The following is a 144,179-nucleotide window of genomic DNA, read 5'->3' as shown; positions in this document are numbered from 1 at the left end:
GACGCCACCACCTGGGCTAAGCCTAAGGTCAGCCTTGCGACCCATCATGCCCCACAGTAATGAGGAGACAGCTACCCTTGCCACCTCCTCTGCTTCTGAACAGTCTTCCATCTAGGGTGACCCTGAGGTACCCCTGATTCCAGAATTAAACAAACCAGTGCAGGCTCAGGGCCTGGCACCAACACCCACTTATAAAGAGACCTACCCTAACCCGATCTTAGAGAAGCAGCAGCAATACATAAAGGATGCCCAGAACTTGGTGTGTGATTGCCAAGATAAGTTTGAGCATTGACTAAAGTCCAGTAGGATGTCAGATACTATCCATCCAGCCCACCTGATGGGGCATTGAGGAGTGAAATCGCTCAAGGTCCCAAAAAGAGTGGAGGAAGAGGAACACCTTAGCTTGGAGCAGTCGGAGGCTCCGGATTTGATGCAGACCCATTGATGCAGACCCAGTGCTGCATAACCTCCAAGACGAAGGAGACCTCTACGGCTTCGATGACATGTTGTCCATGGAGGAAGAAGCTTCACTAGAACCCTACAATAGTGCTGGGCTGGCTACCTTCCTATCTCTGCTAAGAGGAAATCCCATCCTATGGCGTGATCTGTCCAATTAGATGAACAGGCCGTTCCTACCTCCAGCCCCTGCCAGCCCTAAGCCCAACCAATCAACACTAGAAAAGGGGCAGAACCTACCCAAGATTCCCATCAACAAGCTAGGCTAGTATTTTGAGGGTGATGAATTAAACGCCTCAATCCCCATAGTTTACCAAAACTAGAAGGTGGAAGCCATCTTGGATGGGGGAGCAGGAGTGAGTGTCTACACCAAGGAATGCTGGGAAAAATGGGGAAAATCTGCACTCGAGCAGACCCATCAGGTAGTAAAGCTAGCCGATGGAGGAACCGCTGAACCTCTGGGAGTGTTGACTGGCATAAACGTTAAGGTGTTTGGATTCACGTACCCTGTCAGGTTCGTGGTCATGGACTTCACTCAACAGCCTAGATATGAAGCTATCCTAGGTAGACCCTTCTTGCGAATGTCCAGACTCGTGCATGACTGGCGTAATGATAATATCTACTTGTAGCACGAGGAGCAAACCATGAGAGTGGACCTGCATAGCTACAAGGCCCACCCATTATTAGGACACCTCTTTGCCCCACAGAGTCTGACACCACCACCCGAACCACCTCTGTAGAGCTATTCCAACCCTGTGACAAGGAAGAGGATGAGGAGTCTGATGACTTCTGGTATGTACCTCTTCTTGAGCTAGAATTCTCGCAGAATTGGATGCACATTTTAGCCAACATAGATGTCCCAGAAAGAGTAGGGTTTCACATCACCACCCTAGAGCTCGAGGGTTTGACCCCGGCGGCTCCCCTAAGGATGTTCAATATGCTCAAACCCCAAGAGGTAAGCAAGGGAACAGTAAGGGTAAAATCAGATTTTCATTGGCTGACCTACGTAGGCACCACAACCGCCCACCACAACTTCTCCTCTAATTGGGGAAATAGGGTAAGGAAGGTAACCACCCCCATCAGCTCTATAAGTACAAAGGAAGAGCCCCCTTTAGGTCCCAAATCCCTTGTATCCAAAGGCAAGGCTAAGGCCAAAAAGTCCACTGGTTCGGTAGAAAAAGAGAAGGAGATTGAGGATAAAGAAGACCTACGGCAGGTGCCAGCCCACTACAAGGCCTATACTATTCAGGATCATAAGATCTTATACCAATAGGCCAAAAGATCTCAAGAGGACGGTTATTCTTAAGGATATGATGGACCCGGTCAAGGAAGTAAACTTAGCCCCAGAAGGGCAGGACCCACAACTCATATTTACCGTCGATGACCTCGCTCCTAGTGAGGAGAATGCCTTAATAGCTCTCCTATGGGAATATAAGGACTACATGGCCTAGAAATACACAAACATGAAAGGGGTACCTGCTGCAGTAGTGCAACATACAATCCCCATGATGGATGATGCCAGGTCAGTACGGCAACGCCCCTATCCTATGAATCCTAAATATGCACTCATAGTGAGTGACGAAATCCAGAAACTCAGAGATGTAGGATTCATCTATGAGATCAAGCATACAGACTGGGTATCATCCATTGTGATAGTCCTGAAGAAAAATGGAAAAATCAAAGTATGCATGGATTTGAAGAAGGTTAATTCCACCACGAGACGTGACCACTACCCCTTGCCATTCACAAAACATGTTCTAGAAAGGGTAGCCAAAAAGGAAGCTTATAGCTTCCTAGATGGATTTTTAGGTTACAACCAAGTCTCAATTGCCCCCCAAGATCAACACAAGACCGCCTTCACAACCGAATGGGGTGGATATATAGCCAGGGTTATGATATTTGGATTAACCAATGCCCTGGCTACCTTCTAATATATGATGATCACGGTATTCAAGGAATACCTGAGGGACTTTATGGAAGTCTTCTTGGATGATATTTGCGTGAGCTCGAAATACATGGTGTTTTGGAGTCTCTTGAGTGGCAAATGGTTAGAGTGGTGCCCTACTTGGGCAAGAAGTAGACCATTTGATCCAATTCCATTTTTGGCATAGTAGGAGAGGGTGAGGTGGCACCTTTAGATATGGGAGAGCTAGCCTCTCAAAGGAGGGGGTGAGGTGGAACCTTTAGATATGGGAGGGCTCGACTCTCAAAGAAGCCCAATAGGATCCAGGGGAGTGGTTCTAGCTAGCATGAGTAGGGCACTTAGACACGATTGACGAGGTCCTTCTCTTACACCACTCGCATTGGCCATCATCTTCAGTTGGAGGTAGTTGAGTAAACCTATTTACGTGAGAGACACTAGGTTGAGCAGTAGGTTTTCCATGAGGTCATCTCAAGTTTTTGGTCTCAATTGTGGTCTAGTCTTAGGCCATGAAAGATATCCTAATATTTTTGGATGGTAGCGCATGGAGGCTCACCCATACAGACTTGCTTGGAGCAAATGTGTGTGGACAGCAGATGCCATTGATGTGTAGAAAAAGATCTAGAGATGATCCCACACTATCTCTAGGGCTACCTAGCAGCATAGAGGGTTTGGATGGGTGCTCCTCAAATTGTTGCCAGTACATAGAGGATACACAGGGATTTCACATGGGGGATGGTTGCATGGCTAATGGAGGGGGGACCATGCCTTCTCTCTTGATCTTTCTTCCCTAGATTACATGATTCATGGGTAGCAAGCTCTCAAGATAGAGGCATATGATGTGGTTCTCCCTCTTGATGGCATCTATTTTAGTTGCCGAAGGGGATGATAGCTAGCATTACCATATGGAATAACTAGGTCGCACATTGCATCTTAGTGATGGGAGGCCAATAGGTCTCTTCGTCAACCACTCTTATCACCATTTGGTAGGACAACACTACAGGCCATCTATGAGTGCAGGACTCCAAGGTTGGGAGTGACAACCCAAAGGAAGGAGCATTTCTGCAACGTTTTTATAGGATTTTTTTGCACTTTTAGCATGCGAGTCATGCATTGGACCTTCACGTTGGCTGCCAGCCCAAGTTCTGTTAGATAAACCATGCTTTTGAGGTCTTGGAACATCTTGCTTGTTTAGCGTTAGTTGTTGACAATTATTCAACACTCAACATGTTACTTATTTCTAGAGCTTGTGGTGACCAGCTAAGTAAGAGTCTCTTGTGGTCTCTACATATGCTTGGAGTGCCAATGTAAGGGATAGCCATATTACATGTAACAATGTTGGTGTGCTTTACTAAAATCCTTTTTTGTTGTTCTTTTCTCTCATTGTGAATTATTAAATTGTAGTCCTTCATCTCCATCCAAAAAAGTGGGATTAAAATAGAAATCTGAATGTGTGCACCTTATAGTGACTGAAATTGTTATACTCATGTATAAATATAGCTCCATGGTGACTATATATGGAAGACTAAGTTTTATGATAGTTGATCTTGAACAAAAATGTTGTTGGAGATCAATACCTATGTCCTAACTCTCGTGGTCATATAGTACTATTGACGGTGAAGAGTGATATGTTAATGCCACCTCAAACTACTGTGACATGAAGTTGGGGGTAATAAACTTCACACACCTCTTCACTTCATGTTGCTTTCAAACTGAATAACAAAGATATTTATCATTGAGAATGGGACATTAAAAAGAAGCTTTTATGCCAAGATACCACACCATACTTTCCTCCCTCATATGAGAAATTAAGCTAAGGTCCCTCGAATTAACCTATGTCAATGATCCTCCCTTCACTCCTTGCCTCTACCTCTCCGCCATCACTCCTCGCCTCTACCTCTCTTGCGCTCTTGCCTCTCCATCCGCTCTTTTCAACAATCCCCTCTCCCACCTCTCCTTCCACTCCTCTCCCTCTCCCTACACCCTCTTCCTCTGCTTAGCCCTCCCCTCTACTCACTTCCTTCCTCTCCCTCCCCTCCCTCCTCTCACGTCCTTCCTCTCCCTTCCCTCCCTCTACTCAGCCCTCCCCTCTCCCTTCATCTCCGTCTCTGTCTCCCTCACCCTCTCTACCTCTCCCCCCCCCTTCCCCCCTCATATACTCGGTGAGGGCGATGATCTGATCATTTCGGATTTTTGAGAACCTTCTTGATTTCATCGTACTTTAATTTGTCATATGTTAATCGGCACCCCTTCACAAAAACAAATGGATTATTACATGTTTTTATCGACTAGGGGTCCCTATTAGCATCCATGCCTACTCCATTAAGAATGATAATGCTCCATTTAGATGGACAACACAACACCAAGCATCATTTAGATTGGGTGCAGTGTTGATGCAACAAGAGGATTGTGGACAATGGCATCCTATAATCTATCCAAGCAAATCACTTTCCAATACTCAAACGCATTACTTGACAATAGAGCTAGTGTGCCTAGCTATAGTTTGGGTAGTGAAAAAATTCCATCCATCCATACATGGCTCTAAGCTTTATCTTTAGACGGATAATGTGGCTTTAATCAGTTTTCTCACATAGAAGCATGTACATGGTAGATTGGCATGATGGGTGCTACTTCTTCAACATTATGATTTTATATTCACATTATCACCTAGTAATTTCAACCAATTAGCTAATGCATTATCCCAAATTCATTTTCAATCAGTTCAAGTTGTAGCAAACGGTCATTCTCAATGATTGTTGCTAGCTTCATCATGTACGTCCCTTCCAGTTCCAGTCCAACACCACTCTTTAGATGATTTAGACATTTACAATCATATATCCCCAAATTCTTGTTAATTCAACTAGTCGACCCTCATATTTTAAACTTTATGATGCGCTTGTATATTTTCACAAGCCTCCCTTTCAACCACAAGTGTACATTCCCTTATCTGTCCAATATTTAGATCTTAGGTCCTTCTATGATGATGCATTGGGAGGTCAATTAGGTTTTGTCAAAGTGCTCAGCAATTCTCTTTGTTGTTAATGAATGTGACCTTTGCATATAGCATTAACATGAACAACTTTTTCATCTATATGTATATGTGTGTATGTGTGTGTGTGTGTGTGTGTGTGTGTGTGTGTGCACGCGCATGTGTATATATATGTATGTATGTGTGTGTGTATGTATGTGTGTGTGTGTGTGTGTGTGTGTGTGTGTGTACACACACACACACACACACACACACACACACACATGCATGCATGCATACATACATACATACATACATATGTGCCTCCCACATCAGTTATGCATCACATCTATTGCTCCATGAAAGGATGCAGACATGAAACGGTTTTATGCCAGAGATGTGCACAATCATCTTTGTTTATCGAGCAGGGGTGCATCTTATCAATGCATTTGTGGTCCTTCTGAGTTTTGTTGTGATATGATAGAGGTCAACCCACTTGGCCAGAAAATTTTCACCTAAACCAACCTTCCTTGTCAAATCAATTCGACTAGTCCACCCTCATATTTTAGACTTTATGATGTGCTTGTATATTTTCACAAGGCTCCCTTTCAACCACAAGTGTACATTCCTTGTCTGTCGAATATTTAGATCCTAGGTCCTTCCATGATGATGCATTGGGAGGTCACTTAGGTTTTGTCAAAGTGCTCAGCAATTCTCTTTGTTGTTGATGAATGTGACCTTTACATATAGCCTTAACATGAATGACTTTTTCATCTATATGTATATGTGTGTGTGTGTGTGCACGTGTGTATACATATATGTATGTATGTATGTATGTATGCATATATCTGTATGTATGTATGTATGTGTGTGTGTGTGTGTGTGTGTTGAGATATCTCAAGCCTTTCTCCTTGCGAACGAATCACCACTATATATATGTGTGTGTGTGTGTGTATATGTATCTATATCTCTCTCTCTCTCTCTCTCTCTCTCTCTATATATATATATATATATATATGTATATATATGTGTGTGTGTGTGTGTGTATGTATATATATGTATATGTACACACACACACACACACACACACATATATATACATATATATATATATATATAGAGAGAGAGAGAGAGAGAGAGAGAGATATAGATACATACACACTTTTTTTTTGTGAGAATATAGATACATACACACTTTTTTTTGTGAGAATACATACACACACACACACACACACACACACATATATATAGTGGTGATTCGTTCGCAAGGAGAAAGGCTTGAGATATCTCAATACAACATGGAAGAAAGGTGGATTGGAAGCCTCAGTACAACCGAGCTAGGAGCGAGCATGGCCATGCAAACCCAACGCTGGCTTGAAATGAGTATATGGGATGAGGCGTAATGAATATGAAAAGAGATGCAGGAGCGCCAATTGCTGGGATGCAAAGCATTGAACAAAGCCCATGAGCTACCAATTCGAGATGCAGGAGCGCCAACTGCAAGTGCTGAGGATGCTAAGCATTGGAGCAAAGGCCATGAGCTACCAATTCGAGATGCAGAAATTCCAACTGCAAGTGCTGAGGATGCAAAGCCACTAAACATTGAGCAAAGCCCACGAGCTACGAATTGGTTCAAAACCATGCCGTGCTAGATGTGACAATTCTTCGACCCCAACTCTGATGTTACGACATCCAAATGGTGTCGGACATTAGAAAACCCACATTCGGCTTTCCACTTTCTGTAGCTGGATTTGGTTGAATAAAGCAACTTTCGTTTTTCCTTAATGTCGTAAGAGGGCTGTCTTTCAGGGATTAACCAACCACGGGGTCGTCATCCATGGATCAACTAAACACGGAGCGCTTATTGCAAGATCCTAGCCAATGGTCGGGTAACATGAGTAACAGAGTAAGTGCAAAGCAGGCGGGCCAACCAAAATTACTGGATGTCTTTTGTTAGCATTTATTTAGTCAAGATTTGGATAATTGTCTTTCAGGGCATTGTCGATTCTCTAGTGCTTACGCATAAGACTACCAAAGGAGCTCTTTGGACAACCGACCGGAATTTTCCAGAACTGGTCAAGGAAGCATTAGAAAAGAACGCTCCCAGGACAATTGTTGGGGATAGCTTCCAAAGCGGCGGTCATTGCTTTTGTGCAGGTGAAGTTGGAAATGCAGTCGCCCAGAGGTCGGCTCAGCTTGAGGTTAAGGAAATTCCTGCCCCTACGTTGAAATTAATTAAGACAAACAATTTGATGCACATGTATGCGAAGCGTGGGAGGATGAACGATGCTCGCCGTGTGTTTGACAGCATGCCAAATCGTGATGTCGTGTCATGGAATATTATGATCCTTGGGTATGCCAAGCAGGTAGAGGGTGTGCTGGCTTTGGAGGTATATGCAAGGATGCACGAGGAGGGTGTCCAATCGAGTGCTCGAACTTTTGTTGGTGCATTGAAGGGTTGCAGTAGCCTAGCAGCATTGAAGGAGGGGAATCAAGTTGATGGGAAGCTTTCAGAAAAAGAGTGCCTTGAGAGGGGTAGAACTATCCACTCCCAAATAGTTACGACTGGCTTTGAGTCAGATCTCTTTGTGGGGACAACCTTGGTAGATATGTATGCAAAATGTGGGAGCATGGGGGATGCACAACGTGTCTTTGACCAGTTGCTGCATCGTAATGTTGTCTCCTGGAATGCCATGATCCTGGGGTACAGCAAGCAGGAAGAGGGTGCGCAAGCTTTGGATTTATATGCACAAATGCCACAGGAAGGTGTCCAACCAAGTGGTCCAACCTTTGTAGCTGCATTGAAGGCTTGCAGCAGACTGCTCGCAGCACTGACAGAGAAGAAGCAAGTGGATGAGAAATTGGTTAAAAATGGATGCCTGGAGAAAGGTAGAGCCATCCACTCCCAATTAGTGAAGAGTGGATTTGAAACAGGTGTATTCGTGGGAACCACCCTAGTGGATGCTTACACAAAATGTGGGAACATGAAGGATGCACGATATATATTTGACAAGGTTTCTTATCGTGACGTTGTGACGTGGAGTACCATGATCTTGGGGTATGCTGAGCAAGAAGAAGGCGAGGAGGCTTTCAAGCTTTATGCTAAAATGCAAGAGGAAGGTCTCTCGCCAGATAGCTTGGCCTTTGTTGCCATCCTGAAAGCATGTGTGAACACAGCAGCCTTAGAAACTGGAAAGGAACTTCATTCTCAAATTAGCAGGGTTGGATTTGAGACTATTACAATTGTTGCGAACAGTCTTATTGACATGTATGCAAAATGTGGGAGCATGGTTGATGCCCAGGAATTGTTTGATGCACTGCTTACAAGGGATGTTGTAACATGGAGCTCATTGATTGCAGGATATGCCCGCCAGGGAGAGAGTGATCGTGTTTTTCATTTGTTTGAGGTGATGTGGCAGGAAGGCATCCAGCCAAATGAATTCACATTCATTAGTGTTCTCAGTGTTTGCAGTCATGCAGGTTTACTAGACAATGGCCAAAAATACTTTAAGTCTATGAGCACACAGTATGGCATCACCCCCAATATTGAGCACTATACTTGCATGGTTGATCTTCTAGGCCGTGCAGGCCAATTGAATGAAGCAGTGGTGATGGTGGAAAGGATGCTTTTCCAACCTGATATTGCTATTTGGTTGACTGTGTTGGGCGCTTCTCAAAAGTGGAAGAATGTGGACATTGGAAGATGTGCCTTTGAATGTACGGTGAGATTAGATGGAAATCTTCCCACAGCATATGTTATGATGTCTAATATATATGCAGATGCTGAGATGTGGGAGGAACATGATAAGATTCAGTAATGAAAAAAAGTGTATTATGACGGAAGAATCGAAGATGCCAGGGCTAAGCTGGACAACTGACCTTAGAAGGATTGAGCTTATATTTGTTATAACATGCATCCATTGCCAATGAGGGTCCGTGTGTCATCACTAGCTCCTACTGCCCCTTAGGGCAAGTTGCTATGGCAGACAGCATGAAACATTACGGGCTTACTGTGCAAGTTCTAGAGCCCAAGCATAGGACCACTTGGAGGTGTTAGAAACAGCACGCCCACCGCTAGGCGAGCAGAGGCAAACCAGATGGAACCCTCAATTGGTGCTGCCAATTACCTGAATCAACACTCCGGGGGCACCTATACATGTTACAAAGGACCTGAGATCTGGTGCTGACTATCACCAGCACACTGCGTTTATATCGAAGATAGAAGGATGGAATCTTTTTTGCGAAATGTAAGTCGTGTTCATAATCACAAGGATGGTAACTGTTCTTGTAGGGACTGTGGTGAAAACATGGCAGTCATAGCTGTGCGGTCTGGCATTGAGTTTGCTGTGTTGAGGGCTAGGCCGCAACAGAGAACCCTGATGGTCCTTAGATGTCACAGAGTTTGTGTCATAATGCAGTCAAGTGGATTTAGAGAGTCAACTGAAAATTAGTAAACTGTCCATAACTTTTTGGCCGCTTCTCTCTTTCTTACGAAACATATATCAACATGAAGTCTCTTTAAACTTAGATCTTGAATCAGATATTGCTGCAAAATATTATGAGTCTCTGTGTCTTATAGTCTGTTTTCATGATAGTTTTTACTCTCTTCCAGTAAACTGTCCATATCTCTTCAACCATCTATCTGTTTTCAACGAAACTTATATCAGCGCGAAGCCTATCTCAAGGCGCATCTCTTTGTGTGTTTGAATCTTTGATATCATGTCTCTACTAAAAGTTATAGGCCTTTGTGTCTAATGATAGTTTGTAGAGAGTTTTGAGCTAAGTGTAAAGGTGTCTATGAAGGAGGTGCAATGTTTCCTTGGAATCTATCCATCCGACCCAATTAGCCCCTTCAAACTCCTCGATATATATCATTTCATGTCATGTTGAGCTGCAAGATCTTCTTTCAACAACGTATCACTCTGCTCTTTGGCACAAACCGGCTCACTGAGATTATGGTCTCTGCTGATCCTTTCCTTCTCCCTATGCTTGATTACAACATCACTTGGGATGTTACCATCTTCATTTCCACAAGAGAGACTGGTCGAACCTGTGAATAGCTTGTTGCAAAGAGACATGGAAAATCATCTAGCATATCCAAGTACTAGAGCTTCTCACCACCTGATAGAGAATCACCAAGAAGCTCTTCATTGCATTGGCATCATTTAGTGTGCTCCACATCTCCCACATGAAGTGTCTCTATAGGACCACCGTGTTCCCTCCTGACTCATCCCAATCAGCACCAAGACAAAGACCAAAGGCCACTCCTTCCACCTCACCCTCTGACTTGGACTCCTCGGAGCTACACCCTGTCTCTTCTTCTTCATCGGTCAAGTCAGAGCTTGAACTCTCTGATGTTGAAGACTCCTCCTTGACAACCTCCTTTTTGCAGCTACAAAATCAATTCTCCAGTATTCCACTTTTGAACAGCCTTCACCTTGCGTAGCCAAGGCCTTCCCAAAATCAATGGATGAGCACGTGCATCTAGCTTGGTAGGGATCACCTAAAAAGTAGTCGGCACAGAAATTCCACATACATCCACTTCTAGATTCTTCGCAACTCCCAAGGTCTTAACCCTAGTGTTGTCAGCTAATTTGATGCGATAAGGAGAGGTAGTACTAGAGTAGTTTAAATCAGCATCTATCATGGTCTTCTCACTGATGACATTAATCGATGCACCTCCATCAATGTACACATTAGAAATCACTTGACCATCAATGATCACATCAACCATAGGTACAATATCACCAACATCTATATCTATCTTTTGAACAATAGGAATGGCACTTTTCTTCTTTTTCTTCTTTGACACTCCTGTGCTTGTTAGCTTTCCCCATTCCTTCTGTAGTTTTAGAGACAAAGCAAGTAATTGACCAAAGGTGATATGAGCTTCCTTTTCTTTAAGGTCGGACAACAAGTCATAGCTTCCAATGCCTTGTCCTAAAGGAAAGTCTGACTGGCTATTTCTCCTTCTAGATGCCTTCTTTTTCTTACTATAGTGTTCCTCTTCCTGATGTTCCCCATCTACTTCTTCCTTGCTTTCTTCTTCTTCTTTTGCTTTACCACGCCCCCGTTTAGCCATCATTACCTCTCTTTCCTCATCCCCTGAAGAAGCTTCTAACAAGGATACTTCTTTTTCTTCTTTCTTTCTCAATCTAGGACACTCGGGGCGATAGTGATCTTTTTCATTACATTCATAGCAAGTGACCCCACTCTTATCTCGAGGCCTATCTTCACTCTTTGGTGCTCTAGGTTGTCGTGCATTAACCAAATACAATTTCAAATCAGCAAACTCTGCCATCAATTGGGAGATATTATGATCTAACTCATAGGACTTTGGTACCTGAGGAGTGCCCATTACCTCCACCTTAGAAGTTGAAGTTGTTGAAGACACAAAAGAGGATTCGATCTTTAGAGAAGCTTCTTTCTTGGTCACAATGCGAAGTGCCTCCATGTATGTTGTTGGATCTTTACTCATTACTTTTGAGCAAAGACAAGGCTCCAAAGCCATAACAAATTTGCTCATCTTTAAGTGCTCCATCCCTGAGAGACTTTGAGGGGCTAATGATGTAGATGCCACAGCTCGCAAAGCTGCCCTTTCATACTTTGTCCATAAAGTTTCATATCGGATTGCCAATGCAAAGTTGATAGAACCGGTCCAACTGTAACATCGAAGCATTTGGCGACTCCACTACCCCAAATCTCTGCTTCATTACTGCCACCACTTGGTCCTAGTCCTCCTTGGTAGAGTCTGGCAAGGCCTCATGCCAACTCAAGGCTACACCTTCAAGAAAATCAGGCAAAATCTCTGCCCGATCCCTAATGGACCATCAGAAAGCTGGTATCCTCGAACAAAATCCCGAAGATAAGACTCCGGGTCTTCCCCTTGGGTCGCTCGAAACACTGGAATCTTCACCATGATGAAACACAAAAAGGAAACACCAAGATCTAAATAATATCCCAAATAAGATCCCACAGAGCCTTAGTATACCAAGACCAACTTATTATGCATAACCACTTGTTGAAAACCCTCCACAATGTGATCCTCAACAAAATCTTCAAAAATAAGTAACCAACTAGCACCATGAAAACATTGTGTATACATGCATTCAAGAATCACCCTTCTCACAATAGGAAGTGCACATGAAAGCTTCAAGATATTGTACTCTTCATCATTTGCATAGCAAAAGAAGTTGAAAGCATTGAGAATCACCACTCCATTGTTATAGTCAAAAACTACCCAAAGACTCAACTCTTCTTCACACCAAGCTACCAGTGCATGGAACAATCCCCAATCTATCATTGTGCCTACTGCCGGCATTGTCGATTCACCAACATATTCAACAGTGCAAACATAAAAGATATGATCATGGTGACTGTGCGAATAGCTTGAGCATCACCTTCACAATCTTCAAGTTCTCCTAAAGGGGCTGCAATCTCTTTTAACGAAGTTCTTCTAGGCATCTTCTTTATCTCATCAGAAACACATGCCTATATTAGGTATAACATGCAATCAAGTACATCTGAGACTGTTTAGTAAGGTGGGATGAATCCAATACCAAATGTACTCGGTGTCTCCACCAAAAGATGTGACATGAATTTGGGGGTAATAAACTTCACGCACCTCTTCACTTCTTGTTGCTTTCGAACTGACTGACAAAGATATTTATCATTGAGAATGGGACATTAAAAAGAAGCTTTTATGCCAAGATACCACACCATACTTTCCTCCCTCAGATGAGAATGAAGATGGTAACATCCCAAGTGAAGTTGTAATCAAGCATAGGGAGAAGGAAAGGAGCAGCAGAGGCCATAATCTCAGCAAGCCGGTCTGTGCCAAAGAGAAGAGCGATACGTTGTTGAAAGAAGATCTTGCGGCTCAACATGACATGAACTGATATATATCGAGGAGTTTGAAGGGGCTGATTGGGTCAGATGGGTAGATTCCGAGGAAACATTGCACCTCCTTCATAGACACCTTTACACTTAGCTCAAAACACTCTACAAACTGTCATTAGACACAGAGGCCTATAAATTAGAGACATGATATCAGAGATTCAAACACAAAAGAGATGCACCTTTGATGGCTTTGCATTGATATAAGTTTCATTGAAAACAGATAGACGGTTAAAGAGATATGCATAGTTTACTGGAAGGGAGTAAAAACTGTCATGAAAATAGATTGTCAGACATAGAGACTCATAACATTTTACAACAATATCTGATTCAAGATCTAAGCACATAGAGACATGTACTTAAAGAGAGCTTCGCATTGATATATGTTTCGTAAGAAAGAGAGAAGTTGCCAAAAAGTTATGGATAGTTTACTAGACGGGGGGCAAAACTATCATGAAAACAGACTGTCTGACACATAGACTCATAACTTTTTGCAGTAGTATTTGATTTAAGGTCTAAGCACATAGAGACATGAGAGTGCTCTCAACGGAAGCAAGAACGAAAGAAGGAGAGAGAGAGAGAGAGGGAGACAGAGAGCCACACAAGTTTTGGTGGGTGCAGAACCACCCTAATCTTCTTTTTCATTCATTTATATATGTGTTTGAGTATTGTACATAACCGGGGTTAAGGCACAGTGACCTTTAACCCCCACAACCTCCCACTTAAAGGACAATGTGCCTTTAAGGAAGAATAACTAGTGAGCATACTATCCAATGCCCATCAATACACGACAATACTCAAACCGCTGACTAGGTAGACTCTTCGTCAGCATATCTGCAGGGTTATCATCTGTATGAACCTTGACAAGCTCTATGCGCTTGTCCTCAAGTACCTCCCTGATGAAATGGTACCTGACCTCAATGTGTTTGGTCTTTGCATGAAAGACCGGATTCCGTGCTAGCTGAATAGCACTCATGGAATCACTATGCAATGTCGGTACACTTGTATGAATCCCCAAATCTCCCACTAGCCGATCAAGCCATATAGCCTCCTTGCAACCCTCTGTGGCTGCAACATACTCAGCCTCTGTGGTAGACAAAGCAACACACTTCTGTGCGCGAGACATCCACGACATTGCACCACCTGCAAAGGTGAACACATAACCAGAAGTGGATCTCCTACTATCCACATGCCCTCTGCATAGTCTGAATCTGTGTACCCAAGTACATGCATGTCTCCTTTACCAAAGCAAATGCACATCTCCTTGGTACCCTTCATGTACCTCATGATGTACTTAACTGCCTCCCAATGCCTCTTTCCTGGATTAGCCATATACCGGCTAACAACTCCCACTGCAAATGCAATGTTTGGTCTAGTAGCTATCATAGCATACATAAGACTCCCAACTGCTGATGCATAAGGAACTTTGGCCATCATGGCCCTTTCCTCATCCGATTTGGGACTATCTGTATGACTCAGTTTCACATATGGAGGCAATGGAGTACTCACTGCCTTCCCCCCCTCCATATTGAAACGTTGCAATACTTTTGTAACATACTCTTTTTGTGAAAGCCAAAGGAGTTTCCTACTCCGATCACGCGTGATGCGCATACCAAGAATATGACCTGCAAGTCCCAAATCCTTCATATCAAAGGCCTCATGCAACTTGGCCTTTAATGCATCTAGCTCATAAGTATTCTTGCTAGCCAATAGCATATCATCCACATATAGTGCCAAGATTATCAGGCTATTATCCTTAGCCCTTTTAGTGTAGAGGCAGTGATCAATTTCACTCCTTCTAAAACCCTGGGACCGAATGAAAGCATCAAACTTCTGATACCATTCTCTAGGTGCTTGCTTAAGACCATAGAGACTCTTCTTCAGCTTGCAAACTAAATGCTCTTTGCCCTTTTCTTCAAAGCCTTCCGGCTGCACCATGTAAATTTCCTCATGCAAATCCCCATGCAAGAAAGCTATCTTGACATCCATTTGCATAAGCTCCATATCCTCTGATGCCACTAGTCCAAGCATGCATCTAAGTGTGGTCATCTTCACAACCAGAGAGAATATCTCATCAAAGTCCACACCCTTCTCTTGCTTGAACCCTTTAGCAACCAAACGGGCCTTGTACCTAGGCACATCATCACCTGTGACCTTCATTTTGTAGACCCATTTACATGGCAATGCTTTCTTTCCATGTGGCAAAGAAACCAAGTCCCAAGTCTTATTCTTCATAAGTGAACTCATCTCTGATTGCATAGCATACTCCCACTTGTGTTGATCCTCACGCATCATAGCCTCTTTGTAGCAAGAAGGCTCCCCGCAATCAGTAAGCATCTCATAGTCTACCCCTGGAACAAACCTATCAGGCGGTCTAGACACTCTAGATGATCTTCTCAAGGGCATTTCAGCTTGCTGTCCCATTTGCATATCAGCCACATTTGGCTCATCATTTCCACCAATAGATGATCCATCATCTACCCTTGATTGTATACCTGTGGGAGTACTTGGTTGTACCATTTCTTGCACATTTGGTGCATGGACAGCTTGCTGTCTATCAACATATGCAGGTGGATTCACATCCTGGAAAGTGATTCTCCTCATTTCCACATCCCTCATGGGTGCCTTATGCATCTTCTTCTCATTGAAGACCACATCATGGCTGTAAGTGATCTTCTTTGCTTCTGGATCCCAGAGACGATAGCCCATCTCTCCACTTTCACCATAACCTAGAAAGATGCATTTCCTAGACTTAGGATCTAGCTTCTTTAGAAGCTCTTTTGGCACATGTGCATATGCCTCACACCCAAATATACGCAAATGAGAGTAAGAGGGCTTCTTGCCACTCCATGCCTCTTCAGGAATACCTCCATCCAAACTCTTACTAGGTGATCTATTGATCACATGCACTGCAGTCTTCATTGCCTCAGCCCAAAAACCACCAGAAAGACTTGCATTGGAAAGCATGCATTGCAACCTTTCTTGAATGGTACGGTTCATCTTTTCTGCAACTGGATTTTGCTCTGGAGTACGAGGGGATGTGAGCTCCCTCTTAATCCCACGTGTATCACAGAAATGTTGAAAGTCATGAGAGAGATACTCTCCACCATTGTCAGTCCGTAGGAATTTAAGCATTCTACCTGACTGATTCTCAACCAAGGCCAGCCATTTCTGAAATACCTGGAACACATCACTCTTCCGAGCTATAGCATAAGCCCACACTTTCCTAGTTGCATCATCAATGAATGTCACATAGTATTCAGCCCTGCCTAATGACCGTGTAGGCATGGGACCACATACATCTGAATGCACCAAATCAAGCATTTCAAACTCTTTCTTTCCCCTTCTTTTATGGGCTGATTTAGTCTGCTTCCCATAGAGACAATGCTCACAAAATTCAAATTCAGAGAAACTCAAATGCGGTACATAACCCAAACGGCATAAGAGTTTCATTCTATTCTGGCTCATGTGCCCCAACCTGCAATGCCACAAAGAAGTGCTTGGCTGCTCGGTTATTGCAACAACATGATCAAATACCCTTGATACATGTAAGGGATACAAAGTCCCACACTTGGCACCCCTGGCCAAAAGCATAGAGCCATTCTGAATTTTCCAACTTTGAAAGCCAAAAGTGGTGTGAAAACCAGCATCATCTAGCTGACCCACTGAAATAAGACTCTTGGTCAGCTTAGGCACATGCCTCACATGTTTCAAAACAAATGCAGACCCATTTGCAAAAGAAAACTTTATGTCACCTGCTCCCACTATGTCACATGCATAGTCATTTCCAAGATGCACACAACCTGTCTTTCCACTATCATAAGTGGAGAACCATTCCCTATGGGGAGTAACATGGAATGAAGCACCAGAATCCAAAATCCAATCCTAGGAATATGCATCATCTGAAGTGGTAAGCAACTCTGCAAATAAACTAGACATGAAGAGAACATCATTGTCACTATCATGTGTGACTGCATTGATCTCCTCGATCTTCACTTTTCCTTTGTCCTCCCTTGGACTCTCTTCCTTTTGATTTGCACCCCAATTTGCATTCTTTTTCTTATCCTTTTGCTCTCTTTTCAGCTTGTATCAATCCTTTTTCATATGGCCCTTCTTGCCACAATGGTAACACTCAATGTTCCGTGCCCTGGATTTGCTACATGACTTCCCTCTTTCTTGTGACTTCCCCCTGAACTGTGATCTGCCCCTTTGCACATTTAAGGCTGCATCCTGCTTGTTGCCATCCATAGACTTCCGTCTAATCTCCTCGGCCAACAAGCTACCCACAACATCATCAAATTTCAGTACTCCACCAGGTGCAGAGTTACTGACAGCTGTACGGAAGGTATCCCATGAGGATGGCAATGAACATAAGAGAAATATTGCCTTAGTCTCCACATCAAAATTCATTTTCTGAGCCTGAAGCTGGCTGAAAATAATATTGAATTCATTCAAGTGAGAAGCAATGGAGACCCCTTCCTTCATCTGCAGCTCAAACAACCTCTTCATGAGGTAAACTTTATTAGAGGCAGTTTCCTTCTCATAAGTGGCACACAGTTTCTTCCACAAATCTTCCGTAGTCTGCTCATTTACTACTGTGAAATAAACTGACTCTGCAAGATGAAGTCTAATAGTAGACTTTGCTAATGCATCCAACTCATTCCAATCATCCTCAGACATATTTGCAGGCTTAGCTTCAATCCCTGCCAAGGGTTTAATCTGCTTCTTTTGAATAAGCACATCCCTTATCTGTTCTTTCCACAAAGAAAAGTTTGTCCCATCAAACTTTTTAATGCTGAAAAACTCCTTTTCAGGCATGGAAGAGGATGCCATGATGCAAATAAAGCAAAATCCCAAATGCTAGTGCCTGCAAGAGAGAATCACACCAAATACCAAGTGCACCCAAATGTGTATGCCACAATAGACTGAAGTATCACAAAAGACTCAAAGCTCAAAGCATCAAAAGATGCATCTGACTCATGTGCATATACTATGCATCCATATGAGTGCCAAATGACTCAAGCATAAACACCGTCCACTGGCATATGCATCAATTATATTTCATCCAAGAGCATAGCACTATCAGTGCATCACCAACAATGTGTCAAAGCTATCCCTCAGCATAAAATAGCATCCATGTGCAAAGCGTCCATAAACAATAGCATCCCACAAGGCAATTTGGGCCTATCAGCGCATCCAACAAGGACCGCAATGCATCTAAATGGCCTATAAATCATCCATTGCAACCCAATGCATACCACAAATGAGCGCACACTGCTCAAACTGCAACCACAGTGATCTGCATAAGGTATGCTCAAGAAATCATAATCCCACGGTAATGAGCGCTACTGAAAATAGAACCTGAGATGCTTCAAAACATGGGCGCCATTGCATAATGGGACTCAGTAAGAAAATCTGCAAATATCTCTCTTCTGCCAGAACTCCAAAATCCCAACCGATGAGTGAGAAATGGGAGTCAACACTTATCCACTGCCATGTGGCATAAATCTAAGGTTTCAAAACCTTAGTATGAAAAATGCATAACAGAGAGACGAAATCGAATACACAGAGATTTATAACTCTGAAACTCCTCCACCGAATCACGCAAGAACTGATAGGTAGGGGTTTTTGGGCGTCCGGAACGCAATGGGATAGACGGTTTTGGAAACCGTGGTCTCAATCACTAGGTCCAACACACGGACTGAAAAACGTTTTTTGAAACAGAGCTATCTGTAAACTCCACCAGAGTGCGAATGATGAGCAACATAGAAGTTTTAGGACCTCCTGAGTCCACCAGAACTGACAGATCTGCAAATCGTTGCTCCAAACTTGAGTTCCAACACCCGGGCAAAAAACGCAAGAACTGACACAGTGACTCAGAAATCCAATGAAATGATCCCAGATTCAGGAATGAAGGTGTTTCCAGGCTCCTGAAGTAATGTGGACACCAAAAGCAAGCAATAGTTGCCTCTACAAGTCAATACGGAGTCTTTGTCATCGAACGGAACAGGGAAAAGCTCAAAAAACGACTTTTTCTTTGAAAGCTCTTAATAGGCTCTCAAAACCACTTCGCAAAGCCAAAGTGACTTTTCCAAAGGTTTCTCCAAGGTCTCTGCCCACTCGAATGCAAGTAAAGTCACCCACAAAGCTTCCCACAGAGCTTCTCCTTCCTCCCACAGAGCTGTTGAGCTTCAAGCATTCACGCACGCTCAGCTAGATCACCCGGGCTCTGATACCAGTTGAGAGTGCTCTCAACGGAAGCAAGAATGGAAGAAGGAGAGAGAGAGAGAGAGGGAGACAGAGAGCCACACAAGTTTTGGTGGGTGCAGAACCACCCTAATCTTCTTTTTCATTCATTTATATATGTGTTTGAGTATTGTACATAACTGGGGTTAAGGCACAGTGACCTTTAACCCCCACAAGACATGCACCTTAAAGAGAGCTTCATGTTGATATATGTTTTGTAAGAAACAGAGAAGCGGCCAAAAAGTTATGGACAGTTTACTAGACGGGGGTAAAAACTGTCATGAAAATAGACTGTCAGACACAGAGACTCATAACTTTTTGTAGTAGTATTTAATTCAAGATCTGATCACATAGGAACATGCGTCTTAAAGAGAGCTTTGTGCTGATATAAGCTTCTCTGCGCCCAATGCTTTCGTGAATATGTCAGCTACCTGATCCTCTGTGCTGACATAAACTAGATCAATAAGACCTAGTAAAACCTTCTCCCGCACATAGTGATAATGCACCTCAATGTGCTTTGTTCTAGCATGAAAGACTGGGTTCTTTGCCAAATGTATACTGCTCATGTTGTCACAATAAATGACAACCGGCCCATCTGTAGACTGATGCATATCATAAAGTAGCTTATGCAACCAAGCTACCTCACATGCAGCCATTGCTGCACCCCTGTACTCAGCCTCTGTGCTCGACAAGGCAACTGTAGGCTGTTTCTTGCTGCTCCAAGTGACTGCAGCACTCCCAAAAGAGAACACATATCCACTGGTAGATCGTCTATCAGAAATGCTACCAGCCCAATCAGCATCAGTGTATCCATGCAACTGTATCTGAACCCCAGCCTCATAAAATAGTCCATACTGCAATGTGGACTTCACATACCTGAGTATGCGTCTAGCCGCATCCAAATGCGGTTTCCTTGGAGCCTGCATAAACTAACTTACCAACCCAACAGCATAGCTCAAATCTGGCCTGGTAATAGTCATGTAAATCAAACTTCCTACTATGCGTCTGTACATAGTAGGGTCCTCCAGAAGCTCACCTGCATCTGCGCTCAGCTTCACATTCTGCTCCAAAGGAATTGAAATAGGCTTACAACCTGTCATCCCATATTTGGACAGCATGTCCAGTCCATACTGCCTCTGCAAGAGCTGTATCCCACTTGGTGATCTAATCACCTCAATGCCCAAGAAATAACGCAGCTCTCCCAAATCCTTCATCTCAAACTTCTGCCTCAATAGCATTTTCACATGAAGGATATCTTCATCACTATCACCTGTGATGATCAAATCATCAACATAAATGACCAGCAGCATAATCCCTTTCTCTGTTTTTCTCACATAGAGTGAGAAATCTGTCTTGGAAATCTGAAAGCCAATAGTGACAAGATACTGTCCTATCTTGTCAGACCATGCTCTAGGTGCTTGCTTCAAGCCATACAAGGCTTTCTTCAACCTGCAAACAAACTCAAGATGAATAGCATGAACATAACCTGCTGGCTGCTCCATAAAGACCTCTTCTTGCAAATCACCATGCAAGAAGGCATTCTTTACATCCATCTGATGTAAAGACCATCCCTTTGATGCAGCCATAGCAATGGCTGCTCTTACGGTTGCCATCCTTGCAACCAGGCTGAAAGTTTCTTCATAATCAATGCCATATGTCTGTGCATACCCCTTGACAACTAATCTTGCCTTGTATCTATTCACAGAACCATCTGCATTGTGCTTGATCTTATAAACCCATTTACAGCCAATTGCATTCTTGCCTTTAGGCAAAGGCACCAATTCCCATGTAGCATTAGCATCCAAGGCATCCATTTCTTCATCCATGGCTTTCTCCCATTTTTCATTTCCCATGGCTTGCTCAAAAGAAGTGGGTTCTGGTTCCTGTATCACTTTGAACATATAGGCATAGTGAATGGCTGTAAATCCATCATATTTCAGCCTATCCACAGGATACCTAACCCTGGTAGACCTGCGCAAAATAGGCTCACTTCCAGGTGCTCTCAAAACATCCCTGGTCTTCCTTACTCCAGGTGTAACAACAGAAGGAATACCCAACTCATCATCAATGCTCTGTTCTGAGCCACTGGATTCACCATCCACACAAGAGTGACCTGCATTCACATCATACATGGGCTGATCTACCTTCTCTTTTCCTTTTCGTGATACCTGCGTACCACTCTCTGCATTGCTTTGAGGGGATTGTCCTGATCTCAATCTGCCTGTCCATGGCGAAGTATATGAACCACTGGTAGAGGACACTCCAGGTCCACTAATATTTTGTGATTGATGCTGTGCATTCTGTGCAGCATTACCATTTTGTGCATCTACATCAATCATCACATTTACTGGTTTATACCAGCTACTCATCTCATCAAAAACAACATCTCTGCTCACTGTGAACTTACGTGTAGAAGGGTTATAGCATCTATACCCTTTCTGCTGCAGAGAATAACCAATAAAGACGCACTTCTCAGCTTTTGGATCCAACTTGGACCTCAACTCATCTGGCACATGGACATAGGCAATGCAACCAAAAATCTTCAAATGAGAAATATCTGGTTTCCTACCAGTATACATCTCCTCTGGCGTCATGCCATGTATTGCTGCAGTGGGATTCCTGTTCATTATATAGACTGCTGTAGCAACTGCTTCAGCCCAATAATAATCTGGTAGATCTTTTTCATTTAGCATAGCCCGAGATACCTCTCCAATATGCCTGTTTTTTCTTTCTGCAATTCCATTTTGCTGTGAGGTATGGCTGCATGAATATTGCTGCTTTATACCATGCTCCTGCAAGGACCTTGCAAACTCATTTGAGAGGTACTCTCCCCCTCCATCTGACCTTAGGCATTTTATTTGCAGGCCTGTTTCTTTTTCAACCATAGCTTTGAAAGCTTTGAAGTGCCCAAACACTTCACTTTTCTTTTTCATAAAATACACCCACAGTTTTCTGCTGAAGTCATCAATAAATGTGACAAAATAGTGACAGCCTCCAATAGATGCAGCTTTTGTAGTCCACACATCAGAGTGGATTAATTCCAATGGCTTTTTACTCTCTTGAACATGCCTAGGAAAAGGTTTCCTTGCCTGTTTCCCAAATTGACAGGCTTCACAAACCTTGTGCATTTCTGCAACCTTGAATTTTGGCAATCCTGCAACAATATTTTGGGCTTGCATTGATTTAAGTCACTGTATATTAACATGACCAATGCGTTTGTGCCAAATATCAATATCTGCAACTACACCGGTCCCATGTGCAAACATTGCTACACTCAGTTCAGGCATGTCCGCATCCAACGTAAACATCCTGCCCTTCTTCTTTCCTTTTGCTATCAAGCGACCGTTATTTTTCATATCCTCAACAAAGCATCCATGAGGATTAAATCTAACCTGCAAGCCCTGCTCAACCATCTGACCAACGAAACCAGGTTCTTGGTGATGTTCGGGACATGAAATACATCAGACAAGTATTTCTTTTTCCCATCCTGCATAGACAAAGGAATTTTGCCAATCTGCACAATAGGATGTGTAGTATCATCACCAGTCTCCACAAATCCTGGCTTTTCCATTTTCCTTGCATCTTGCATCCATTCTGCATGACCTGTCATGTGGTTTGATGCACCTGAGTCAACATACCACACATCATTTTGTTCTTCTGCACTTGTCACAGAATTGGTCATATGCTGCACCATAAATAGATGCTCATTTCTGTCATCACCCTGCCTGCTAGAAGATGCATAATTGCCTTGCTGCAATTTTCCATTCATAATGTCATTCTGCTTTTTGTAGCAGTCCTTAGCCATATGACCCATTTTGCCACAATAGTAGCATTCAACATTGTTGTTTGCATTTTGGCTTCTCTGCCATCCACCACGGCCTCTTTGGCTCCCCCTGCCTCTAGAGTTACCACGTCCTCCTCCATAGGACTGGTTTTCTTGCGTTTGCTGCATATTTTGATTTCTACCACGGCTTGCAGATCGGCCTCCTCTACCTCTGCCTCTACCTCTACCAGCATTTGAGTAGAAGACAGTTTCTTTTGAAGTTCCTGCTGAAGAAGATGCACCGCCATTTCTCTGCTCTTCAGAAATTAGAAGAGCAATCAACTCCTCAAAATCTGGAAATTTTTCACGGACGGCAATGGATGTCCGGAACTGTGCATAATCCTTTCCTAGACCATTCAAGGTCACAGAAACCAAATCGTCATCATCCACTGGCGACCCAATGGAAGCAAGTGCATCTGCAATTTTCTTCACTTTCATGTGATAGTCATTTATGCTCAAATTTTCTCTCTGCACATTGTGCAACTCTTGTTTGAGTTGCATTTTCCTGGCTTGCGTATTTGTGCTATACATTTTTGCCAAAGTATCCCATGCCTCCTTTGGCATATTTGCATCCTGAATATGCACAATCATGGAGTCCAAAATACTGATAGACAGCCAGTACATAACTTTCCTGGCTCTCTCATGCCATCCTTTGAATGCCTGCATTTCCTGTTGACTGGGAACATTAGGAAGAACAGGTTCTTCTTCATTTCCTGTAATGAACTCCCAATAGCCTTTTCCCATCAAGAAATTCGTCATTCTAAACTTCCATGCCTAGAAGTTGTTCTTGTCAAGCTTTTCAGTGACAATCTGTGAAAGGGAATCAGACGCCATTGCAAAACATTGCAAAATATTCTGTCACTGCAAAAAACACAGCTTTTGCCTCACACGGGCAGAACTGCAAAACTGACGAAAGTGGTATTTCACCACACAATCACTTCCTAGTGACAATTTTGCATCAACAGGCAACAAGCATGAATCTGCAACTCCCAATATCTCTACACAAAGGCATACGATGCAATTTCTGCGGCAACTTTTCACCGACCCGCAGAACAGTGGTCGCACAGCAAAAACAGGGCCTTTTTCTGAGTGCCTGCGGAGAACTTCCGTCTCCAAAACGGGCCCCGAAATGGCCTCCACACCGCGAAGGGCGTCTCAATCTGAAATAGTACACTCCTGCACTTCTGGCTGTGCTACCTGCAGAGATTTGCTCCCAAACTCGAAATAGGAAAGCAACACTGGTCCTCTTACCAGGACACCACGAACTTGGCTTGCTTTCTTGAGCTCCTTACCACGAACAAGGCTCTGATACCATGTGAAGATTGTGGGAGAGAGGGAAGGAGTCTCACTTGCGGCTTTCTCACATGCACAATGGGGGAATACACACAAAGGTGGAGGCTGAAAACAGTTTTCCTCTTCTTAGTTGTGAAAGCCAAAAGAACTCTAGTACAAAGAAATAGAAGAACCCTATATGTGGGTCTCAAACCAAACTCAACTAACTAAGGTGGCATACTAACTGAGCCACGAACTAGTGTAGATAAGGATAGCTGTCATCCAGCTATTATTCGTGATTGGTGTACCAACTGCATCTCCAGCTAACAAGTCGGTGACATAAATGCACAACAGTCACCCTGGCATATTGCGAGTGGAGCTCGATATCTCAACAAGTACATGGTATCATAATAGTATTTAATCTAGCTTGAGCTGATAAGTAGGTAGACGTTCTTGTTCCTAAAAGAGTTTGCAAACTTGGAGTTTTCTAGAGGAAGTTATCCTTAGCAATTAGCTACAAGGGATAGGGGTCCTCCTTGACTTGTGAGGTGATTGGAACCTAATCCTTACATTGGTAGTAAGTAATTTTTAAGTTATCTTATGGAGACAACCATGATTTTGAGGCTTTGGAACATCTTACTTGTTTAATGTTGGTTGTTAACAATTATTCAACACTCAAAATGTTATTTATCTCTTAGAGTTTGTTGTGACACTATTTGCCAGCTAAGTAAGAGTCTCTTGTGGTTGCTTTGAATATGATTGGCAAAGCAAAGTGAGGAACATCATGACTACTCAACCCATGTGTTCATGATAAGAGTTTGGAGTAAAAGGTCTTGCTAAAAAGAGCTTAGGTCTGATGGAAATCACAAGCATTATGGTTTCTTCTTACTTGTGTTAACAACTACCCTAGTGTGTGAGGATAATCTATGCAGATGAGGCCTTCAACTTGTGTGATTGTTGAGCTTGCTGAGAGTTTATGCATGCACAAAGAATGAAAGTGTGCCTAGAGGGCAAAGACCCCTTGCAATAAGGTATGGTTGTGGTAGCCTGAATAGTCCATAGATGATTGAAAATATTTTGCACCACTTCTAATGAATCAACATGAATGTAGTCCACAGGTGGAAATCAAATGGCTAAAGCAATAGTTAACTTGGTGTTAAAAGTATCAAGGTAGCACGATGGATGATCATAACTAGTCAAGGAAGAGGTGTCTTTGAACTTATATGTGAATTGTTCAAGCTTTTTGCTTAGTATTAAAACACATTCAGTGTGTATCCTAGGCTAGTATGCCATGATGACACATTTTTCGGTGAAGATCGAGTAATATAGTGCAAACATTTGTGCAAGTGTTTATTGGTGGTAATGGGTATGCACTATCTTTGAGTGTTGCGAGGATGACCTTCATGCTCTTAAAAGTGTCTCATTGAGAAATACCCATGCCGATGGGCCATTGAAGGTGTTACCAACATATATTTTGCAAAAGTCTTGCCTTAAAATTCTCCTAGACCTACAACAAAAGATCTTGTGTAGGTGCCATGAGATATTTTGCCGTAGACATTAAGATCTAACCTCCTAGATATCTACTAGCACCTTGTTGTCATGGATATTGAGCCAATCAAATATCCATATGTGGTCGGATTAACTTCAAGTATTCTGCTTTCCATGTGTGAAGTGTACTTCATGATTCAGCCAATCAAAAGGCACTTTTGGTTATTTTTCTTGGAGATTCAAGATGACGAGCATCTACAAGACAAAAAATTATGGAATTATTATAGGTGATAAGAAGACATTGAAAAAGAGACTATAAATATATTGATTTGGAATTATTTGTTGTGAGTGATAATAAATTGAAGTTCAACCTAGTATTTATTATCAATTGAAGTTCAACCTAGTATTTATGTGTTTGTTAGGTCTGTATTTACTAAATTGTGGATAGCAAACAATGTTTCTATGTTTGTGTGCTTAGTAATTGTGTGGTATTCTTGAGTCATTCATTGTTCATAGTTATTTGTTGAATTATTTTGTGGATATATGATGTGAATTAATTGGTGAGAGTGGAAGTGCTACATTCTTTGTCTCTTTTGAAGCCATGTATTGGGAATTTGTTGTTAATCTTTTCTTTTTTTTAATTTAATACTATATTGTTTGTTTCTTTTAAAGTTATGTGTTAAGAAATTCTTGTATTTGTTTGCGTATATTTGAAGTTTTCATTATATGGTGTTCATCTTTGAGTGGGTTAAGTAAATATATGTTTTGTATTTTATTGCATGTTCATGAGAAACTTCTCCTCAATCTTGTGGTCCGAACAATTTTGATTGTAGGATCTGTGTATGGTGTTCAAGCATTTTGATAAATGGGCATCGTAAATTTAAGACGTTGTCGATCCACACATTCTTCAATACAATTTCTATGATCACACCATCCAAAGTTGTGATGAGGCCTTTAACTTGAGGAATGTTCTCTAAGTAGCAATTTTGTGACATGTGAGGCAATGAATTACGTTATTTTCTTTTGCTATCTCATTCTCCTTGCGGGAAAAATATATAGGGTCATATAGTGCCAAGTTAATCTCTGAGATAGTGAGTACAATGCTTATTTATGAGTAGAACAGTCTCAGGTATTTGAAAGTATACTCTATTTAAACACCGAATAAAGCATTGTGTAATGACTAAAATTACATGGTTCCCATACCCAATCTGTTGGACATGTTTGTGAAACACTTGGCAGAGTTTTGTTGATATTAGTATAGTTATGCTTGTTGGCACCAAAATAGTTAAACCTAGCATTTCAATGCAATGTGATGGCTGTTCCTTTTGCCCTAACTTTTGTGAACATGAACTAATAAAACCCAACTATTTTAAATCTTTGCACAATTTCCATGTATTTAGAGTGGCGATTGCTCCAGAATGTTAGCTACAATGCTAGCATGTTTATGTTTGTGTGCTTTGTTTGTTGTATGGTATATAATAATGCATGTATGTATGAATGTGAGCGTATGTTTTTGAATGTAACAGGTGGTTAATTGGGGAAGGTGAGAGTTATACCTATGCAATTGTGACAAGTTATTTGATTAACGGTGAATCTTTATTGAAATGTGTACTTATGCTATGCATGTACGTAGGTTATAGAGCGATCTGTCCAATATGCATATGATGTTCCACAATGCTTACCTATGTTTGGTATGTTACTCCAAACGTAATCTAGTTGTGTTCCATATACAATTGTGATGTGATTACATTGCAGTGTGTAATTGAAAGCATTCATAATTTCCTATAATGTTTGCGACTCTTTTGTTTGTTGCCAAATGTCAATGCTGAAGTCTCCTATCTGTATGACGTTTTGTGTTTCAAAAGTAGATTATAGTACATGATGTAATAATTGAAAGAATAATTTGTAGTGCTTCGTCGGTGGCCTATATATGTTAGGAATTGCATATGTTTTGTGTTTTGCCTTTACATGAGTTGTAATAGTTTCAATTTATGAGATATAATTTCCTCAGCTTTTTCAAGAGTAATGCTATTTAGAAGGAAGCACAATACATGCAGCACTGCACTTACCATTGATATCGAACATGTACACAACAATCTCTGTAGACAAGCTTCTGCCCAATGCAAGAATGTGGAGCTCCTGCTCATTGATGAAATCTCCATGGTGAGAATAAACATGCTCGAGGCAGCAAACATGCGCATGCATGAAACCTGGGGTACCAACTCAATATGTAATATGTTACTACCCTCATCCAAAATCCAAGGGATAGGGGGCCAAGGTCCATATATAATATGCATGGATTTTCTTTAAAATTTTTAAATATACAAAGGAAAAATATGAAAATTTGATGTCACCTCTCCCATAAAATATAAGGTATATAGCTTAAAAAATATGCAAGATTTTAGGATTCGTACATATTTTTCATAATATGTGAGGCCCAAGGAGGGAGGTCTTTTGAATAAGGGAGGATAAAACAAAAAATAGACTAAAAGATGAAAACCCATCTTCTTTCCAATTAATGTAGCTTTTTCATGTATTACCTACATTTTAAGATGTAAAGACATATTTGAAGCTTTTTTAGTGTAGAAAACAACTATGTTAATTTGAATAATTTCTACTCATGGAATATTGTTAAATTCATCTCATACTCAAGATTTTGATAGGTTTTCTTACTAGAGGGAGTTGGCACCCTAGGGCATGAAATTAAACACAACCACAACATACCATTCGGATGTGTCGATATTTTGCTATTGGGAGACCTTTGCAAAGCATGCATGATAAAGGACTCCCGGGTCTTCTCCCAACAACCGAGACAAACATTAATACTAGACCCTTGTTAGACAACACACATTCACTATGTTGAACTTAGGAATCCTATGAGATAACAACCAAGAGCTTTCTTGAAACTCCTAAACAAAATACAGATTGGGGAACAAACAGATGAGGACATTGCCGTTTTGAACTACTTATACAAAAGACCTATTCCAACAAAACAAAATATACCCCATCTGTTCTACACAAATAGAGCAAAGGACAAACACGACGACTACGTGTATGAAACAATGCATGGGAAACCACACGTTCTGCCAACTGTTGACCACAAACACAAAACATGCAACAAGAAAATCACAATCCCAACTGATGCAAAGAAAACTGATGGACTTCAAGCGGAGCTAAAGTTAAAGCCAAGAATGATTATTGCAGTATGTTCAGGGAACTTCGACATCGGTGCTAAATAGTTAATGGAGCTGATGGAATTTTCAAAGGACCTGACACAAGCAAAAAAAAGAGAGTGGTTTAGGTGGAACTCACCGACAGAAAAGCAAACACAATGTATACAAAAAAATGTACAACATGCACACTGATTAGTTGGATGCCACTATTTTAAATCACTAGAGAGTTTCAAATTGGCAACAACCAACAGTGCCACGAGGACACAGTTTTCTATTCAACTAGCTTCCGCCCGAACAATACACCGCTCCCACAAGCTGACCACGTTTTCTCTAGCATTCAACCCGTGAAACATTCAAACACACGGCCTAGTATACACCACGTTGTCAAGGGTGCGAGACCCAACACAACTATACCTTGTTGAAGAGGTGCAAAAAAGGAACATCAAGGTAAACAACATTGCTTTGCAAGAGATACAACTGCTAAGGGCAAAACGTGCATGGTGTTTTGAGGAGACAACATCATCAAACAGTGAGCACAAGAACCAAACTTTGGTGGAGCCTAAACACACGCTTCTTTGCAAGCCACAAAGAAGAAATTTTGAAAACATCGTTCCTTCTAGACACCACGATGCTATGTTTGCAAGAGACCCACGTAAAAACAACAACAAACTTGCAATTGCAAGGGCTAACCCGTACCACTACAACAATTGCACTTGGCCTAGTGCAAGTAGAATGGTTATTAATGCATTGGAAATTTGTTGGAAAATGTGGTTGATAATGTTCAATTATGGTTTCTTGCAAACAAATAATGTCTGAGTTCATAAGCATCTCCGTGGCTTGTATGTCTTCTTTATATTTTTGTAAGGATCTAGTATTCAAAGATTGTATTTTCATTTTGTTGGCTTGTACTTTTTCCACCTTGATTGAGAGTTGAGTCATTCCATCTTGTGCTCTGTGAATTGTTCTAGCTGCAGTTGCTTGGATTGGAAATTGTTGTCAAGTGAGGATGCTTGCTTTTACTGGGGCTGATTTGTACTTCTCTTGTAACTCAGAATATTACAGTTGGAAGATTTTGTAGTTGTTGCTTTTGTTTTAGAATGGGGGTTCTATTTTCTTGTTATTTGTGTTTATAAAGTAGAAGTTTCTTATTGTTCTATGTAATGGTAAAGAGAAGGTAATGAAAGATGCTAGTCTATCCTGTGTGCTACTATTGTCTTGTATACATGTTTTGATTATCTAATGGAGGTTGCTCGTTATTGTATTGTCCATTTTTGTAACATATAAAGTGCAATATGTTGCATCTAAGTATGGGTCCATGATGTATTTTATGTCCATATTTGATTGCCACAAGAAACTCATCTTTGGATTAAAAGCGATTGTGAAAATATCTCTTGATTCTCTTTTCAAGAATAGAGTTGGTTTTGTTATTTGTGATCGCAATGCTAGTATGTATGTCGATATGTCTATTACAATATTGTCGATCCAGTTGGTGAATGTCATACTTGTTTCAAGTTGTATGTAGTCTATATGTGTATCAATGGTTGTGTATGTTTGTCTATAAATGTGTAGTTAGTTCTCTTGCAGAGGGGTTAGTATCATGGTTGCATGCAGTGGAGGCTTCGGATAGTGGAACCTACAGACGCGGTCTTCTTCCTATTGCATGTGGATGTATATTTGTGTGTTTGGATGTCCCTAATATTTCTTGTTAACAAGTTCTTATTTCATGTTGTGTGCTTGTAAACAAAAGATATAATCTTATCAATTTCATGAACACCATATCTAGGTGCATTTTGGATCCACATGATACCATGTTCATATTGGCTTCCAAGTTCTCAAAGAAGTAGTTGAGCATTTCCAAGTAATTGTTCATCCTTCATTATTAGATTGAGGAATCGTTGAAGCTTGTGAGTGTAATATCTTGCATAGATTGTTGAATTATCTCTTATCAATTCTCTTATTATAGTGCTCAAGCTTTCTTATACTGTGTGTTTTCTATTATTGGTTGAATATTTTTCATGCAAATATTTCGTCAGAGGCTCCCACAATCTCTCCACACATGATAATGTCACAAAGAATGTTTGGGGCCCTAATTATCTCATCATTGCAAATGCATTTTTCTAAGTTTCTCTTTGTGAACTTGAGAAGTGAGTAGGTTCTTGAAGTCTCTTTACCCAATTCTAGATTTCAGAATGGCTTTAATGTTGGTGTCATTTACAACATATTTTGCATATCTTGTTTTGTTTTGCAGTGCCACCTTGCATAAGCACACCCAAATGAATTACATTAATTGATTAATTAGAATTTTAATTAATTTAAAGAAAAGGTTCGGTATATTTTGTGAGAACTTGAGGGAAGCATGTGATGTCTTGATATGTTACTTTAAGATTTCCAATTTGTCTTTCTAAGCCAAAGAAAAGTGTAGGGAAATTTAACTCTTCACTATGCTTGTCTTGAAATAGTCCCAATGGTCTGTTATTTTTGTAGGGAGCCGTGTACCTAATGTTTATATCATAGTCTATGACTTTGCTCAACTATAATGAGGTTATGTATTCGTGTAGTTTTCCTCAATCTCATCCGTATTAGGTTCTTGGTTGTCTTATTCTTCTATGTTTTATTCCAAATATAATGTGCATTGTAAATGCTTGGTCCATTGTTCATTAATTTCTACATTGTTAGATTTGTAAAGTGGTGTTTTAACAAGCATTTATAGTGCTCGCATTAGGATAGAGCAAGTGCATGCTCTTATATTGTATCTTCTTTTTAATTCCAAGTATTATGGATGATTCATCATTGATAAATTGTGGTAACATATGTTGTACTTTGCTCGTATTGGATGGAAGAAGCTTGTCCTCAGTAGCATCAGAGATCATAGTTTGAGTTTCCCTACGGAGTTGCATACCCCAACTCCCACCTGACCATGGTTTGGTCTGCTTACACAAGACGGTTTGAATAGAGGGGATTGTGCTTTTGAAGTGCCATTTCAACACTCCACCTACCATGATCAAAGAGTAAGAATTAAAAGAGGAAGAGGGTCTTGAGGAAGAGTTATGGGGATTGGGAGGAGAGGAACATGCATTCTCACATTGAGGAAAAGTTCAAAGAGGGAGCGGGCCTTGAGGAAGTGTTATGGGGAACTTGCATTCTTGCCTTGAGGTTGGTGAACTACATTCAGTCAACCGTCAACCATCAATAAATGTGAGCCAAGTTCTTTGGAAAGCGGGCAATTGATGGTTTCACTTGGGAATGGCCTCTCACATGCTACATTGTGATGGGCTAAGTTGACACTTGGCCAAAAGTGGGATTATCCCATAGACCCAAGCTTTGGAAGGGGGGTAAGGTATAGAAGTAGTGGCAAAGATCATGTATTAGTACCCATCAGAGGATCCTAGGTTACATAGCCAAACTCTAGCCTACCAGCGAGACTTCATCCGTAGTTGCAAGGTAGTACAGACATACTGGGGCATGATGTACGAAGGGGCTCACCCTTATCACACATGTGAGGGGCCAAGTTGACACTTTCCAAACTCATGCATCCTAGTTTTTGCTCTATCGTTTGTTACATACCCAACCCTTATGTCACCACCATCATTTGGTTGACTTACTCCATATGATCCACAAAAGGTGTTTTTCTTCCCAATTTGGCCTAGTCTTGTGTTGGTTGTCTTCCTTGTTATGAGGTTGTCTCCATAGTCTTGCTACTAATAGTAGCGAAGATGCATAGCTTCTTTGCAGGGTGCTTTCAGGAGAGGAGGTGGTGGTCTAATGGAGGGAAGGTGTCCCCACAAAGCCATACTCAATCTTCCAAAACCGGTTCATAGCAAATGTAATGGAGTTGTCCCCCCTGCCCCCTCATTGTAAGAAGCAAACCTTCTGCTCACCTTTTAAAATTGGCATGTGCTAGTTTGCACCTAATGTAGGAGGTGTGGAGGGTACCTCTAGCACCCCTGAAAATTTATTCAGAAGCTAGTGGTGGCTGATTGCAATGCGGCTTCAAGAATCTCCCATTTAATGCAAAATGCCCTTGTAAAGTTGGTGTAGGGGGGGTATGGGGATGGCCTCTAAGCGGGGGAAAAATTAGCATAGTTTTTTTTGGGGGGGTGAAAGTGTGTGTGTGTGTGTGTGTGGTGTGCATGTTGTACCCTGTAATGACGAATCACAGCCATATTATTAGGAGACTATTGCATGGAAAGGGATTGCACTCAACCATATCTCCTTATTCAATGGCACTATCACAATGCTTGTGTGTGTGTGTGTGTGTTTAGATTTTAAAATCCCATCAATAATTGATCGATACAATTGATTCCATCAATTGGATAGATTCCATCAATTGGATAAAAATAAAAAAAAGGGAAACATATAAGGAAAAAAGGTTTGAGATATCTAAGTTGAAAAATGCAACAACTAGAGGTTGCAAAAATTTCATTCAAAATAAATAATTTTTAATAATATTGAGTTTGACAAACAAAATATTGAAAAAAGATGTTGAATCCTTAGGCAGTCAGGTTTTGAGGTTGGGGTCCACTTACATGCCACCATCCAAATAAACTAGGTGCTGGAACATCATAGCTATGTCTGGGTAGACAGGTAATGCTTGTTTTCCCCGGATTATTATCACTTGACCTAGGAATATAGACAACCATATGGATTCTTAATAATTTTTATTAAAAAAAGCCACAAGTGAAGTTTAAGTCACAAGTGGAGTTTGGAGCAAATGAGTGATTTCAAGGGGGGTACATAAAAGAATAATTCATAGTTGGAAAAGTATACATGTGTGTGTGTGTGTGTGTGTGTGTGTGTAAAGAAATAAGTGTCTGTGTGTGTGAGATATATTTACTAATCAAAATTATTTTATTTTGGTGTGTGTGTGTGTGTGTGTGTGTGTGACCCATCTCCAACCCAAAGGGTAAGACCACATGGTGGGGAGTAAGCCCACCATGTGGAACTCACTCCCCACCTACTGATAACAAGTGAATAAAAGTGGATCTGTATGACATGTCAAAATGAAAAAATAATGCCACTAGTAAATGTCTAGGTTTCGAGGTCGAGGTCCACTTACCTGCCACCATCTAAACAAACTAGGTGTTAGATAGGTAATGCCTATTTTCCCCGACTTGTTATTGCTTTACCTAGAAATATAGACAACCATATGGATTCTTAATAATTAAAAAAATTTGATCCACAAGTGAAGTTTAAGTCACAAGTGGAGTAAGGAGCGAATGATGATTTCACGGGGGTACATAAAATAATAATTCATAGTCGGAAAAGTATACATGTGTGTGTGTGTGTGTGTGTGTGTGTGTGTGATGTATTTACTAATCAAAATTATTTTATTTGTGTGTGTTTTCACTAACTTTCACTTCAAAAAAAGTATGTGTGTTCATTAAAAAAAGTGTTTATATATATATATATAGGGAAGGAAATTTAGTGGAGAGATGAGCACACACACACACACACACACACACACTCTTTTTTTTTTGTGACACGCACACACACACATATATAAACTGCTATGCATGCATTTGTTGATTGTCATTGGAATGGTATGCTAGAAGGTATTTCTCTAGAGAGAGGATTCTTGCTGGGATTTAGATTAGCGAGAGAGGTAAGAGAGCCAATCTAACCAGGAATGTGTCTCATAAATATTGTTCTTCAAAAGGTTGAGTGATGTAATGTAAACCAATCCACTAGGGAGTGGTGAGAGAGGTAAGAGAGCCGATCTAAGTAGGAATGTGTCTTAGAAATATTGTTCTTGAAGAGGTTGAGTGATGTAATGTAAACCAATTCGCTGAGTAGGGGTGTTATGGAACTTATGCATTTGTTGATCATAGTTGCGAGAAAACCCATGTCGATACAAAGAGAGTGTGTATATTCTAAGGGTGCTAAGAATAGAGCCTACGAAGTAGTTACTCGATCTAGAGCAGTGAGAGAGGGCATTCTAGCTGAGATCCATTGCGATGAGAGTTGTAAGAGGACCAATCTAAGTAGGAATGTGTCGAGAGAGATTGTTGTTGGAAAGGTCGAGTGAGGTAATGTAGACGGACCCCACGAGGATGGGCCTAATAGAACCTTGCAAGTGCACATGTGCCAACTTGAGGCGTAGGACTCAATGCATCCATCTATCACAAGTTATGCCATCCAAATGACACAATGTGTATTTGTAATCTGCATCCTAGTGAGGGGTCGTGTGTGATGATATTCTTAAACTCAATAAGGGATTCAACCCAATGACACTATGTGGAATTGTGATCTACATCCAGTTGCTCAATACGAGTGAGGGGTCGTGTGTGATGAGATTCTTAAACTCAATAAGGGATTGCATTTGGCACTCAGCCGATCAATTTATGTGCTATGTTCTACAAATGGGAAGCAACGACAGGCATTGTCAATGTGAGATTATGAGCAAAGTCACAAATCACAGTCGATCAACTTATGTGCTTCATTTTGTAAAGAAGGTCGTGGACTATTGCGAGAAACGACTGAGACAGGGTTTGGGCTTTGGTAGAGCAAGAGCTAATGAGGAATCAAGAAGAGGAATTTTTGCATGTGTGCTTGTGGTTTTTGACCAATAGCCTCCTTGACAAATCCCCCCAAGACCATAAAAATGTCCTACAATTTTATGCCCAACTTTCAAAGCAAATCGCCTAGGTTGGGAGAGCCTGTGTCACCCTGGACTTGCTAGGTTTCTTTACAGTTTAGCCCTAGGGGGCAATCCCAATAAAAAGTAGAGATGTGGTGGTCCTTATGCTGGGTTGCTATGATGCTTTGTCAATATCCATCCTTCAAAATGTAGGTTTTAGTGTGAGTTTTATTTCTAGATATGCACTTTTTGCATCGCTTCCTGGCCAGTTGGACTTAGGTTTCTTAACATAATCTATGCCCTTTAGTTTCATTTTGAACACATTCCTCATGTCTACACTTCAGGACAAGTTAAAAGATTGTATAACAAATAGGTGACTACTCTCATACTCAAAGACTTGCCCAGCTTATTGTATGGAAGCATCCCAAAAACCCATCATTGTCAAATGGTCCACTTTGAGACCCAATGGAGTGGGTCTCTAGCCCATTGTACACACACACACACACACACACACACACACAAGCCTCACCAAGGCCTCTCCTAGTAGTGCACCTACGTAGTTAAGAACCTCCTTTTGCTGCTCAATTGACATAAATATGCTATGCGAGCACATGTTTAATCTACTAATCTATTGCTACACGAGTGATGGCTGATCTCCTAATCTATTGCTCAGGAGGACAAGCACAATCAAGGATGATACAGTCGGTCAACAAGCTCACAATATGATTGGTTCGGCAAATCGTAAGACCAACCTCTGCTTGATCCTTAAATTTTATACATACAACGTTCGAGTAACAATGACTTTTTGAATTGTAAAGTTTTCATAGAACAAATAAGTTCCTTTAGTATATCATATGCACATCATTTCCCCAGGTGGCATTTACCTATACATCATCTTGGGAATCTTGCAAGGATCTTAACCAAAGCAAATTTGCAACAATAGTTTTTCTATTTAAAGCCTACATGATAGGATCTTGAATCATTGCGAAGCTTGCCATATATTTTTATTTGCAACACGTAGTGAGGGGACAATTGTTGTTGTCTGAGAGACTTCAACAGACTCCCTATGCCCTTCCCTATGCCCTATATGTGTGTGTGCATGCGTACACATGTGTGTGCATGTGTGTGCACATGTGTGCATGCGTGCATTCATGTGTGTGTGTGTTACGTAATCAAGGGACAATTGTTGCTATTTGAGAGAGCTCAACACTTTGTGAGGTACCAACTGGTGATGATCAAGCACAACAAGCACTGGCTAGCGGTATTGTATGGCGTGCATCATGGGGATAAAACAAGCTATGCTTTGTGGCATTGAACAAGCATTCTTGCGCATTGAAGCCTTGCTTTGCAATGACATGAAGTTTAATAAACAACTCCAATGCTTTTAAGATTAAATTTGAGTTTGATTTATTTGTGGGAACTACTTTGGTGAACATGTACACAAAATGTCGAAGCATTAAGTGTCTTCAATGAATTGCAGCCTCATTGTAATGTGCTTACATGGAGTACAATGATCATGGGGTATGCTGAACAAGAAGAAAGAGAATAAGCTTCTCGGTTTTATGTGCAAATGGAAGAGCAAGGTCTCTTGCCAAGTAGCTTTACCTTTGTTCATATCTTAAAAGCATGTGGCAATGCATCAAGTTTGGATATAAAAAAGGAGCTCCATTCTCAAATTAGTAGGGTCAATTTTGAGATCCCACATTGAGACTCGACGGGAGTGGGTCTATAACCCATCGTAGACAGCAGGACATGCTACTCATTTACATGGTAGGGGTGAGATGTGTGTGTGTATGTTGATGATTTTCTTTTGTTGGTAGGTCTAGTGTAGGTATGTCTCAGAGAAAAATGATCAGTAGCTTGAAAAAATGCATTGTGGCGATGACTGCAACATCGGGGACCAAGGCAAAGGTATTATTAAACGTCTCCATTTGAGCTGGCAAGGCCAAATATGATCCAACTTCTAGAAACTTTTGGAAGCTATAAGCACTATTTTTTTCAGTTGCCTTCATTCGCTCAAAATTGAGCCAGCTCCATCTATGGTGTAGAGGCATATATGTGGGTCGATGGAGCATTCTAGATTTGCACAATAGTAGGTCTTCCAAAACGCTGCATGTTTCAAAAAGGGGACCCTCCATTGTGACTAGAGGCCTATACCTGTTTTTGTGTGGGAGACTTGGGTATAATCGAGCCTAGTCTAGCTGCTGCTTGTCTATCTTTTACTTTGTCATCGCCATTTTTGGAAGCTTTGTTGAATCAACTCCGTGAGTGCCCATACTTCCATGATATCTTTGTGACTTTGGTGAAAGCTTTGAATCTTTCCTTTGCACCCATTGATGTCAGCAACATCCTCGATAGTTTGGAAAGACATGATTGCCTCGTACCAAGTATCATGGTCGAGAGTTGTCTCTAGGGTCGTTGCTCCTCTTCTTCATGGTGGTGCTCATCCACCTCTTCTTGGCCTTCCTCCTCATGCGGCCCCTCCATATCTGAGAAAAGCATGGGCTTAAGGATCTTCTACCATTGTGTTGTGCCCATGTCGTCAGGTCCCTCTTGGTCGATCAGTTGCTATTGCATATCCGTAGTGCCATGTTGTGAGGTGGGACCTGTGCCTGTGCCTGTGATGGTGGAGGCAGGATCAATGCCACAGGTGTAGTGTCAAGATGTGATTGTGGGAGTGGTTGTGGTGCAAAGCTTAAAAGAGTCCAGGCCACATCCATATCCCTCTAGTTGTACATTAGTGGGGTACGCCACTTGAGAATTATCAAATTGGCTTATGCCGGTTTGAATCATTTTCTTTGGCTTTGAGGATATTGTTATATAAAACTATTATGTTGATAGGAGGATACCGTTTGCTATTGGCCCAAAAAGGGAAGTTGAAAATGAATTCGGCATCACTCCGGCCATAGCTTCGACGTAGGGAGGGCATAGGATGTCAGGGTTGCAAGGGTGGTCTTCTAAGGTAGTTGCCTTAGCAAGTTCAAGTAGAGGAGTATCACTAGTGAAGACTAGGGAGTCTTGCAACACTCTTGCCCATGCCATAAAATTGTATACAATGGGGTGACAGAAGAGTGTGAGGATGTCCATATCCTCATCTAGTATGATATCTTCATGGAAATAGGCCATGGCGATAAGGGGATGGGCTAGAGTGGTGGTGTGGTAGAAGAGCTCTTCTAGAATATGTAAAGCGAGTCCATTGTTGTGCTAGAGGATGGTGGTGGAGAGTGTTTGGAAGAAGTAGTTAAAGGTGTCTTCAACTATGCATGAGATGAAACAGAATGTAGAGACATGGGATGATGCTTCGAGCAGCCATTTGTGGTGGTCCCCAAACTCTTGTTGTGGCAAAGTTGATGCGAGGGTGTTGTTACTTGAGTGCTCAGTCACTAGCTCTTCTTATATCTATAGCATCTCCCATTCAAACTACTTGCTGATTTTGATGGCCTTCAATTTGATGGTCTCCACAACCAGTCAATCTACCTTTTCCTTCTAAGGGCTATTTCTAATTCTTGGAGCTTGGTGTTGGCTCTGAATACTACACAATTCTGATGAACTAAAAATTATTGGCTTCATAATGGTGAGCTTTAGCATTAGTGCAGCAACTTGCATTAGTAGTGGATTAGCGCAATGACTCAACGTTAATAAAGTAGTGAGTAAGCATTATTATAGCAACGATTGGATTTAGTATGATGGGATGTCGTTGCATTAGGAGTTGGGGAATTAGTAGTAAGGTAGCAGTTGGCGTTTATATGGAAATGATGAGTAGCATTAATTTTAGCATAGCGGGTTGTGAGTCATGCGTTAGGCATATACCAGCAAAAGGATTGAGTCAATCATTGCATTATTAGTCATTGCGTTAGCCTTTAAGCAGTGACTTGATTTTATGGGGCCCTATTTGAAAATTTGATTAATTGACTAACCTCCCTGGACTTCACCTAGGTGGGCGTGAGTGCATGTGGAGTGATATGGAAGGTGCAGTAGTAAAATGTGGACTTTATCATTGTGTGACTCTAGCCACGTGCTTGTGAGTTAGTGACCTTATGAGTGGAGTGCATATAGGCACATGGAATCTAGTCACCTATTTGGACTAGCACTGAACCTTGATTGAGCATATGAATTTCCAATTAAAGGCGATGACTCTATTGCAGTGGACTTGATCATTCTTATTCTTTACCTAATGAGATTGCATAAATGATGGACTAGAGGCTTTTAGACTTGGAGTACCTGGCATCTCTCCAGGCCACGTATTTGCTCAAAGCACATATAAAGAGTGTGGAGAGTTGCGTCATTGAAGCATGCATAAATGGTGTTGCGAGTTTGGTGGTATGCAATTGGTAGCCACGTACTCGCTCAAAGCATATATAAAGAGTGTGGAGAGTTGCATCATTGAAGCATGCATAAATTGGCTTTGCGAGTTTCAGTCAAGCACCTTCCTCAATTGGTAGTAGGATAGCTTGAAGTTCAACGTAGAGTTTTAGGAATCCTTCGAGTCTCTGTTGTCGTTGTGAGAACACTTGTGCTTTCATTTGATGTCTGCGGCATAGAAACGATGGTACGTTCTTGTGGGTCTGTCCCCTATTTAGGAACAGGTTCTTATGAGTCTACCGTGTTCATTGTCGATGCGGAGGCCAAAGTACTATCTTTGATGGGTGGCACTTTGGAACCCAACAAGTCTCACCTTTTCCTTTTATTGTAGCAGGTTCTTGTGTTGTTGTCCCATTTTTAGGGATATATTCTTGTGTGACTATTGTGGCGGCCCATGTGAGGTGATTCTTGTAGCATAGTCATGCGAGGATACAAGGGAGATTCCTATGGTCGTATCTTAGCCGTGTTTTTCTTTGAGGATGTAGCAGTAGGTTCTTGTGTGTCTACCTCATTTTTAGAGGTAGGTTCCTATGGCACTACTATAGCCCTTGCCCTACACCACATTAGAAGCTACTTGTTAAGAATAGGAGATTTACCAGGGTGCGGGGTTATCATAGCTTGAGCCTTGGGCACCCATGTGAAGTTGTTACCCTCATAGAAACCATGAGCCTCTAGCAACTTCTTGGGGACCAACCTAGGGTGGTACTTCCATTTCCCCTTGGTTGTCTTGCATCTTCTTGTACTAGATTTTTGTAGTTGCGCGGCTTGGACTATCATTAATGTAGGAAGTGGGTGGAAAGGCGAGGCTACACAATGGATCTGATCTTCCATAGACTGTGGGGTTGAGGATGGGAGTGTACCCTTTGGTTGTTGGTAGGAGCTCTTTCCTTTGGATGTACTAACTGTTAGATGGATGGACAGACTAGCTGTCGATCAGTTGTGCCATAGATCTAGAGCTATGAAGTTATAGCATTATTGCACTGATGTTCTTGTGTCACTGGAATAGTAGCCAAAGTGAATTAAGAATCTTACACTGAGGCTAAGGGACTCATGGGATTCTTAGTGGGTATCTGAGTCATAGGAGGCACTAGACCTGAGGCCTTATTGTCGATTGAGATGTCTGAGGTGTTGTGCATTCTTGCCAGTTGATTTGGTAGTTGATCGCCCAACCCCAAGTAACCTGTTCATCCATTGCCCCTGTAGGCATAATATAGAATTTGCTAGCTATACTATGTGGTTATTAACTGATATATGCAATTCAATACAATCTATCACGAGTGAGATTTTTTTGTTAACAGCACGTATCATGATAGGCGTGGGCTCTAGGGTTACCTTGAACTTCAAGGGTTGGGTGCACTTCTCTTACGAATTGCACCAAGATTGATGATAGCTTCTATAGAGCAAATAGTATTCCTACATAACTGGAAGTCTGCTTGCACCCTAACAGGGTCAATGGCTAGATCCTCCATCGATTTTAATTCTTCCACGAATGCCTTATAGATTGTTACTAGCCTTAAGCTCTTTGCCTTATCCTGCTCTGTCCTAGCTTCCTGTATTGCTTGCCACTCCATTCGAGTGACTTCTTTCCTTAGATCCTTTTCTTGATGGATGGCTTGCAACATTTGAGCGTCAGTGGGTCTCATAGTAGTGTTTCAACTTGTTGCCATTGATATAACCATCCATTTCAATACCATCAAGGGTTGCAATTATGCATGACCCTTGAGGTGTGATTTCTACAACCCGGTACACCCTCAATACTTCAATTTGTGCTTTGTGTTACTTATGCTATACAGTAGTGCAAGGTCACCTTCCTTTAGGTTCTTGCTCATGAGGTTGTGATCAAACCACTTTTTGTGTCATAGCTTCTCAACCTTAATGCCATAGGTCACTCTCAAGCTTGTTTCATCGAGCCCTTCCAATTTGATTAGCCTTTTTGGGATTGCCTCTTTTGATATTTGATCCCTAATTGCAACTCTGAGGCTTGAAATGATAAACTCCATATGCATAATTGCTTCTACCCCAAACGTTAGGCTAAAGGGCATACAATTTTGGTGTAATTGACCTTATATGCCGTGTAGTATGCCAGAGTGTTGCGATGAGTTTGTTTATGCTTCGAGTTGTTACGACTGGCCTCAACTATGCACATCATCATGCGGCACAAGATCTTATTTGTGAGCTTTTGGCTTGGCCATTTTCTCTAGGGTAATAGGGTGTGGACTTTCAATGAACAATGAGGAACTCACTCATCAATATACTGATTGTGTCGTTCACAAAGTGTGTTCCCCTATCACGAATGATTTCTAGTGGGATCCAAAGAGGGGTATTACATTCTCACATAGGAACTTAGCATGTTCTTGCATCCACTTTCCTTGTGGCCTTTTGCTTCTGTCCACTTGGTAAAATAAACCATGGCCACTATGATGTAGCGGACTTGGGTACCTTTTGCGGCTGGACTAATTGGATTTACGAAATCAATTCCCCACTTCTCAAAGGGTTGATTTGTAAGGACTCCTATCAAAGGCATATAATCCTAACTTTGGGGTATGGAGACTCGTTTGCAAGGATCACAATGCTTAATAAACTTGACAACATCTGCGAAGAGCGTAGGACACCATAACCCTGCTTGCAATACCTTACGAGCTGTGACCTCTCTAGCAAAGTGACCACCTGCAATACTTGAATGAGCTTCATCTAGAACCTCTAGGATTCATCTTCTCAGACACAATGGTGCATAATGCCATCTTTCCCAATCTGGTAGAGTTGTCCGGCAATCAATTGATATGGGGCCACGTCCTTGATTAGCTTCATAGCCCTATCCCTATTAAGGGCCTTGTCTTGGGGGAACCCATAAGCTAGGAAGTAGCCAATATCCTGTGCCCATTATGGAACTAGATTAACCAAGAATAATGGGGCATCTAGAAGATCATCATCCACTCCTATCGTTGGTTCTCCATTGGGGATATGGGACATATGATCGACCACAAAATGAGTACATCCCTTCCTCATGGCAATAGTGAAATCGAACTCTTAAAGAATGAGCATCCACCACATGATGCGTCCAGTCATACATGGCTTATTAACCAGATAAGGAGAGCCTAGTGATCCACAAAGAAGACAAACTTGTTTGCTAGCAAGTAATTCCTCGCTATAATTCATCTCGACGTCATTTACTTAGCAGCTTGCAAAGTATATCGGGTGCTTCAAGAGGTTTGGGGCACAACACAGAATTCCAAAGACTAGTGACACCCATGTTAGCATGTTGAACAGCTTTGTATCCACACTCCCCTTTGCTATTTCCACATACCTTACAGTCACAGTTGCAGCATGCTCCATGAATCCCAAAACTCTGGGTCCTCATTTGGTTGACTGCATCCTTCCAAAAAACACATTTGCACATGATAAATGCAGTAGCATGTGTACCTGTCCTTCATCTTTCGAATGAAATAGGGCTTCAAGCACTCAAACGAGCAATGCTGAATCCTAATTTCTGGAAATTTTTCCTAAATTGAACTCTTCTAGCTGTGCCAACATGCACCCCATCACAAATTTCAAAGCATCAATGTGGACATGGAAGATCAAATCCCAGTTAAGTGCTCATAGAATTGGGGCTGATGCCAAGACTAGCTCAAGGGTCTCGTAGGAAAGTTGGCATTCTTCTGTCCAATGAAATATGATCAACAATTTGTACAAAGGGTGGGTGATCTCGGCATAGTTGTAGATAAACCTCTGCTATAAAAGCTCGTGTGCCCTATGAATCTTTGTACGCCCTTTGCATTGGTGGGTGGGGGTAATTCTAGGATAAGTTTAATTATCTTATTATATTCTGTTAAAATTCCATTTTTGGACACGATGTGAGCAAGTATAATCCCATGTTTCATTTCAAGGGGTTGAGGGAGATTCGATAGGGGTGGAATCTCTTGAACACAGGTCTCAAATACTTGAGATGATCACCCCTATTGGAATGAACACATAAGTCATCTAGAAAAACCTCGAAAATTTCCCTAAGGTATTCTTTGAAGGCCGTGATGGAGTTGCACTTCCTCTGAGCAAAACTGTATGAGTGAGGTTTTATGCACGATTTAAGATTAGCAATACACTCAAGGAGTGTTTAGTAGAGAAACTACCTTAGAAATTCATTCTATCTCTTCATTTTCATTTTGGAATGTTTAGTAGAATGCAAGTTGTCAACTATTTCTAAAGTGTTTAGGAGTATTTAGTAGAAAGAATGTTACAACTTGTCTATTCTATTAAGTAAGAAAAATTAGAAAGCTGAAAAACCAAGGCAAAAACAATGACCCAATAATTAAATATTGTGCTTCCATCATACCTCTGGGATGCCAACTCAATATATATTATGTTACTACCCTCATCCAAAATCAAGGGTATGAGGGGACAAGGTCCATAAATAATATGCATGGATTTCCTACAAAAGCTTTATATATGCAGTTCTCCCTACCACAAATCATAAAGTTTATACTTCAAAAAATATGAAAGATTTTAAGATTTGTACATATTTTTTATAATATGTGAGACTAAAGGGAGGGGTCTTTTGGATGAGGGAGTTTAAAACAAAAAATACACTAAAATATAAAACCCAACTCCTTTCAAAATCCTTTCAAAATCATGTAACTTTTTCATATTTTACCCAAATTTGAAGGGGTAAAGATGTTTTTGAAGCTCTTTTGAGTAGAGCACAATCATGCTAATTTGACTAACTTTTACTCATGGCATATTGTTAAATTCAACTCATACTCCAAATTTTCATAGATATTCTCACTGAAGGGAGTTGGTACCCCAGAATCAAATCATAGCTTATCATACCTCCTCTCCGTAGAGTTTTCTTATCACTTTTTGTGGCTCTCATCAAAGGCTTCATCAATAAGAATTAATTATTATTTCACTAAAAAGTGAAAAATCTACTAAGAATAAATATATATTATGACTATTTGTATAATTTTAAAAATTAAATTTAGAATTTAAGACTCTAAATGATATAGTTTTTAACTTATAACCTTGTAGATGTGCTCAAATGGTCTTTTTGTTTCGATTTGAGTGGCTAAATGACTATATTTGGAGATTGGATGTGGAGATTGGATGTGCAAGTTATGACATTTTGAAAAATGTTGTCCAAGATAGTTTTATCGCCGAAACCACCTTGGATGGTTTTCTACAAATGGGTTTATTTGGAGAAACCCCCATGAAGAGGGTTGATGAGAGTGTTTCTTCAAATTCCAAGGTAGTTTCACCATGAAATGTCTTCCTTCATATGAGTTTATTTAGAGAAACCCCCGGTTTTCTTCAAGTATACTCCCCTATCAAATGGGAGTTATGAGGGGATTTTCTATGAGAAACCCACCCTATACGTGGGTTTTTTCAAAATCCTTTCCATCCCAGTATCCACGATGCCTAACATCATTGCCATTGCTAGTTGAATCCTGCCATTATGTTTATAGTTAATTTACAAAAGAAGCACATTTCCACTTCAAATGATAATGCCTATTGTGTCCACAGATCCCACAGCCTTTCAGTTGCTACCGATACTATGATGAAAAATGTGGGTGTGCCCAATTGACGTATCATTGCAAAGAGGTTTTTCTTTAATTTGTTTTTGTAGTCCATTGAAGCTCGCAAGCACACAAAGTCTTTGTATCCAATGTTTGATTGTAACATCTTCTCAATGTTTGTGTCAGCAATTGCATCTTTAAAACACAAAGTTATTCTTTTTAGCTATCCTTTACACATCCTTATCCTTGTGGAGGACAATACTTGTTTCGTCATTATTTTCATTGCTTTAAAGAATAAGTTCTCAATTGATAGTGCGAATCTTTGGTCCTTATTTTTTAATTCCCACTGTGCTATACTCTGAGATGATGTAGTTGTTGGGATTTTGTATATTCTAAGGTGTCCATAAAACAGATTAGGGAAAGCAAGTTCCTCACAGTACTTGTCTTTGAAGAAGCCTAGTGGTGAGAAGCCCTTAGAAGGTGCAACACTAATCACTTTGTCTTTGAAATCGATTACTTGTTGGCTGGTGTAGATTCCGTGCAGTAGAGTGTCCGTGTCTAAGTCAGCCTCTATTTCATTGGAAATGTTGTGGGTATTGTGACTATTGCTGCTATTGAAATTATTTTATAGCTCAACGTTTTGGTGCAACCAAGCTGAGTTTAGCTTTATGTCATTTTTCTCGTACAACGGTGATTATAGTAGCTCCTTCAATGCGTGCATTGTTAAGGATGGGCGAACAAGGCCACATAGATAGCTATGGTTGTACTCTAACTTCTGCTTTATGGACACCATTACTGTTGCACTATCATCAATAAAATGAGGCAGTACTGTCTGGGCCCTATCTACATCTCCAAACACATTGACTATGCTTCCTCGCATTCCATATTGCCCCTCATAGGATAACTCTCGTATTTGGGAGAATGGAATCCCGATTGATATGAGGTGAGCATCAATGTTGTTTAATAACAACACATAATGTGTTTGCTTTGACATAGTCATGTTTGTATTACTAAATGTGGGAACCTTTCTCCTTTTTATTTGCTTCGCACATAATTCATACAAGCAAAGTTAACTATTTTTGAATTTAGCAGAGATGACATTGTGTGAGTGTAAGAATTCCCTTTTTCTCTTTGTTAACATTGTTAATTTTCTTTTAAAAGTCAATGCTTTACAACAAACACATTCATGTTGAGGAGTATCTACAAGTTTAATTTTATATAGTTCTTCGCAGAGATTCTTTGTCTCCCTTTTCTCACACTTTTCCTTGCTTATGTAAGTGATTGTTCCATATTCTTGTTTTTGTGAGATATTGCCACGTGATGTTTTTGTCTTTTAGTTGGCCCGTGTTCCACTTCTACACCATTAAAGTACGCAATTGTGGCACTACCTCTAAACCTATACACTTTATTCATTATTGCTGTGATTGTGTGGCTTGGTGATGGAGACAGTGATAAGAACTTGCTCGCTATGTCCCTTGCCGAATCGTGTGTGAAATTGTCCACTAACTGCTTTAGTTGTTCACTCATGATCTTCGATTGTCCATAACACATACTTTCTCTTGTTGGTTCTGTGGGGTTAAAGGCCACTGTGCCTTAACCCCAGTTATGTACAATACTCAAACACATATATAAATGAATGAAAAAGAAGATTAGGGTGGTTCTGCACCCACCAAAACTTGTGTGGCTCTCTGTCTCTCTCTCTCCTTCTTCCATTCTTGCTTCCGTTGAGAGCACTCTCAACTGGTATCAGAGCCCAGGTGATTTAGCTGAGCGTGCGTGAATGCTTGGAAGCTCAGCAGCTCTGTGGGAGGAAGGAGAAGCTCTGTGGGAAGCTTTGTGGGTGACTTTACTTGCATCCGAGTGTGCAGAGACCTTGGAGGAACCTTTGGAAAAGTCACTTTGGCTTTGCGAAGTGGTTTTGAGAGCCTGTTAAGAGCTTTCAAAGAAAAAGTCGTTTTTTGAGCTTTTCCTTGTTCCGTTCGATGACAGAGACTCCGTATTGACTTGTAGAGGCAACTATTGCTTGCTTTTGGTGTCCACATTACTTCAGGAGCTTGGAAACACCTTCATTCTTGAATCTGGGATCATTTCAGTGGATTTCTGACTCACTGTGTCAGTTCCTGCGTTTTTTGCCCGGGTGTTGGAACTCAAGTTTGGAGCAACCATTTGCAGATCTGTCAGTTCCGGTGGACTCAGGAGGTCCTAAAACTTCTATGTTGCTCATCATTTGCACTCCGATGGAGTTTACAGATAGCTCTGTTTCAAAAAACGTTTTTCAGTCCGTGTGTTGGACCCAGTGATTGAGACCACGGTTTCCAAAACCGTCTGTCCCATTGCGTTTCGGACGCCCAAAAACCCCTACCTATCAGTTCTTGCACGATTCAGTGAAGGATTTTCAGAGTTATAAATCTCTGTGTATTCGATTTCGTCTCTCTGTTATGCATTTTTCATACTAAGGTTTTGAAACCTTAGATTTATGCCACATGGCAGTGGATAAGTGTTGACTCCCATTTCTCACTCATCGGTTGGGATTTTGGAGTTCTGGCAGAAGAGAGATATTTGAAGATTTTCTTGTTGAGTCCGATTATGCAATGGCGCCCATGTTTTGAGGCATCTCAGGTTCTATTTTCAGTAGCGCTCATTACCATGGGACTATGATTTCTTGAGCATACCTTATGCAGATCACTGTGGTTGCAGTTTGAGCAGTGTTGTGCGCTCATTCGTGGTATGCATTGGGTTGCAATGGATGATTTATAGGCCATTTGGATGCATTGCGGTCCTTGTTGGATGCACTGATAGGCCCAAATTGCCTTGTGGGATGCTATTTTTTATGGACGCTTTGCACATGGATGCTATTTTATGCTGAGGGACAGCTTTGACACATTGTTGGTGATGCACTGATAGTGCTATGCTCTCTTGGATGAGATATAATTGATGCATATGCGAGTGGACAGTGTTTATGCTTGAGTCATTTGGCACTTATTGGCATTTTTTCTTTTGGGCCAGATTTGCTCATATGGATGCATCTTGTTTCATTTGCATCATGGCATCCTCTTCCACGTCTGAAAAGGAGTTTTTCAGCATTAAAAAGTTTGATGGGACAAACCTTTCTTTGTGGAAAGAGCAGATAAGGGATGTGCTTATTCAAAAGAAGCAGATTAAACCCTTGGCAGGTATTGAAGCTAAGCCTGCGGATATGTCTGAGGATTATTGGAATGAGTTGGATGCATTAGCAAAGTCTACTATTAGACTTCATCTTGCAGAGTCAGTTTATTTCACAGTAGTAAATGAGCAGACTACGGAAGATTTGTGGAAGAAACTGTGTGCCACTTATGAGAAGGAAACTGCCTCTAATAAAGTTTACCTCATGAAGAGGTTGTTTGAGCTGCAGATGAAGGAAGGGGTCTCCATTGCTTCTCACTTGAATGAATTCAATATTATTTTCAGCCAGCTTCAGGCTCAAAAGATGAATTTTGATGCGGAGACTAAGGCAATATTTCTCTTATGTTCATTGCCATCCTCATGGGATACCTTCCGTACAGCTGTCAGTAAATCTGCACCTGGTGGAGTACTGAAATTTGATGATGTTGTGGGTAGCTTGTTGGCCGAGGAGATTAGACGAAAGTCTATGGATGGCAACAAGCAGGATGCAGCCTTAAATGTGCAAAGGGGCAGATCACAGTTCAGGGGGAAGTCCCAAGAAAGAGTGAAGTCACGTAGCAAATCCAGGGCACGGAACATTGAGTGTTACCATTGTGGCAAGAAGGGCCATATGAAAAAGGATTGCTACAAGCTGAAAAGAGAGCAAAAGAATAAGAAAAAGAATGCAATTTGGGGTGCAAATCAAAAGGAAGAAAGTCCAAGGGAAGACAAAGCAAAAGTGAAGATCGAGGAGATCAATGCAGTCACACATGATAGTGACGATGACGTTCTCTTCATGTCTAGTTTATCTGCAGAGTTGCTTGCCACTTCAGATGATGCATATTCCCAGGATTGGATTTTGGATTCTGGTGCTTCATTCCATGTTACTCCCCATAGGGAATGGTTCTCCACTTATGACAGTGGAAAGACAGGTTGTGTGCATCTTGGAAATGACTATGCATGTGACATAGTGGGAGCAGGTGACATAAAGTTTTCTTTTGCAAATGGGTCTGCATTTGTTTTGAAACATGTGAGACATGTGCCTAAGCTGACCAAGAGTCTTATTTCAGTGGGTCAGCTAGATGATGCTGGTTTTCACACCACTTTTGGCTTTCAGAGTTGGAAAATTCAAAAGGGCTCTATGCTTTTGGCTAGGGGTGCCAAGTGTGGGACTTTGTATCCCTTACATGTATCAGGGGTATTTGATCATGTTGTTGCAATAACCGAGCAGCCAAGCACTTCTTTGTGGCATTGCAGGTTGGGGCACATGAGCCAGAATGGAATGAAACTCTTATGCCGTTTGGGTTATGTACTGCATTTGAGTTTCTCTGATTTTGAATTTTGTGAGCACTGTCTCTATGGGAAGCAAACTAAATCAGCCCATAAAAGAAGGGGAAAGAAAGAGTTTGAAATGCTTGATTTGGTGCATTCAGACGTATGTGGTCCCATGCCTACACGGTCATTAGGCGGGGCTGAATACTATGTGACATTCATTGATGATGCAACTAGGAAAGTGTGGGCTTATGCTATAGCTCGGAAGAGTGATGTGTTCCAGGTATTTCAGAAATGGCTGGCCTTGGTTGAGAATCAGTCAGGTAGAACGCTTAAATGCCTACGGACTGACAATGGTGGAGAGTATCTCTCTCATGACTTTCAGCATTTCTGTGATACACGTGGGATTAAGAGGGAGCTCACATCCCCTCGTACTCCAGAGCAAAATCCAGTTGCAGAAAAGATGAACCGTACCATTCAAGAAAGGTTGCAATGCATGCTTTCCAATGCAAGTCTTTCTGGTGGTTTTTGGGCTGAGGCAATGAAGACTGCAGTGCATGTGATCAATAGATCACCTAGTAAGAGTTTGGATGGTGGTATTCCTGAAGAGGCATGGAGTGGCAAGAAGCCCTCTTACTCTCATTTGCGTATATTTGGGTGTGAGGCATATGCACATGTGCCAAAAGAGCTTCGAAAGAAGCTAGATCCTAAGTCTAGGAAATGTATCTTTCTAGGCTATGGTGAAAGTGGAGAGATGGGCTATCGTCTCTGGGATTCAGAAGCAAAGAAGATCATACGCAGCCATGATGTGGTCTTCAATGAGAAGAAGATGCATAAGGCACCCATGAGGGATGTGGAAATGAGGAGAATCACTTTCCAGGATGTGAATCCACCTCCATATGTTGATAGACAGCAAGCTGTCCATGCACCAAATGTGCAAGAAATGGTGCCACCAAGTACACCCACAGGTATACAATCAAGGGTAGATGATGGATCATCTATTGGTGGAAATGATGAGCCAAATGTGACTGATATGCAAGTGGGACAGCAAGCTGAAATTCCCTTGAGAAGATCATCTAGAGTGTCTAGACCGCCTGATAGGTTTGTTCCAGGGGTAGACTATGTGATGCTTACTGATTGCGGGGAGCCTTCTTGCTACAGAGAGGCTATGATGCGTGAGGATCAACGCAAGTGGGAGTATGCTATGCAATCAGAGATGAGTTCACTTATGAAGAATAAGACTTGGGACTTGGTTTCTTTGCCACATGGAAAGAAAGCATTGCTATGTAAATGGGTCTACAAAATGAAGGTCACAGGTGATGATGTGCCTAGGTACAAGGCCCGTTTGGTTGCTAAAGGGTTCAAGCAAGAGAAGGGTGTGGACTTTGATGAGATATTCTCTCCGGTTGTGAAGATGACCACACTTAGATGCATCCTTGGACTAGTGGCAGTAGAGGATATGGAGCTTATGCAAATGGATGTCAAGACAGCTTTCTTGCATGGGGATTTGCATGAGGAAATTTACATGGTTCAGCCGGAAGGCTTTGAAGAAAAGGGCAAAGAGCATTTAGTTTGCAAGCTGAAGAAGAGTCTCTATGGTCTTAAGCAAGCACCTAGAGAATGGTATCAGAAGTTTGATGCTTTCATTCGGTCCCAGGGTTTTAGAAGGAGTGAAATTGATCACTGCCTCTACACTAAAAGGGCTAAGGATAATAGCCTGATAATCTTGGCACTATATGTGGATGATATGCTATTGGCTAGCAAGAATACTTATGAGCTAGATGCATTAAAGGCCAAGTTGCATGAGGCCTTTGATATGAAGGATTTGGGACTTGCAGGTCATATTCTTGGTATGCGCATCACGCGTGATCGGAGTAGGAAACTCCTTTGGCTTTCACAAAAAGAGTATGTTACAAAAGTATTACAGCGTTTCAATATGGAGAGGGGGAAGGCAGTGAGTACTCCATTGCCTCCATATGTGAAACTGAGTCATACAGATAGTCCCAAATCAGATGAGGAAAGGGCCATGATGGCCAAGGTTCCTTATGCATCAGCAATTGGGAGTCTTATGTATGCTATGATAGCTACTAGACCAGACATTGCATTTGCAGTGGGAGTTGTTAGCCGGTATATGGCTAATCCAGGAAAGAGGCATTGGGAGGCAGTTAAGTGCATCATGACGTACATGAAGGGTACCAAGGAGATGTGAATTTGCTTTGGTAAAGGAGACATGCGTGTACTTGGGTACACAGATTCAAACTATGCAGGGCATGTGGATAGTAGGAGATCCACTTCTGGTTATGTGTTCACCTTTGCAGGTGGTGCAGTGTCGTGGATGTCTCGCGCACAGAATTGCGTTGCTTTGTCTACCACAGAGGTTGAGTATGTTGCAGCCACAGAGGGTTGCAAGGAGGCTATATGGCTTGATCGGCTAGTGGGAGATTTGGGGATTCATACTGGTGTACCAACATTGCATAGTGATTCCATGAGTGCTATTCAGCTAGCACGGAATCCGGTCTTTCATGCAAAGACCAAACACATTGAGGTCAGATACCATTTCATCAGGGAGGTACTTGAGGACAAGCGCATAGAGCTTGTCAAGGTTCATACAGATGATAACCCTGCAGATATGTTGACGAAGAGTGTACCTAGTCAGCGGTTTGAGTATTGTCGTGTATTGATGGGCATTGGATAGTATGCTCACTGGTTGTTCTCCCTTAAAGGCACATTGTCCTTTAAGTGGGAGGTTGTGGGGTTAAAGGTCACTGTGCCTTAACCCCAGTTATGTACAATACTCAAACACATATATAAATGAATGAAAAAGAAGATTAGGGTGGTTCTGCACCCACCAAAACTTGTGTGGCTCTCTGTCTCTCTCTCTCCTTCTTCCATTCTTGCTTCCGTTGAGAGCACTCTCAGGTTCTTGTAAAGAGAGGATAGATGGTTGTAGGATGTATTGTCTCATCAACTGAAATCACATGGGATTGCTGTAGTGGTGACATACCAACCTCAAAAAGTGTGACTACCTTGTCAATCATCATTGGCTAGAAGTACTTTGAAGTAAAGTTGAAGTCATTGTGACAAATGAAGAAGAGAATCATAAAGTATCGACCTAGAAGATGATGTTGTATGAACAAACAATGCAATATCATGTCGTGTAATGGATATGTGTCGTACTTCATGAAGAACTCTACTGAATAGGAACCATGGTGATTTTCCCAATGACATCGATCTTGCAATTGATGTGCACAAGATGTTGAGTAATTCTTCGTATGTATTGTTTGGAACAAATTGTTGCACACACTTGATGATGTTTGTGTTAAATTGATTACAATCATTGAATGATTTTGTTTTATCAAGATCAAATTCATGTAGTTGCTTGGCGTATTCCATATCTTTGCATGTTTCAAATATATTAAAACACCATTGGGAAAACCACATAATGTTTCAAAGGAAATTTTTTATGCAAGCCAAAATGAGGCACTCACAACCTCTTTATTGCAACACCAAGTCAAAGACAAATACAATAAAAGCCTTGCAAGTAAGACAACCCAAAACGAGGTCATCAACACGTCTCTCACACAATGGAAACTAGCAAACCAATACTAGAAAGTTGTCTCAAATACAATCACTCTGCATCAAAGGCTATAATGTGACCAGAACTATTTATGGTAAAATAGCCGGTGGGCTTCTGTAGAAGCATCGAATGGACACGTAGAATGTTGCCATTGTAGAGAGCTATGAATGGAACCTCCAAGCATAAGACATCATCAACATGAGATCCTCTAATCAATTAGATCAGCACAGATGCATATTGGATAATCTGGATTTCATGCTCTGAATGTGCCATACTTGGCTAACATCTTGCACTCAAAGGCAAAACGATGTCATATGAACTCGAATAATATGTCTATAGATAGTATGGGGAGTAAGTTTCCTTCAACGCGACAAAGTTTTCGCCCAAAGGAACAATGGGTCCAGCACTATATTGGCAACTATGTAGAGGAGGTGTATTGGATAGCCTGTCTCTGGTGGTGGGTTTGAAGTTACATCGTCATTTGAATCTACTTTCATGCATGACCTTTTTGATGCTGGAAATGGGCACATAAAATTAAAGCAAGAATTTGACTCAAAATTGTCTTACAAAAATAATTGTTTTAAAAGCATATGATCCAACACATAAATGAAAATTTAAAGCACCTGATTGTCATCTTACAAGAAAAAATTATGCAAGTTAAGGAATAATCACAACAAAATTGCAAAAATGACGTATCAGAGAACAAATAGTAATGAAAACTATCTGAATTGTTGCAAATATTTTTTTTAAAAAAATTAGTCGAAATCGAGACTACACAACATATGAGGAATGTAGAAGACTATCACTGCACTAGCTTGTAACACACACCCTATACTAAATTGTGATAAACATCATGCCCACTTGCAAGCAATTACAAAATTGTCAATACATGACAACACTGCTTCGTATAGTAAGCGGATAGGCATGATTCTTAAAGAAATACTTTGCAAGTGAAAGAGCGATACACAACTTGGGAAAACCACCGTAGTTCCTAATCGTGTACTTCAAAGATTCACGAAGTAATTATGTTGCCTCCTAAAAGCAGTTGGGCGTTGGCAAATCGGGTGGAACAGAATTTTTGCAAGCAGACAAACTAACACAAAGTCCAATGAGGTGTTACCAAGAGGAACACAACACAAGATACCTTCTTTGTAGGCAAACTTGGCAGCACTCTGAAATGCCCTCTTCAATGTTTTTTTGTCTTTCTTGCTAGCAGCAAGTTTCTGCTCCTCTGTTCTCAACTGTCGAGAAGAATGAGAAAGTACAATGCCTTTATAGAATAGGCACACACACACTCTAAGTGTCAAATGTATATGGGATAAGTCCCATAGTGACACGTGGCACTCTAGGATATAAAGTAGTCTAGTACTACTCTAGTACTCAATAAAACACACTCTAACTCTGGTTTCAACATCCCCCCTCAGAGTGAAGTGTGTGAGACCCAATACGCAAGGAGTAGACCGATCTTCCTTCCACTGCAATACTTCAAAGAGTAGACCAATCCCCCCTTCACCGCAATACTCCACTAAGTTTGCGATTGACAAGGGTGGAACACCTACTTCAATGAGCTTGTGACCGGTAAGTATAGACCATCACTCGTCACCCCCTTACTCTAACAAGGATAGAAGACAAACATAAGCCAAAGTAATAGAAACCAAATACAATCATTTTTTGGGAAACTACCGACGGCAGAGGACCATATAAAATCCATACATCATTTTAGAGGGACTTCTCAAGGCAGAGGAGCTTTTATTGAATCATGTCACAGATACTTAGAATGCAAAATCTTTGTCAATTTGGATAAATGATCATGAAACTCATCATGATCCTTCATTTCCAACTTGTAAAATTGCAACTTTAGAAAAACTTTGGAGTTTGTAATTTTGTTACCAAATAGAGTCTCCAAACTCTTCCAAATGTCCTTTGTGGTCGATTTGATGTCCACATGATGAATCAAGGAGTCCGCCAAGGAAAGCCCAATGAAAGAAATGGCCCGAGTGTTCCGTTTCTTCCATTCCTTGTGTTCGATTTCATCAGCACCTTCATCATCGATTACTTCCCATACACCTTCCTTCATGAGAACGAGCTTCATCTTGGTTTGCCAGGTGGGAAAACCTTCCCCATTGAGTTTGTCCATGATCACCGAGTTGGAGGAGATGGAAGCCATGATGCTCTAAGTACAAGAGAAAGATAGAGTTCTCCGAGAAGAGTCACTCTGCGGGAGCATTCAACATATTCGGGGCAGATTTGAGTGATGGTCTATACTTACCGGTCACAAGCTCATTGAAGTAGGTGTTCCACCCTTGTCGGTTGCAAACTCAGTGGAGTATTGCGGTGAAGGGGGGATCGGTCTACTCTTTGAAGTATTGCGGTGGAAGGAAGATCGGTCTACTCCTTGCGTATTGGGTCTCACACACTTCGCTCTGACGGGGGATGTTGAAACCAAAGTCAAAGAGTGTGTTTTATTGAGTACTAGACTACTTATATCCTAAAGTGCCACGTGTCACTATGGGACTTATCTTATATACATTTAACACTTAGAGTGTGTGTGTGCCTATCCCCTATAAAGGCATTGTACTATCTCATGTCAAATCAATCAACTCACTTGGAGCTCTCTTGGTCATGTTGCCTTTCCATTTTCCATTCCGTTCCTCCATGCCATGTCTCTTCATGTTGTATCAGAGCCTGATACAACGTGAAGAGACATGGCATGGAGGAACGGAATGAAAAATGGAAAGGCAAAGAACTAAATGGAAAGCATAACTGAAATGAAAGGATGTAGTAACCGATAGAACTTACATGACCACGAGAGCTCCAAGTGAGTTGATTGATTTGACATGAGAAAGTACAATGCCTTTATAGGATAGGCACACACACACTTTAAGTGTCAAATGTATATGGGATAAGTCCCATAGTGGCACGTGGCACTCTAGGATATAAAGTGGTCTAGTAATACTCTAGTACTCAATAAAAACACACTAAAAACACTCTTTGGCTCTTGTTTCAACAGTATCAACACCTATATGTCAATCACCTCCACCATCGAAACCTTGAAGAGACATGCAACTGCATCGACGAGCGCTGGCAGATCAAAACATGTGTCGACACCTGTATATGGATCATCTCCATTGGTTGTCTTCTGCCCAGCTCCATGAACACCTTCTTCTCTGCAGCAACCATTGAGATGCTCGGACAGGCACACAAGCAGCACCGCCATGAATCTACATGGCTCCTCAGATTAGATAGCAGGTCCATGCATAGGCTCCTACGTCATCGGCTCCAGGGTGTCTCCCCTGGATCGCGAAAAGGTCCGGTAGATCGACGGTATCTCATAGCTTTTAGATTTGCATGCATGCAACTTCGTGCGCAATTGGTCAACAAAGAATCAAGCACATGTGGTAGTACACACGCAAAAGCCACGTGACACTTGAACTACAGAGTGGCCAAGCCCAAAAAAGGAACTTCAATAGATAACTAATGTGCTTGGTCCATGCCAATCATGTGCGTGTTCTATGCATAAATACCCAATCAAATAATTTTCCATGAAAAAGACTTCTATTAAGTAAGAACAAAAACCCGCGAGAGCAAGCTCAAAGCGGAATACATCATGAAATCATGAGGATAATAAAAAACCCCCTCAGAGTGAGGTGGAAAGAAACCAAGGCTGAGGCTGAAAGTGCCATCTCAACCCTGTAGTAGATTCAGAGAAGAAAGGAGAATCCTTCCATTCCCTGAAGAAAGAAGCCCTCCTAGCTGAGGCTGCACGGGAGTCCCCCTGCATGCCCGTCCATACGGCCATCAGAGTGTGTACGATGTCTGTCCAGATACTAGCCAATGTGTGCGAGGGATGAACCTGAGTACCCTCCATAGCCTCTGTGCATCTGGATCTCCAGATATGCCAGGCTGCTATGCTCGCTATAATCTCCCAAGAAGTATCCACAGAGGCATGTACAGCTGTAAAAGGACGGTGTGTAACCACATCCAACGAGCAGAGCTCAACCCGATGATGTCGAACTGAAATGGCCCGGGAGGAGTCAAGTCCCTCATAGAAAACCTGAGGTCCTGTAAGCCAATCAAATAATTCCACGCAGCCAATGCCAAAAAATCAAAGAATTTTATCATCTCCACTAAAAACGAGCCTTCACTAAAGCCTTTCCCCCGGGCAGGCCAAAAAGCAATGAAAATTTTCGAAAAAATGAATTTTCCCTTTCATAAGGGAGGGTGCCTTTATTGAGGCCTTCCCTAGAGGGCAGGCCAACAAGCGAAAAAGAATACCCTGGAGATGATATGTAGGAAGACTACGGGAGATAAAGGAAGGAGAGAGAGAGAAGGGGGGGGGAGAGAGAGAGAGAGAGAGAGAGAGGGGGGGGGGGAGGGGAAAGAGATAGAGAGGGAGGGGGAGAGAGTAGAGAAAAAGGTGGAGGATTTGAAGGGAAAGAATTAGAAAGTGGGGAGGTGGACCAATCATACAATTTAGGACTTTCACAAAAAAGAAAAGTCTTGAATTTTAGTTTCTTAGAGAAAACCTCCACTTAGAACTACCCAAAGGGCCGCCCAAAAAAGCAGTCAAAGGAGGTAGAGCAGGGAAAAATCTATTTGGAAAATAGTTTAAGTAGAAAGATTGCGTTCTAATGAACCGAATTTTGTTTTAGAGAGTGAGCAAGGAAAGAGAGAGAGAGAGAGAGAGAGAGAGAGAGAGAGGGTGAGAGGGGGGGTAAGATTGAGTTCCGAATGACATCAGGGCAGGGACAAAATCTACCTGGTAGTGTGTGCTTGGAGGTAGAAAGTATCGAGGGACTCTATAAGTCCTGCATGCACAGAGAAACGGATCATTGAACAAGATAAAGTCAGATATATAGATTGAATGCTAATGCAGAAGAAGAGATTAGTGAACAACATAGAAGTGAGAGAGGGGCTGTGTGCAGATTGAATTGTACTGCAGAAGAGAAGAAGAACCAGATTATTGAGCAAAATCTGGAGAGAGAGAAATGAAATGAAATGAAATGCGTGTAGATGAGAGAGAGAAAGAGAGAGATGTCATGAGTTTTACTGCAAAAGGAGCTTTCACCTTATCCAGACTATTGAGTGATTTCTTCTCTGTGCAGGAAGAAGTCTGCACAGAGATGAAATGAAATGCGTGTAGATAAAGTTCACGAGAGAGAGCGAGAAAGAGAGAGAGAGATGTCATGAGTTTTAGTGTTGGAATAAGCACTGCAAAAGGAGCTTTCACCTTATTTAGACTAGTGAGTGATGAGTGATGCTTCTTCTCTGTGCAGGAAGAAGCCTGCACAGAGATGAAATGAAATGCGTGTAGATATTAGATGAAGTTCACGAGAGAGAGAAAGAGAGAGAGAGAGAGAGATGTCATGAGTTTTAGTGTTGGAATAAGCACGGCAAAAGGAGCTTTCACCTTATCCAGACTATTGACTGATTTCTTCTCCTCTGTGCTGCAGGAAGACTCTCCCCTTCTCCTCCAACTGCCTACACGTGTTCTCCCCCTTCCTCTCCAACACCATCTCCAAATTCTGGCTCACAAACATCCCTTCCCCCCCCTCCTTGCCTTCTTCATTCTTCCCCTTCCTCAGCTCTCTCTGCTATCCCTTACAACCTCAATCTTGGGTCCTTGCTTCCTAGCTTTGCTTCTACCCCATTTCCCCTCTTCCATTGCCCCGCCATGCCTGCCCTCCCTTTCGCCCTTTCCCGGCTTGTACTGCTCTTGGGTTCCCTTAGCTCTATCCCGTACCGCACCCTCTCCAGCAGTAGCCTCTAAGGAGCTGCCGCAGTCCTCATATTGCGCGTGAATTCTAGCGGCCCTTCCATGGCCGCAGTCGCTACTTCTCTATTTCGCTCCAACACCAGCTCCAGAATTTGGGATGGACGCTGTCCTCAATATTCTCCTGTTGTCCACCTATGCCACATTGCCGGGACGCCCAAATCAGGAACCCCTGCCTTTCTGGGTTCGCAGTCAATCTCAATTCTTTATCCCTTTTATTCCGAATCGTCTTCTCTTTCCATGAAAACCGCGTGCAGAGCTTTTCGTCTACTTGTTCGAAGCTTTATGAATACTGAAACCTTTGTGTATTCGAAGGATAATTTCGTCCATTGTTCGAATGTTTGCAGTTGACTCACGCGAAGCGAACGCAACCAGGCCCCGGAAGACGCGGCTTCAGCTGGGACGGGCGTCTCCGTCGAAAGGTAATACCAGAGAAGTTCTGCCAAATGTGGAACAACAGAACTCCAATTTGGGTGTAGAAAGACCACTTAGAAGTGCCCAGGACACTGAGAACCAACCCGCACAAGTAGACGAAGATGAGAATCGTGCGGATGCGGTCAGACATACTGATCAGGAAGCGGAAGAAAAACTAGCGGAAATTGAGGCCACAGCTGTAGAGTCGAAATTGCAGGAAGAGCGAGATGCCAGCGCGAACGGGACAGAGGATGGTTTTATTTCGGGTGACACAGCTATGAAAGGAAGCATTTTAGCAGGGCTACTTTTGGTAGGAGTAGTGGGAGGATTTGGAGCTGTTAGCTACCTGTACAAGGATCAGATCAATGAGTTTCTCATCGAATTTGCAAATTTCATAGAAGGTTGTCTACTTAGCCCCTTCCTATATCTTTCCTACTCGTTGCAATGACGACATGTTGAATTGCGATTATATTGAAAAGTATAGAAACTGTCCAATTGTTTAGACTTTACACGCACACACTATCTTTGGCCAGAATTTATGAGAAAAGGTGTGAGAGGCTGTCCAAAGGGTACATTCTTCAGGAGTGTGGTATACATTAGCATTGCATGTCTTAAATCTGCTAGGTCTGAAAGATTAAAGTCAGCGTAGTTATGAACTTTTCTTAAGAGGATATGGTCCTAGCCCTTGATTTACCTTTTTTGGCAAAGAATAAACAATGTCATCAAAAGGAAATTCCCCATCATCAAGTCTGCAAGAGAGAGAGAGAGAGAGAGAGAGAGAGATACAACAAGGAGATCTTGTGCCTTTTTACGAGGCCCATGATTGCTTCAACTGAAGAAGCTAGTGTTTGGACTTACAAACATAAACCCAAAGTCTCAATGGGCCTTATGAGGCAGAAGAATGTACACATGTCCGTAGTGTATGGCTGTAAGCTCCTAATGTGGATGCATGAATCTGGGACTGAGACCTTGTATTCAAAGCCAGGTAGAGATACAGACTGCAAAGATATTCTCTTGATAAGCCGTTACAGCTGGAACATTTGCTCCTGACCATTGCAACGTTTTAGGGCACCGAGATCCAGTATGCTGTTTGGAAGCTACAAAATACATGAGCACACAATGGTCCCTTTCAAGGGTATATAGGCATTATAGTACCTTCATGAATGGAAGATGTATGGAAAAGGCCAATGGTTTCTCTTTATGAAAGACATGATGCAGGAACTTCCCTTGTGTGCAAGCACTATGCCTCCACCAGGGACTACATCTAATGAGGAAACTGTTAGGTTTAGGAGGGAAGAAAGTAATCCTAAAGGCCATGAAATAACAGAGTTCAACGTGAGCAAACACAGGTCACAACAAGCTAATTCCAAAACATTAATTGTGGAACGCTAGAAGAAATAAAGATTCGCCAAGACCAGTGAGCATAAGACTGTGATAACGGCCCTAGTGTTTCAAGGCTCACACACATGGTAATGTCATAACAGTGATGATGTTAAATGGATAGTATTGAAGCAGATTTCGTGGAGGGAAGTTCGGAGTAAAAACCTAAGCTATGTATGCTCTCTTTTCTTTTGGATGATTATACAAAGCAAACGGCATGATTTGATAAAAATCTCAGCAGTTTAGGAGGTTATCCCTCTTCATACAAGATGGTGTATAGAAAGTGAAACCCAAGGAATACATCTATGGGCTGCAAACCATTATTGCTTCAGATGAGAGGACATTATACTTGCATAATGTGCAAGAGCCAAAGAGATTGGCTGAGCTTCTGAGACAAAATACTGCAAAAGCAAAGAATATAGTGGGGACTAAAATGCTGCAATATTAGCCGGGACAGGAAGCCCCCAATGAGTCCCAAGTACTAGAAGTGAGTAGCAGAAATTCTGCTACAGTACCACCCATCCCAAGATATCCCTGTCATGGGAAGCAATTTGGGTATAGAAAGCCCTCCAAGAGAAAAAGGTGCTAGATATGCCACAAGGTTAGATGGGAAAGGTCAGATAGCCAAATAAGCTCATTACTGCTGTAATTGAGAGGAGAAATATGCTGCGAAATTGACTTGAGCTTAAAGCTCTAAATTTCAGAAACAACATCGATGTTTTTGACGGAGTGTGTCAATGTGCCATCAAAGCATAATGTCTTTTTTTTGATGGAGAGTGTCAATATGTCATCAAAACATAATGTGATGCGGGGGAGGGGGGTTGGGCAATGTTTCTAAACTTTTTGAATGTTTTCTGACCTGGAGAAGGTTTCAAGGATGGGGGATTCAGTTTGCTCTTAAAAATTTGCAAACTATACAAATACACCATGATCACTTGAAGAGTCAGGCATACGATGCCTGAACTTCAAGAGAGGACTTAGGCTACAGAATTTCAAAGTCTAATACATAAGCAGGGATTGTTTTAAATTTTGACAGCAGGGTTTATGGTGAAATTCAGCACGAGTCCGAAGATTATTGTTTAATTTTTTGAAAATGTGTCATTTGTAGGCTGCCATTTTTTGCAAAAGAAATTCAGATATGCAAATTACATCAGTTTTACCAGTGAGAAATAAATGGTAAACCCAAGTAGGCCCTTCAACTTTAAGAAATGGAAGTCACCTGCTCGAAGTCCCTGAGTGCTACAGGAAAATGTTGAGGTGGACCTGTATACACACCTTGTTCCATGCCTCTCTGTTATTACTGTGAATGCTTGGTTTTGGGGCTAAGATCATGTAAGCATCTAGACGTGCAAGGGTCTGTTCCTCTGAGCAAACCATAACACATAGCACTTCCAAACGTCTGGCACCCTGTATGTGCGCAGCAATGGGGCTGCCAAGGATGGCCTCCTTTGGCGTATGCCTAGGCTGTCATAGATGTCATGATTCTGTAGGTACATCCGTTACTATTTCCAAAGGTAGCCTCCAAATAGGTCTTGTCAACCTTCTGGAGCAGCTCGTTTTCTAGGTTTCTCTATATCTATTGTAACTTAGCTGACTAGCAAACTCACAGGTCTTTATCAAATCACAGCAGCTCTAGGCACCTCGAATTTCAGGTCCACAACTAGTAGTGAATGCTGGAAATGCATGTAAGTGAAGGGTAGCAATGATTCAGCTAGGAAAACACATGAAATAAGGGAGAGGAGAGAGAGAGAGAGAGAGAGAGAGAGAGGGAACTTCTGCTCATTATGTGAGCATTGAAAAGCCCTATTGCCTTCCTCCTTGCAAATATAATACTTGTTGGCCTCACAAAGAATTTTGCTTTTCCTCATCTGACATATGGGTTGGTACTTGCCTCTGTCCTGCAACAAACTTTGCCTTCATGGGCTGCGAAAACTTTCTGAACTTGCTAGGCGATTCCGTCTTGCTGCCCTTTGACCTTGATGTCTCTTGTGAGTTTCCTTTGAACCCAGAAACTTTCCCTTGCATTAGTGCATAAGCGGTAGTGGCATTCTCAACCAATTGGGACATATTGGAGACCCTTGTCTTCGTGCAGTAGTCCTGAATCTCCTTTGGCAACCTGCAGCAATAGCTTTCAATTTGCTCGGATAGCGGTACATGTTTGTAAGAATTCACTGGCAGTAGGGCTTCCCAAAACTTCTTATTGTAGTCCTTTAAATTACCCATGGTGGGGTTTGGCATTCCAAGTCCCACTCCCTGCATCTGTAGCATATTTCAAGTATTGCCCATTGTCCCAGGCATTCCTGTTTGCATTCCAGGTTGCATCCCAATGTTCGAGTACATCATATTGGCATTTGCGAGGGGCATTGCACCCATCATAGGTTGCTGGAAATTCTGCATTCCGGGCTGCGTGCTACCCATAAAGCTACATGGCATTCCGGGTGCCTCTGCGGATGGTGCCACCATTGCCTGAAAAACCGATCTCCCTCCAAAGTATCCTAGGTGCATCGTGGGCTGAGGAAGGGCTTGCTGTCCCTGATTGATTGAATGAAAGTTGTTGGCATTACCCACTATAGGGGTGAGTGAGGGCATCTCTGAAGGCTGTCCTTTGCCTCGGGATCTGGACCAAGGAAATGCCTCAGGATCTGGACCAAGGAACTGCCTCGAGATCTGGACCAAGGAACTGCCTTGAAATTAGCTGATTCTTGCCTCGTACTGCATGCCAAGCTGTCTGTACAGCTTTTGTCCTCCAAATGTGCGCCTGGTGTCCCTATGGGCCTATGGATACAGCCTGTACGGTAGTCGTACAACTCAGCTGCCTACCTAGGGAAATGTGCTTGCAGTTCGTACACTGTACGGATTGCCTTGGGAAGTGTGCTACTCCAAGTGTAGCACCCAAAAAACTAGTGCAGGTGCAGGAAGATGATGGGAGGTGCAAGCGTGCAAGCAAACATGAATTCCAATGTGGAAAAACAGTCAGGTGAAGCTTCTACAAGTGTGCAATGCTCTGGGGGAGCTTGGGAGGGATGGTAGGTTGGGGGAAGGGACATGCACACACATGCATGCCACTTGGCCCTTCTTTGAAGCTCTAACCCCCTTACCAAGGACAACATTGGTTGTCCTTGGGCCCTACCTTTAGACCCCTCTATAAAGCCTTTGCCTTGCCCCTAGGACCTAGTGGTGCACCTATACTTTGCCCCTAGGACTTCTAGGAAGCGTGCACTTCCTCTAGCCAGTCACTCACGGCCAAACCATTACTACACTTAACCTTGGTTAAGCTTAGGTTGAGTTACAAAGATACTTTACATCACTTTTCACGTCTCCGTAACAGTTGGTGTAGTACCGCACGTGAGGTGTTGAAGATCATGACCGTGGTCGTCGTTTGTCAAGTCTCTCTCCCTGCAAAACACCTCTACTGCCTCCAGATGCCTCTGTAGCCCCTTTGCTGGAGATGATATAAGCACTATGTCATCCGCATATAGCAATATCTATATCATCAAGTCAGCCAGCAGTGACCCCTCGCCTTCTAGGTGGTCAATAAAGGATGTGATCTCGTCAATGTAGAGGTCGAAGAGGGTTGGTGAAAGAGGGGTTCCGTGCTTCACTCCAATGGTGTCTCAACCCAATCTGGTAGATCCCTTGGGGCCTTAACTCTCCGTCTGACGAACTCGTATAGGCTCATCACCCCCCAAATCAAAACCTCTAGAATTTGCATCTCCTGAAGCCTCCTGATCATATGGGAGCATGGGACAATGCTGAAGGCCTTTTGGAAGTCTACAAAGCAAGTGTAGACTTTCTGGCGCCTCGATCTTGCCTCCTCAATGATGGCCCTCATAGTGAAGATGTGGTCAAGAGTGCAGTGCTATCGTCGGAAACCTGCCTTTCCTAGAGCTCGCTGCCCGTGTGCCTTTGTATGACTACTGATCTCCCTCTCCAGTAATGATCCATAGATCTTGGCCAAAGTGTGGCCATTCATCAAAGTGCGGTAATTCCCAACGTCCATGGGGTCTCCTTTTTTGTATATGGGCACAATGGTGGTAGTGCTCCTGGTAGATGGAAAGTTGTGACATACATTGTGATTGAACAACTCCGCTAAGATTGGAGCCTAGATGTCCTACCTACGTGTAAAATGCTTAGTCCATAGTCCCTCGTGATCTTGAGTTCTCCGGTTATGAAGTCGGTGAAGTGCGCCTTGTACATTTTGTGTAGTGAACATGTGACATGTGGTGCGCTTGGGCATGGAAGACATGTCAGGGGGCATCTGCATTGGGACATCGTAAAGTGTACACGCATAGTTGTACCAAACGCCTGGGTCCGTGATGGGAATAGGTGGTTTCCCCTCACACGATAGTCCCCATCCAATGATAGGGTCTCCTCCTTGGAACGATCGGATCACCTCCTCCATTCTGTGTGTGAGGAACACTCTCCTCTTACGACGTGTGAGTCGTCATGAAATCAGCTATGCCTATTGTGTCGTAAGGTGACCTGATGCTCGCTCATGTGTAAGGTGAGATCTCATCTCTCTGCACTTGTTATTATACCAAGGATTCTCGGGCATCGTCCCAGTTGGGGCATGTGCTGCAGGTCGGGTCATGGGGAAGGATCTGGCTGCAACGTCCTGTACCACTAAGACAAGGATATCCGAAGCCTGGGTAAGGTTTGCATCATCTCCAAGTAGATCCGAGAGTGGGAAGGATCTGGCCGCAACGTCCTGTACCAGTAAGACAAGGATATCCGAAGCCTGGGTAAGGTCTGCATCATCTCCAAGTAGATCCGGGAGCTCACCCGTGTGGGTGGGGGGCTCCTTGTGGCTGGCATGGTAGCCAAGATGCTAAAAGCCAAGTATGAGTGATAAGCGCCGAGGGGGGGGGGGAGGCATAGTGAAATCGTGTACTTGTGGTACAAAGGCGAAGGGACCCATCGATTAGTCCATTGTACTGGTCCCTCCACCATGCGGTAAGCAATTGAGCTTGCCAAATGAGGGCCATCTCTGGAGACTGTTATATATAATATAGTCGTGTACAGCTCCTAGCTCAAGTAGATGTCGCCCATACCTTGTCACGTGTGGTGCATCTGTTGAGTGTCTCCCTAAGAGCTCAGATTTAAAAGGCACACTTCATGGAAACCGAACTAACCATAGCTCCTTGCATTTACGTCTTTGATCCAAAATCACGCGTGGTTACTGTTCATTACTAATGTATATGCAATTTTCTTCAAATTTTGTGATGGCTTCTTTCAATACATTGGGTTTACCATGTGATAGCATGGCATCCGTGTTTTTATCAACTCAAAGCAGCATCTCAATGTTATCAATTGAAACTTTTGATTGTCCAAGCAATTATGCGCACGCATGCTTGCATGTATGTATGTATGTATGGATCTCTCTCGCTCTCTCTATATATGTGTGTGTGTGTGTGTGCGCGTGCACGCGCGTGTGTATGTATGTATGTATGTATACTAGGTCCAAGTAGGGCAATTCGAATTGACAAAAGTGAGACATCTTAACTCGCTCTCTCGCTCTCTTTCTCTCTCTCTTTACATGTTAGATAGGTTCGGTGATACAACCTAGCAATTGTGGGCCACACACCCAACAAATGAAAGTATTAGAACAAGAAAAACTTCAAAACTTCACAACTCTCTCTCTCTCTCTCTCTCTCTCTACACACACACACACACACACACACACAAACAAACAAACAAACAAACAAACAAAAATGAATGAATGAATGAATGTATATATATATATATATACACACACTGTTCTTTGCATTTCAATGTTCTAAAATAATTTTTAATCAAACAAAACATATTTTTTTAATGTACTAAAAAAACCTAGGTTTTTTTTAATCAATAAGAACATAAATAAAGAAAGAAAAGCGAAAGAAAACAAAAACATAGGATGCCTCATGAACCATAGGTCTATGTTGACATAAACATGAACGGGGTCTCATAAAAACCATTCAAAAGGTGATGGAAGGAAATGCACTGTTCAAAGTCACCCGAGGGGAAAGGTCCCATCTTAACCACATGAGGGATGAAGTAGACAAAAGTGAAGAGAGCACATCTGCTGACTATTAAAAAGCTTCAAAAACCATGATAAGGAAAATAAATGTCTAAAAACTCTATTTGATTCATCAATAAAACATCTAGAAGCCAATTTGATGATGGCCCAAACCAATGAAAGCATGAAGCACAGAGTTGCAAAACTACATCTCATTGGTGTTTGTTGCTTCCTTCTCACCTACTCCCGTTGCATGTCTTCACCGGATAGAGGTTTCCTTTGGGGGGGACACTTCTCTTGGGTAGTGTCTCGTGGAGGAGGGGTATCAGTCACCTTCTTGCTATCAATCTTGGAAATTCCTTGGGCTGGGAGCTTTTGGCCTTTTACTTGGTTCTGGCCATTAAGATAAGGGGTTGGATTGAGAAAGTGGGTGGGAGAGGGTGCAAGAACAAGGGCAAGGCTGAGTGGGTGAGGAAGAAAGGGTAGGATATGGGGATTAGGGGCAGGTGGGATGGGGTGTGGGAGTGGACAGAGCCTAAAACAATGGCATGAAAATGAGTGGAAGAAAACATTTTGATGTGTATTTGGTTTGTTGGACAGGTTATGGTGCTGCTGGATATGCAGTGTTCATAGCTGTATATGCTGGCCTTGAGGTATGACAAATTTGGAATATCTTTCATCATTTGCATGTTACCACTCTTTCTCTTTTTGGGTTCTAGCCACTAAATTTTGCATTTTGAACTAAACCTTTGAAATATTCCCTTGGCTAAAGGTCTCTCACTTAGACTAAAGAGAGAACAATGTTTGAAATGAAAATTTAGCATAGGGTTATCCTTCTTAGTGTTTTCGTTTGGTACTAATGCATATGCCACGTGGAGATTGCATGCAGCCTACATGGAGAATCAAGGAGCTCACACATGACTACCAGGTTTCTGCACTTAAGGCTAATTATAGACTTTCTTTTGGGCAGTATTTTGGCCAGTCATGTGGCTGAAATGGTCTGGCATCAGCCAGGTGTTATTGGCAGGCTTTGAGGCCTGCAGATTACCAACTAGGGGCCTGGATCTGGCTGCCTCCAACTTGGATGTGGACAGAAGTGGGGTGAGCTGTTCGAAGGGCTGGTTGGCCAGGTCCCCACTTAAGGCTGCTGGTCAGTCACTCTTTAGGGTTGGGGGGCCTACAGCCAGTCCCTCGTCACCTATACATATGCCCCTTGGCCCATTCTACCCTCACTTTCACTGAAGCCTCCTTGAAGGAACATAGAAGGAGAGGGACTGGTCTTATAGATAGTTGTAGACATTTACTTGGCTGCCTACATGAGCTTCTCTTTCGTATTGTTCAGTTCGCGTTTATGAAGCTTTAGTATGAGATTCTGGCAGGTCTGTCTTGCTGTGTATTTCCAGATTCAAGTGTTGGCTCATTCTATTGTCTTGTGTGCTCATAGTGAGCGAGATCTAGAGAGTTATGAGATCCCTTTCCGTTGTGTCATAAAAAAACAGAGATGGGGGTTGCTTGCAGTAGCCAACACTCCCGCAGTGGACGAATATATATAGCCTAGGAATCACACAATGTAAATCAAATCTCTCTCTGTTTCAAAGTGCACACTATTGTGTCAACGACTTTACCTATCCTCGTTATTATCGGTAGCCTAAACCTCTAGCCTTCGTTGAAACACTCACGGGCGATGGCTTTCTGTTATTCCACCCAGCCTTTTCTTAAAGGATAGTAAATCGTCAGATCCATACGTTATTTCATTCATACCTATCCATGAGACCCTCAATTCCCTAGATAGTTCTCCTTGCCAAATGTCATCAATTTAGCCTCTCCACTTGGTGCACCTTTTTACCCCTCTCTTGGGGCACATTAAAAACCACTTGCCCCTTGGCATTATTGCACATTTAGGTGCACCTAGGCCTTAGCACTCAGAACTATCTAGTCAATGCCATTCCGCCCTCACCTAGGACCTTGGCAGTTACTTCTCTTGACCATTTCAATTACGCACATTAACTATTACAAAAGTTGGTCATCTAAGAGAAAATGCCCACCGATCTATCCAAGGTCATGCTATCCCGGCTAGAGCATAACATTCCTTCCCTCTTCAAGCATCAGCGTCCTCGATGATGAAATCTGGGAAAGCTCTCCGTAACTGGTATACGGATTCCCAGGTAGCTTCCGATAGAGGCCGACCATGCCATGCAACCAACACCGTGGGTATCTTCCGATTTCGTATCTGCATTGTTCCTCGGTCCAGGATTCTTGTTGGTTGGCGCTTTGCAATATCCTCTATCTCCTGAAACAAAACCACACCTTCGATTAGTGAGTCACTTGTATGCAAAATTTTCTTTAAGCGCGAAACATGAAAAATCGGGTGCACCTTACACCTCTGTGGCAATTCTAATTTATAGGCTACACTGCCTATTCTCTTTAGAATTAACCACGGCCCACAGTATCGAGGTGATAACTTAGCACACTCTCTTGAAGTCAACGACTTCGAGTGTGAAGGAACTCTGAGAAAAACTTTTTCTCCTTCTTCAAATACTCTTATAGACCGATTTTCATCCGCATACACCTTGGCTCTATCCATAGCCTGACGGATATTAGCTCTCGCAAGTGCTAGCATCTCCCGCATCTGAACTACAAAGTTCGCGGCACTAGGCATTTTCTGAGGTACCCCAACTATAGTCGGATTGGCTGGTCTATAACCATAGTTCAGCTCAAACGGACTGAACCTGGTAGATGAATGTTTTCTATCATTGTAGGCAAACTCCAACAATGGCAACCACTTGTCCCATGTATGTTGCCTCAATGACACATATGCCCTCAGCATATCCTCTAAAGTTTGGTTGACTCTCTCCGTCTGACCATCCGTCTCAGGATGATCCCCACTACTCATTCCCAACTCAGTCCTTAGTGTCTCAAATACCGTTGTCCAAAAATGACCGGTAAATCTAACATCTCTGTCTGACACTATGGATCTAGGCAATCCATGCAGACGAAATATATGTCTAATAAACAAATCCGCCACTTGCGGGGCACTAACAGACTCTCTAGTCGGAATGAAGTGAGCCATCTTGGTTAGACGATCAACCACCACAAGGATAGAATTATATCCTCCTTGTGTTGCAGGTAGTCCTACAATAAAGTCCATGGAAATGCTCTCCCACTTACTTAGTGGTACTTCCAAGGGCTGTAAAAGTCCGGGTGGCTTCACCCGCTCGGCCTTACTTACCTGACACGAGAAACACCGTGTCACATATTCATGAATATCCTTTTTCATCTTTGGCCAAAAGAAATCTCGCTTCACGAGATCATATGTCTTCTCGACACCTGGATGTCCCGCACACGGGCTATCATGGCATTGTCGAATGACTCTCTGGCCTGAGATCATTCTGACTAGGCACTACAACCTTGCCATTTCTAACTAGCACACCATCCCTTATGGTATATCTTGCATAAGTTTGGCCTTTTCTGGATGCCAGGTCATCCTTTTCACTTTCCCCGGGTTTTAACACATGAGCCTTAGGCCATAAGCTCTGGACAAACTCGTCCACCTTTTTGAGTTTCTCTGTTCTCGGTCATTAGAGCACTCTCTAATACCGTGAAACTCAGGTTGTGCATAATGCGAGACAACGCATCAGCCACCTTATTATCTTTTCCTCTTCGGTACCGAATCGTTGGATTAAACTCTTGCATGAGCTCTGCCCACCTAGCTTGGCGGCCCCTCAAGTCAGGCTGTTTACAAAAATGTTTCAGAGTATCATGATCTACATCCACATAAAACTCTGAACCATACAAATAATGCCTCCATGTTTTCAAAGCATGGATCACAGCATACAACTCCAATTCATGAGTTGGCCAATTCCTTTGAGAGGGAGAAAGCTTCTTGCTTTCAAAGGCTACTGGCCTTCCCTCTTGAAGGAGGACTGCTCCTACCGCAATGCCACTTGCATCGGTTTCTAGGAACAACGGTTTCTGGGGATCAACTATTTTTAACACCGGTCCTGAGACCACAGCTTGTTTTATGGTGTTAAAACTTTCCTGTTGATTCTGTCCCTAAATAAAAGGTACTTTATCTGAGGTCAGATCAGTCAACGGCGATACTATTCCGGAATATCCTTTGATATGCCTTCTATAAAACTGGACAAATCCCAAGAATGATCGCAACGCGGTCAGACTCTGAGGGATTGGCCAAGTTAGTATCGCAGCCACTTTCTTCGGATCCATTTCTACCCCCTGTGGAGTAATTATGATTCCTAAATACTCAAGCCTAACCATACACAGTATAGTTTTCTTTTTATTCACATAAAGACTGGCTTTCCTCAAAGTACTGAACACTATCCTTAAGTGTTCACGATGCTCAGTAACACTTTTACTGAATATCAGGATGTCGTCAATAAAATGTACTACGAACTTTCCGATATACGGACGTAGTAAATCGTTCATAAGCATGACGAAGGTCGCTGGAGCATTGGTAAGTCCGAAGGGCATTACCAAAAACTCATAATGACCAAACCTGCTTCTAAAAGCGGTTTTATGCACATCCTCGGCTCTAATCCGGATTTGATGGTAGCCACACTTAAGATTTATCTTACTGAAAATCACGGCTCCATGTAATGCATCTAGCAAATCATCAATCCGAGCCATCGGATACCTGTGCTTAACAGTGATATTATTGAATGCTCTGTAATCTATACAGAGGCGAAACGTATTATCCTTTTTCCTCTTTAATATCACTGGCGAAGCAAAAGGTGATAAACTTGGTTGAATCTGCCCCAACTTGAGGTATTCTTCCAGTTGTCTACGCACCTCCGCTTCTTCAGCAAAACTCATTCTATAGGGAGGTCTATTCACGGGTTCTGCCCCCGGGATCAGTTCAATCTTATGTTGAACTTTCCGTTCCAGAGGTAACCCATAAGGTAGTTCATCCCTAAAACATTCAGAGAACTCCTCTGTTATAAGATTAGCCAGCTTGGCCATCTCACCACTTTGCGTAACATCAGTGCTAGCCGAAGAATCATCCACCGGCTCTACCGATGCTGTGCAAAGAAATAAAAACTCTACTTGAGCTTTTCTGATTTCCATCACGGAAACCAACGGTCCCTGAGGTATATCTTTTTCACCTCGCAAGACATAAAGCACTTCATTCATCTTGAATTGATATACGTGCTTTTTTCAATCAATGGCTGGATTCTTCCTAGAATGCCACGCCATTCCCAGGGCTATATCTGCATGAGCAAGCTTGGTCATTTCAAAATCAAGGTTCTCAGCATAGTCCTGAATCCGAAGCTCCAACTAGGTAACCCTTTGGTCCCATACTTCAGTTGAACTTCCATCTGCCATCCTGACTGCATACGCATAGTCAGATGGACTTGTTTTTAATTTCAGCCTCTTCACGAGCTTGGAGTTAATCACATTGTGAGTTGACGCTGAGTCAAACAACACAATGACATCATGACTGGCCACTTGCCCTTTCATTTTAAGTAACTCCGTATCATTGAAGGCCGTATACCCCGTTGCTGCGGGCTTAGATAGGATGTTATCAGGTGCACTCGTCACTAACTTAGCAACAGATACACATAACAAATAAGGTACTAACCTCTGAGAAGGTCCCGCCAGTTGCATCTGCATGTGTTCCGCATTGGGACTCTCCTGCATTTCTACGTCGCATTCAGATATTATCATATTAGCCGTGCGACGGTCTTTATTCAGTGGACAATCCTTCCACTGATGTCTCTGAAGGCAGCCGAAGCACAATCCTTCTTTTCTAGCTTTCTCTTTTTGTTCAGGGGTCAACGAGGACTTTGACCAAGCCCGGGCTGCCATTGGAGTTATTTTCCTTTTCACCCCAACGGTGGTACTTGTTTTTACTGGTCCCTCAACCGGCTTCACCTGCTTGGTTTGGCCACTTGGCTGCGAGACACTTGTCTTTGAAACCCATTTCCTCGGAAATCCCCCTTTTTTCGGGTACTCATACTGAGTCCCTGCCTGCACAAATCCACCAGATCTGCCTCTGGCATCCTCATAGTTCAAGGCTACTGCAATAGATTCATCTAGTGTAGTCACATATTTAGCCTGAACTTCCATTTTGATCTTGTCGTTCAGTCCATAGATATAGTCCTTTAACTGAACCGACATAGGGAGAGGGTCTGTTATTTTCATGACACATTCCCTGAATTTGTCAGTGTACTCTGCCACTGACAAGCTCCTCTGACGAAGATTTCTATAAGCATCCCAAGCTCGGGACTCTTCATCAGGTGGAAGAAAGTGTTTCTTGAATTCCGCTTTAAACCCTTCCCATGTGGTTGGAGCAACTTGATCCTTCTGTTGCTTTATCCACCATTTGTCCGCTGCCTCAATAAACAGGTGTGTGGCCTCGCGGATTTTCTTTAGATCGGATCTAATCTCACAAATGGCGAAGGCTTCTTCCCACTTGTGTAACCAAATCTCGATCACATCCAGAGCTGCGCTCGGTCATCCGACCAGCGTACTTCTCCGGTCTATAATTAGCGATATTAGGCACTTTGACCCTTGCGCGCTCTAAGGAATGTATATTGGGCTCTGGCTCTGCTGGAGCTTTGCCCTTATCAATCCTAGACGGTCTAGCCGACAAGGCTTGCACCATCTCCCTGATCTCATTTTGACCAGCATTCACTTGAAGCTGCTGGTTCATAATTTGCTGTAAAGCATCCTCTAATATCGAAATCCTACCAATCAATGTAGGTGCTGCATGATGTGACATCTGTTGTGTAGATTGTACTCTAGACTCACTAGGACTCACTCTTGAATTCTGCCCTTCAGCTTCCATGAGTTCACAGTGGAAGATGGGATTTAAAAATAAAAAATAAAAAATAAAAACCCAAATAACCAATATATACACCCTTCACTTCTGTCCTGCTTTCCTGTTTAAAAAAAAAAAAAAAAAAGGGCAGAAATAACAGGACCAATTGAAAACAAAAAAAAACTGTACGGGGAAAAGAGCTCCCTGATAAAATAATCCGACGTTGCGGAACCCAGGCGAGCGTTGCCTCACGAGAGAAACTAGGCAGCCCAGTGGGTGGAGGTCCAAGCCCGAAACGATGGCTCAGTAATAGATCTGCATCACCAGAGTCGCCCTTTATCTTCGCACGCAAGGATGCCAGCAGTTGCCCCAACGACCCCTTTCCAAAATGTATCGACGTCCGCTCGAATTCGACGAAGTCAATAGCCTCGTTTACCCGTCACCACCTTGGATTGCTTATCCACCTTAATCAATCGTAATTTCTTCACCACCTACCGTCCGTCTACGTAGCCCCTTCACGCACAACCTTCGTAGGCCACGGTGGCCATTAATTTCAATGCTCAGGCATGCGCGTCACTGGTGCTTCCACGACCCATCTCTGCTTGCTAACAACCAGCCATATTCCAGAGCGGAACAAACAGATTCGTTATGCGATGGTCAGCAGCTCTAATTGCAAGCAGGTCAAACAGCTCTCGGGTCTTCACTAAACTCTTGCTCGAGGCGATCCAACCTGAGCACGTCACCCAAAACCACACCGTCGCATAACGCAGTCACTTAGGCATCACTCTCTTCATCGAGCTCTATAGCTTTGCTTTTGACACCCAGGCTTGCTAGACGACGACAGGGTTGGAGGAGACAAAGTTCTTCGCCTTTGCTAGCGCCATAGCTCGACTCTCAGGATTCGAAGTTTACAGTGCTTCCCATCCACAAATTTCGTCGTAAATCAGGAATTCCCCCTTCATCCTCTAGCCTTGCTCTGATACCAAAATGTCGACGACTTTACCTATCCTCGTTATTATCGGTAGCCTAAACCTCTAGCCTTCGTTGAAACACTCACGGGCGATGGCTTTCTGTTATTCCACCCAGCCTTTTCTCAAAGGATAGTAAATCGTCAGATCCATACGTTATTTCATTCATACCTATCCATGAGACCCTCAATTCCCTAGATAGTTCTCCTTGCCAAATGTCATCAATTTAGCCTCTCCACTTGGTGCACCTTTTTACCCCTCTCTTGGGGCACATTAAAAACCACTTGCCCCTTGGCATTATTGCACATTTAGGTGCACCTAGGCCTTAGCACTTAGAACTATCTAGTCAATGCCATTCCGCCCTCACCTAGGACCTTGGCAGTTACTTCTCTTGACCATTTCAATTACGCACATTAACTATTACAAAAGTTGGTCATCTAAGAGAAAATGCCCACCGATCTATCCGAGGTCATGCTATCCCGGCTAGAGCATAACATATTGTGTGGGAGATAGATACAGGCACAGATCTTGATTGATTACACAGTAGAGTAGAACAGCAAAACATGTAATATAGATTGCTCCAAAGATGGCCAAAACCTGGTAGTCAAGCATGGTCAGTGTTCCACCATCTAGCAGCTAATGTACTGCCTAGATGGGACCCCCTGCGCTCTGGCATCTTATAAAGCTGTCTTCTACCCTCTTCTGGTACCTTCAAACATCTGTCAGCCTGTGCACTCCAAGGGAGCTTTAGTGGGCTGTTCAGATGCTGTTCTGCAATGCAGCCAAGAGTGTTGGCTATGGCAAGCAATGGAAGCTCAAAAATGGAGGTAAGAAGGAGAAAAACAAGATGCTGTATTGAAAATGCTGGAACAACAAGTGGAGGCTCAAGAGGGAGCCAATATGACAAAACCCTAGGGCTAAATGCCCTAACTGGACTAAGTTTCCTAACTCACCTAGGTGGTACGTGTACTAACTGTACCAATAGTCCTAACTGACTATAACTAGGCCTACAAGGCACATGCCAAGGAATAAGTGGCACCTATGGATAGCCCATAGAATGGCCTACAAACCCCTATCCATGGTATGGACTGGAGTATTCTGGACATGGCTCAAGATACTTGAATATCTAATGTCATGGTTGCACATGTTCATCCTGTAGGGATATAACAACCTATGACTGTACAGAGTACAACAGATCAAGTTACAAAAGGTACTAAGTTTAAAGCTTGCCGAAAAGCCTCAAACTTTGGTCCAGGTAGAGCCTTCGTAAATAGATATGCCAAGTTGTCTTTAGTGGGAACATAAGACAACTGAATATCACCTGCTGATAATTGCTCTCTGACATAGTGATAGTGAACCTCAATATGCTTTGTGCGAGCATGGAAAACAGGATTGTGTGCAATAGCCAAAGCACTTTGACTATTAGTGAAGATGATGGTAGGAGCAGTCTGACATGCATAAAGATTTGCAAGTAGCTTCCGAAGCCAAACACACTCCACTATAGCTGTAAAGGCTGCTCTGTACTCAGCTTCACAGCTAGAAGTAGCATCTGTCCTCTGCTTCTTGCTGAACCAATAAACACATGAAGTACCGAGCATGAAACAGTAACCACTATGTGACACTGGAGTGTCCGAACAACCAACCCAATTACTATCAGTGAATCCCTGCATGACAAGTGAAGTATCAGCCCCATAAAGAAGGCCTAAATACTGAGTGCCTTTGAGATATCTGAAGACACGCTTCACGGCATGCCAAAGGTGCATAGATGGGCTGTGCATATATCTGCTCAACTACGAGACATCATACTGTAGATCAGGTCTCGTATGGCATAAGTAAATTTAAAAACCACGTGGTGATGAGCCTCCCATCCCTTTGTCTTTGGAATTGTCAACATGTGCCTTGATCTCAATGCTCCTGCTGGGATCCCGTGGTTATACGGGGAAGCGGATACGGGACCTCCTCCGTAACTACTTGCTGATAGAGAGTGACATCACATGTACGGCTGCTATCCTCAGAAGAGAAGTGAAAACCAGGCTCTAATGGTGTGGATACTGGCTTGCAATCCTCAAACTGAAAACGATGCAAAAGCTGTCCAATGTACTTGGATTGTGACATCAAAATGCCCCCCTCACTTCTAGCAAATTGAATGCCCAGATAATAGTGCAAAAGACCAAGATCAGACAAAGCAAATGTCTGCTGCAAATTAAGCTTAAAATCTGCAACTTGCTTAGCATGTGTCCCAGTCACAAGCATGTCATCCACATAGAGGACTAAAATCAGTAATTCTGTCCCACACTTGCGTATGTAAAGGGTAGCCTCCGTAGGGCTGTTTTGAAATCCAAGTGTGAGCAAGTGAGTATGAATCGTGGAATACCAAGCTCGAGGTGCCTGCTTCAATCCATAAAGGGCTTTCTTCAAGCAACATACCTTGCTTTCAGGTCCATGAAGAAAAGCTGTTTTGATATCAAGTTGATGTACCTCCCGATGAAAGTGGGCAGCAAAGGCAATAACAATGCGAATAGTCGTGATCTTGGAAGTGGGAGTGCTGCTAAGCATAGCCCTTAGCAACAAGACAGGCTTTGTAACGGTCCACTAAACCATCAGCTTTCCATTTAATTTTATAAACCCACTTAGTTCCAATGGCGTTCTTGCCAAGAGGCAAATCACTCAACTCCCAAGTGTTATTCTAATGGATAGAATCCAATTCAGCTTGCATAGCCTTCAACCAACAATCATTCTGAAAGGCATCTTGATGACATAAAGGCTCTTCAATGCATAAGCAACAAAACTAGCATGCTCCTTCCGGAACTTGCATGTTTTGAAGGCATATGCATTTTGGGAAGATCAACAACCATACCATCCTTATATAACTTTATTAAAGCTCCAAAGTTGAGGTGTCCAAACCTCTCATGCCACAAATGGGTATCTGCCATGGTAGAATCAAGACCAAAGGCATGGGTATCTGCAAGTGCAGCATTATCCAAACACCTGTCATAGGCATCAAGTCTATAAAGACCTCTAGTCACTGTGCTAGTCAAGATTATGGTAAAGGCATGTGTAGAATCATACACTGCACACCTAACACCATAAAAAACAACCTGAAAGCCACATGTAGCTATGGCTGAAATAGAAATGAGGTTCTTGCGTATGCCTGGAACATAAAGCACATTCTCTAGAGTGACAACACCACTTGAGACAGACGTAAGATCAACCTGCCCAATACCTTTCATGGTATATGATGCATTATTGGCACATGTGAACTGCCCCCCTGAGATGTATGCTCTAATGAGCTGAATAACTTCCGGCAGGAAGTGATGTGCTTGCTAGCACCACTATCAAAGAACCAGGCATCATGAACATCTGAAACTGCCATGCAGGCATCATGAACATTAGGATTATATTGACATGTAACCAAGAAAGCCCAATGCTGGTCTTGTGCAAAATTAGCGGACTCATGTTGATCTTCTGCACTAGAAGAACCAGATACTACAAGACCAAACTCTTTTTTCTTCTTTTCAGATGCAATCCGCTTCTTGCATTCAGAAATATCGTGCCCATGTTTCCTGCAATAGCTACATGTCTTCTTCTTTTTATTATCCTTTGAAGAAGAGGCACCATGTGAATGATCTGCATGTGAATGAGGGGGTTTACCAGCTGAAACCTTGCCTTTGCCTTTGTTTTTTATGCTGGGCAGCAAAGGCTTGATCACTAGCCATAGAAGCATTGCGATTTGCACGATTTTGCTCCTCCTGAAGAAGAAGAGCAACCAGCTGATCAAATGAGAAATGGTTGGCATTGCCACCAGCAACCAGCCTCAATGTAGTAGCAAAGCCTTGATAAGAATCAGGCAACCCATCAAGGGTATTAGAAACAAGCAGAGAATTAGGCATATTCTCATCAACGTTGGCCAATTGCTCTTTCAAATCCTTCACATTAGTGAGATAGGCATCCATGTTACCACTCTCTTCAAGCTTTAAGTCTTTCAACTGCTTGCGGAGATAGGCAACCCTCCCCTCATTCCGCAACTGATTTGTGTACCTAACCTTCTTCAGGATGCACCTCAAGATGTAGCACCTCGATCCATCGTATGGTCCGATGCTGATAAAAATAGCGCAATATTCTCTTGCTAAAATTTCTAATACTAAATTTATACTAGTACAAGCACTTTTTTATTTTCTCGTATTCTCTTGTCAAATGGTGAATTTTCTTTGCCTATTACTAAAAAGATTTTGTATAGACTAACACTTTGTAGTAAGTATGGGGTGGTAAATTTTGAAGTTGAGAGTACATGGTTTGGGCCCCTATTGGAGTGATAAGGGATTTCTAGTATTCCCCTTGAATGCACATGATAATCTAGTTTTTGAAATAAAATTTGAGTGCCTCTGTGCGATCATAAGTATGCTCTAAAAGTGCTCAAAAGTACCGAAAGAGTGCATTCTAGCCATAGTTGTGGTTGGGATGCTAAGGGATTTCTAATATGCCTTTGAACACAGATGGTAGTCTAGTTTTTATATAGTCAATAGACTAAAAAAATCATTGAATCCGTATATATGAGTTTCTTTTTGTGATCATGATCCATCGTGATGGGTGGGGCGCTGATATTAGTGTCTTTGTGATCATGAGCATGCATTAAAAGAGCTCTGAAATTCTAAAGAATGTCAATTGTTGTAACTATAAGATAGATCCAATAAAATAGTGGTTGATTTACTTCCGTGTGCACTAAAAAAGCTATGAAAAAAGCAAAAATAGCTCCCTATATCTCCAAGAATTAGCATGTCCCTCTGACTGCTTTCTAGGGCTTTCCTCCCGCAGAGAATCTCGCAGGTGGGCAAGTGTGACCATCACGCTAGCTTTAAATAAACTTAAAAATGTGGGGCAGTGAAAATGTTGATTTACTTTTGTGTGCACTAAAATAGCTATGAAAAAAGTTAAAATAGCTCACTAGATCTCCAAGAACTAGCATGGTGGGCCTGGAGTGTGACCACATGGTAATAGCAGGTATGTTGTTAATAGTAGATATGTTGTTAACAATAGACATGGCAAATAGGGGAGCAGTGGAGGAACATGCAATGAGTAATGGAGAAATAGAGTTTCTATATGGAAAATAGGGAAGCAAATAGAGGTGCTAATGAGAAGTGGGAAATAGCCGATTAGTCGTGGAGAAATAGTAGCCTACATGGAGATGAGGTTCTCTTTTATCCTTATGTCTAAGTATAATCATCTACCAATCCCTAGTCAACATGTGCCATTAAATCAATCGGCATGTCCAAAAAATCATGTGGCCTTCAATCAATTGAAGTCAAGATGGCCCTTGACGGGTCCCCTTTTAGGGGCAAGGGCATAGATACAAAGACATACATGTCTCAGTGGCATCGTTCACCTACCAAAGCACCATAGGTGACAAGTATTTCTAGGTAACCCATTGCAATAGGAGGAATAGACTTCAAGTGCTCTTTTATTCATACATCCAAATAATCATGATTTTCCTTCAATCAATCTAAATAATCATGAGTTGTCTTCAATTAATCTAAATTTGAGATGAATTAATCATGCATGTTAATCATGTGTCCAATGCATACCAGCTAGTTGGGCCACCAAATTAAGTCTTGGCGGTGGCTAATTAGCTACTCACTCTAATTACTATGCATACAAGCCCAATGGTTCATGCAAACCCGGTGGTTGTCAAGTTTCGATGTGACTGGTAATTAATTGCTAGCTATACATACTCTGCATGCAAGATCGGTTGTGCATGCAAGCCCATGGTTATCATCATGCACGTAAAAATACACAAAAATTATTAAACATACTCAAAATCTTTTAAAGAATCAATCTATACAAATCATCATTACATCCTTAATTGATATGTTGACTTGCATCGAATTAATTAACTACCTACTCTACATGCAAGCCTGATGGTGCATGTAAGCCCATATGTGATTGTCCTTACATTCTTAAATTGATGCCACCCTTGCACGATCCCTTGCTTGCACTCATCCATCTTACTCCCTAGCACACTCCCTTGTAGTTCTCAAAATTATGCCCTTGCACACTCCCTTGCACTTATCCATCTTAAACGTCTTATAACTTCTATTTGCAAGATTGTTGACAGTCTTTCTTCCCCTCCTTGGGTCTACCTATAATCTCGTTCCCAACTCGATGTAGATGGGTGCTCAACCTATTAGAAAGATGCTTACTCTTTCAATCCTAAGGTTTCTTTGCAAGGTTACATACTCCATGAGGAGTGCATAAATAGATGCCAAAAATGAATTCTAACAAATGGGGTTTTGTGTTGTACGGGTAAACTATATGAAGAGAGTGATAAGTTACTCAAGTGGAGTGCAAGTAAATGCAGAGATACAACACATGTCAATCTCATTACAACTCACACTTTACCCCTATATATATAGTCTCTCTCTGCCTCTAAGGCGGCTGAGCTAACTACCATATTTACGTTATTACACAAATTTTTTTGGTGATCACGTGTCATGATCATGTATTTCATGCAATCACAGATGTAAAGATGCCTTTGCGCTGTCCGGTAGCATGTACCTGTAACCAAAAACATACCGGCAATAGTACTAAAACTACCGGCTGTAATATTAGTAGTACCGGAGGTAATTTTATACTTATTGGCAGTAATATGCAGCTTATTGACGGTGTCGGTGTATTACCATTGGTAGTATTAGTTCTACTAGCGGTAATACTACTACTGCATGCTTATAAGGTCCCGCCTGGCCTCGTTTCCACCTACAATGGATTGATAAGAGGTAAATTCCTCCTTTCTCCAAGGCTTGGCCGAGGGGCTTGGTTTGGGAAGTGGTTCTTGGTCCCGTGTCTTGAACAGGATAGGGGGCTTGATGGTGCCATGAGCTAGATCCACGTTCCCGCGGATCTTCTTACAAGAGGAGATTATTTTGCCATTTCTTTAAAAGGATTTAGCGTGGCCTTATGGCTTGGTCCGGGAAATGGTTCCTGGTCCTGTGTCTTGAACACGACAGGGAGCTAGATGGAACCACAACCTAGATCCATATTCCCTCATATGTCCTCACCAAGAGGAGATTATTTTCCCATTTTTGTAAAGGATTTATTTAGCATTTGTTGCATTCATACATTTTGACAATTGTTGATACGTTGCATCCATGCATGCATGATTTTCATTCCATGTAAATTGAAAAATGAAGAATGCATTCATACATGTTGACAACGGTTGATTTGTTGCATCCATGCATGCATGATTTGCTTTCCATGTAAATTGAAAAATGAAAAATGCATTAATATTTTGAAAATTGTTGATCTGTTGCATCCATACATGCATGATTTGCATTCCATGTAAATTGAAAAAGGAAAAATGCATAGGGTGGGTAGGCTAGAAAGTAGAGTCGGTGGATAGGCAAGAAAGTAGGGCGGGTAGGCAATATACACTAATGTGTGTATGCTCTTGTGGCAAATGCAGCTCTTTCTTTGCAACACTGAAGAGTCAAGTGCTCAAGCTTTCTGCACACACACGTACTAAGACTTGCTAGTGAGCATGGCTTCAGTGGTAGGGACCAAGCAAAAAGCAGGGGAAGGGTTGAGTAGGACCTAGCACAAATTGGTAACCAGAAGCATTAGAGATGCACTCTTTGTGAGGGTATGCAATGTGAGCGAGGGTGAGATGCAAATAGCTGTATCAACATGGAGAGGCTTAGCAACATGAAAAAAATGAGATCCACTAGATTATCATAGGTGACCTTTGGCAGCTATACATTCAGTGAACTTATGTATACAGTATCTCCTATGCAGCCACCAACCACCACAACTGCATCGTATAGAGACCATAACCGAGGATAGCTTTAACTGGCTACTAGAACACCTACAAATCCACCTATCATACTCTCTACAAATAGCTATGGGCCAGCTCTAGACATCGATTCCACACTGAAACAGGAGAGATTGACACCACATTATGTACTGGGAGCTGAGATTTTGCAACTTGCACGAGGTGGAGACAAAGGAGCATGTATTGCTGAGATGTCCCAGATACTAAAGATCCCTTTTTTTAAAAAATTGTCCTCTAAAGCATGGGTTCCACGACATGATTGAGCCCTTGGCCACCTAGACCAGTGATATGTTGCACTTTTCATGTCTATGGGCATGAGACATAGGCAGACACTCCCAGATGAGAGTGGGCATAAGCCTAAGAAGGTCGTTCAGTAGATCTTTGAGGAGATGAGCTACAAATGGAACAAGGCTCTTAATTTGAAAGTGATCAGAATTAAGGAGGATGTGACCAGCCCCCTAGACACAGCTAAAGTTTATGCTGAGAAATGGGAAGCAACACTATAAAAGGGCCCATTGGGGACCTTGGTATTCATCCAAATTGCCTTTAGATTTGAGCAGCATCTAGAGCAGGAGGGAGGCTAGAGATAAGTACACAATGCGTCGCTCTTTGTAGGCCATTCTATGGGCTATCCATAGGTGCCACTTATTCCTTGGTATGTGCCTTGTAGGCCTAGTTATAGTCAGTTAGGACAATTGGTACACTCAGTACATGTACCACCTCTCCAAGCGAGAAGACCGCATTTTGGAGCATCCACTGTGAAGGGAGCTGCATTTTGATGCGAAGGGAGCTGTTTTTTCTCAGAATTTCCTTCACATGTGTGGCGGCTACCTTCTGTACGGAATCTGTACAGTTGTATGGCTCATTCAATTCGTACGTGTGGCAGTTATTTGCTGTACGGCGACTGAACGACCACCCGTACAATCCATACAGGCTGTACGGACCTGCTGTGCCTGCATTTAATGCACCGAAAGGTTGTTTGGACCGGCCTCGACGTTCGTGCCTGCATTTTGGAGGTGTTTCTTGCTGCCTCGTGCTGCGTGCCGGCTGTTGAAGCTCTTTGGAGATTGCTGAAGTGATCTGGAGCTCTTTGGAGATTGCTGAAGTGTTGAAGCCCTTTTTTCTTCCATTGGTTGCCTCGGGTTGTGAGTTTCTCTCCATTGGATCACCCTCCTCTCATTTCGAAGTGTTCTCCTCCTCGTGGGAGCACTTTCTCTTGCTGTAATTCTCACCAAAAGTGGGTGATTTATCTTTGTGTGTAGTAAAATAGCTATGGAAAAGGCTAAAATAGCTCCCGAGATCTCGAAGTACCAACATGGTGAGCAAGTGTGACCATTGCGCTAGCTTTATATGGACTTAAAAAATGCTTAAAATAGATGTATTTTTGGACAAGGGTAATGGTCATAGTGTGATGGTATTGTGAGGTGAAGGTCATCCACACTATAATTAAATGCGGTGGTCACACACAAGAACCAATGCGGTGGTCCAACTATTCCATGGACCACTACATGCCACGCACTCATTCTTGTCCAATAAAGGCATGGAGTATTGAGAGCTTTACAATGTTTAGAATGATTCTACGTAGAGCTTGCATGTCCGACTCTCTACAATGCTCCAAATGATTGTATTCATCTAGTAAAGGCCTAGAGTGTCACATGTGGAGCTCTTCATGATGTCCAAAATGATTATGCCACCAAGGTTAGATAGATGAAGCTCATCATTATGCCACTGTGGCAATCAATACGCTAGGAAAAAGACTCAACAAGAGCACAAGCCTACCCTAAATTTTAAATATCATGCACCATCACAAAGCGGAATAGCCCCAAAAATGCCCCAAAATAGTTTCATGATTGGCTACACCCAATCATACATCAGCCCTATATGGTTCCACTATAAATACCTTGGCTTATAGTAATACCTTGGTTTGTAAATCTTTCATGAGAAGAAACACACCAATGTATAAGAGATGTATAGTGCCACTACTAACACCTTGGTCTATAAAGCTTGCATAGTAAGAAAAAAATGTTGTACTATAAAGCTTGCATACTAACACCTTGGTCTATAAAGCTTGCATAGTAAGAAAAAAATGTACTACCATAGAAATGCTTAGAGGGTGCCATTGTGTAAGCAACACAATGTATTGGAAGAGTCAAAAGAAATCTTTTATTCAGTAATTTGGGATGAACGTTTTCATTAATTTTGGATCAATGACTTCAATAATTTTTACTTGGAGGTTGACAGTCTATGGAGTCACATGTCAAATTCTATGGAATGAGAGAAGATGGTAAGGGGAACTTTATTGCACTCTACTTACTTTCATTTTTCTTTATCCCAACTATTTTTCTCTTTCATTGTACAAATTGTAATAGTAAGCTAGTACATGTTATCAAAATGGTTGAGCTCAATTGGTCAAAGAGAACAACCTTAATAGGGTGAGAATTTATATTATGAACAAGCCTTGTACTTTGTTTAAGTGGATGAGGAAATTGTGTAAGATTTCTCATTCCAATTTGAGGAAGTTGTTTTCTAAAGAGAGCAACATTCCATCAATTATTCAAAGGCAAGGGGGAGGGTAAACATTTTTTAGTGGATGTACATGGAATGTTTGGAATGGAATGGCATGTTTCTACTATTGATTTGAAGACACTCAACTGCTTGTAGGGTTGTGAAACTTCCTGCTAAGGAAAATTGATGACATGTGAAAGCTAAGGTGGATAAAAACATGTCCATGGCAACACAAAATCTTCATACCAAATAGTCCATGGGTGGAAAAAGGCAAGGAGATTCTCATCCAACCACAATCGTGACAAATAAAAACATGCATTATCTCAGAATACCTTGGGTTGGGAAATAGGAAAGCTTTAGGTAATGCACTATCAATAAGGCTTCATAGTCTCAAACAGTGATTGTAAGGGCAAAATTGTGGCCAAACCTTGATGCATGATAAAATTTCTTTGCTAGGGTCAAATCAATGAGTGTATTTTGAAAGTCTAAGGATGGAATTGAAATAATTTTCAAATCTCATTATGAAAGCATTGGTGGAGTTTCAAATTTTGCATTACATGCTAATTTTGTCACCATCACAATCTTTTTCACCTGGTTTATTTAAGTCTTTGTTACTACAATGATGTTCATCCATGTCCATAACATATTATCTATGTGCAAATGGCATGGTTTCTAGAGAAATGGGGGGCTCTATCCAGTTGAAAAGGCATGGAGAATTCACTCTATCAATCCAAGGCATCCTACTTCAAGAACATTAGGCATGATGGCAATATCACTCATATTAATGCATTGCATGAGCTATTCAATTGGTTTTTTAGATCTTTAATAGGCGGGACTCTGAAGTGCCAAAGGCCTATAAAGGAATCAAAACCGGGCAAATTAGTCCATGTTATATCAAAGTACAGAAGGCATTGTGCTTGGAAGGCATCTATAGGGAGTCAAGGAGTTGGATGTTGGTTGCAAAGTATAGTTATACAAGAGAGTAGATGGGTCGGTTAAGAATTTGAAGCAATGCTTTGATTTTATGTCACTCTATGATGAATACAGTGCACGCTCAAAAAATTTATTCTAAATCTCAAAAGTATGCACTTAAGTACATGGGTATGGAATTGCGTGTCTAAGTTCAAAGGTTGGGGGAGGGGCAGTGTGGGAGAGCACACTTGACAAACCCTAGTTTAAAAGGGCCTAATAAGATGGCTAGGGCGGTGCATGATTGGGTGTAGCCAATCACAAAACTATTTTAGGGGTGATTTTGGGGTTGCGACACGACATGCTGGTGGGTGATATTTTGAATTTGGGGAAGACTCGCACTCTTGCAGGATTTTTTCTCGACGTAATGATTGCTGCACTGGTGTAATAATGAGGCACATTCTATCAATCTAAACATCGTAGAGCTTGACACACGCCACTACACACATTTAGTCCATGAGCAGAGAAATTGTAGTTCGGACCTTCTTCGCGTAGCGCAGTCTCTGGCCTTACTACATCGCGTAGCTTGGCCACCTGTCATTGCGTAGCTCCGCCATCTATCATTCCGTAATGTAATCTTTTGTCGCACTGACCCGATCGTGTTGATTCGAGTGATGACGTTCACTTCAGCGCTGGTTCTTGGAGTTATGGACTTATTTTAGGTAGGATTAAGTGTTTCCTTGTGCAACCACCTAGACCACAGCACTGACAAGGTGATGATGTTGGCTTGGAGCGACCACTGCGCTAGTTCTTGGAATTATTTGAGTGTTGGTGGTAGTTACTACTAAACCAAAGAAAAAATTTTCCCGTGTCCTTGAGGGGTCCCCTTTCAAGTCAATATGGCCCTTGAGCGGTCTCCTTTAGGAGCAAGGACCATATCGACATGCCATATTTGTCTAGTGGCATGCCATGTTGTCTAGTGGCATCTCGATATGGCCCTTTCCCTTGACGGGGACCCCTCAAGGGTCACATTGACAATTGCATTTTTAAATATTTAATTATATTTTCCAAGATGTATTTCCTTGCATCCATGGTGCTACTTCTTGGAGCTATTTAAGCTCTAAATAAAGGAAAATGTAGTCCTATTTTGGAGCTATTTTAGTCCTTGTGCAACAATTTCTTTTGCAAGGACCGCATCGGTTGCAGTAAATCCTAAATGAGGGAAAGGCATGCCATTTGTGCTTCTTTAGAACTATTTTCACTACCGAAGTAACAATAACAACAATTTTACAATTGCTTGTGCAATGATCGCTCTAGTTGTTGTTTAATTGTACTTTTCTAAATGTATTCCCTTGCAACCAACGTGCTGGTTTTTGGAGGTATTTTAGTGATGCTTGTAGTTAATCCTAAACCAAGGAAAATTTATTTCCTTATGCAATAATTGCTTGTGCAATAACCGCACTAGTTGTAACGAGGGAAAAAGTATGCGATTTGTGCTTCTCTAGAACCATTTTCCCTACCATAGTACCAATAGTAACATCAGTTTTCACATCAATTGCTTGTGCAATGACCACTATGGTTGCAGTAAACCATAAATGAGGAGCTTCTTGAGAACCACTTTCACTACCAAAGTAACAGCAACAACAGTTTTTTGCGAGAATAGTATTATATTAAACTTGAAACAAAAGAGATTACATATGAAGAAAAAGTGGAACAAAAGAGATTACATCCAAATAGAAGCTTGTTAACACTTGTTACGTCTTTGTGGCATTTCTTTTAGCAATTTTGGCTCTAGTCAACTCAACATCGCCGCTATAGTGTGGTGGGACCCGATGTCACGTTTTGCCCTTGTTAGCACTTTCTTACACTTTTTGAGTGCTTTCTCAATTGACAACGGAATGTAATTGTCCCATTTTCCTTACCTTCTGGGACACTTTATCCGAAATTGTTCGGCCGAAGTGTCCCAGAAGGTGAGGTAAATGGAAAAGCCTTACTGAGTAGCCAAAAGAGGTTGATTATTTAGTCACTATACCTGTCATTGACACTCCAGTAGTCGATGAAGAAGTACCAATAATCACCATCAAAGTCAAAAAGTAGACTATATCAGGTGTGATAGTAGATGGTGGTTCTGGAGTAAACACCATTTCTGAAGAAATTGCTAAAAGGTTGAAGTTTAAGTACTTCAAACCATCTCCCTTTCTAGTACATATGGCATATCAACGGCCAGTTGACCCAAAATGTATGTTACTGGATGTCGTCATCTGTGTGGGTGGTATTTATTATACAATCAGTTTTATTGTAATTGCCATGGAGCAACATGCCTATCCGATATTGTTGGGACGACCTTGGTTTAAAAGTGCAAAAGTACTCCATGATGGGGGTTTATAAGAAATGATCATTAAAATAGATAACCAAGATGTATGCATTCCTACAAATCCTTAGAAGATTTCGAGCAGTTGTCGGCCCAAGGATTTAAAAGTTACAGATCTATTCCTCAGGATGTCGAGTCAAGACTAATGGAACTACAAATAGCCTCTGTGGGTGAGGATATTTCCCAAGTGGCTGCAGACATCAAGCAGAAATTAAAGGCCAAGCAGATTGCCAAGCAAAAAGACATATTCTTGAGTAACTTCAGTGAAGACATTGAAGGGGAAAGGAAGTTAGCTGAGTAGCTTTCATGAAGATGTTGGAATGCTTGAGATATTATTTAATCTATTGAGCAAAAAAGTCCCAACAATATGGAGCTATCCACATCAACTCAACGAATGTCAAACTAATTTGCATGTCCTTGAATATCTCCCATACTCGGGCTAGCTCTACGCTAGAATCTAACAAAGTACTCGGCTCCGACGCACTTGCCTTAGGTTATGAAGATTCGCCTTACTCGATTATAGATGGCTGAGACTGCTCGTCAGGCATCTCCACTGCTGGTGCTTTGCCCTTCAAATCCCTGGCAATTCTAGCAGCAAACTCCTTTTGAGCTTTCTAATTAATATCTTTGTTTGAAGAACCCATATCTGCAGAAGTTGTAATCGAATCTTTTGACCTGGTAATCACTTGGGCATCAACTGCATCTGGTAGCTCGGCTACAACTCATATGCGGATAATATCCGAATAGTATTTTAGTATTATTTAATGCTTACAGATATGAAGAATCACCACCTGTCGGGTGTACCTCTTCAGATCCATGCATGGATACATTTGAGAATGGGAATGAGATGTTGTGTGGATATAGTTGTAATCAGAGATTTTGCTCTTGCTATAAGCATATCCCTTTCTGGATGTCTATTATTCTTCATGTATCCGCTTCTTTGTTCTCTACTATTCAGTAATGCTGTGAGTTTCTGGATTATGTTTCAATGTTGATCTTTTACGCAATCTGTAATGTTAGTACTACATTCAAGATATGGTGCAATGTCGCAAAATGTTTTTTAGTTTTCTGCTAGAAGCTTCTCTGTTCTGAGTGATGAAAGTAGTAGAACTGTTAGTATGGAACACTTCTGCGGGTTCCAGATGAACCCCAAAACATTGGCGATCCTGCTGATCGCATACGCTGCCAACTCCGAGACCAAAGTAGCCAAAGAGATGAATGTTCTGGGCAGAAGATGTGGGATAACAGGCACGTTTTTGTGCCAGAATAATGCTGCTTATGGGATTGATGAAGATTTGATATTGCTTGAAGGAGAATCCGGTTGCCGTGTGGAATATGGTAACCCAATTGAATTTAAAAACACAAATTAATCCAACAATTCAGCCAAATCTGGGAATGCAATAAATTTTGAAAGGAGTAGCGAAATCAGTAGTGCCACAAGTGCGAGTAGTGCCAATACGTAGCGCAGTGAGCGGATTAGAGATTCGAGGCCCGTATGGCTTTAATGATCTGGTGGATGCTGCTAAAAGAGCAAAACAACGGTGCAGATCATTTAAAAGCCAATCCAAGGACGATGACTCAAATGAAAATTGAAGGGCTTAGGAGCAATGAAGTCAGCGTCTGAGCTAAAATACCAGATCTCCACGAAGAATCACCCAACGGAGGTTTGCTGGTATAACCCGAATGCTTGGATGAATCCGGCACAACTGGTACCTTGCCCACCGGCAACAGGTGCCAATCAAGTAGCAATTGATCCAGCGGCAGCACAGAATTTGGCCCACATTCAGTAGAGAAACAATTGGAATCAGAGGGAAAATTGGAATCCACAAACATCGTGGAGTCAATAGAATTCTAGAATCAACAAAGATTGCACGTATTATTTGGAGAACGGGCACAGACAGGGCCCGGATTGCCCACTGTGGTGCAAACACAGAACGGAGAGAGGACTGGAGATTACACATTGGTAACGAAGATGTGGACCACCTCAACAAGAGCAACCACTGACACAAACAAATGTAGTGTTGATCGAAGAATGGGGAGACAAATCCGAATGCCGGACCAAGTCCACAACTCACATGTATGAGTGGCAGCAGTGTGATTGCTTGACGTGCACGAAGCAGGGAAAGCGGCCATATATCGAGTTGGAGAAGATCAATGTGTATGCAGTAACATGGTCTAAGGGCCCAGCTTAAGAAGCTGAAGTGGAGGCGTTACCAAAGAAGGAAAAGCAATTGAAGTGGAAAGACCATGAAGAGGTCCAGATGACAACCTTGAAGCAAATTGAGAAGATGCAAGCTTGCGGTAAACAGCAAGAGCAGGAGCGACCAGTCACATCGGAATAGTGGGAGGCCGGATCCACTTCTCTTGGAACTAGTACCGCGCCATGGAAGGATACGGAGATAAAACCTATGGTTCATAATGATAAAACTCATGTATCGGAAAAGTTCTCAGAAGGGCTGCTGATGGCCTTGAAGAAGGCAAAAGTGAAGATCTCGATAGAGCACCTATTATGAATGGTCCCCGAAGTCAGAAAAATGCTAGTGGCGGATCTGATGTGGCCCCACCTAGAGTTTCAACCTCAGGAATTCATACACCAAATCACTTGAACCTACTAGAACCTTCTCCCGCACATAGTGATAATGCACCTCAATGTGCTTTGTTCTAGCATGATAAAGTGTAGGCTTTTAGTTTCTCTCTCTGAATTTAGTCTCTCTCTCTCTAGATCCTGATTTTGCAATGAAGAGAGGAATGTTATTAGGTAACGTCTTTTCGGAAGAGGGAATGGCGATTGATCCCCGAAAGGTAGAAGCCATCCAGAAGGTTAAGGTTCCTTGGAGTGTCAAAGAATTACAAAGGTTTGTGGGCCAAGTGAAATGGCACAACTTGTTCCTATGCTACTTGGTGTATGTTTGCTAGCCTCTTACCAGGTTGACAAAGGACACTCTGTTCATATGGGGGTAGGAATATGAAAAAGCATTCTGGTTGCTAAAGAAGATCCTGGTAGTTGCCCCGGTACTACAGCCACCACCGGATTGGAATTTGGATTTCCATGTATTTGTGGATGCGTCGGATATTGCAATTGGGCCAGTGTTGATGTAGAAATGGCGGAAAGGCTGGTATCAGTCGGTGTATTATGCAAGTCGGACGCTCACCAGTGTAGAAAGAAATTATTCAGTGACGGAAAGGGAAGGCTTAGGAATGATCTACTCCTTGGGAAAATTCCAGCACTGAAACACGATTGTGTTCCATGTAGATCATCAAGCACTGCTATACTTGGTGAATAAGGTACAACCAATGGGGAGATTGGCTTGATGGATTCTCCTCTTGCAAGAGTTCGATTATACAACAGTACATATGCCAGGAAGCCAGCATTTGATGGCAGATTACCTGAGCAGGTTGGACTTAGGAGAAGTACCCTCGGAGGGCATTTTGAATGATCTATCGGATGCAGATTTGTTTGAGGTAGAACCTATTCAGGGTGCGTATTGGTATGATAACATGATTCAGTTTCTGATAGATGGGGTTTTCCCAAAGGAGATGTTCTTACGTTGCATCAAATTTAATGAGGGTGCATCCCAGGAATATTGGTATAGGGGGAGGTGATCAATGGACATGACACAAGAATGAAATCTGTGTGTGTAGGGCCCTGGCTGCAAACTCATCCATTATGATAACCTTGGATCATGCATGATAGCATCATGACGTAGAATGGTTCAAATCCAACCCACTAATCATCATCTGTAAGGTCTACCCCTAGAATGCTCTCAGAAAGGTGCTGTTCTTCAGATTAGAGTCTCAAGAAGGAGGGTTTTCATTGACATGCTGGAGGTGAGCTTGCAACCCCTCTCTATAATCTAGCCAATTGCATGTCCTTCGTAGACGTGCCTGGCTAGTCGGTTTGATGCTGAATTTTGGCTCCCATCAAAGCACATCCCATACACATAAAATGTGACGACCTTGAGTGGATCACTTGCTAGAGTGAATGACGTATGTCAGAGGGGGCACTATTGGTATGGAATATCATGACCTTGGAGGTTGACCTGCATGTCCTGGGTATCACAAAATGTCTATAGAGCTGATAGGTGTCTTTGCAAGCCCTTTGCTGTATGTGAGATGATCATCTGTGTTAATTGGGAATGAGGATCTCTGTCAATCGTGAGCCCTTCCCTCCAAGGGTGTTTACAAACGATGCTAGCTCTTTGATATGGAGGTTGAAGAGGATGGGAGAGAGGATATCCATGCTTTATCCCAACGGTACTACTCACCTCTTGTGCAGCACAGGCTCAACCTTACCTACCAATGGTTCTACTTCTAACATCCACAGAGAGAGAGAGAGAGAGAGAGAGAGAGCGAGAGAGAGAGAGGTTGACATCTCTTGGACCAGATTAATGGAAAGAAGAAGATTATCGTTTTTTCATTTTCTCATATAATAAAAAACCTATCTGATCTGTCCCAGAAAATGGGACAGAGTATTAAGTAAGCATATCCTAAGCCCATCGGAATTCGATAAAGTTTTAAAATGTTGACTTTGTAGATTTTAGATGCATTATTTACATGCTTGTTTGTGATGGATATACCTGAAATTGCAAAGTTGTATGCTTATCTTACCAACAAGTATGTTTTGCTGTGTACAGATTCTTGCAATACCTGCCATTCCATTGACTATGTCAGCTGGTTTACTTTTTGGAACTTTGACCGGTACCATAATTGTTTCAGTTTCGGGAACGGTATATCTCTTGACCTATATTTTTTGGGGTCCACATATGGATAAAGAATTTCTATCAATTTTACTGTTAGTTTGAGTTAGATACATATTGGATACAAATTCTTTCTCTTTCTCTTGCCATTAATGATGTGGATTTGATTGTCGCACATACATTGGAAGTTTTTATTCTTTCGATATCTATTTTGCCTCCCTTTACATTCTGTTGAAGTATGTTAGAAATATGGTTTCAAGGGGGAAAGCAAGAGAGCATAAAAACGAAATCCATGTATTGCACAATGACAAAATGACTCAATACAATGACTTATGTAGGTTAGGGTTAGTAAACCCTAACCCTAACCCTAGAAAATTAGGGTTTGGGACAAACCCTAAAATGACCAAAACACTCATAAACTCACATAAACTCCTAGATTGACACCTAAAACTCCGTATATCCAACATTCCCCCCTACGGACTGAGGGTGGAAGGTATGTGGGACACCTTCAATAGCCATGGTGACATAGGCTATAAAGACCCAACTAGTACATCATCCTGAAACAATGTCAGAGGCAAGTAAGCATAGCTCATAGGCTAGTGAGCATGGCACAAAAGATTCAGAGGCTTACCAAGCATCGCTCAGAGGCTTATCATGCATATATGTACAAAGACTCAGTGGTCTAGTGATAACATGCCTGACCACTCATGGCAACATACATCAGTGAACTTCATGACTTGCTGTAAGCAAGGTTATGGTGAACTGACAGAGCCTTTTATAAAGCAAGGCAAATACAATTATTTTGCATGGTAGAGAAACACATGCATAAAATTTACTCCATTCATTTCGGGGGACTACCTAGGGTAGAGTACCCTTAGACTCTCACACAAGTAAACTAGAAGACATAATCTTCATCTATCTCCTCAGACTCAAGAGATAGATTGGAAACTGTTGCATTTAAGGCCTGCTCCTCAGGCGCAATGGAAGGTCCACTTTTTAGTGAAAATCACACACACACACACACACACACACACACACACACATATATATTTTAGTGAAATCTTATATTTGTGTGTGGGAAACCTCAAAAGAGGTAAAAACCCACCAATAAGAAGTACAAGGAAAAAATTTACAAGTAAAACCTCAGAGCAAAAGTCATGAGGCAGCCAAGTAAAAAGTTACATATTAAGTTGGAGGAGGATCAAACATAGCATCCTCTAGCTTCAAATTGTAGCTCTATAAAAACTGATGCAGTGATGAAACCACACCATCAATAAAAACAAGCTGTGCCCTTCTGATTCTTCTTGATATAGGCTGGTACCTGAAATTTCTGAATCATTGGGTCAAAAACCTGTTGTAACATGGGATGAAAAGATTCTAGTAAAAAAGGTACTTTTGCATCTCGGATAGAAGAAAACTCTGGCACAGGCATCAAAGGCAAAGAAGCTAAATCAACATCTGTATCTTCCGACGAAAAAGCCGCATCTGATAAAGCATGACTTACCATTTGAGCTTCATTCTGAGGATCAACCTGAGTAAGAGCAGGGGCAGCATCCTGAGAGAGAGCATGCATATCATTCTGTAAAATCCCCTTTGCAAGGGGTACATCCATATCCTGAGTAGAAGGAGACTGATGGTGCTTAACAAGGGTGCAATCCTGAGCTTCTTCAGCAAGAGGAAGATTTGCCTGCGATTTATCTACCTTCCTCAAGTAGTGCTTCGAAGAAGTAGAAGGCTTCAAAGAAGCCATAGCAGAAAGTGGAGGAGAAGGGAGAGTAACCTTGACAGCTGAAGAAGGAGCAGGAGGAATGGGCCTGGATGTAGAAGGGCAATCACGTGCAAAATGACCAACCTGTCGGCACCAATAACATGCAGTGGGAAAAGATGCAAAATGCAGCCTGATGCGCATCGGATGGGCAAATCCCAAATCAAGATCCAGAGTAGATGGCACGGGCTGCGTCATATCCCATAAAACGCAAAGGCGAACTGTTGGAATATGGAAAAAGAACTAGAACTAGAAACTGGAAATGGAAATGAGATGACAAGATTGAAAGATAAGAAATACCTTGAGAAGAGTGTAGACAAGACACAAGTTAGACAGATAGATTAGAATGATGTGACCCATTGAATATATGGGCCAAAGTACAAGACATAATGCAAGAGTGTTTATGGGATAATTGTAGAAGTGCCACATGGCACACACTCCTCCGCCGTACGCCGCCGTACTTCGTCCATACTCCGTCGTCAGTACTCTGCGCCAGCGTCCGTACATCCGTACAGTCCGTACGACTGTACGGAATCTGTACCTGCACCCGTTGCCCCAGTTCAGGTGGCCTCTACTGCTGCAGATCTGCCTGCCATTTCTGCCCTGATTTCGTGAGCTGAAGGAGCTGCCCACGACTTTCTGAAGCTGCTGCCCGTACCTTTTCTGTTCGAAATAAAGGAGGAGCTGAAGCTTTTTTTTATCTCTGCCCAACCTGCATTCAGTTCTGCATTCAGTTCTTGCTAAGGTACTGTACATTGTCTCTTTCAGTTTGCTGAGCAGTCTTTGTTAATCCTCATATCTGCAAACTGCTGGTTCCTCCTGCTTCGATGGGCTGTCATATGCTATGGCCCTGACAAAGTGGTGAGAGAACTGGCTTCTAGGATCTCTTCTTCTCATTTATTTCTACAATATTGTAAGGGAATAGACACTGCCCTTGCATCCTAGCAAGAGGTAAGACCTTCCCACATGGCATCCTCCTCTCATTCTCTCATGTCTATCGACAAATTCAATGGGTCCAACTTTCATACTTGGCAGATCAAAATCAAGTGCCATCTTATGAAAGAAGGCCTTTGGGACATTGTTCACCGTGATGCCCCCGAAGGTCCATCTGAGCAAGTTGTTACTGCCAAGAATGACAAAGCCTATGCTATCATATTGCTTGGCCTTGGAGATGATTACATTCATCACATCTCCGACATACAGTCTGCTCCTCAAGCATGGATCACTCTGGATACTCTTTTTGGAGCCCGATCTAAAAACTCTAAAATTGCACTTATGATCTCATTCTTTGATCTACATATGCAGGAAGGAGCTACTATAGCCTCTCATGTTAATTATCTTCGCAGTCTTATGGTTCAGCTTGCGTCAGTCAAGTCTCCCATCTCCGAAGATATTGCTATTGCTGTGCTTCTCAAAAGCTTACCTGACTCCTATGCTACTCTTGTCACTACCTTCAAGTATCATAATAATCCTTCTCTTGAGGGTATCATCAATGCTCTCCAAGAGGAAGAAAGAACTCAACAACGCAAGGTAACTGACACTGCATTTTTAGCAAAGAAAGGCAGTTCTAAGGTAAGAAAGCCTTGCACTCATTGTGGCAAGACTAATCATGTGGAGAAGGACTGTTTCAAGGCTCATCCATGCACCATTTGTGGCCGTGATAATCACCGGGAGAGGGACTGCTACTCCAAAACCTCTACATCAGCTCCTGCATCTACCTCAGCCCATGTTGCTGCAACATCTCCATCAGCTGATCCTGCTGTTCCTTCCTTACATGATGAAAAGTGGGCTTTCTGATTACTTCTATGTTTTGTCTACCACCTTGACCACCGATGATGTAGGTCAAGGGGTTCTAGTGTCTTGGTCTTTCTATTTGTCTACAGTCAGTCTTCTGTCTATCTAGTCTTGTCTGTCTGTCTATTTGTCTATCAATCTGACTATGTTTTAGATCCATCTTGTCCCTACCCTTGTGGACCCATATGAGGATATCACTTGAGGAGGGGTGTCTCAGGATCTTTTGTCTGTCATGTCTTCTATCCTGTCTATCAGTCTTTATGTCTGTCCTCTAGTCTTGTCTTTCTGTCTTACTCCTAGTGTCCACTTAAGGAGGGTGTTGGAGATAAGTGCACACTAAGTGTACTATTTCCTAGTCTAAGTCTAAGTCTAGTCTTTATGTCTTGAGTGTGTGCCATGTGGCACTTCTACAATTATCCCATAAACACTCTTGCATTATGTCTTGTACTTTGGCCCATATATTCAATGGGTCACATCATTCTAGTACGACCGCCGTACGCCGCCGTACGCCGTCGTACTTCGTTCGTCCTCCGCCGTACGCCGCCGTACTTCGTCCATACTCCGTCGTCAGTACTCTGCGCCAGCGTCCGTACATCCGTACAGTCCGTACGACTGTACGGAATCTGTACCTGCACCCGTTGCCCCAGTTCAGGTGGCCTCTACTGCTGCAGATCTGCCTGCCATTTCTGCCCTGATTTCGTGAGCTGAAGGAGCTGCCCACGACTTTCTGAAGCTGCTGCCCGTACCTTTTCTGTTCGAAATAAAGGAGGAGCTGAAGCTTTTTTTTATCTCTGCCCAACCTGCATTCAGTTCTGCATTCAGTTCTTACTAAGGTACTGTACATTGTCTCTTTCAGTTTGCTGAGCAGTCTTTGTTAATCCTCATATCTGCAAACTGCTGGTTCCTCCTGCTTCGATGGGCTGTCATATGCTATGGCCCTGACAAAGTGGTGAGAGAACTGGCTTCTAGGATCTCTTCTTCTCATTTATTTCTACAATATTGTAAGGGAATAGACACTGCCCTTGCATCCTAGCAAGAGGTAAGACCTTCCCACATGGCATCCTCCTCTCATTCTCTCATGTCTATCGACAAATTCAATGGGTCCAACTTTCATACTTGGCAGATCAAAATCAAGTGCCATCTTATGAAAGAAGGCCTTTGGGACATTGTTCACCGTGATGCCCCCGAAGGTCCATCTGAGCAAGTTGTTACTGCCAAGAACGACAAAGCCTATGCTATCATATTGCTTGGCCTTGGAGATGATTACATTCATCACATCTCCGACATACAGTCTGCTCCTCAAGCATGGATCACTCTGGATACTCTTTTTGGAGCCCGATCTAAAAACTCTAAAATTGCACTTATGATCTCATTCTTTGATCTACATATGCAGGAAGGAGCTACTATAGCCTCTCATGTTAATTATCTTCGCAGTCTTATGGTTCAGCTTGCGTCAGTCAAGTCTCCCATCTCCGAAGATATTGCTATTGCTGTGCTTCTCAAAAGCTTACCTGACTCCTATGCTACTCTTGTCACTACCTTCAAGTATCATAATAATCCTTCTCTTGAGGGTATCATCAATGCTCTCCAAGAGGAAGAAAGAACTCAACAACGCAAGGTAACTGACACTGCATTTTTAGCAAAGAAAGGCAGTTCTAAGGTAAGAAAGCCTTGCACTCATTGTGGCAAGACTAATCATGTGGAGAAGGACTGTTTCAAGGCTCATCCATGCACCATTTGTGGCCGTGATAATCACCGGGAGAGGGACTGCTACTCCAAAACCTCTACATCAGCTCCTGCATCTACCTCAGCCCATGTTGCTGCAACATCTCCATCAGCTGATCCTGCTGTTCCTTCCTTACATGATGAAAAGTGGGCTTTCTGATTACTTCTATGTTTTGTCTACCACCTTGACCACCGATGATGTAGGTCAAGGGGTTCTAGTGTCTTGGTCTTTCTATTTGTCTACAGTCAGTCTTCTGTCTATCTAGTCTTGTCTGTCTGTCTATTTGTCTATCAATCTGACTATGTTTTAGATCCATCTTGTCCCTACCCTTGTGGACCCATATGAGGATATCACTTGAGGAGGGGTGTCTCAGGATCTTTTGTCTGTCATGTCTTCTATCCTGTCTATCAGTCTTTATGTCTGTCCTCTAGTCTTGTCTTTCTGTCTTACTCCTAGTGTCCACTTAAGGAGGGTGTTGGAGATAAGTGCACACTAAGTGTACTATTTCCTAGTCTAAGTCTAAGTCTAGTCTTTATGTCTTGAGTGTGTGCCATGTGGCACTTCTACAATTATCCCATAAACACTCTTGCATTATGTCTTGTACTTTGGCCCATATATTCAATGGGTCACATCATTCTAATCTATCTGTCTAGCTTGTGTCTTGTCTACACTCTTCTCAAGGTATTTCTTATCTTTCAGTCTTGTCATCTCATTTCCATTTCCAGTTTCTAGTTCTAGTTCTTTTTCCATATTCCAACAGTTCGCAGATTTGTCGGTGACAGCAGATCTGGCGCTCAGATCTGGCTGAGCTGCGCAGATCTGAAGCGCAGATCTGTTGTGACAGCAGAGTGCTGCGCAGATCTGGCGTGACAGCAGATCTGGCGCAAGAAATGGCGGTGCAGAAAGAGGGCAGATCTCGAAGAAGAGGCGGCCACGAGAGGCTGAAAAGAGAGATGCTGGAGGGAGAGTTAAACTGAAAGGAGAAGACGAAGCTATGGCTGCAGCAGAGTGAGAGGGGAGGAAAGGAGATCTACATGCTCTGATACCATGTTGGAATATGGAAAAAGAACTAGAACTAGAAACTGGAAATGGAAATGAGATGACAAGACTGAAAGATAAGAAATACCTTGAGAAGAGTGTAGACAAGACACAAGCTAGACAGATAGATTAGAATGATGTGACCCATTGAATATATGGGCCAAAGTACAAGACATAATGCAAGAGTGTTTATGGGATAATTGTAGAAGTGCCACATGGCACACACTCAAGACATAAAGACTAGACTTAGACTTAGACTAGGAAATAGTACACTTAGTGTGCACTTATCTCCAACACGAACATCATGGGAGGCTTGCAAGAACTCCTATCTTGGAACATGAAGAGGACTTCCCAAAAAAGCTGCAAGAGTTGGAAGATGCTGAAGAAGAGGCACAGGCAGCGCTTTGAGAGTAATCCAAACCGAACAGTGGGTCAGAAGGGTAGTAGAAGGATCGAAAAGTGGATCCTTGGGCATGACATAAGCGAAGAAACCAGCCTCAGGAACACAAGCACGACTGACTAGCCGCTCCACCACATCAGTCGAAGAAATGTGGGCATAATAAAATCCTTTGCCCAGAAAGACAAAGGATGAAATACAATCCGGACCCATTGCAGCTTCAGCCCAATGACAAAGTTGAGCGGCAGAAAGAACCTTGCCCATAAAGTAGAGACAGACTCGAAACTGCTGAGCCTGTCGAAGACCTGAAACCAAAAGGGCAGAATCCAAAGAGCAAACAAATGGGGAACCTAATGAAGGAACATTTGTGACACAGGCTGAGCATAACTGACACAGAAGATCCAGCTGTAGGGAAGAAGAAGGGCCATCTGCGAGATCAAGCTTTGCCGATTTGAAAGAGGATGAAGAAGGCAAAGCACCGCGTTTCCGTCGAATGAAGACTCGAGCAGGAGGAACAGAGGAAGCAAAAAAAGCAAAAGATGTTTCGGGAGCCTGTACGGGCGGGAAAATTTGTACGGATTTTACAGGTACGGATGAAGCAGGTACTAGCGTCTGCACCACGTCTGCGTGGATGGAGGGTTGTACGAAGGGCTGAACTGAAGGTTGTGTAGATAACTGCAGGGGTCGGGGGGGCTGTACGGGCTGTACGAAAATCCGTACAGCTGGCGTGAGCTGTACGGATGGCGATGAAGGCTGCAAGGTGGAAGACGGGGGCTGTATGGGCAAAACGAGGGAGGGAACAGAGGGGGACGGAGGGTCGACCAGGGCTGTGGGGGCTCCAGAGCTCTCCATTAACACCCTCACCTTTCTCTCACACACACACACATACACACACACACACACACACACACACACACACAATGACTCGTTTTAGGCATGGAAAAAACTTTCCAGCTTCAAATAGTCTAAGAATCCTACATGAAATGGTTTTCGGTGAGCTTTTTCAGCCTCCTGAAAAGTGTGGGAGCATATTTCACAGATGTGTAGTTAGGCCTTAGCTATATCTATGGATTACATTAAGACATTCAATTTATCTACATAGTTCCTAGATCCAGTTAAGTGTATATATCAAAATTTTCATCCACACCATGGTTGATATATCGAGGATTAAATATAAGATTTTTTAGAAACATACCTTGCAATCAAATACAAACTTTTTATACATATATAACTTTGACTTTTTTGATACCAGAAATGAGCTCAAAAGGCCCAAAAACCCTAGGAACGATTTTAAACATGGTTATGTTTTAACTATTTTTCAAAATCCCATATGAGAGAACAGGGCACCTGCAGGAACCCAAGGAGAGTTTGCGCTAGCGCAGACTCTACCGGGTCCCTGGGTCCCTGCAGGTGTTTAGTTTTCCCATATCTAATTTCTAAACATTGTCAGAAGGCACCCGTGTTTACAGTTGTTTTTAGGGTTTTTAGGCCTTTTGAGCTCGTTTCTAGTATTAGAAAGTCCAAATTTTGCATCTATAAGAAGTTTTATAGTCTCTAAAGAAATTAGAGCCCAAAGGTTTTGTTTATGATTACTATATACTTATTCCTTTTTGTAATAATTTTTCATTGAGACATTGAGGGCTTCATTAGAGGAATCAAGGTCACTAAAGACAATATTACATTAAGAGAGCTCATATATATAGCTTTTAGTACCATATATATTGATGATGCGATTTTGCTCATGTTGGATTAAGGGCTTTCTAAATGCTCATTAAGGGAGAAAATTAATTTAATGGGATTTTTTTTGCTAACATTTGCAGTGTAATGAGAAAACGCGTTTTGCCCAGGCGAAACATGTAGAAATGTTTCATCGAAACGGTCAAAACGCCAGTGCATCAGGCGAAACGCCCTGGCGCCAGAGTGTTACTATTTTTGACTCTTTTGAGTGTGCTCAGTGTGTATGTGTGTATTTGAGAGCTCTTTTCACACAGAGAGAGAGAATCTGGAGATAAGTATTTATGTTTGATATATAATTTATATAAAAGACAAAATTTTAACCCGTTTCTAGGCGAAATGCTTGGCAAAACCCAGAAACGTTTCTAGAAATGTTTCTTGTGACACTGAACATTTGTAAAAATTTCTTTAAGCATAAGAATAACGCTTTTTTGGAATTTGTATGTGTTGGGTGGGGATGTCAAGGAAGCTCGTAATTTTTATTGATTTTTCTAAAAAGCTCACAACATAAAGCTCACCAAAAAATCACACCTCAGAAAGATTGGGAGGCTTTGGAATCTTCTTGCCTTTGTCCTTTGCGTGAAATGCATGCTTCAGAGTGACCTCCTTCAGGTCCTTAAGGCGGCGGTCTTCATCAATGAGAATGGCTGTCATTTCTTCAAAGCTGAGGTCTTGTGCCACATGTAGGACAGCCAAGACATCAGAGTATCGGTTGATGCCTTCAATGCTAGTGAGTAGAACTGCTTTCTTATCATTGTCATCAACTTGAGCTTCAAGAGCCTCAAGCTGGTGGATGATAGAACTCAATGTACTCAAGTGTTTTGTCAAAGGTTGATCTTCATTCATGCGCAAAGAAAAGAACTTTTGCTTCAAATATACCTTGGAGTTATTGATTTTGTGGCCGAAGAGCTGATCCAACTTGTGCCATATTTCTTTGGCGGTCTTGTTGAGGTGGAGATGGTGAATGAGATTATCTGCGAGGCCCAAGCCAATATGTGCAAGTGCTTTGTCATTCTTATCATTCGAAGTCTTGTCATTCTTTATCATCCCAAGTCTTGAGTGCTGGAGTTCCCTCTTCTCCTTTGGGCCTTGGTTCAGTTCCTTTGACAATGCCCCAAAGACACATGAGAAGCAGTCGAAGCTTAGTCTGCCAGGTTGGGAAATTGGTGCCACTGAATATCTAGGGTTAGGGTTAGCTGTAGAAGACACCTGAAATTAATCTGACAACAAATCTGCTGATGCAGACCTGTTTTTCAGCAAGAAGGGAGTCGCCTTGCAAGGGGCTCACCAGCAGGATTGCCTGGCTGTCAAAACAGCCCCAAAACCTTACTCAAAATGTTTCGAAACACCCGAAACCTGCTGTAGATAAGTCGACCTGTAGAAGGAGGTGCTGCAGCAGACAGAAACAAGAAAAAGAGCAGTCCCCTTTCCAAGAGAAAGCCCAGGAGTGCACCAAAGTAGGCGTCTAGGACTGAAGCAGGGAGAAGATGCTGTCACAGGTAGAAAACAGGCCACCTTTGCTGAGAAATGCCTTGGAGTTGCAGCCCAAGGCCCTAGGAACAGTCGCCTGCTTGAGAGAAGCCTCCACGAGCGCTTCTTGGGTCGAAAACAGGCTGCTGTACTGAAAAACGATCTAAGACAGCGATCCCCTTGCGATAAAAGACCAAGTTTTCGTGACAAAAGTGCTCCTGAAGGGTGGAGAGGGGAAGTGAAGGAGAGGCTGAGGTAGGTTGGAGCTAGGTCTCGAACCTGTTCAGATACCATGTTAGAAATATGGTTTCAAGGGGGGAAGCAAGAGAGCACACAAATTAAATCCATGTATTGCATAATGAGAAAATGACTCAATACAATGACTTATATAGGTTAGGGTTACTGAACCTAACCCTAACCCTATAAAATTAGGGTTTGGGACATAAACCCTAAAATGACCAAAACACTCGTAAACTCACATAAATTCCTAGATTGACACCTAAAACTTTGTATATCCAACAAAGTAGTAGGACATCATCACTTCTTTACAGTGGTTTTTTAAGGAGGCTTTATGGTGTCTAGGACATGCATAAGGATAGTTAAGGATGGATTTCTTGCTATGATGGTTTTACAACGAAAATGTGGCTTGATATGTCTCAAGAGGCTTTTATCTTTGAAAGAAACAAGGAGTCAGCTTAGGTAGCCTGCGAGTGTCCTACTCTCCTCCTCTCCGGGCACTGAGAAATAGCTCATTGCACTAGCAAGCCCCATTGTCACTCCCATCGCCTGTCTCGCCACTTGTCTCCCCAATTAAGAGAGTAGTCAATGTCAAAGTGCAGCGGAATGTGTGGGCAGAGGACTGAGAGCTAATATGCGAACTAGAAATGTGAATGCAAAAAGGATGAGACTATGTAGCAGACATCAGGAAAAACTTTGCCGTTTGACTGAGAAAGCGTCCATGGAACTAGTACAACTCCAGGGTAGAAGTGCACCACTGTATGATCAATTGGAGCTGGCTCAAGACTGCGCCAGAAGCTACTCAAAGGATTGCTAGAACAACTCCAAACTAGGGTCTCTTTATAGGGTGGGAACTGGCAGAGAACTGACCGACCAAGGTCTGGTCGGGTTAACCCAACCTGGTCAGTTAGTTGAACCAACCCTGGTCAAGGTCCCAAACTGGCTTGAAACTGGCCTCCCAGACTGGCCTCAAAATCAGACTTGAGACTACTGAGGATGGCACTAGAGTCATCCATACAGACTAGCATAGAGCGGGGCTGATACATGGTATGCACGCATAACCACATGGTTTGCCAGTTATGGTATCTAGATGGGCACCCTTTTTAATGAAGATAGTATCCCTTTCAAGACAATCCTCATAGTCAAGACACCCGTCTTACTTGTGCATTGTTAAACCTGATGATCTCTTTCATCTTTCCCCACACTCCATGCATTATCAATTTGCTTTTTTTTGACCTCGAACTTCTCAAACATGAACTTTCTTGCTGCATCCGAGGGGCTTGTTAATACGAACATTTTGGGATTGAGAGCTTTATTTTGTCTTCTTATTTCCTTCTCAAAGGTTTCTGTTGAGGGTTTGTGACTGCTCCCTTTGAGCCTAATCTGTATGATCAGTAATAAGGGAAGATTTGATTGAGATTGTAGTTCATGGTAACACTCAGCAAAAAGTCACAGAATTGAAAGATGACTTATTAGGTGATTTGACATGATAGATTTGAGCTTAATGCACATTTATCTGGGCGCTGAGTTTTGGCAAACATGAGATGGCATTTACATGTTTGAAACAAAATATGCTAGAGGTCTCTTGTAGATTTTAGATTCTAGCAGAGAAAATCTGATACAAGTCCTGATAAAAATGCTATCAAGCTTAGTAAGCATGGTGGAGCTGAGTTTTGGCAAACATGACATGGCATTTACATTCTCAAGCAAAATATGTAGGTCTCTCGTAGATTTTAGATTCTAGCAGAGCAAATCTGATACAGCTCCTGAACATGCTGAGAAGTTTGATGGCACTAAGTTGTAAGCAATCTCATTTATCTGAAATCTACAACTGTCAATTTGCTTGTATGATGTTGGCGACAACGATCCTGAGCTTTTTCGGCGCATAGACAAATTGGGAAATAGATAGGTGCTCCATACTTGCATTTATGTTCTTGTGTAGGTGTGTATGCATTTCATGGTTCATTAGTTTAAAGATGGAGCTCTCTTTCATAATTTGAAGCTGAATTCGACGTAACTAATGCATGTGGTTAGGAAATTGATGCATGTACCTTATCACTCATAAAAAAGTGTGTGCACTTTCACTTGTGAGACAATTAGAGTTGCATTGCCAGGGTGATGCTTGTATTTTGGCTTGCATGGAATACGTTGAAAAATTCCATTATTACATTTGGGATTGTATCGAGGGTGGTTTCGTTGGTGTCATCTAATATCCATTTGTAAAGCAATATGGTATATAACTTTACAAGAGCCTTTGGATTACATGCACATGCCATTTTGGAGACTCTTTCTCCATGTTTCCTTTCAAAGTCCATATTGGGTTTAAATGGGGCTAAGCATGGGAATTTGGAAAAACATCTCCCCATTTATGACCCCCAAGAAGCATAGGCTCTTACTAGAATTACCATGGGAACCTTGATCATTGAGACGATATGCACTCTTCATGTTTTACTTTCAAAGTTTTGTCTGGTGCATGCTGCAATGTGCTGAAACCTTTCATACCTTGCTATTGCACAAACGCATTAATAGAAGTATAGAGTCACCAATGTCTCTGGCACCATGATAATTGTGACAACGACATTAGATTAGATATCCATTGAATCCATCTATTGCACAAACGCATTAATAGAAGTATAGAGTCACCAATGTCTCTGGCACCATGATAATTGTGACAACGACATCAGATTAGATATCCATTGAATCCATCGATGGCACTTTTGCCATGGCTCAAATCGAGAATGACATTATAACACTTCTCAATGTACTCGGGATAGTGTCATACATATTTAAAATAACATTTGCAATTGGTCTCAAGTGAAAGTCTCCAATATGGGCTCTAACAAAATGTATTATTTGAGAAATTTTTACGGTAGTTCTTCTTCATTTGCCATTATGTACCATTATGCTTGGGTAGAGGTTGGTATGCTATTGGGAAAATTGGACATGAATCTGTTGTATTTTTCTTACCCTTGGCGTCACCATGCACTTTGGCCCTCAAGGATTTTGATTACAGTTTGTACATCTTGGTCTGGAGAAGAGATGGTGGTATTGTCGCATTGGAGTTGGGGGTGGCAAGGAAAAACTTTGGTTGATCTTCAAAACTAGAGATGGGTAGGTAGAAAGCTACTGGTGTGGTTGCAAGGACGTCTAGCTTAGGTGGAAGATTCAATAAGAGTCATCCATAAGCTAGCAGAGGATGCCTATTGGAGCATCCATAGAGCCACAATACTTGACTTAGATGTTGTGAGAACCCCAATAGTAGTAAGAGTCACTTTTGCACGTTTCAATCCTTCACTTCAACAAGAGATCCACCATGTACTGGATGTTGTGGCCATTCTGAAGCCGGAAGCTTATAGCAGGCTCATGTATATTTGTTAAGTTTGCAGTCTCATAGCTTCTTGAAGCTTTGAAACAACAACACTTTGAAATGTTGGCTCATTGTGACTTTCCTATTAGTATTTCATTTTTGAGAAGTGCTGTGACTTCTTGATCTCTTCTTTGAATATTTGTCTTCAAATTTAGGAGTGGAGAGCATTTATCACGTATTTGTTGAATCGCAATTTCTACCTTCCATTCAATTTGACAGCATGAGATCTTTCCTCTGCGACTCGTCACACCTCTTAACCTTTTTTCAAAACCTTTTTGGGTACAAATTTATAAGTGCTTCTGCTATGCAAAGTAATTTTCTTGTTATCTCTTGAATAACATAGATGGGATTGCTTGGGAGAGTGTTTTTGAAACTTTCAAAATGAATCTGGTCACACTTTTCTTTATTGCCCTTGGTTGGGCTTATATTGGGCTAATTGTTCCCCTTGTCCTTACACATTTGAAGCTATGAATGGTAAAATCATACAAAGATGTGATCTTAGCTGTTGCTGGATGTGTGCAGATTGCGGCCACTGCTGCATTTTTGATCGCAAGATATTTAGCTCGGGATCGAATTCTTAAGCTAGCTGAAGGCAATAAGAAATTTTTGGCCATTGACAAAGCAATTGGAGAAAATGGTTTTCGAGTTGTAGCCCTTTTACGCTTAAGCCCTTTGCTACCATTTTCTCTTGGAAACTACTTGTATGGGCTGACATCAGTGAATCTTGTGCCGTATGTTTTGGGCAGGTGATTTCATCCTACTTATTCTCATAATTCTGATGTGTTTTTCTAAGCGTTCACTTTTTTTTCAAAACATATACTGTGGTTTGTTCATCTTGCTAGAAAGTTCTCTACTTTATAGGCAATTTGGAAATCTTGTAGAAAGTGGGACAATATGAAAACTTTTGAGTTTATTGTACTTTAAAAGTCGTATGAAAATGGATAGTTTCAAATTTTTTGTAATAGATGTGAGAGCATAGGTAGTATGTTTGTTTTCTTGTTTTCGATGTTGTTTCTCTTTAAACATAGAATCAAATTCAGCGAAGAGCATCAAAGCCCATTTTCTTTTTAGTTCTTAGGTTATACAAATCATTTGGACATTTGGTTTTAGGTAGTGTTTTGCTTTGGTATATCTACGCCCTCCCTCCCTAAAACACCTTCTTTCCTTGTGTTTGCGTTTGGCAGCATTTCTGTTGTTTTCATGTGTTTGCATTAGTTTGTCTTTTGGTTCCTAGTATTTGTTCGAAACATGGTGAAGGGGGAGAGAGAGAGAGAGAGAGAGAGAGAGAGAGAGAGAGAGAGAGTTAGGGTGTGAGGAAATAATGCTCAAATGAAGACATGAAGAAGACTTTCATTCATTCATCAAGTGTAACAAGACAAGTGAAGTATAAGCCTTATATAGGCTACTCACTCACACACTAGCACCTAGTGCATATGGGATAAGTCCAATGAAGTACAAGCCTTATATAGGCTACTCACTCACACACTAGCACCTAGTGCATATGGGATAAGTCCTATGATGACACGTAGCACTCACACAAGACTCACTCACATAGACTAGCTAGATCACCTAGTACTTCACACTAACACATCACATCACATCACCCCTCTTTGGCTATGATATCTCCAACACCCCCCTTCAGAGTAAAGAGTGTGAGACCCAACACGCAAAGAGTAGACCGATTCCCCCTCCACCACAATACTGCAAAGAGCAAGTCCAACTATCCAACACCTCTCATGTGATAGTGACTTCTCAGTCAGCTTGCGACCGGCAAGGGCAAACCATCACTCGTCATCCCCGCTTACCCTGAACTGGGTGGTCAATACCATCAACCAAAGTAAAAGATAGTACATTTATTTTTGGGGGACAACCCATGGCAAAGTACCTCTTATTGACTCCAAATACATTCAATTTAGAGAGACAACTCAAGGCTGAGAACCTTTATTTGACTCAACGCAAACACACATAGCATAGGGGCCTAGAAAGCCCAACCCTGGTCAAATGGATCGTCGTTGTCAAGATAGAGGCCATGAAACTCTGTTGCTGTGGTAGCTGCATGTATCTCCTCCAGGGGCTCTTCAGGTTCAGCTTCAACTTCAGCCAGAAGATTGGCATGATGCTTCTCTTGTTCCTGTGCTTTCTTCTTGAAGCAATGGGCTTCAATGTGCCCTTTCCTCTTGCCAAACCTGCAAATAATGTTCTTGTTGGTCTTCCATTTGCTTGTGGAAGCAAATGCATGATCAATAGGAGAGGCAAGAGCAACTTCCTTATTGCGACGATCCTTCTCAATGAGGAGGGCTACCATATCATCAAACGTGGTAGTGGCAAGAGGAAGGATCTCAAGAGTGTGCTCAAAGCGAGAAATGCCATGCATACTCTTCATAAGGATGGCCATCTTATCTTCATCATCAGGGACACTCTTCAAACTTGAGAGTTGTTGAACACGAGATTGAAACCGGACTAGATGATCACTCAACTCATCACTCTCTTCTATTTTCAGATCATAAAATTTGAGCTTCAAAAAGACTTTAGAGTTGGTGATTTTATTACCAAAGAAGGTCTTGAGGCGACTCCAAATCTGCTTAGCTGTTGACTTGAATTCCACATGATGGATGAGAGAGTCAGGACTCAGCTAAGCAAAGACCAATGAGGGCAATAGCCCTGCCATTATGCTGCTTCCAAATCTTTTGGTGTTGTTGATCAAGTAACTCAGCCTGGTCATCCTCAACAACATCCCAAACTCCTTCACGCATAAGCAGCAATTGCATCTTGGTTTGCCATGTGGGAAAACCTCCCCCCTTAAACTTCTCCACGAGGATAGAACTTGAAGACAAGGGAGTCATGATTGAAGAGGACTTCGTGAAGGCGGGCAGCAAGCTAAGATGAAGGACCAGCAATCTCCTTCTGTGCAAAAGAACAGATATAAATGCCTAGAGATGCTCCAAATATGAACCCGAATCTGAGAGCAGCAAAGATATGCCTCGAAATGTGTAAAGCAGCTCAGTAGAATAGCTCCAAAGTACACCGAAGTGTTTCAGCAGATACGTAGTTGTACCAAAACACAAGAGTGGATCTTTGAAGTGGAAGTCGGCTCCCCAGAACAGCTCTGAATGCTGTAGCAGGTCTTGAAGGAAAGAATCGGTTGATTTGGATGTGCTGGAAGTCCTGAAACACCTCGAAAATGCCTCTACTGATGGTGGTTATGCAGCAGCAGCTTTAGAACGGGTCGGAAATGCAGCAGCTGCCTCAGAATAGCTCGAAAAAGCCTTCGAAGACCTCGAACTTCTGCCAAAAATGTGCATAGGTGGTCAGCTCTGCTGCAGCAACTCAGACAAACTGATTTTCAGCGATGAAAACCTCCACACGTGCTCACAGGCGTTGAAAACTGTGCCAACCAGCTAGGTAACAGGCCATCAAGAGTGCCTAAAGCTCTGAAATGGCTCAAATGAAGGCGTCAAAACGGGTGCAAGCAGCTGAAAGGAAGAGGCGAATAGAGACAGCAAGCTGTGGTGGCAAAAGCAGAAGCAGATGGGTGCAAGGAGGTGGTGAATAGAGGCGGTTGAGAGAAGGAGGCAGCATAGACGAAATTAGGGTTAGGGCAAGGGTGACGTGGCAGCTATGGAAGGTGGCTTTGATACCATGTTAGAAACATGGTGAAGAGAGAGAGAGAGAGAGAGAGAGAGAGAGAGAGAGAGAGAGAGAGTTAGGGTGTGAGGAAATAATGCTCAAATGAAGACATGAAGAAGGCTTTCATTCATTCATCAAGTGTAACAAGACAAGTGAACTACAAGCCTTATATAGGCCACTCACTCACACACTAGCACCTAGTGCATATGGGGATAAGTCCCATGATAACACGTGGCACTCACACAAGACTCACTCACATAGACTAGCTAGATCACCTAGTACTTCACTAGCACATCACATCACCAGACTCTTTGGCTATGATATCTCCAAGACTCCAACAGTGTTTCCTTTAAAAATATAAATAATATCATAGCATACATCTGTTAACATCCCAGAAAACTCAAATCAGTCCATGATTGAGGTTGATAAGCAGCTGCATATAGGTTTATAGGTTGTGTTTGAAAGCTTACTTCCACTGGGAATTGAAGGCACTTCAGAGCAGCCAGTAGAAGATTAGAATACTCAGCCTGCACATGCTGATGCACAACAGCCTTTGGATGCTCCCAATCATGTCCAGGATTAACACCGAAGCCTTTCTGGAAAGTCATCAATAAAAGTGATGTAGACAATACTACCCAAAGACCTTGTCTCAGAAGTCTCCCGCTTTGGTTTTGTATGCACGATCTCCAAAGCATCTCATGATCTGTGTGCCTGGCCTTTTGGAAGGGATGCCTATGTTATTTCTCAATAGGCTTTGCATACTTTTTGACTCTATTAAAAACGTCTGGCAGTTTGTAAACCATCTCTTGCCTTTGCAACATTGCCAAGCACTCGAAACTAAGGCGACCAAATCCCACCTGCAATATAAACCTCTTGTTAGTATCAGAAATATTTGCATTTTCTATTGGCCCATCTTGCAAATTCTTATTTGACAGTTGCATCCCGTAGCGAAGCTTCCTTGTCATCAAGTGCACTTTTTGTATGCTGGTCTGAAATCTGACCTCCTGACAGCGAATTCAAGTGGGGTCCATGCACATAGTATACATTAGTTATGTGTCTCAACTTGGAATACGTCAATTGCCTTTATCGGCAGTTTTTCTCAGTTTCCATATGTGACCTTTGCATTGTCTGAATGCATATTCATATTCAAATGACTAAACCAAACTTTTTAAGGTGTATAAGGGATGAGGCCCCTGAATCTATGACCCAGCAATCAACGAAGAATGATTATATTACACATCTATGTGTTGAAGTGGAATCCTCTACCATCAAAGTTTTATTCCATATCTAAAATTATGCGCATCCCTAGCAGTAGTGCCCGTACTGTCGTGGGCACCCTCACCCACAAAATCCATGGCAGAAGTTTGTCCCACTTCTGCCTCTGCTTGCTGGGAAATTCTCTTTCTAGCTTTGCCTTCCCTTCTCCATGTGCGCATTGAGGTCACAATTTGTAACGCATCAAAACAAAGTCAATTCATGCTGTCAAAGGTGCTTCAAAGCTGCATTGGTCATCTGTCAGCTTGCATTTTACCGTAACGTTCCGCTGCTTATATTGCATATTGTCCACCACGCAAAACAACACAACCCAAATCAGCTATTTGAGCCTGAGTTTTGCCTTATGGTGTCACTAATTTTTTGTGCGGAGATCCATAGAAGTTCAAGAGACATTGTGGGAGTTCCGAATATGGACGCATGATGATGGTCTCCTATTCCCCTTCAAATGCTGGCATGACTTCCTTCAATGTAAAGAGACCATTTAGGAACCTCATTTTCTTGTGGATAAATTTGTGCATGCAACACTATTTAGTTATACTTCTCATGTTTTCTTAAAGAGGTGTCTCATGCATTATTACTATTGTGTAGCCGAAAATAATGCATTGTACTTATGGAACATTTTACGACTTTTGTGGGCTTAAGATTTGCTAAGTGAAAATGTATATTTGGGTGCTGATGTAGTCTTTGTTTTCATGTGCAGCTGGCTTGGAATGCTTCCAGGGACATGGGCGTATGTGAGTGCTGGTGCCATTGGAAGAGCTATCATTGTAAGTCCAAATCTTGAAATATGTATTTTTTGCAATAATATAGAATCTATATTTGGCTTTGATGAATCTTTTGTTCTTGCTGCATGGGTTTCTGCAATTTATGATATGGCCTCAATGTCATTATTAGTTGAACTTTCTACAAGCATGCTGTTTTTTGCTGTCCTAATGTTGCCGTTCTTGTATATTGTTGATGTTCAAGATTGCACTTCTCACCACATTGAAAGCATATATTTGATTTCCTCCCGGTGTCCATTCGGGCTCTGAAAAGCTTCTCTCTACTCATTGTGTTTGATGGAGGGTCCCTTGTGGACTATCTTTTCACCCTCAAACCTTATATAGATTTGGATACAGCATCCTATGTCCAGACATTACATTATAGGATGCTTGGATATGTGTGTTGCCGCACTATCATTTTCTGATCCATCCATTCCAGCAACTTTTGATCTTCTTTGGCCTTGAAGCAAACTTACATTCTTCTTTGATGTAGAGTTATATTGGGTGCACCTTCCTTTTTTACTCAAATAATAGAGCGAGCTTCTATGCCTCCTTAATACTGTGTCGATTTTGGGACCTAACATGTAAGGCAGTGGGGGGCTGTGAACCCTGAACGTTCTTCCTCAACTTCACATTGGCACTTGCATCTTGTATGATTCATGATAGCGTTAGAGCACTATGTTTTGTATAAATGGAAACTACCAAGAAATCACTAGCCTAGCATTAGCAGGAGACAAATACAAAGACATCAAATCTGCCCATATAAATAGCATGTGTAGTGAATCCTTATTAACCTCCAATAGGGGTGGACATAAACCCCCAAGTGCAACGCGGTGTAGGCCATCCTCTGGTGGTTCTAGTGATGCCCTATAGGCCATGGTATGTGCCTTGTAGGCATAAATAAAGACACTGATAGTGTTAGTGTCTTTTAGGCCACATAGGACACTTAGTCCTATGTGACACCTAGGACACTTAGTCCTAGGTCTAGGTACTTGTACATTGTACTCCTTTGTTTTTGGTTTATCTAAGTTTGACGTGACGAATGTTCTTGTGTGACCCTTTGCTATCTGCACTCTCTCTCTCTCATTCGACCCTTCAGTGGTATCAGAGCAGGATCTTCTTCCTGCGCACCCTTTCCGTACAGATCGTACTAGTTGCTCGTACACCTACCGTACAGTGATGTACCTGCTCCCAAGCACCCTTTCCGTACAGATCGTACTAGTTGCCGTACACCTGCTGTATTGTGCTGTTCCTGCTCCATCGCTCAACAGATCTGCTATCCTGCGACATTTCTCCGTACTGTCCGTACAGACACGTACGGATACCGTACATTTCCTGCAGCTGATGTTCCAGGGACTTCCAAGAGTTTTTCATCGGCGACTTCACAGGCGTCTGTCCACAGCACTTCGCAGATGTCCATCAGCTAGTTTAGACCTTGTACGGCTGTCTTTTCACTTCGGGCTACTTCCATAGCAGATCGCGATCTGTCTAGGACACTCTTCAGGGATTTCCAGCAGCTACATCGTTAGCTCAAAGCCTTTTGAGGCAGTTCCAGCCATCCTGTAGCTGCTCCTTCACCTCGACTTGCTGCTGCTGCTCTGCTGGAGACTCTATCTCCATCGCAGGTACTTCTACTAGCTAGGCGACCAGCTGGATACAATTTTTCAGCTCGCAATCTGCACTAGGCTCTATTTCGAGGCACCTCCAACTGGCAAAGGCTCATCTACAACAGGCGCCTACTCCACGCGAGTTATTTAGGAGCCTCTCTAGAGTTGTCCAATTTGCTCTCTACAGGATCCTACAGCCTCCCCTTTGCTGAACCTACTGCATTGTGACAGTATTTGACTGTCAAACCCTAATTTCCAACAGGAAAATTTAGGGCTTTTGACATTTGGACCTTCAACCTGTCAATACAATATTTTGGACAAGGTTGACAACTGAAATCTTTCCAAAAATTGAAGTTTTCAGTTAATTTCAGGTTCAAGACTGTCACATTGTGCCACATCATCACTCAGGTCAACAAAATTTGGGGCTTTGGTGTTGGGAGCTCAATTTCAGCTAGTGTCTGGGAAAGTAAATCATACTTTTGCAGTTTAAAACCTTGAGGCTATACATTGGGTCAGATTTGCATTCAGCAAAATTTGGGGCTTTTCTGTATTTGCCCTCTTTTTGGCCTATTTGCCCTCAATAAATTTGGGGCTTTTGCCAGATTTACTGTTTTTGTAGTGAACATTGCCTGCCACAGTCACATTTGGGCTGGGAACAATCAAGATTTATTTGGAGTTCTTCGTGAAGATGATAAGTTGGATGGCACCAACTATCCGATGTGGTCTTATCTCATGTTCTTGTTGCAAAGCATTTGTGGAATATTGTTTCTGGGGCTGATTTGAGGCCAGCCAATGCTACAGTGGTTGCCTCTATTGCTGGTCCTTCTGCAAGGGGTACTACTCCTGATGCCTCTTCCTCTAGCACTCCTGCTGTTGCTCTTTCAACTCAAGAACATTCAAGATGGGATGCAAGAGATGCAAATGCACATTCATGCATTGCTTTATCATGCAAGAGAATCATTATTTCACACATCCGGTCTTGCAGGGCAGCAAAGGATGCTTGGGATAAATTGGCTTCTCTCTATCAGATTCGCAATGAAGCTCGTGTTGCATATTCGAGAAGGCAAGTACAGGAAGTCAGCATGAATGAAGGTGACTCTATGGATGCATACCTGACAAAGGTCAAGGACCTCATGGAACAGCTTGCCAACATTGATGAGCTGGTGCCAAATTCACAGCTTGTCAGTACCACATTGAATGGACTGCTAGATACATATCAAGGGTTCGCTACAACCCTTCAATTAGTGGCCATGGGTAATCCAGACCACTATTCTTTTGATCAGCTAGTTACTTTGCTTTTGCAGGAAGAGCAAAGTAGAGCTAATAGACAAGCCATTATTCCTGATCATGCATTTGCTTCACAGCAGACAGGAAGAGGCAAGGCTTCCAAGCCTATGGGCAAGCCAAAATCTGCGCATAGCAGCTGCAATTCCTCCCATGCATCTAAAAATACAGCAGATAAGTCAAAGAAGAAAAGATGCAACTATTGTCGCAAGTCTGGACGTGACATTTCAAAATGCAGGAAGTGCATTGATTCGGAGAAAAAGAAAGCAGGATTGACAGTTAATGCCTCACATGCTATTGAATCCCATGAGCCAGAAGATGCTTCACATGCACATGCTCTTCAGGATGATTGGGCATGGGCTGTCCATTGCTCATTTGATCCCTCCAAAGCTGATGCATTCTTTACTGCTAATGATGCTCAGTCCTAGTACTTTGATAGTAGTGCTTCCAAGCATGTCACATCTTGCAGACAGTTGTTTCATTCTTTAGTTGATGCACCTCGAGGGGGGGCTGTCACATGTGATAATAATGCTTCATATGCTGTAAAAGGAATTGGAGATGTGCAGCTCACATCCATTTCAAGCCATCCTGTTACTCTGACAAATGTTTTTTTTGTGCCTGGAATTGAAGTCAACTTGATTTCAATTTCAGCAATTGCCACTTTAGGTTTCAGAGTTATTTTTTATGGCTACAGATGCCTAGTTTATGATCTTCGTGATGACAATGCCATAGTTCTCACTGGCACTTTGCAAAAGGGGCTTTATCACCTTGATCATCACTCAGCTGCACTTTCTATTGAAGCATTGGCTATTTCAGATTCACAGCTTGCTGAAACTCATCTTTGGCATGAGAGAATGGGCCATCTCAATTATAGAGCTCTTGCAAAGCTACATTCACAGCAGATGGCAAATGATGTACCTCAAACTCACATAGTTTCCAAACATGTGTGTGAGGGTTGTCTTTTGGGTAAGATGCATCAGTTTCCTTTTGACAAGAATTGTCCAAAACTCTCACAAAGGAAATCGTAGCTAGTGCACAGTGATGTCTGTGGCCCAATGAGAACAAATGTCATTGGAGGGTACAAATATTTCATGACTCTCATTGAGATGATTTATTGCTGGATATATCCTTTAAAAGCCAAATCTGAAGTTTTCCTATGCTTTCAGAGATGGCTGAATATGGTTGAGAATGAATCAGGATGCAAGCTTGTCACCCTCAACACAGATAGGGGGGGGGAGTATATGTCAAAGGAGTTTGATGCATTTCTGTCTTCACGGGGCATTATTCACTCATGTACTACTCCTTACACTCCTCACCAGAATCCTGTTTTTGAAAGGAAAAACAGGTCCACAATGGAGATGGCCAGATGCATGCTTAAGGCCAAGTCTTTGCCCAATAAATTTTGGCTTGATGCAGTGATGTGTGCCAACTATGTGCTGAATAGATCTCCTACACAGGCATTGAAGACTGTTACACCTTATGAAGCATGGAAAGGTAGGAAGCATTCACTTTCACACATGAGAGTTTTTGGGTCTTTTGCATATGTTCATTTACCATCTGAGCTGAGACATAAGCTTGATGACAAGGCAATCAAATGCATATTTATTGGTTACAGCCAGGAGAGCAGAGGGTATCGGTTATATCAACCAAATACTGGAAAGATTATTGTCAGTAGAGATGTAATCTTTGCTGAACATTCAGCTTCTCCTCTTGTGGACTGCAAAGCAAAGCCAGATGTTGACATGTTTGATGCCTTTGAATCTTGGTTACCTCTGCCATCATCAGAAGAGGATTTTGAATAGCAACATGAGCCTCCTGTAGGCCCTCCACTAAGCAATAATCAGCCACAACCTCATGCTGATTTGCAGGTTTCTCTTCCGGCACAAAATGATCCCACTATTCATGATGCAGTCATTGAAGAAAGAGCTGTCAATAGACAGCAAAGGCAAGTTCCCAGGTGGCTTCTTGATACATTGAGGGCCAGCAAACAAGATCAGCCTTTTGCTGCCCGGACAAGATCAGGGAATAGACAGCATGGTCACTTTCTTGAGTTTGCACTCCTTGCTACAGCTTGCAATGAAGAGCCTCTGTGCCATAAAGATGCTTTTGACAGCAAAGAGTGGATGGATGCAATGAGAGCTGAGTTACAACCTATTGCCAAAAATGACACATGGGAATTAGTAGATCTCCCTCCCGGCAAGCATGCCATTGGAACGCGATGGGTCTACAAATTAAAAAGGAAATCTGATGGCAGCATAGATCGATACAAAGCCCGTCTTGTTGCAAAAGGGTATGCCCATTAACAAGGCATTGACTTTGAGGAGACATTTGCTTCCACATCCAGGATTACTACCATTAGATGTGTCATTGCCATTGCAGCCCATCATCATTGGCAAGTGCACCAGCTTGACATCAAAACTGCTTTTCTTCATGGGGATCTGCAGGAAGAAGTCTATGTCACACAACCTCCTGGCTTTGAGGTTGTTAATTCTGAAAATAAGGTATGCCGGCTTTGAAAAGCCCTTTATGGTTTGAAGCACGCACCTAGGGCATGGTATGCCAAAATTCATGCATACTTACTATCCCTTGGTTTTCAGAATAGTCCCATAGAACCCACTCTTTATGTCCGTGGGAGTGGATTTGATTTTTTAGTGCTGATTTTATATGTGGATGATATGCTCATCACGGGCCTAGATACTCAGCAAATTGCAGCTTTCAAGGCTGATTTGCAGCAGATTTTTGACATGTCAGACATGGGACGGCTCCATTATAATTTGGGCATTCAGTTTGCTCATGTTGAGGGGGGTATCATGATGTCTCAGTTCAAGTATATTGGACAGCTCCTTGATTGTTTTCAGTTTGAGGATTGCAAGCCAATCTCTATTCCAGTGGACCTTGGCTTCAAATTCTCAGCTCATGATGGGAGCCCACCATGCGATATCACTCTTTATCAGCAGGCTGTTGGATGCCTTATTTATTTATGTCACACCAGACCTGACTTGCAGTGTGCAGTATCTCAGCTCAGCAGATTCATGCACATGTCCAGTTCACAGCATTGGCAGGCAGTGAAGAGAGTCTTCAGATATCTCAGAGGCACTCAGGATTTAGCTCTCTTCTATGGTGATCAGGGTTCACTTACCATGCATGCTTACACGGAGAGTGACTGGGCAGGATGTTCCGACACCAGAGTGTCACATATTGGCAATTGTTTTTTGCTTGGCAATTCATGTATCTCTTGGCTCAGCAAGAAGCAACCAAAAGTTGCCACGTCTAGCTGTGAGGCTGAGTACAGGGCAGCTTTCACCGCTACAATAGAGTGTGTTTGGCTTCGACAATTACTTACAGATCTTGGTATTCGCCAGACATCCTCCACTATTGTCTACACTGACAGCCAGAGTGCTTTGGCCATTGCGCGTAACCCAGTGTTTCATGCGCGTACCAAGCATATTGAAGTTCACTATCATTATGTTCGGGATCGGTTGTCAGCAGGTGACATAGAGTTGTCCTATCTTCCCACTGAGGACAACATAGCAGATATGTTTACAAAGGCACTTCCTCGTCCCAAGTTCGAAGTCTTTTGACAGGCTTTACACTTGGTCCCCTTTGTTACATGATCTAACATCCCTTGTACATTCATAGATGGCTATATCCTTTTGGATGAACATGTGCCACTATGACTAGAAAATACCAGGTATTCTGAGACGTTTCCAGAGTACTTCAGCCCATCCCATGGAGGGGGGTTTGTAGGCCATCCTCTGGTGGTTCTAGTGATGCCCTATAGGCCATGGTATGTGCCTTGTAGGCATAAATAAAGACACTTATAGTGTTAGTGTCTTTTAGGCCACATAGGACACTTAGTCCTATGTGACACCTAGGACACTTAGTCCTAGGTCTAGGTACTTGTACCTTGTACTCCTTTGTTTTTGGTTTATCTAAGTTTGACGTGACGGGTGTTCTTCTGTGACCCTTTGCTATCTGCACTCTCTCTCTCATTCGACCCTTCAGGCGGCAAAGGTGATCTTAGCTTTATTGTCCTTAGGAGAGAAGTGAAGACGCAACAAAGGCGCTCTTAGCCTCATTGTCCTTACCTATTTTGAAGACCTCATTGTCCTTAGGAGAGAAGTGAAGACCATTTCACTCTTATTAAGAGTTTGGATATGCTCCTGGATGCGTTTGTGTTTTCAGAGGATGAGTTTGGGCATGTTCCTAGATTCATCTAGATAAGTTTTTGTCCATGTTGGGGCTTGCTAATTTTGCAATAAATTCTTTCTATCTTAAGTGGCCTGTCGCCTTGTGAGTTAGAATGCCTAAGCATTTTTAACTTAGAAATGCTTGTCTGGGAGAGATTGTCCACATACACATCACCCATGTATCTTTCGATTGAGCCCCATTGAGAGATTTCAAGTACAAGTTGTCCCTCCTACATTTAGTGGCACCTTAGAGATTTAGATCTTTCGCATCACGTGCAGCCCTTACCCCTGTCAGTACCAATTTTCTTGTGAGGAAATTTGGTTATCATCTAACCTCCAAGTCGTTGAGGTGTTGCTCTAGGGGACATGGCAAGATGATCAGAATCCTTTTGATACACTTTGGGATTTACAAGTTCCTAGCCAGCCACTCCAAAACATACTTTGGATTCCTTGGCATCTTGCATCGTAAAAAAGCAGGTTTCAGAGCATTCCAGCCTCTCTAGGATACTCTCCGTTATGTGATACACAAATGATCTCTAGTATTATGAAGATAATATTTGCGTACCTCATGACAAGGGTATTCTACAAGTTTTGTTAATAGAGCTGCATGCATGTATATTTGTAGCACATCTAGGAACATTGATGTAATGAAGATGGCTACACCTTTTTTGTTTTTCCAACAAATGACTAAAGGGGTTCTATAAGATGGGAAACCATCTCCATGGACTTTGTTATGATCTTGCCTTGTTCTTCAAAAGACAATGCTCAAATTATGGTTTTTGTCAGCATTAGCTTCAAAAAGAGTGACAAAGCTTTAGACGTCATATTTTTTATTCACACTTCATAATTTTTGACTCCTAATTTGCCAAAGGGATAGAGACCTTGACTTCACTATTCACTTTTGTATTTCTCTGTTCGAATCTTTTGGCATAGCATTACTCTTTGGTTCAAATCATTATCCAGAGTCCGATGGACTTCCTAGTGCTATTAGCATGTGATTCTTTCAAGTAGCCTATGGACATACTCAAAAAGTACTAATAAAATTTGCATTACAATGCAGAGTGGCCTCAGGTGATCGGATAGCTCAAGAGTTATCTTGCTAAATTCAAGGATCAATTGAACAGAACGCAAGAGCAGTACCAATGTTCAACATACATTATGTAGAATTTAATGAGATTGACATGGTTTTGTTATGCGTAGCTCCACATGACTACAAAGATAATCAAGTTTTGTGTTTCCAAGTCTGCATCCGATACTATAAACCTTCTAGGATTTCTAAAGAGACACTCAACTTAGAAGTGGGGTTTACCACCATCTTGGAGTTAATTTCATCCTACCATTCACATTTCTTGATTAGAATCATATATTCCAAGTGTGAAGACGTTCCAAATCAAGTTGTTATGTTCTTGAAATCGAAGATGGTGACGTTGTTCTCATTAACATGCACAGTTTGGATCACTATAGCCTGAGATACAACATTGATATATCATCATATTCCTCCTTTTAAAGGCATGATCTTGTTAACACCAACACTTTTTGGCAGATTGATAAGGACTCGTAGCAGCACCTTGACTTCTTGCAGTTTTATTTCCGTCATCAAATATGATTTACTCTACATCATTTCATCTTTTGCTTCACTAGGGTCTTTTTGGGTGGGAGGGGATATCATTATTCGTGACGCACTCCTTTCCTAAACCTTAGACTTATGGATTATTGGATGATGGACACTTGTGAAAAAGGTATGTCCTTTTGACAAGACATGTCTTATGAGGCACATTGCTCCACAAGAGCTCTTCACAGGTGTACACACTTCTTTAGAAATGCAGACTCTTTCAAGTGTGACTCCTCTTTCTCTATATGAGAGAGACTCTCATTGTATGGATCACTTATTCATAGACGTGTCAAATTTGATATAGATTCTCGTTTTTTGCTATCATTGTGGCTCTGCTCCTTAGCTCTTTGATGAACGATTTCTTACGTGACTAAGATTGGTGGCATGAGTGTTTTTTTCTTTTTTGGGAAGGGGGGGGGGGGGTGGTTGTGATAGACAAAGTAGAACAAGGGCCATTGTGGGCTATCATGTGTGAATTAAGAGCATCACAATCAGCTGAAGGAAGTTAGCGGAAGGGATGTAGAGGTAGGGTGAGGGGAGATCTATGTCAGGTAGAAACAGTAGGGAGCAACGTATATTCAATGGTTCTGCTCTCACTTCAGTAATTGGTATGCGCACAGTTTTTTGCGCTGGTGAGGCAATTTTATTATGATCGTCTAAATCCTAGGCTCAAGGAGGGCTCGACGTATAGAGCCTATGGCTGGGAGGTGAATGAACTAGCTCCCTCAGGCCAAGGAAGGTAAGCAGACGAGAAGGGGATGGCAAAGTGAGGGAGGAATAGTAGGAAGCAACTTATATTCAAGAGTTCCACTCTCTCTTGAGTAACTCCAAATCTATTAAAAGGGAAGTTATGGATAGGAAGGGGGAGGTATTTGGTAGAGAGGAATAGTAGGGAGCATTGCTTATTCAATGGTTCTACTATCACTTTAGTAATTCCAAATCTATTTGGAAGGAAGTTATGAAATTTTTTCACATTCACAACAGGAATTCTAATGGTGGGATAGACTTCATGAAGTTTTAGAGAATGCATTTTCATAAACTCAAAATTCTAGAGCGAAACAAAAGGGGACAATTGTGTAATACCTATAATTATTAATAATTCTTATTAAAGCTATTTCAAAAGTTTATCTTTTGGGAGCTCTTCTTTTCAGAAGTTGATAATGTATGCCCCTAAAGGATGTAAAGCTGGCACTGATAGGGTTTGTATACATTTTATGTGAATGTCATCATAAGGTTTGGACACATTTGAAGTGAATTTCATCATAGGCTAATACTCAAAGTTGAGACCTAAGCTAGCATTGGATAGGGTCTTGGACACTTTTGATGTGAATGTTTGAATAAAAAGGACTTACAGGATATGGACAGCCAAGAGAGATAGGGCAAACAAGACAACAAGAACAAATGGGACTGAGCTATGACTGTCACGTGTGACCCTTGAGACTCCACCCACCACTTACCGTATGTGCTCCAATCTATTGCCATGTGGCATGGGTAGCTTTGCATGGCAATGTGAGATTAAATTAGTGTTGCATAGGCCTAAGGACATAAGATGGGTCATTTTGAGGAGATAGAATCGCTCAGAACATACTGTCTAGGATGCACTACCTCATGGCAGGCTGGTCTTATGAGCAAGCCTCAATACAGGTCAGGTCAGCCTCATGCGTGAGGATTTGTGGTATGCACACAATTTCTTACTTTATTGAACCAATTTCCTTAGGATGTTCTAGACCCCCAGGCTCAAGGAGGGCTCAATGTACAGAGCCTATGGATGGGAAGTGAACCAACTAGCTTCCTCAAGTTTTTTCTTGATTGCTTTGTAGCTGTTTGCAGATGTGATTAGAAGGGATCTTGCCTCTCTGGGAAATTTGATTGAACAAGAGTAGGTTAGGTCAACAGCCGGTGTGTTAGTGGTTCCTTCATAAAAGGCCTCAGATTTCAGGGAGCATCAGAGTTGCAGATGTTGTCATATGGGTGAGGTCAAGTTAAAGGGGCACTTTATCTTCAGAACTGCAACATATTGTACCTTAGAAATCAGCATTACCAATCCTTTAGAAAGCCTATGATTTGCTGTCACAGATTATGCATAACATCAGGCCAAGATGCTGTGGCGGTCGTGATCATGTTGATATATTGTTGTAAAAACTCTCTTCTTTTTAGCGAGCGAGACCCCCACAAATGGTCCAACCTAGTAGACCTTAATTATGGATTTCCATATCGGGAGAAACATTTGATGATAGGTTGATGGGCACTTAAGGTGTTGCATTCAGCATCACTGTAGGCCTGATCTACTTGGAAATAGAACCAAGACACACAATTGGCATTTTCATGAAGACAACATTTTAGATTGTGTCCTCCTTTGCCTCAATCAACAGAAATACATGATGATATAGACCCAATCTACTTGGCAACAGGCTTAAGACACAGCACATACGACAATCACATTGTAGATTATCTTCTCTTTTGCCCTAGACAAGGCTAGAGCGCTTTCAGCCGGCCACATTGACACAAATACATGATGAGGGACCCTCCAGACTTTGAGAGATCTTGAAGAATTGTTCAAAATTTTCTGTCCCCTCCCACCATTCCAAGGGGTGTAAGAATTCAATACGGAGCTCCAAGAGGTTCTTAGAGTCTCACCTTAGAGTGACGTGTATAGAAAACATTGGATACCTCTCTTGCACTTCTTGAGATATTCTCTACTCCCTTCTGTACGAATGTTGTAAATGAATAAATGACATATGGAGAACCTAAACTTGGAGATCATTCCGGTCAAGAAAAGTTCTTGAAAAGGTTTTCATAAAAAATTACTGTCTTTGGAAAAACTGCTAATTTCGAACATATTTAAGGAATGTGGAGAAAAACAAGAATTTAGCTGAGACCTGCAAAAAACAGAAAGTAGTTGGGGCTGCTACTCCATAGTTACCAAGGAACCCCGTTCCCCCATCCGAAACGCGTGGAACCCCATTCCAGAGAAGAGGGAACCATGGAACCCCCCGGAACCTGCCTGGAACGTTCCAGCCATTACCAGGGAAACCCGGAACCCGTTCCAGACCTAAACCCGGTATTCCGGGTTTAGGGTTTCCTCCTCAACCGTGTTCTGCGAGCGGTGGTCGCCTGTTTTCCACCATTTCGACCTGCAGCCCTCCACCTGCTCTCTTCCTCCTTCAGCAGCCCGACTCCTCCATCCAGCAGCTCTCCAACTACTCCCTCCCTCCCTCCTTCCATCCAACTACTCCCTCCCTCCATCCTTCTACTCCCTCCCTCCATCCTTCCATCTACTCCCTCCCTCCATCCATCTACTCCCTCCCTCCCTCCATCTACTCATTCTTTTCATAATTGGTATATTTTTATATGGATTGATGACGTGTCATATGACATGGCGTTCCAGTTCCAGTTCCCCAGTTCCCCCTTCCCGGAACGTTCCCGTTCCGGCACTTGAAATTTCAGAACGTTCCCGTTCCCTGGTAACTATGTGCTACTTGAGTAGTTCTTTACCGACATGATTGTAGGTGCAAATCTCCATAGTTGGTCGTCTTTAGATGTTTGACATTTTCAGGAGGTGCGGCTAGCTACTTTTGTTGTTGACAACTCCAAGCATATCCCTGACGTAATACATGTAGCTAGCAGGTCGCTCCTTGCTGTGGTCCTTGAACCTTCAACATGTCGACGAGTTCTAAAAATGTGAAGAGCATCAAGGCTGCTCGAGCAAGATACGATTTTCCTTCTTCGTTATTTTTTATCTGTTGTTTGTGACATTTACATCGTCATTCCTCTCCTAAAGGACTTTCTCTGTATTGCATAAGTAGTAAGTTTGGGCATAGGGGTAGGCAATCTCAAGCTATTGGCATTGCAAATAGGGGTCAACATTCAGTGGTTTCAGCCCCACTCTCCACCGATTCTTGTTCAGTTGTGATTCAGACCAGAATCAGGACGTTTTCTTTGTTGCTCCCCTTCCACGCTGTTGTTGGAGACTTGCCATGAACTGAGTCCTGAAGTCTCATCTTCTGCAGATGAAGGGAGACATTAGATCATGCGGCTGGTCCTGCCTTGAAGAGTCCAGTTTCTGATGGCATTTTTTGCGCAATAATACTGGAGGATGTCATCAAGGTGGAAGAAACTGTTGTTGTTCTGGTCGCTGACTTGATATGCAATGGGAGAGTGATGCACTATTGCAATGACTAGGTTGGAGCGATCATGGAAACACATGAAGCGTCTTCTCCGTGCACACCGCTTCTAAGCCTCATCTTCATTCTCCAAATGCAGCAACACTTTCTTGAGGGTTTGACGTCTATAGCATCTGCCTGCTTCTAGTTCTGGCCAACCAACATCTCTTCAGCCTCCTACTTGGCATCTTCATTCCTTGTGCGCTCTTTCTTCTATCCCTCTCATTCGTGCCCGGTGTTATGACACTATCTTCTCAACAAATTGCCTTATCATTGATGAAAAAGTTCTCTGAAAGTGGTTTCCCTACATAGCTACAAAAAATGCAGCTACTAATGCGGGAAGGTCTTTGGGAGGGTGTATCAGGAGAAGATGAAGCTTCCAGCTCAGATTGGACATAATGCAATCACAAGGCCATAGCCGTTATTAGGCTAGGACTAACATACTGGTGGGGACCAATACACTAGTAAAGCAAGTTGTATTTATAATTCACATTCAAGGCATACATATGTTCTGCCCCTTCAAGTTTTTATTTAGGAGGTCTCTCTTGCTCCTTGTGGCAGACATCTTTGCCATGCTCTGTCAAATAAGCATCTCTTTACTTAACGACGGATGTTTCCTTGCTCTTGCTCTCACGAAATGGCTTTAAACAAAAGATTAGTTGTTTGGAAAGCCTCCTTACTACACATTGGCCCCTGCAAAAAGCGTTTATGATTACAAATTGAATCTTGCACAAATGTCTTGGAAGCATTAAATTTCAAGTTCTGTAATGTAAATTCCGCTACACATTAAGAACTTAGATGTTTTTCCAGCATATGAAATCTATAAAGTAGATAAGGCTCTTAGAGAAGATTTCACTGCTTCTTTATTAGCCTTCTTCCTTTAGTGCTAGCCTTTGTCAGGGTAGAGTCTGCCCTTCATCTCTGGGTTTGACAGAAAATTCAGTTTTGAAGACCTTTGTACAATTGTATGCATGCGTGTGAATTTGCATACAGTTGGAGGTTAAAGTCCCACTGTTTTCTTTTGAGAGGATGAGGTTGGGTAAGTTCCTATATTCCACCAGATATGTATATATTTAGTCAACTGCTGGGAATTTCTGATGACAGGACTATATAATTTCCTTTCTGTCTTGTCATTATTCTCAATAAAATTTCTTCATTTGAGAGGTATTGTTACACTTCTGAGTTTTTTTCCTCATATAAATACAGCAATCTTTGTGTTGTTTCTTTGGAACATGATAACCAGGTCAAGCCCTCCTGTGTGTCTCACTAATGACCTTCCTTGGTGTCATGGTTGACCTCCGTTTCATTGTCTTGTTCCAACTAGAGCTGATCGTCAACTAGAGTATCAATTACATAGGGGGGCCTTTCAGAGGGCACTTTATAAACTGATTTTGTAATGGCCTCATGCAGCAAGAAGAAGCAGAGAATGGTAAAGGGGGGGGCCCTGAGCAACTCTGGACTTTGGGTCTTGGTCTTTTGGCAACTGTTTTTGCTGCTTCGTATGTTACTCGACTTGCCAAAGTGAGTATTACAGGCTCTTTTATGTCAAATGTCTACTTATATGGTGAAATGGCTGCATATATTCTGGATTTTGTTTGGCATATTTTGTACCACATGCCTGCAAATTCTCAGGTAGAGTTGTTTCTTTGTGTAGGAAGCAATTAAAGACATTGAGTAGAGCTTGAGAGCTCATCCAGAAGTCAGTACTGCGACATTGACTTTGCCTTTGGAACAATTGAGAAAGGTGCAGACGCTTAAATAGCTGGGGTTGGGGTACATTGTCTTGCCAAGAGTTGCTGTGCTACCTTGCTCCACAAGTCTCTGTATGCTGTACTCGTTTCAAGCTGTGCAGCATATCATTTGGGTGCAGAAGGAAATCATCACCTTTGTTATCTTGCTGCCATTAATTAGATGGTGTGCTAGCACCTCATGAGGCATATATTGCGCAACGCTTTGTCAATAAAGACTTTTGTAAATTTCTGGGTCAAATTGTGATCAAGTCTTATGCTTATGTTTTAACAGATCATGTCTTTCTTCGCCTCATTCCGGGTCATAATTCATGAACCTGCCCCTCCAATACAGTTGCAATTTTTTCTAGAAATGCCTGCATGAGCTTTAGATATAGACTTAAGTTTTTATAGTGTTCTGCCACTACCAATTGCCAAGGTGGCCAGCGTTGAGGAAAGCACTGTAACTAGTTTACCTTACGCTCATCTTTGTGAAGCTTTCATAGCTGGCGGGCAGTAGGAATACTTGACCTTGGCGATGGAAGTATAGATGAAATATTGTTGAAGAACCTACGCTCATATGCAGGGGCTTCATATTCTTTTGGATGGGTGGAAGCAATGCAATTTAAATACACATAACCTACACGTACAAAACACCAGTTTGGTGGCAAAAGAATGTGTAGTGGGAATGTATTGATTACTTTTATATGTATTATTTTTTCTTTGTTGGTAAAAAATAAGTGGAAGATTTTCTAATGGATGTGAAATCAATGGTATTGGAGATTATAAGGCCTATGTGAAACAACCTCAAGGGTTTGTACTTACGGAAAAGAGAATCTTCTTTGCTGATTGAAGCAAGCATTGAGAGCATATATTGTTTGCTAAAATTTTGATCTACTTATCATTTAGTTTTAGAAAATGTTTTTTTTTCCTGTGAGAAAAAGGAGAGTTTATTTTAAATGAAAAAGAAATACAAGAAAGTTAAAATGCAAGAACAGCTCACAATAGAGCCTGTCTCAGAGTCTTTGTAGCTCAACAGCAAATTTGCTGGAGTGCTTAAGAAGCTCTGCAATTCAATCAAATAACGTTGCACTTCGCAATAGAAATCTACAAGGATCTTGTAGTGATGAAACACAACAATATTCCTCAATTGCCAAATATGGTGGATTATCCCCCCTTGAAGGAGGCGGTATTGAATGCTATCAAGCTGCCCCTAATCACTGAGAGAACCTGTTTCCAGTTTAAGTAGATGCAAATTTGAGCCTTAGAGAGCCAGCGATGAATAAAACGCCATAGTGGACGGATGAACATACAACCTTAGAAGAGATAGTAGTAGTTCTCCATATCCACACCACATAGAGCATAGCAGTGACATATCTCGCCATTTGACAAGCGATCCTTGGTAGGTAGCTTGTAGGTTACATTTCTCCAAAGAAGGAAATTCAGTTGCGACTCCTAGGTCTTCAAACATAGGGCCAACATAGGTCGAAGGGGGTGGAAAATAGGGGCTTTTTAAAGCCCAGTGCACATACAAAAAATAGGTGGGAAGGGGATCAAATTGCCCCTATGTTGAGGCTAATTTGACCCAAATGGATGCTGAATTGTTTCTAATTGGGCCTTGAACATGGAGGCAATGGGGATCTAAGGGGCGTATTTTGGGTGTGCTCATCAAAATGGAGACATCAAAATAGCTCCTTTTGAGTGATGTTCCGAGAAATTGGAGTTGTTAGCGTTTTGATTATGGACATGCCAAGGACACATTGGGTGCAATGCTGTCAACTGAAATGATACTTTTCGGAGGAGCCAAAAGCTCTGGAAAAAAGAAATGACTGTGTATGCGCTTGAGCAGAAAGCTCTAGAAGTAACACCATGGGGAGGAAGACTTGACAGCTTGGGTTAAAAGAGAAATGAGAAGGCTGGGTTCGAAGAACTTTCTTAGGTGCAGAGGAGATACAATTCCCAAATCTATACATTTGCTGCGCTTGTTGAAAGAGGATGGCCTATCTTCGAACCTTCCACGACCTAGCGTTTTGTCTGAAAGGGCTTCTGAAGGTGCTTGTGGAAGAACCAGAGAAGGAGAAGCAGGAGGTACAAGGAGAATATTCTTTGAACATTGTTGGCAGAGAGAGGGAAGGCAGGAAGGCTTCTATAGAAGTCAAGCCCTCATCTGCGTCTCCTCTGTGCCTCCATGACCAGACTCAATTAGACGTCGTTACCGTTTTCCTTGCTTGGATCTAGTCGTTTGTTCTACTTGTAATTTACTTTCCTATGCAAATGATGGAGGAAGCTCAAATGTGTGTTGACCGCAAAGATGCGACAAGGAAGATGAGAACTATAAAGAGGAGTTACTTGGGCAGTACAAGGAATAACAGAATGGCAAAAAGTTGGTGCGGAGTGTTTGTGATGAGATTTGCAATGATCTTGCAAACTATTCCTAGTGACTCGCATCCAACAAAATGATCCATGACACAATCGGCCTCAGTCGTGAACATGCTCACCAACCATTAATGAGTGCACCGCATTAGAGAATATCGATCACATTTTATGTACTTGCATGACCTAAATTTTACTTGAAAAAACCACTAATCGATTTGAGCCCGTTCTCGATAAGTGCCACCCATCTTTCAACGCCAAGCGGGGAATATAATTCAGGGTCCCTTTAGGTCGAAGTGGACTCAAACAATGGCTCTTTGAAGCCCCATTTTCATGTCCTATCCATAGTGCATTTCCAAAATGGGCTTCAAGTAGCCCCTACTTTTCACTCAAGTTTGATATCGTTTCTCCCTCTATTCAAGGCCATAAGGGGCAATTCATTGTCCCTTTGTGGATAAGTCGCCACAAAATAGGGGCTCTTTTGAGCCACATTTGGATGTGTGCTAGCACACATCCAAAATGGACTTAATAGAGTCCCCGTTTTCCACCCTAGGTTGTCCCCCCCCCCCTTCCCCCCTTTGACCCTTAGTAAAAGCTCATGTCAAAGTCATTTGGCAAGGCTGTCATTCAAGGGGGTGCGGGGCATTCAAAGTGATGGTCTGAGATGGTGAAATCCTAAGGGGGATGCCTCTAATGAATCTCCTATTAGGGAATTGCCCCAAGAACTTTTCTAACCCCCTTCCCCTTTGATGAATCTCCTCTTGTAGCCTAAGTCATGGGATGCACTCATTACCTTGGCTCACCATCTCGTAACATCCAATTGGCCATAGCCACAACCATGACGTTTAGTGGAAAAATCAATTCGCAAATGTCGGGTCACAAGAATGAAGAAATTGCCAACTGCTGATGATGAGAGAAACTCCACTACGGCAAGCTTTCTAGCCTTTAAATGATCACCATAGCAAGCTCGATAACACCAACCAACCTTCAACAAACCCCATAGCAAGCCCAATAGCTCCCTCGCTTGTGTGTGGACTATCATAAGGAGTTGCAAGATGGGGAGCCAAGCCAAACCTCTCCCATAGGCACCTTCGACCTCCGAGGGATACAAGAAGTTTGTTTGGGGGATGGGATACACATGCAGATGCACACATGGGCCTCTAACAAAGGGGCCATGACATTCAGTGGCAAAATCAATTCATGGATGACTGGTCATGGGAAAGAAGGAACTATCGGTCATAAATGATGATAGAAAACCAACTTCAGTAAGCCAACCAACCTTTGAATAGTCCCCATAGCAAGCCCCATAGCTAGCTTACTCCTGTGTGGAGTGCAACTCAAGCGCTATTGTAATTTAACCATTTGGCTCCACATAATTGAAGGAAAGTATACTAGCAAACCTCTCTCTCTCTCTCTCTCTCTCTCTGCCATTTGCGGCCGTTGCCTCTTACTTAGCCGCCTCCTTCTTGTTAGCCTCTCTCTCTTAGTCGTTTGAGGTCGTTGCCCCCTGCTCAGATGCCTTCTGCTCATCAGCCTCTCCCTAATCATTGAGCTCTCTGTTGCCTCCTTCCCTCCCATAGCCAATCGTGGGAACAAAGCCATGAGCCATCTTAGTCTCTAGCTCCTCGGGGTCGGCGTTTGAGCTAATCACCACATAGCTGGTCCTGTCTCAATTCGTTGCCACATTCTGTCTCACATGTTTTCTCGTAGCCCATTCCTGTATGTTTAGTTCCCCCTTTGTCACTTCATTCTAGACACACTTAGGTTTAAGGTTTGGGTTGAACACCTAGCCCAACCTGGAGGTTAGGTTAAGCAAAAGGGCACCCAAATCTATGTAGGCCACTATGGAGTTCCCCAAGGTGAAGTCATTTAATTTCTCAACACCCATACGCAAGCCCTTGTACTTAGCCATTGTCACATTATCGACATCCACCCCCCATGTAGAGGCACATAGACAAAGCATCATCTCTGACCCACAAGAGCCGCGCATGCGCGTGGACACACACACACACATTTATCTAGCCTGCATGTATGTATGTATGCATGTATCTCTCTCTCTCTCTCGCACTCTCCCCCCCCCCCCCAATCTCTCTCTCTCTCTCTCTCTCTCTCTCTATATATATATATATATATATATATATATAATATTTGGAAATATATACACTTATATTTATATATAATATATAATATATGTAATACATAAATATTTATAAAATATGTATTCTGTGTGTGTGTGTGTGTGGCACTTCATCTCACCAACCTGAGTGATCCGTGGGTCACACTTTGTCAGGAGATAGCTACACGTATGGAGGTAAATGCGAGGCTGCTTATGGAGGATGCCTCACCCACCATAACAGACATTGGGAGGTACATGAAGTTGGTCAACAGTCTCATCTATCTGTGCAACACCAGACCGGACATCAGCCCGAGAGAATCATTGGAATGCAGGGATGCGGGTGCTTAGGTATGTGAAGGGCACTCTTGATTATGGCATCACTTATGGTACAGGCACTTCCTTGGCTGGTCATTGTGACTCAGATTGGGTTGGAGATGTTGATTCCAAGAAATCAGTTTCTAGATATTGTCTCTCTTTAGGTTTAGGTATCTTCTCTTGGATCAGTAATAAGAAACAACCAACAGTGGCATTGTTCTTCTACCGAGGTTGAGTACAATATGCAGCATGTTTTGTTGCTTGTGAAGCAGTGTGGTTGAGGAGGATCTTATGGCACATGGGAGTGCAAGAGGATGAGGCAACTGTGCTGAGGTGCAACAATCAAAGTTGCATGGCCATTGCTAAAAATCCAGTGTTTCATGCGTGCACAAAACATATAGAGATTAAGTATATAGCCTCAACCGCAAACAAGTCCACATCTGAAAAATTCATCCATGAACATATTGGCACATTTCCCGCTCTCCACTTGGGATAGGTAGTTGGCAATCACATGCAAGCTACCTGGAGTATGCATAATAGAAAAGTCAAATTCCTACAACAACAACATCAAACGAGCTAACTTACCTGTCAGGTTTGGCTTGTTCATGAGATACAAGAGTGATGAATGGTCCAGTGAAAGGTGAACTGATTGCTAAGCAAATAACAGTGAAATTTATTGATGATGATCATCCTGAGAGCTTCTTTCTCAGTGGTGTAGTAGCTCTACTTGGCATTTGACAATCATCGACTTACATATTAAAGAGGTCGACACCACCCTTTGGTCTTTTGCTACATTAAGACTACTCCAATGGATGTGTCAGAAAGTCAAAGAACACATGGAAGGACAATTCTCAATCTGGAGGCTAAACGATTGGAGATTTTGCTAGCATGAGCAATGCATGATCACACTACTCGGTCCATATGAAGGGCTTTGTAGTAACCTAGGCATGAAGGAGTGCAGTGGCTACGTCTGTGAGATATTGAGCATCTAGTTATGCCACCAGACTTGGCCCAAGAATTGTGCTAACTCCTTACCCATGGTAGGACATTCAACTTTGCAGATATGGCCAGATCAAGAGTGATTCCATCCTTAGAAACAATGTGCCCAAAAAGCATGCCAAATTATTGCAAAAGCACACTTTGTTGAACTGAGTGATGGTTCGGCCACCCACATTTGATGAGACAAATCTTGAGATGATGGGGGCATTTTGCTTTAGCACCAAAAACACTAAGGTCAAATGAGTGCCTTCAAGGAGAGCATTGCCACTAGCCTTCTCAAACTTAAGAGATTCCAGCAAGTAAAAAAGTGGCATTGCTCATGACAAAGATCACAAGCTTTGCATGCAGACATGTACCATAAGGATAGAGGGAACAATTGTGGTCACCAAAGTGTTAATGAATCTTTAATTTACTTTGTTAGCCAACAAATCAATAAAACGTTTACAAAATACAATGCCGCAAGTTGAAAATGAAGCAAATGAGTTAGGGTAAAAACTTAATGCATTCGAGTTAGGTCGGAACTTTAACACATGTTGTCGGAAGTAGAATAGAAAGAATATAAATAAAAAAGAAGGTGAAAGGAAATCTAGAAGTCTTGTATCATTGCGGAGTGCAACTACTCAACATTGGGGATCATAGGGCTGAGAAACACTTTGAATTACAAGGACAAATGGTGTTCAACGACCCCTTTACAATAGGGCAATAGGCCCTATCAATCCTACTTTCCCACCAATGGTCATCCATAACTTGTGATGATGCCATTCATTTAAACTATTAACCTCTAAAATGCCCTATGGTGGTAGTTCTAAATTGATTATGTGCATGGTCTGATAGATGTTGCCTCTAGCCATAAACCTAATGGATGCAGTTCCAACTAGGAGTTAGGTGACTCTACCTAAACGGTCAAAAATCGCAATGTTATGAGGGACAGACCTATCAAAGTTGGGTTGGTCGGACCAGTAACATTTTTCTTCTCCCACCTAGATTATTGCATGCTTCCTTGTCCAAGATTTGATGTTAATGCACATATAATGCACCTCCATTTTTCATGACATTTTTATTATTTCCATTGCACAAACCAGTTGTAGCATGCTCATGTGTAACTTCAATATGTAAGGTGCCTTTTTGCTTCTTGGTGGGGGTAAGATATTGAAATGGAGCCATCAGAGGATTCGGAAAATAGATTTGAAGATCGCAAGTCAAGAAAGATTTGAGATAAAAAATTGATAGAATAAGATATGTGGAAGTAGAAAACGTTTGAGATGAGAATATAGCAATATGGTGGAAAAAGATTTGGACACGTAACAATGGTTTGGGAAAAGGTCCGAAAGGTTTTAAATCCATTTTTTGCACCTTTGAAAAAATTTAAAATTTTGGGGGAGTGGTATTTGCACAAGAGTGTTTAGGAAGGGGGATCACCTTCATGGGTAAAGAGGGCTAGCTTTTTCTAGGTAGTGTCCCCTCCAACTGGGGGAGGAAGGTGCACCTTTTGGAGGAATCATTGGGACCACCAAAGCCTAGGGGGATGCAACTTTTAGGGCGTGATTGGACCCTCTATAGGCATTGTTAGTTCAACTCCACTCCTTATGAGGCCCAGTTTCTTAATTTTCTCAATCCAATCCTTATGAGGCCCATTTTGAGTCCAAATCTGTTTTAGTTATGAGGCCCAATTTTACTCTAAATCTCCCCTAATGTCTCTTCTTCTAACACATCTTTCTTCATGGCATCCTATGTTGATGGACTCATTCACATAAAGGGTCATTACCACATACTTGCTCTGCTCAGCAAAAACATACAAGTTGAAGGACTTTAAAAAAAAAAAAAACTATAGAGAACATATCAAACTAGTACCATCCATGTGTAGTTGTTTTAGCATGTAAAGTGCCTTTTTGAGTCTACAAAGTTTGCCTCCAGAACTAGGGATCTCAAAACCTAATGGTTGTTACTTATACACCTCCTCCTCAAAGTGGATGCACCCAGTTAGGGAATGGATTTTTCATTTTCCTTTCCTTCATGGTTCTTCAAGATCCTCATCTTGTCTTTATCTTCACTTGGCCTCCAATTCACCCTTCTCAAATCACCACAATCTTCCCTTTTGCAAAATCATAGAGTCAATAATCCTTTTCCTCTTGACTATATCCTAGTAAGTTACAATTTTGGCTCTTTGGATCCCACTTGGTTCTTGATGCATTTGTACATGCACAAAAGAGGCACTTCCAAAAGTTTTGAAATGTGAAAATGAAGGTTTCTTACCAAAGTAAGCTTGTTGAGGGATCATTCCCTACATTACATTATTGTAGCTTTGATTTAGGATATATGCTATTGAGTTAGCTACTTTGGCCCAACAATGTTTTGCTGAATCCTTCCCTTTGAGCATACTCATAGAGATTTTGTAGATGATGTAAATTTTGCATTCCAGTACTCCATTTTCTTGTGATGTATAGGTGGGGGGGCATCTGACACTTAATTCCATGACTCTTAAGGATTCATTTGATGTGGACTCTCCACCTTGAACCAATCTCAACATCTTTATCTTCATGTCTGATTTATTCTCAACCATTGAATGCCATTCATTGAATTTTTCAAATGCCTCATCCTTAATCTTTAAGACATGTATCCAAATCATTCTACTATAGTCAATGGTCAATGTCATAAAGTAGGAATAACCACCTTGTGATTCTATTCTTCATCTTCTTGCATAGGTCTGTGTGGATAAGTCATAGAGGAAACTGATCCCTTCTTGTGTCTCATAGAAATGGTTGCTGATGCTACTTGCCTATTGTACATGCATCTTGCAAATCTATTAATACTAGTAGGTCTACCCCATCCTATTTTTCTACATCTCTTTCAATGCAACAAGGATTAGATGACCAAATCTTTCATGCCATAAATTACTTATGACCACATCTGGCGTGAGCAATGTAAGCCAAAATCTCATAGATATTGTTGCATCATGTGCCCCTTCCATGATTTTACTAGTGGCATTCAAGATTTCTACACCATCAACAATAATCCCTCCTGAGCCAATGATTATTCCAACAAAGCCTCAATTTTTAAGATGCATGTGCAATTGATCCGCCCATGGCAACAACTTTCAAGAAGCTCTATATGCTAATGTCACTAAGTTCTGGGACTACTTCGATGCAACGAGATGTGTCACCCAACAAATGCTAACACCTTCCCGACCTTGCATAGGAAGTACCTTTTCTTGTGGCCCCCAGGCATGTTGTTGTATGTGAGGGCATAGATCCCTTGCTTTCTTTTGAAAATACTAGGCCTTGGGATGTTATCTTTGCCAATTGGTGGCATCTTAGGGAGCATCTTGCAAAGTGCTTAGAGAGTATAGCATAGTGTGACATATTGGATTCCACCCCAAGTACAGTTCCAAGAAGACAAGAGCACAACTAGGTGTTTTGGGGCACCCATGGTTTTTATTATTAGTTGGTTATGAGCTCATGGAAGACCAATAGCAATAGACAGAGGCTGGATTTCATTAATTTGAAGGCATCACAGGCTAAGCGGTAGGCCCAGCATACAGTGTTGGTAACATCAATATCAGGAAGCAATAGATCTTCTCCACACTTCTCAAAATACTATGGATTCACAGTGTCAAGTGATGATGTAACAAGATTATTAAAACCAAATTGTTTACTGACTCTGCCACCACTGAACTTCAACAAGTTCATGTAGAAAATGTTGATCTAGTAGCAGAAGTGAAGAAGAAGGATCAAAGTAGAAAATGTTGATCTAATACTAGAAGTGAAGAAGAAGGATCAAAGTTGTTGCTCCCTTAATTTGAGGTTGATGAAGTGACATCGACCTAGTATTGAGAACTTGTATATAGTTTTGTATCAAAATATAATTAGTTCTTACTGGTATGAAACTTTGTATGTACAATAATGGAGTTAGTTTTTGTGAATATTGAATAAGTGCTAATGTGCGAGTGCTTAGGTCATAGCTAATTTGTCTAAGTTTTATAGTCTTCTAATTTTCAAACTTGTGAGACAAATTTACTCGATCACCTCAAGTTTTGAACCCACAAATGTCATTCGTTATCCTAGGGATGTTTGTTGGACATAGGCACATAGACTTCACTTATGTGCTATTGAGATACTGCAGTCTCGACCTCCTTGAAGCATTCATTGAACATTCTTGGTTGATCGTCTCTTGGATGACCAAAATGACTTGCCAAGCTCACCTCTTCATAGACTTGAAGGGACCTTGAGTTGTTCCTTACTCAACCGCAAACACAAGGCACATGGGATCAAAAGGGGTGGAAAGCATGGTCTCTCCAAAGCCCAGTTTGGATTTTGCACTAGCGCAAATCAAAATGGGGTAGTGAAGAGACCCTATTTTGAGGCCACTTTAACCCAAAAAGGCCCTAAATTGTTTACCCTTGGGCCTCCAACAAAGGGGTAGGGTATTGAAGGGGGTAGAAAATAAGGGCTCTCTGAAGGCGGTTTTGGAATTAGAAGAGTGTAGCTAGCCGAGTGTTCGAGAGTGCAATGAGTGTATAGTTGCAAGTTTCCATGAATGCAACTTTTAGCACCTCGACAGTATCGAGCATTCATCCGATGTAAGACGATGCTCTAACATTCATTCCAATATGGTATGATGATATGTTCTAGTTTGTTGAAACCAAAATCCCTAATTGATACGTGCCAACACAAGCGACTCACCCTTCAAAGTTGCATTTCTTGAATTATCACTAGTTACCTCTATCAATTGGCCCCAACAAAATCCTTCATTGATGTGTGCCATTGCTGAATAGCATTTAATTCTATGGGAAGCATACCAAGGGGTGGTCAGAGGACATTTTCCTAGTGACATTATGAGTTGAAAGGTCCTCCAAGATAGACTATGGTGGCTTACAGTTCTCAGTGATGCTCTTGCATTTACCAAACTGTGTAATGTCTGACAATGGTTGGGTTAGCTGACCATCTGTGATCATATGCCACACAACCTGATACTCCCTCTTGAGCCATTTTAGGAATGTAGTTTGGATTTCATTGGCCCATTCAAAATGACTACCCATCCATTTGGGAGCAAGTATATTCTACTAGAGCAATCGACTGTTGCATCAAATGGGTGGAGACACAAGCAATGAAGGATAATTCAATGGCTTCTATAGCCAAGTTCATCTATGAGAAGAGCCAATAGAGATCATTATTTGATCAAGGCAATCATTTTGTAAATAATGTCCTATCTAAGCTTACAAAATGGCACATGAGTATCCATGAGGTCTCCACTATCTACTACAACAGTCAAGAAGAATAATCTAACAAGTTCATTCAAGAGGTCCTAAAAAAGGTGGTCAATGAGAACTAGGCTAATTGGGATCAAAAGCTATATTCCACACTTTGGGTCTTCTATACCACTTACAAAGTCACTGTTGGCCTTAGTCCCTTCAAAAAAGTTTATGGCATTGAAGCAATGTGCCCATGGAGTCCCTAGTTCCAAACCCCAAATAGTAGTATCTAAACGACAAAGCCCAAAAGAGTCCCTTGCTAATTGGATGGAACAAGTCCACAGGCTCAGCAAAGATTGGTTCATCACATCTTATGTCTCCAATGTGGTGTAGCACCACCAAAAGAAATGGATAGACCAGCATGCAAACTTTGGATCTTTAAGGAAAAAGATGCTCGAACTACTTTTCTAGCCTTGACTTTTCTTTAAGGAAAAAGATGCTAGTACTACTTTTTTGTGTCTTTAAGGAAAAAGATGCCAATACTACTTTTTTGGTCCCAACAAGGCCTCACCTTAAAAAGTCAAAGCTCTAATGGGCCGGACCGTACTAGATTCTTCATTGATTATATGATGGCATGTCTATATTGGGCACATTGAAAGGCAATTATGTGCTTTCCCTCGCCTACCTCCACATCTCTCATCTTTTGCATTATAGCTCCTTTGCTACTCAGAGCCCTCTCCTTTACACATGGTTCTCATATGCACGCCCGCTCTGCTACGATGGTGATCTACAATACCTTCACCAAGTTTGACACTAATCCTCCTCTCGTTTGAGACTGGTTGTAGGTCACACAACTTCTTGCAATAGCCACATTGTTATGGAGCCAGCACCGGTCCCATGCATCTCGAGTTTGATAGCATCTTTGCCTAGCTGAATCGAGGTAAAATCGTTCGTGTCACTAGCAAAGAATACCTCCTCATTGAGGATTCAAACTTAGCCCGTTGCCCAAGGATGGCCACAAAACAAGTCCTTCGGTGCTCTCTATAAAGATAGAGGGACACTTTAATGAAAAATAAGCGTAGGAGCCCCTCGGCACAATAGCCCTTGCTACTACTTCTTTCTTGGGTCTGTGTGGCTATTGAACAAGATGATGAACATCTATGTAGTGGCCATAGGATGGATCCTCCATGTCAAAAATGGAGAAGCCCATGGCTTGGTTAACCCTATTTATAGAGTGCTTTTGGAATGAGATCAACTACCTTCCCAAAATGGAAAACACCAAGAATAGGGTGGGCAGATCTTCTCCATCCTCTTCCCATTTTAAGGACTCCTAGTTGGCCTCCTTCTAGAAAGGCTCTTCACAAATACCCCTAACACTGAAGGTTCGGGGGCACATTAGAGACTAAGTCCACCCGATGCACATTGAAGTGCCATAAGGGACTTATCAATAGAAACACGTGCCCAACCCCATCTAGTTTTTGGATTTGGAGGCTGAGTACAGGGGTGCAGCAATGAATTTGGAGGACTCCAAACCGGACAAACAAGGTGGGTCCTAGTCCAGCCACTAGTGCCCACCTAGAGCCCATTCTATTCTCCTCTTCTAACACAATGGTGTTTTTCATAGGTAGTTTGGTGCCCTTTCCTATTGTGAGACTTCCTTGGCACTCCATTCCATCTTCTGGCTCTCTCCCCTTGTCAATTTTGGCCATCATCAAGACCTATGCCTTTTGCCCTTGTGATCAATTAAGTGCCTATGTCCACTATAGTCCCTGCTCCCTGGCCTATTGAGCCATCTCGGCTCCCTTGTCTCTGTCATTGTGTCCCCACAAATTGTGGCTATAACACCCTTGGCTTTGACACCATTCGACCTTAGAATCACGATACTCGTTGTTAACCCCTGGGGATAGAGCACAGAAAAGGCTAGGATGAAAATAGAATTCCACCTTGGAACATGGTCCAATTGCTTGTAACATGAGAAATAGGGAGTTTGGTGAGGAGGAGTAGGATTGGCCCTCCCTTCCAAAGGTTCTATGTATAAGAGCTAGAAAGTTTGACTTTTGGTCTTCAGCTGTATGTATGCAAGTTTGAGAAATAGAAGATCTCCTTCTCTTTTATAAGTGTTGTCTATAGTTCTCTTGCCCTTGCCTTTGTAATTCCTCTCACTCCCTTTCCCCCTTCTTGATTCATGCATCCCCTCCCCTCCTCCCTCTCCTTTCCCCTTCTCTCAACCCCCTTCCCCTCCTCTTCCCCTCCTCTCAACCCTCTTCCCCTCCTCTTTCTCCTCTCTCTTCTCTTAAGGATTCACAGAGCTACAACTTGGAAGCCATTAGAGTGACACTTGTGGATGCATGTGCTTGCATTGCTCCCACAAGGAGGAGTGGTAGGAGTTGGAGAGTTCCATTGGCATCCCTCCACCAAGATCCCCTCAATACGTGGATTCACCACCAAACTACACATTTTTGGCACTGCTGCTCTACCAGGAGTAGAGGTATAATTTGCTTGCAGATGCTTCTTCTATTACCCCATTGCCAAGAAGTTTGGTCATGGTATTTTGTGTAGAGAGAGCTGAAAAATTAGAAGAAAGTGAGTGAAAGGTAGGTAGGAAGAAACTCAAGCTATTTTTTATAGCGAGTGAAAGGTACATAGGAAGAAACTCTAATTGTTTTTTGTAGTTTTGTGAGGATTGGGGGTGTCAAAATCTAGGATGGAGTACTTAAAATCATTGCTAAACCTTGGATGAAGTCTCAGCCCATTGGAAAAGCTGAATGGTGTGATGACTGGGTTGAAGTTTCAAGGTCTTGGGAATGACAAACAGACCATCATGGGAAGAAAACCTTCCATTTTAGTCCAAACTTGCTTGTGTTTTACTATTTTTTATTCCTTTTGGTTGCTTCACGTTGTTTAGTAGAGGTAGAGTAGCTAGAAATCCAGTACCCGAACACTCCAAACACTGCACAGAGGCCCTAGAAACTCAGTGAATCCCAAAAATTCCATCGGCCAGGCAATCCCAAAGAGAAGTGTTGCATTAATTTTAACGCAGTGATCCAAATCCATCGAAGGTATATCAGTTCTACTCTGCCAACTTTACAATGTTCTTTTACAAAGAAAGAGAAATGTACCCACCTATGCAAGGCTTGGACATTTCACAATGAGTTACTAACCAAGCACACAATGGGCAACAAACATGTCGAGTTACTAACCAAGCACACGATGGGTTAACAAAAAATTGTTGCAATACTATTGACCATAATGGGTTACCATTGACTACGTTGCATTAGTGTTGACTTTGTTGCTTTAGCATACTGACACCTTGACATCATCCAACATCCGCTGACTATCTGGCACCTGACAAAATATTTGCCAGCTGGCATAATTAATGCACCAAATCTTGGCCAAAATAGGGGTCAACTCTAACATAGTGTACGCCGGGATATTAAGACAACAGACCCATTGAATTACAACCCCTCGCATGTTAGGTTAACATCCTTGCACACAATAGGTTACTAATCCAATGCATACACTACATTAATGGTCAATGGTGGTCAACAGAGTCTTGTAAGTCAAGTCTAGTCGTTTAGTGATTTGAAACGTGTTAAAACATCACCAACCACCCATAAAAAAACTGAATGGGACTTTCAAGAAAATTAATTGGAAGGGTGTGTGTGTTCATAAGATCAACAAGGTGAAAATATCTAAGGGAATCATCATATTAATTGGCACTAGGCAATCTGAGGACCCATAGAATTTTTAAGGACTGGTCCAGGGTAACTGGCCACCCAAATTGGACCCCTGGCTTGGAAAAATAGAACCATGCTGCATTATCCTTAACACAGTGTACACATTGCCTTTTATAACCCAATGCACATTGGTATACTAACCCAGTGCATATGCTGGGGTAACCTATTGACTTGCTAAAGGATTGGAAACTTGACAGGGAGGTCAAGGAGGCTACTTACCCTCACCCACCTACATGCTGTTGAGATGTGGGAAAATCCTAGGAGCTAAGCCGGAGCAAGAAGATAGTGCCTTCAACAATGTAATAGTGGGCCAAGGAACCACTCTAGTATTAGCATCATTTGTGAACTTAGTATTGAGCTCATACTTTGTAAATGGCCCTTTACAAGCCGACAGTTCCAATTCAAAAGACTTGATGAGATTTGATGCCAAGATGGGAGAAAAGCCAAATCTTGGGGTCCCCATGGTTTCCAACTCTAGCTCCCAGTCTCCCACACCTTCAACCACAGACTCACAACTTAGGTAGTCTCTCTCCAACTTCATGGGGAGGTTTGGGTTGTATGACCTTGAAGGTGAGTCTCCTTTATGAGAACTTATGAGCCCTAGGTACCCACTTTCTACCCACCGAGTCCCAAAGGGCAAGGAAACGAACAAATGGAATTTGGGGAAAACACTATCCCACATACAATGGCCCCTCATCCCTCTCTATACTCAACGTGGGTAGAATCCCCACAAGGCAATCCTTACCCTATGGCTGCACCCAATAGGCTGGCGCCTAATGTAAATATGCCTATGCCAAGACCCCACATTGGTGTGGCCAATGCAACTGGCCCCACCACACATGCTAGCTCTAGGACCTAGTGGCCTAGAAATAACTAATGTAGTGCCTACACAACCGATGAACTTTTACAATCCATTCCATGGATCACTTAACCTTGGCAACGTGCCGACTCCACCACCAAATCCTCATGTTGCACCATAAAATGTACTTACAAATGAGGTTATGAGGATCCTAACACAAGTACTAGGAAGCGGGGCCACACTGTTTGCTTTTGTTGAAAGAGATACCAATGCTGCACAAGGAGTAGGCTAGTCCCCATCTCCAAGCTCATTATACTAAGTTTCTAGGAGAGGAAGATCTGTGTCCCATGTAGAAAGGCTTGCGAAGATCTGTGAGACCTTCGAGGACATAGGTGACTTGGAAAAGGTTAATGCATTTGGAACAAGCCTAGAGGGCAAGGTAGCCCAATGGTATAGGGCTCTAGATGCAGAAGAGAAAATCAACTGGGAGATCCTTAGAAATAGTGGGGCTCGCCCCCGCTGGTCCCAGATGGAGTCCTATTAACCACATGGACCATGAGACCCTACAGGAGTATATTACAAGGATTAAACACTGAAACTCCCATTGTGAACCTCATGAGGATGAGAAACGAGCAACTATTGACACACTTCCTCATAGGGTTAAGGGAAGCTAAGCTTCATGATTATCTCACCCCCCTGAACCCCACATTGTTTGAGTTGTGTAGCAAGACCACTGTACTCTTGGATGACAACATGGAAGACAAAGGCCAACCCAAAAAGTTCCCAGTAGCTTCATCTTATGTATCCCACGTGGGTAAAACTATAAGAATAGGTGAAGCTATTAATTGGCATGAATGCACATTGACACTGACGAATGATGTTTCAACTTAGTTGTTTTGATTGTTTTGAGGTCTCAGTCCCGTTGGTCCCTGCCACCTGGAAATCCAATAATGCACTAGCTGTAGTCAAAATAAGCCACCCTACGTGGATTCCTAAGTAGAAACTTCAAGCTCAAGGCTAGCTCAAGGCTACTCCGAGGGTAACGATGGGTATATGTGGGTGCCTAAGACCTACCACCCTGCCACTTTGCCCACCCTTGGAACACCCATTGATACCAAGTCCACAAGTCCATCTAATATTAAGGCAACAATAGTACCACAAGAACCTACCTCTAAAATGGGCTTAAATCACAAGAACCTATTGCTATCTCTTCAAAGGAAAATCACACCAAGGCAAGATCATAGGTGACCCTTCTCTAAGACCTACGATTTCTTACGTTGTAAGCAAGGATGCTATCCACTACTGTAGGAGCACCAAAAGAACCTGCTATAACGAAGGGAAAGTCTAAAGCCCAATCACCTAGCCCTGATGGGTGCCCAAGAGCAAGTGCCCAAGGGCAAATCACTGAGAAAGAATTCTACTTCTACTTTGACATCAATAGTTAGCATGGTAGGCACACAAGAACCTGCTCTTAAAAAGGATCAGCACCCCTAGAGCCTACCATTGCCCCTACATTGTAGGTACTAGCTTTAGGTGCCAACAACCCCCCAAGTGTCATGGATTCTCAAGTGGTTCCTCAAGTTTATGAAG

At 42.2% G+C, this 144,179-nt stretch overlaps 2 protein-coding genes and 1 long non-coding RNA gene across 6 annotated transcripts; 2 read left to right on the top strand and 1 right to left on the bottom strand.

The window, feature by feature from the left end:
* The first annotated feature begins 6,740 nt into the window (after positions 1 to 6,740).
* On the top strand, positions 6,741 to 9,759 carry LOC147899440 (putative pentatricopeptide repeat-containing protein At3g15130). Of its 4 annotated transcripts, none has more exons than XM_087377825.1 (3): positions 6,741 to 6,999; positions 7,155 to 7,251; positions 7,340 to 9,759. In XM_087377825.1, exons 2-3 carry the CDS (start codon positions 7,183 to 7,185, stop codon positions 9,161 to 9,163), a joined length of 1,893 nt encoding a protein of 630 aa, XP_087233951.1. In that variant the 5' UTR covers positions 6,741 to 6,999; positions 7,155 to 7,182; the 3' UTR covers positions 9,164 to 9,759. The 4 variants fall into 4 exon arrangements, with proteins under 4 accessions (XP_087233951.1, XP_087233950.1, XP_087233952.1 ...); XM_087377824.1 differs by having other exon boundaries at positions 6,741 to 7,044; XM_087377826.1 differs by having other exon boundaries at positions 6,741 to 7,251; positions 7,340 to 7,546; positions 7,712 to 9,759.
* Positions 9,760 to 56,997: 47,238 nt separating this feature from the next.
* On the bottom strand, positions 56,998 to 59,284 carry LOC147899439 (uncharacterized). Its single transcript, XR_015541431.1, has 4 exons — positions 59,215 to 59,284; positions 58,907 to 59,180; positions 58,436 to 58,484; positions 56,998 to 57,108 (listed from the first exon to the last, which is right to left on the bottom strand). It is a non-coding gene; the product is annotated as an uncharacterized LOC147899439 (long non-coding RNA).
* On the top strand, positions 58,781 to 127,702 carry LOC147899438 (SNARE associated Golgi protein family). The gene is made up of 9 exons (XM_087378344.1): positions 58,781 to 58,919; positions 59,130 to 59,633; positions 59,797 to 60,264; positions 67,842 to 67,894; positions 93,226 to 93,318; positions 107,339 to 107,562; positions 112,419 to 112,485; positions 126,746 to 126,856; positions 126,990 to 127,702. Exons 2-9 carry the CDS (start codon positions 59,495 to 59,497, stop codon positions 127,011 to 127,013), a joined length of 1,179 nt encoding a protein of 392 aa, XP_087234470.1. The 5' UTR covers positions 58,781 to 58,919; positions 59,130 to 59,494; the 3' UTR covers positions 127,014 to 127,702.
* Positions 127,703 to 144,179: the final 16,477 nt, after the last annotated feature.

This window comes from Dipteris shenzhenensis, chromosome 8, assembly GCF_047967505.1.
Source record: "Dipteris shenzhenensis isolate YYH24624 ecotype China chromosome 8, Dip_SZ_1.0, whole genome shotgun sequence".
In the NCBI taxonomy this organism is placed as follows: domain Eukaryota; kingdom Viridiplantae; phylum Streptophyta; class Polypodiopsida; order Gleicheniales; family Dipteridaceae; genus Dipteris; species Dipteris shenzhenensis.
Note: the sequence above shows the minus strand (reverse complement) of the source record. Positions and strands in the feature narration are given on the sequence as shown.

Bases quoted from the DNA above. Each gene is read 5' to 3' on its own strand.
- LOC147899440 (XM_087377825.1), top strand. From the start codon at position 7,183: ATGGATCAACTAAACACGGAGCGCTTATTGCAAGATCCTAGCCAATGG. The intron at 7,252-7,339 runs GTAAGTGCAAAG...ATTGTCTTTCAG, and splicing joins CGGGTAACATGAGTAACAGA to GGCATTGTCGATTCTCTAGT.
- LOC147899438 (XM_087378344.1), top strand. From the start codon at position 59,495: ATGGCCGCAGTCGCTACTTCTCTATTTCGCTCCAACACCAGCTCCAGA. The intron at 107,563-112,418 runs GTGATTTCATCC...TTTCATGTGCAG, and splicing joins GTGCCGTATGTTTTGGGCAG to CTGGCTTGGAATGCTTCCAG. The intron at 126,857-126,989 runs GTGAGTATTACA...TTCTTTGTGTAG, and splicing joins ATGTTACTCGACTTGCCAAA to GAAGCAATTAAAGACATTGA.